Raw genomic sequence first — 144,179 nt, 5'->3', positions numbered from 1 at the left:
TGTGAAGACATGGAAACCATCAGACACAACCTAGCAACTAAACCACCACCACCATGAAAACTAGCAGAGAAAGTTTTATTAAGGTAGGTTTGCAGCAGATTATAGGACATGGTTCAACCTGTGATGAAAAGAAGTGTTAGTTACACAGTCGTGTCGGACTCTTTGTGATCCCATGTACTGTAGCTCACCAGGCTCCACTGTCCATGGAATTCTCCAGGCAAGAATACTGGAGTGGGTTGCAACTTCCTTCTCCAGTGTATCTTTCTGACCCAGGGTCAGAACCCGTGTCTCCTGCATTGCAGGCAGATTCTTTACCATCTGAGCTACCAGGTAAGCCCCTTCAACCTATGACTGGGTTTGATAAAACTGTCAAATTGTCCTGTGTGCTAAGTCACTTCAGTTGTGTCTGACTCTTTTATGACCCTTGGACTGTAGCCTGCCAGGCTCCTCTGTTCATGGAATTTCCTAGACAAGAACACTGGTATGGGTTGCCACTTCCTTCTCTTGGGGATCTTCCCAACCCAGGGATCAAACCCAAGTCTCATGTCTCCTGAATTGGCAGGCAGGTTCTTTACCACTAGCACCACCTGGGAAACTACTGTGCCCTTAACCATAGATAATGAGGATCCAAAAGAACATTTCCTTAGGACAAAAGTGAATAGTCTGATTGTCATTTTACAATCACATTCTTGTACTATTAAGTATTTAGAAAGCAGAACCAGAAGTAAACATCAGTAAGTTCTTTACCAGGTCCAATTATTCTCAGTTCCTTAGATGATGATTTCATACTTTCTTTTATCTCCTCCAATTTCTAATATTGATCTGTACACCTAGATGATCATTTTTCTTGTTACTGAACAGAGAAAATAAGCATTTTCTGAACAGAAATTCCCCAAGAACTATCCCATCCCTGAATTTGCACCCAGGCCTTCTGCCTTCTCTTCCATTTCCATGAACACACTATCCACACTCTTGACAAAGGCCAAGCCTACTCAGGCACTAGATTCATCTCCTCTTTCTTATTCTAATGATTCTTTCTTCTTTCTGCATAAATTATCCTCTCTACTAGATTTTTTCCATCAGTACAAAATGCTGCCATTTCTCCCATTTTAAGATACAAACATCCTTAAAGCTTATGTCCTCATTTTCCTCCTCCGCCTTATAACAAAGTTCCTCAAAAGAACTGTGCATACTCAAAGTCTCCAATTCCTCTCCTCTTTCATGACTCATTCAATCAGATTTTCTGCCATTCCATTTAAACAAAACTCTTAGCTACACCATTTCTTACCTTCAGCCTATTCTCACTTTAGTTTTCAGCATTCTGTCAGTTGATTGTTCGTTGATATCCGAGTCACTTTCTTAACTTGAATTTCAAGATTCCACTCTCCCTTAAGTGTACTGGTCACTGAGTGGCAGACCCTTCTCAGTCTCATTATTAGATTTTTTTTCATCTACCTGGTCTTTGAAATTTAGAATCCTTTGTGAATCAGTCTTTGAAATCTTTTCTATTTATAATCACCCCTTTGATGTTTTCATTCAGTCTCATGGCAATACATACTATCTATATACCAATGAAACTCAAGTTCCTCTCTCTCCAGGACAACAGAACCATAAATCCAACAACCTACTCAATAGATCTATCTGAACATCTAACAGAAATCTCAAAGTGATTGGGTACAGCATTGGAACTCTTGATCATCCTCCCAATACTTATTCTAGATAGTCATCCCCATCTCACTTAATGGTAACTCCAATGAATTTCTCACTTCCTAAACCAAACCAAAAGCTGATAATAATCTAAACTTCTCACTTACTTGCATATCCCATATCCAATTTAATTTCAAATATTGACTTTACCTTAAAAATATACACATAATCTGACTACTATCACCATCTCCTCTTGATGAAGGTGAAAGAGGAGAATGAAAAAGCGGGCTTGAAATTCAACATTAAAAAAAATAAATAGAAACTAAGATCATGGCATCCAGTCCCATCACTTCATGGCAAATAGAAGGGGGAAAAGTGGGAATAGTGACAGATTTTATTTTCTTGGACTCCAAAATTACTGTGGGTAGTGACTGCAGCCATGAAATTAAAAGATGCTTGCTCTCCTTGAAAGAAAAACTATGATAAACCTAGACAGTATATTAGAAAGCAGAGACAGGAGTTGCCAACACAGGTCCAGATAGTCAAAGCTATGGTTTTTCCAGTAGTCATACATGGATGTGAGAGTTGGACCATAAAGCAGGCTGAGCACCAAAGAATTGATGCTGTTGAATTGTGATGCTACAGAAGACTCTTGAAAGTCCCTTGGACTGCAGGGAGATCAAATCAGTCAATCAATCCTGTAGGAAATCAATCCTAAATTCATTGGAAGGACTAATGTTGAAGCCAAAGATCCAGTCATTGGCCACCTGATGCGAGGAGTCAACTCATTGGAAAAGACCCTGATGTTGGGAAAGATTAAGGGCAGAAGCAGAAGGGCATGGCAGAAGATGAGATGTTAAATAGAATCATTGACTCAATGGACATGAATTTGAGCAAACTCGGGGAGATAGTGAAGGACAGGGGAGACTGACAATCTCCAGTTCATGGCACTGCAAAAAGTCAGACATAACTTAGCGACCAAACAACAATAAAATCGCCATCTCCATCGATAACACATTAGTGTTGTTCACTATCAATTGGTCCAATTCATTCTCATCTCATGCTGGAAATATTGCAGTTCCTTAATTGCCCTCCTTGCTTTGAGTCTTGACTCCCTAAGTGCTATTTTCAAAAAAGCCACCAGTTAAAATGTAGTCAGATCATATCCTCTGCTCAAAATTCTCTAAAGTTGTCTACTCTCATTTCAAGTAACCACCAAAGTTTTTAGAGGGGCCAACAATGCCCTACATGTTGAGGCTTCCCTTCAACCCATTGCCCCCCAGCCTCATATTCCATTAAATTCTTCCTTATAAATCTGTTTAACATCCATAGGATATTTACCTGTTCTTCCAGGTGTGCTTTCTTCTCAGAACCTTTGCACTTGATGTTCCTTCTACCCTGAAATCTGTTTCTGCAAGTATCTACAATGGTCAGTTCCTGACCTTGTTTAGATCTTTAATCTAGGTTTACGTTCTCTAAGAAATCTTTTTGGATAATTTATTATAAAATGCAACTCCTACCTGCTGACCCCTTTTCAACCTTTTTCTGGCTGCCGTGTTAAGAAGACTTGTAACCATTGAATATTCTACTTACGTGACATTTTATATCATTTATTTTTAGTCTACACACTTTCCCCTATAACTGCAAAGTGAGTTCTATGAAGGCAGGAGCTTTTATTTGTATTGATTATTGTTTTCTTCCAAATCTTTGTATGGTTTTATTTTTTTATTTTTTGGTAATTAATTTATTTTTTATTGGAGGCAAATTATTTTACAATATTATATTGGTTGGTTTTGTCATACATTGACATGAATTCGCCCCAGGTTTACATAAGTTCCCCCTCCTGAACCCCCCTCCCACCTCCCTCTGGGTCATCGCCACATGCCAGCCCCGAGCATCCTATAACATGCATTGACCCTGAACTAGTGATTCGGTTCATATATGACAACATATGTGTTTCAATGCCATTCTCCCAAATCATCCCACCCTCACCCTCTCCCATAGAGTCCCAAAGACTGTTCTATACATCTGTGTCTCTTTTGCTGTCTCGTATACAGGGTTATCATTTGCATCTTTCTAAATTCCATATATATGCGTTAGTATACTGTATTGGTGTTTTTCTTTCTGGCTTACTTCACTCTGTATAATAGGCTCCAGTTTCATCCACCTCATTAGAACTGATTCAAATGTATTCTTTTTAATGGCTGAATAATACTCCATTGGGTATATGTACCAAAGCTTTCTTATCCATTCGTCTGCAGATGGACATCTAGGTTGCTTCCATGTCCTGGCTATTATAAACAGTGCTGCAATGAACATTGGAGTACATGTGTCTCTTTCAATTCTGGTTTCCTCGGTGTGTATGCCCAGGAGTGCGATTGCTGGATCATATGGCAGTTCTATTTCCAGGTTTTTGAGGAATCTCCACACTGTTCTCCATAGTAGCTGTACTAGTTTGCATTCCCACCAACAGTGTAAGAGGGTTCCTTTCTCTCCCCATCCTCTCCAGCATTTATTGCATGTAGACTTTTGGATAGCAGCCATTCTGACTGGTGTGAAATGGTATCTCATTGTAGTTTTGATTTGCATCTCTCTGGTTATGAGGGATGTTGAGCATTTTTTCATGTGTTTGTTAGCCATCTTTATGTCTTCTTTGGAGAAATGTCTGTTTAGTTCTTTGGCCCATTTTTTGATTGGGTCATTTTTTTTTCTGGAATTGAGCTGCAGGAACTGCTTGTATATTTTGGAGATTAATCCTTTATCCGTTGCTTCATTTGTTATTATTTTCTCCCATTCTGAAGGCTGTCTTTTCACCTTACTTATAGTTTCCTTTGCTGTGCAGAAGATTTTGATTTTAATTAGGTCTCATTTGTTTATTTTTGCTTTTATTTCCAATATTCTGGGAGGTGGGTCATGGAGGATCCTGCTGTGATTTATGTTGGAGAGTGTTTTGCCTACGTTCTCCTCTAGGAGTTTTATAGTTTCTGGTCTTATATTTAGCTCTCTAATCCATTTTGAATTTATTTTTGTGTATGGTGTTAGGAAGTGTTCTAGTTTCATTCTTTTACAAGTGGCTGACCAGTTTTCCCAGCACCACTTGTTAAAGAGACTGTCTTTTCTCCATTTTATATTCTTGCCTCCTTTGTCAAATATGAGGTGTCCATAGCTGCGTGGATTTATCTCTGGGCTTTCTATTTTGTTCCATTGATCTATATTTCTGTCTTTATGCCAGTACCATACTGTCTTGATGATTGTGGCTTTGTAGTAGAGCCTGAAGTCCGGCAGGTTAATTCCCCCAGTTCCATTTTTCTTCCTCAAGATTGCTTTGGCTATTTGAGGTTTTTTGTATTTCCATATAAATTGTGAGATTATTTGTTCGAGTTCTGTGAAAAATATCATTGGTAGCTTGATAGGGCTAGACAAATAGCGGGAATCTAACAAGTATCTCCTTAATGAATGAATAAATGTGCAATTGCAAAAATTATAAACAAATACAGATGATTGATTGGAAAATATATGTTATGGGGAAGAGATTATTCTCACTATTATTGATGAGATCCTATGAATCACTGAGACAAAGACCAATATACCAATAGAAAATAAATATTTAGCAAAAAAATAGAAAAAAAATATTAAGCTATCAATAATTCAACATACAAAGTCAAACAGTAATTACACAATTTACACCGACAAAGATTTAAAAGCAATGCATACCTAAAGCAGTCAAAACTAAGGATTAAGCAGTACCTTTAACTGAGAGGAGAAATATAAATAGTCGATTAAAGCTAGGGGAAGTTGGAAATATGCATTAAAAATCTTGAAAATGATTATAATCATTCAATGCAGAAAACCTTTTCTTAAAATTAATTTTTTATTCCTTCATTCAGAAAGAATGTGGGTAGAATGGAGAGCAAAAACAAGAAGTTTCCTTCCTTTGCATGTCTAATGTTTGAGAGATCAGAAAGGTAATAATGTGTTATAGAAAATAATGTAAAATTACATCTAGAAAACTGAAAAGAAAACATATTAATATATGGTAGTATGAGTCTATAATTAGCAGATTGCTCTACATTAAGTGTAAGGACTTTCAAAAAGAAATGGTTATTGACTTCACATCATATGGTTGGATGACATCACTGACTCAATGGACATGAGTTTGAGCAAACTCAGGGAGATAGTGAAGGACAGGTAACCCTGGCATGCTGTACTTCCTTGGGTCACAGAGTCAGACATGACTTAATGACTGAACAACAAAAACAACATGTGATAGATAACTTTAGAAGTCCAAACAAGAGATGACAGTGACTAGATCTACTTTTTTTGACCATCTGTTAAGTGTCAAGCACTATGCCAAGTACCAAGGCTAAAATGATAAATGAGACAGATATTGCCTCAACCCTCATGGTTTCCGCATCTCCTGGGGAGTGATCTTTGGGTGGAAATGACTATTGAGATGAAGACCAGTGTGTAGATCTAAAATGTATTTTGAAGCATCATGCAATAGGCTTAACAATAGATTCAGTTGTGTGAGTAAAGAAAAGGTAATAATCCTTTATAAATTTATAATTTCAATTTACAATTGGTAAATGTTGTATAATTTACTAGGACAGGAAGACAGGTGTTAGTGGAGGAAGGAATATCAAAGTTTCTATTTTAGAAATGTCAATTTTGTACCATCTCTGAGACTCCTAATACAAGTTTACAAATAGCCATTTGTCTAAGAGTCTAAAGCTAAAAAGAACAGTAGGTTGGTTTTATGGATCTCGTCTATGCCATAGAGATAGTGTTTGAAACCGTAACACTGACTAAGAAATCCTTTACTTTTACATAAGGAAAATATAAAAACAGAAAAGTGAAGGGAAATTTTGGGAAGCAAAGAGAAGAACAGTGAGCATAAGAGACAATGAGAGAAGGAAAAGAGTAGAGAAGAAAAGAACAGAAGAGAAAACTAGAGATTAAGTGATTAAGGCCTAGCAAGAATGATTACATTCAGAGTTTAGCCAAGAGAAATAGTAAAGGAAAGAGAAAATCAGTAGCCAGAAAAGAGATGGACAATGAGATCCTAAGCCCCATTGCCAGAGTTGACATTAAATGGGGAAGTGGAATAACTTGGGAGGAAGCGGGAAAGGCGACTTGTTTTCAGAAAAGAAAAAAACAAAATAGGTCAGGTGCACCTCTGTGTGTTTATGTGTGTGTGTAGTTTTCTGCGTGTGTGTAGTTTGCAGTAGAAATCACTTTCAGAGGATTACCTTCAATGGCAACTACATTCTCTACAAATATAAGGATCAGTCATCTCCTGAGAGTCCAGGGAGACATGGGAAAGATTTGGTGACTCAGGGAGTGTGATGTTTTAAAATAATGAATGTGTAGAGTGAAGTATCGCCAAACAGAAAAGCTTGAGTCTATTTGATGTAATTGATCATAATATTTTGTGAAGCCAATTTTCCTCTAGCAATCTTTTTCACTAGCCGACTTCATCTATAACAAAGAAGGAGTAGAAATAAGGTAATAGTTGGGTTAAGCTATGCTGGATTTCTGGCACTTGTGTGTAATAAAGAATACAGAGGTCCAAACACAATGATATACTTCATTGGCAAGAATTACATTGAATTATGGACTATGTGCCCAAAGGATTATAATAACCAGCTTTGTTCATAAAATGAAAACTTAAAATCTGTAGAAATATTCATCAGCAAAGAATTGATTATTTAGATATGCAGTACAAGAGATGATTGCACAGCAATCTAAAGTGATGATAATCTGTTTTTTATTGATGTGGAAAGATGTCCAAGATACATGGCTAAGCAGGAAATGCAAGCTAGAAAGTACATATGGAGAACTATTTTTTTCTTTTTTCAAAACAACTCTTCGATATCAAGTGTTGGCAAAGAGGTAGAACAACTAGGACTCTCATATATTGCCAGTGAAAAAGTAAATTATTATAGTAATTTTGAAAAACTTTGCTGGTGTTTGTTAAAAAAAAAAGAGTAATATATGCATACTCTTAGAAACAAGTGAGCAATTCTACTCTGAGATATAGACTAAACAGAAACATGTCCTTAAGTTCCCCCATAATGTTTATATTAGAAGTTCATAGCCTCAAACTTGAAACAACGATTGTAAAATGGTTAAATAAAATGTGCTCCATATTTATTCTACAGCTATATAGATAATAAGAATAAACAAATTGCAATAACAAATTATAATATATCTTAGAAAAATGCATTATACAAATTAAACCACTAAAACAGTACATAAATAAAATACAGAAATAGAAAAGATGTATCAACTCTGTTAAGAGATAGGGAGGTTTATTCTTGGCAGAGATGGGTGTGGATGAGAGAACTTCTGGGTTTGCAAAAAAGTTCTGACTCTAGAATAGTTATTATTTGTTCACTTTCTGTATGACATTATGCTTAAATAATAATTCAGTTCAATTCAGTCGCTCAGTCGTGTCCGACTCTTTGCGACCCCATGAACCACAGCACTCCAGGCCTCCCTGTCCATCACCAACTCCCAGAGTTTACCCAAACTCATGTCCATTGAGTCGGTGATGCCATCTAACCATATCATCCTCTATCTTCCCCTTCTCCTCCTGCCCTCAATCTTTCCCAACATCAGGGTCTTTTCAAATGAGTCAGTTCTTTGCATCAAGTGGCCAAAATATTAGAGTTTCAGCTTCAACATCAGTCCTTCCAATGAACACCCAGGACTGATTTCCTTTAGGATGGACTGGTTAGATCTCTTTGCAGTCCAAGGGACTCTCAAGAGTCTTCTCCAACACCACAGTTCAAAAGCATCAATTCTTCGGTGCTCAGCTTTCTTTATAGACCAACTCTCACATCCATACATGACTGCTGGAAAAACCATAGCCTTGACTAGACAGACCTTTGTTGACAAAGTAATGTCTCTTCTTTTTAATATGCTGTCTAGGTTGGTCATTGCTTTCCTTCCAAGGAGCAAGTATCTTTTAATTTCATGGATGCAATCACCATCTGCAGTGATTTTGGAGCCGAGAAAAATAAAGTCAGCCACTGTTTCCACTGTATCCTCATCTATTTGCCAGGAAGTGATGGGACCGGTTGCCATCATTTGTTTTCTGAATGTTGACCTTTAAGCCAACTTTTTCACTCTCCTCTTTCATTTTCATCAAGAGGTTCTTTAGTTCTTCTTCACCTTCTGCCATAAGGGTGGTTCATCTGAATATCTGAGGTTATTGATATTTCTCCCGGCAATCTTGATTCCAGCTTGTGCTTCCTCCAACCCAACATTTCTCGTGATGTACTCTGCATATAAGTTAAATAAGCAGGGTGACAATATACAGCCTTGACGTACTCCTTTTCCTATTTGGAACCAGTCTGTTGTTCCATGTACAGTTCTGACTGTTGCTGCCTGACCTGCATACAGGTTTCTCAAGAGGCAGGTCAGGTGGTCTGGCATTCCCATCTCTTTCAGAATTGTCCACAGTTTATTGTGATCCACATAGTCAAAGGCTTTGGCATAGTTGATAAAACAGAAATAGATGTTTTTTCTGAAACTCTCTTGCTTTTTCAATGATCCAGCGAATGTTGGCAATTTGATCTCTGGTTCCACTGCCTTTTCTAAAACCAGCTTGAACATCTGGAAGTTAATTACACAAAGATAATCATTATGCATGGAAAAATGCCTAGAAAGTAATAGACCAATATAATTGTTATGATATCTGTAAATTTATTTGTAACTTCTATATTTTTATAATTTTGTTATGTAGATTTTATATTGACAGAACATCAATATTGACACTGTCAATTCTCCAAATTGACACTGGAGAAGGAAATTGCAAACCACTCCAGTATTCTTGCCTCTAGAATCCCATGAACTGTATGAAAAGGTAAAAAGGTATGACACTGGAAGATGAGCCCACCAGATTAATAGGTACCCAATATGCTACTGGGGAAAAAAGGAGAAATAGTTCCAGAAAGAACGAACAGGCTGGGCCAAAGCTGAAATGATGTTCAGCTTTGGATGTGTCTGGTGGTGAAAGTAAAGTCTGATGTTGTAAAGAACAATATTACATAGGAACCTAAAATGTTAGGTCCATGAATTAAGGTAAATTGGACTTGGGGCTTCCCTGGTGGCTCAGAGGTTAAAGCTTCTGCTTCCAATGCGGGAGACCCAGATTCGATCCCTGGGTCGGGAAGATCCCCTGGAAAAGGAAACGGTAACCCACTCCAGTATTCTTGCCTGGAGAATCCCATGGATGGAGAAGCCTGGTGGGCTACAGTCCACAGGGTCGCATAGAGTCGGACACGACTGAGCGACGGAACAGAACAGAACAGGACATGGTCAAGCATGAGACAGCAAGAAAATAAAAAAGAGTGAATGTAGACATTTTTGGAATCAGTGAACTAAAATGGATGGAAATGGTTGAATTTAGTTCAGATACCATTATATCTACTACTGTGGGCAAGAATCCCTTAGAAGAAATGAAGCAGCCCTCAGAGTCAACAAAAGAGTTGAAAATGCAGTGCTTGGGTGCAATCTCAAAACAGGCAGAATTATCTGTTTGTTTTGAAGGTAAACCATTCAACATCATAGTAATCCAAGTCTATGCCCCAACCACTAATGCCAAAGAAGCTGAATGATTCTATGAAGACCTACACCACCTTCTAGTACTAACACACACCAAAAAAAGTCTTTTTCATCTTAGGGGATTGGAATGCAAGAGTAGTATTTTATATTAAAAGTGTGTTACTTTTATATACAAAGAAACAATGTTGCTCTTTGCTTTAAAAAAAAAAGTGATAAATGTGGTTTGAAGAATAACCACTTTATATAACTTACTTTTCACTTTACCTCTTCAGACACTTCTGAAAATTAATTCAAATTCTTATTAAGATTTTTTTTAAAAAAATAATGTCAATTATTATTATTTCAGTCAGTTTTTAGCATTTGACCTTAAATATTTAATTTTTAACATACTTATAATTTATCTAAATACTAAAACAAATTGCTTGCCAATTTATGGCATTAATTCCTAAATAGGGCAGGGAACATCTATTAAAACTGAGCTAATCCCCTTGAATTCTTTACTGTGAACTCATTTTTTAAAACACCTCCTTATATTTCACCACTAATGGAATGGGAGAGCATCCTGCAGAATATACTCAATTATTGTTAATCCCCTTCTTTCCCATACAAGTCACATCAATCTTCAGGGTTTTTTTTTTTTTTCCCCTTCACAGTTCTAAAGTCTATTTAAAACAACATGGATGTGGTTAAGTTTGTTGCTTTAATAAAGCTCAAGAGGATGGAATTAAATTAGTTTATGGTAATTACTTATAATTAGATATTCTTAATGGAAACTGAATAGGTCCTAAATTATTCTAAAACTTTCTTGCTTAAATACCTTTCTTCGTTGACAATTCCCCTCTTCCCTTACCCACATGGAAATAGTAAAATTGCTTTCCAGTTTTCAAGGCTGAATTCCATTTTCTTAGGAAATACTCTAAGGCACATTCAGAGAAAGTTTGTAAATTAAACTAAAACTCATCACTAAAGGAGAGATAGGTTGGAAATTTAGATTATGCAAAGATAATTATCCCTCATGCCTTCAAAGGAAGAGTGGAAAAGTCAACAGAAGTAAATGTTACTTTAAAAGGGCAATGAAGTGGGAGAGGAAAGTGGAGAACATACAGTCTTTGAGGATCAAGTGTGATTATCTGTTGTCTATTCAGTTAGACATCTGGTTGTGAGAGTCTCTTGAAATCTCATCAGATATCTGTCCATGTTTGTTGCTAGGCAGAAAATCTACCTCCCATCAAACTCCATGAAGGTACCTTGTGAACACCATATCTCCAAGCAATATGGTATTCAGTGGGCCATGCCAAGGGGACTACATCTGTTTTGAATTGGGGATGTCTTCACACAAAAGAGGTGGAAGAGAGAGCCAAAGACATAAGCAGCCAGCACCCCTATAAAATCACCAGGACTTCGATTTTTATCTTTTTCTCCTCAAAACAGAAGAGTTAACTTATCCAATTGACATATGTGTAAAAGGCTAGTGCAAGAAACCTGGTATGTTTTATGAAACTCCATGGCAAAAGAATGTTTTCATCTCTTCCATGAGAAAAATTTAAGTTTAAATGATTTCCACATGAAGGATTTGGTGATATTCCATGTGAGAACCTGTCTTTTGTCTTTTACATGCTATTGCTTTCTAAATTAGATTTGTTCATTTGTTTGAACTCTATGAATTCCAAATAATAGGTTCCTCTTGGTCCCAATACAATAACAAAACTTTTGATCAAGTGACTCAAACTCAAGAGAGGAAAAAGTAAGTTTCATCAGAATAGACCATCAAGGGATTCTGATTTGACCTGACAAATTCTGACCCTGCACGTGTATAAATACTTTATAAGTATCTGGCTGACATTAGGGTCAAGGAATATGAGGGAGAGACAAAAAAGAGATACTATATATTACCACGATGCAGCAATGCTTATTCTTTGGGTCATGGTTAATTTTATTTTTTTGGCTTAATAAAGATTGAGTTTGTGGTGCATCCACTGTTTCTTAAGGAAAAATCAAACTGTAAATCAGATCCTAATGTCTTTAAGAGTGACAGTAAAAGTGTTAGTCTCTCAGTTGTGTCTGACTCTTTGCAGCCCTATGGACTGTAGACTGCCAGGTTCCTCTGACCATGGAATTCTCCAGGCAAGAATACTGGAGTGGGTTGCCATGCTCTCTTAAAGGGAATCTTCCCAACCCAGGGATTGAACCCATGTCTTTTACATGTCCTGTATTGTCTGACAGATTCTATGCCATCTAAGGCACCAGGAAAGTCCAATCTCTTTAAATCATACATAAATAAATAATAAAAATTGGTGAGTGAAGGATGTGTGAAATTATCATTCTAGCATTAATTGAACAAGGTATATGTACTGTCTTTATCTACAAAATAGATATTAACCTTTCACTTTTCCAGAGAAGGTCACTGGTTAGGACTTTAAGTATTTTTCTAAGATGATACAGATAAGTGATTATGATCTTATTTGAAGTCCATTTTCTTGTGTTATACCATCTAGAGAGAGATTATTATATCTATTTTACTCATTAATATCATATTTTATTTCAGATAATTTTAGGGCTAAAGTATTCTTAGTCTGCAAATATCACCCTGTGCATATTTTTCTTTCCTAACAATAGAAGTCTTGATTCCTCTTTCCCAAAGTGAAGAGTTTTCATTCATACTGTATGCCATAACATACACAAGAGACTTCATATTGCTTGCCCAGTTTAGGCCTCAAAGAGGCACTGTGAGTGGTCTAACTTGAAGCTCTGTATTCTGCAATTGTAATACATCATGTTTTTAAGACACACCCACAATGGGCCTTCAAACCAGTCAATCCTAAAGGAAATCAATCTTGAATATTTATTGGAAGGACTGATGCTGAAGCTGAAGTTCCAATATTTTGGCCACCTGATGCGAAGAGCCAACTCACTGGAAAAGACCCTAATGTTGGAAAAGACTAAAGGTAAAAGGAGAAGAGGGCAGCAGAGGATGGTTAGATAGCATCACTGACTCAGTGAACATGAATTTGAGCAGACCCTGGGAGATAGTGAAGGACAGGGAAGCCTGGAGTGATGCAGTTCACAAGGTTGCAAACAGATACGACTTAGTGACTGAACAACAACACAATGGGCAGGAAACCTGAAGACATTTTTCCAAAGATGATAGGTGGCCAGTGGGCACACAAAAAGATGCTCAGCATCATAAATTATCAAAGAAATGCAGGTCTAAACCACAATGAGATATCACCTCACTCCTGTCAAAATGCCTATCAGTGCTGGTGAGGAGGTGGAGAAAGGGAAACATTTGGTGGGAATGTAAATTGATGCACCACTATGGAAAACACTATAGATGTTTCTCAAAGACTTAAAATAGAACTATCATATGACACAGTGATTCTTCTGCTGGGTATATATACGAAAAAAAAATTCTCTTATTGAGGAGATACATGAACCCCAAATTCATAGCATCATTATTTAGAATAGCTAAGTGTATGGACGTGAGAGTTGGACTGTGAAGAAAGCTGAGCACCAAAGAATTGATGCTTTTGAACTGTGATGCTGGAGAAGACTCTTGAGAGTCCCTTGGACTGCAAGGAGGTCCAACCAGTCCATTCTAAAGGAGATCAATCCTGGGTGTTCATTGGAAGGACTGATGCTAAAGCTGAAACTCCAATACTTTGGCCACCTCATGTGAAGAGCTGACTCATTGAAAAAGACCCTGATGCTGGGAGGGACTGGGAGCAGGAGGAGAAGGGGATGACAGAGGATGAGATGGCTGGATGGCATCACTGAATGGATGGATGTGAGTTTGAGTGAACTCCGGGATTTGGTGATGGACAGGGAGGCCTGGCATGCTGTGATTCATGGGGTCGCAAAGAGTCGGACATGACTGAGCGACTGAAATGAACTGAACTGAAGACATAGAAGCAACCTAAGTATCCATCAACAGGTGAATAAAGATGTGGTATACATATAAAATGGGATAATAATCAGTCATAAAAAATAATGAAATTTTGCCATTTGCAACAATATAGATAGACTTAGAGGGTACTGTGCTGAGTGAATAAGTTAGACAGTTCAGAGAAAGACAAATATTGCCGATGCCACTTATAGGTAGAACCTTAAAGATACAAAAAAACAGTGAATACAACAAAAAAGAAACAGACTTACAGATATAGAGAACAAACTAGTGATTACCAGCAGGGAGAGAGAAGTGGGGAGAGACAACATAGAGGTAGGAGATTAAGAGGTACAAACTCTGATATATAAAATAAGCTACAAGAATATATTTTATAACTATAAATGGAGTATAACCCTTAAAAATCATGAATAGCTATTTGTACACTTGTATACAATATTACATATTATACTTCAAAAAATAAATTTTAAAATGCCTGCAGGTTATTTGACACTTCTGTCAAAGCAGGGATGTTTGTCTCTTTCTTTTTTTCTTTTTTTTTAAATTTATTTATTTTAATTGGAGACTAATTACTTTACATTATTGTATTGGTTTTGCCATACATTGACATGAATCCGTCCCAGGTGTACATGTGTTCCCCATCTTGAATCCCCCTCCCACCTCCCTCCCCATCCCATCCCTCTGGTTCATCCCAGTACACCAGCCCAGAGCATCCTGTATTATGCATCGAACCTGGACTGGCGATTCATTTCACATATGATAATATACACGTTTCAATACCATTCTCCCAAATCATCCCACCCTCACCCTCTCCCACAGAGTTCAAAAGACTGTTCTATACATCTATGTCTTTTTTGCTGTCCCTGATCGGGTCTTAAATCAGTAACGCATTTGTAACCATTAGACTACAATGGAAATGATGCTATTTTGGTGTGTAAGAGTAGGCCAAAGAGACTCTGTAACTTCCACACAATTCTTGTGGGTCTGTTCACTACGAAGGAAGCCAGCCACCATGTTCTGATATTACCATGTTGGAAATGTGCTCTGGTTGACAGTCTAGCTGAGTCCGCCAAGTCAATAGTCAGAGTCAATTGCCACTCATGTCACTGAGCCATTTTTGGTGTCCAACACATTTGAGTGGTCAGATGACTGTAACCTTCAGTTCAGTCGTTCAGTCATGTCTGACTCACCATGACCCCATGAATCACAGCACGCCAGGCCTCCCTGTCCATCACCAACTCCCGGAGTTCACTCAAACTCATGTCCACAGAGTCGGTGATACCATCCAGCCATCTCATTCTCTGTCGTCCCCTTCTCCTCCCACCCCCAACCTTTCCCAGCATCAGAGTCTTTTCCAGTGAGTTAACTCGTCACATGAGGTGGCCAAAGTATTGCAGTTTCAGCTTTAGCATCATGCAGTACAAGGGACTCTCAAGAGTCTTCTCCAACACCACAGTTCAAAAGCATCAATTCTTCAGCAATCAGCTTTCTTCACAGTCCATCTCTCACATCCATACATGACCACTGGAAAACCCATAGCCTTGACTAGATGGACCTTTGTTGGCAAAGTAACGTCTCTGCTTTTTAATATACTATCAAGGTTGGTCATAACTTTCCTTCCAAGGAGTAAGTGTCTTTTAATTTCCTGGCTGCAATCAGCATCTGCAGTGATTTTGGAGCCCCCAAAATAAAGTCTGACACTGTGTCCACTGTTTCCCCATCTATTTCCCATGAAGTGATGGGACCAGATGCCATGATCTTTGTTTTCTGAATGTTGAGCTTCAATCCAAACTTTTCACTCTCCTCTTTCACTTTCATCAAGAGGATTTTTAGTTTCTCTTCACTTTCTGCCATAAGGGTAGTGTCATCTGCATATCTGAGGTTATTGATATTTCTCCCAGCAATCTTGATTCCAGCTTGTGCTTCTTCCAGCCCAGCATTCCTCATGATGTACTCTGCATATAAGTTAAATAAGCAAGGTGACCTTAGGAGACAACTAACTGCAACTACAGGCTTCCCTGGTGGATCAGATGGTAAGGAATCTGCCTGCAATGTGGGAGACCTGGGTTCAATCCTGGGTTGGGAAGATCCCCTGGAGGAGGACATGGCAACCCACTCCAGTATTCTTTTCGGGAGAATCCCCATGAACAGAGGAGCCTAGCAGTCTACAGTGCATGGGGTTGCAAAGAGTCAGAGTCGATTGAGTGACTAAGCACAACTGCAACTACATTGAAGATCCCATGAAAAAGTAGCTTAGTCAAGCCTTTTCTGAATTCCTGAACGGTAAAATCATGAGCCACATAAAGCAGTTGCTATGTTATGCTACTGAATTTTGAGGTAATTATTATACAGCAACAATAATTAAAACACAAGGCTCAGAAACACTTGGGCAATGAAACATCTGCAGGAGATAAAGTGGGTGGGATTCAACTTCACTAGTCTACAAGCAGAATTCAAATGTAACACAGGAGATATGAGCATGGAAATTAGTATTAGGCAAATCCATGTATATCCCAAAAGCACTTATTAGCTTTAGTGTGGCTTAATGTACTTACTTTTCTGAGACTCGGTTCTATAATGAAGGAAGAAAAACAGAACCAAGGGGTAAAAGTGGAAACAGAGAAACAGAAACAATAGGAAACATAGACAGATAGATATAGATACAATCTATTTACACAGCTATATAACTATAGATATATATAATAGTTATTATATGTTTTATATTATATATAGTCTTTTTAACCAGGAAAAAACTTATTATAAGAAACTGGATCACACAGTCATTTAACTGAGATGTACTAAGATCTGCAGTTGGCAAGCTAGAAACATAGGAGATATAATCATAAATTTGCAGTCAAAGTTCAAAAGTCTGAGAAGGAGAACCAATGGTATAAGTTCCAGTATGAAAATTGAGAAGCCCAAGATCCATGAAGAGCTGTTGTTTCAGTCTGAGTTTCAAGGTAGTGAAAGGTCAATGCCCTACCTCAAAAAGATAAATGGGAAGATTCTCACTGGATTTCTGGTTGTACCAGCTTTTTTTTTTTTTTCTATTTAAGCCTACAACTGATTGGATGAAATCCATCCACATTAGGGAGGGAAACTTGCATTTCAGTCTATAGATCCAAATGTTAATTTCACCCAATATACCCTCACAGGCACGGAAAAAGATATTCCATGGTAATGGGAACAAAAAGAAAGCTGGCATATCTGATAATGACTGTAAAACAAAGTCTTTAATAAAAGCCAAAGAAGGAAGCTATATAATAAAAATAGTATTAATGGGTTTCCCAGGTGATGCAGTAATAAAGAATCTACCTTGTAAGAATCCGCCAATGTCAGATATGTAAGAGACACAAGTATGATCCCTGGGATGGGAATATCCCTCAGAGTAAGAAATGGCAACCCACTCCAGTGTTCTTGCCTGAAAATTCCATTGACAGAGGAACCTGGAAGGCTCCATAGAGTCACAGAGTCAGACACAACTGAGAGACTCGGCACAAAAGTATTACTACAAGTAAGGGATACAACATTCATAGACATACATGCACTTAATATTATTGTTGTTTAGTCACTAAGTTTTGCCTGACTTCTACAACTCCTTGGACTGTAGCCCATGAGGCTCCTCTGTCAATGGAATTTCCCAGGTAAGAATACCGGAGTGGATTGCCATTTTCTTCTCTGGGGGATCTTTCCAATACAGGGATTGAACCCATATCACCTACACTGGCAGGGAGATTCTTTAATACTGAACCACTTGAGAAGCCCTGTGTACAATTATCAGTTCAGTTCAGTCACTCAGTCATGTCTGACTCTTTGAGACTCCATGGACCACTTTCTTTATAGTCAAACTCTCACATCCATACATGACTACTGGAAAAACCATAGTCTTGACTAGATGGACCTTTGTTGACAAAGTAATGTCTCTGCTTTTTAATATGCTGTCTAGGTTGGTCATAGCTTTCCTTCCAAGGAGCAAGCATCTTTTAATTTCATGGCTGCAGTCACCATCTGCAGGGACTTTGGAGCCAAAAAATACAGCCTGTCACTGTTTTCACTGTTTTCCCATCTATTGGCCCTAAAGTGATGGGACCGGATGATCTTAGTTTTCTGAATGTTGAGCTTTAAGCGAACTTTTTCACTCTCCTCTTTCACTTTCATCAAGAGGCTCTTTAAGTTCTTCTTCACTTTCTGCCATAAGGGTGGTTCATCTGAATATCTGAGGTGATTATTATTTCTCCTGACAATCTTAATTCCAGCTTGTGCTTCATCCAGTCCAATAGGGGTACACCTAAATATATAAAGCAAATATTAACAGACATAAAGGATAGAACTGACAGTAATACAATAGTAATAGGCTCCAAAAACCCACTACATCAAACACAAAGGACAGATTATCCAGACTGAAAATCAGAATGGAAATAGTGTCCTTAAAAGACAGATTAGAACAGTTGCACACAAATATTTCTATAATGAATGTTCTTTTCACAAACTACAGAATACACATTGTTTTCAGGTGCACATGGAATGTTCTCCAGTGTATATCACACACTAGATCACAAAACAGGTGTCAACAAATTTAAGAGCCTAGAAATTATATCAACCATCTTTTCCTACCACAATGGTAAAAAACTGCAAATCAGTTGAAGGAAGAAAAATGGGGGAAACACACATATGGAGACTGAACAACATGCTACCATAAAAACAACTCAATAAAGAAATCAAACAGGAAATCAGAGAAAAGTCTGAGACAGATGAAAATAAATGCACAAGCTTTCCAAAATCTGGGACACAGCAAAAGTTTACAACTATGCAGGCCTACCTAAGTAGGTAATACGCACATATAGTACAACATCTACAATTGTAGTCATGACTTCAGTTCAGTTCAGTTCAGTTCAGTCGCTCAGTCATGTGCAACTCTTTGCGACCCCATGGACCACAACATGCCAGGCCTTCCTGACCATCACCAGCTACCAGAAATTACTCAAACTCATGTCCATTGACTTGGAACAAATGACTGGTTCCAAATCGGGGAAGGAATATGTCAAGGCTGTATGTTTTCACCCTCCTTATTTAACTTATATGCAGAGTACATCATGCAAAATGCCAGGCTGGATGAAGCACAAGCTGGAATCAAGATTGCCAAGGGAAATATCAATAACCTCAGATACGCAGATGACACCACCCTTATGGTAGAACATGGAGAACTGAAGAGCCTCTTGATGAAAGTGAAAGAGGAGAGTGAAAAAATTGGCTTAAAACTCAACATTCAGAAAACTAAGATCGTGGCATCTGGTCCCATCACTTCATGGCAAACAGATGGGGAAACAGTAGAAACAGTGACAGGTTTTATTTTGGGGGGCTCCAAAATAACTGCAGACAGTGACTGCAGCTGTGAAATTAGAAGACGCTTACTCCTTGGAAGAAAAGTTATGACCAACCTAGACAGCATATTAAAAAGCAGGGATATTACTTTACCAACAAAGGTCTGTCTAGTCAAGGCTGTCGTTTTTCCAGTTCAGTTCAGTTCAGTCGCTCAGTCTTGTCCAGCTGTTTGCGACCCCATGTACCGCAGCTAGCCAGGCCTCCCTGTCTATCACCGACTCCCAGAGTCTACCCAAACCCATGTCCATTAAGTCAGTGATGCAATCCAACCATCTCATCCTCTGTTATCCCCTTCTCCTCCTGCCCTCAATCTTTCCCAGCATCAGGGTCCTTTCAAATGAGTCAGCTCTTCGCATCAGGTGGTCAAAGTATTGGAGTTTCAGCTTCAGCATCAGTCCTTCCAATGAACACTTAGGACTGATCTCCTTTAGGATGGACTGGTTAATTTCATGGCTGCCATCACCATCTGCAGTGATTTTGTAGCTCCCCCCAAAAAAGTCAGCCACTGTTTCCTCATCTATTTGCCATGACGTGATGGGACTGGATGCCATGATCTTAGTTTTCTGAATGGTGACCTTTAAGCCAACTTTTTCACTCTCCTCTTTCACTTTCACCAAGAGGCTCTTTAGTTCTTCCTCATGTTCTGCCATAAGGGTGGTGTCATCTGCATATCTGCGGTTATTGATAGTTCTCCCAGCAATTTTGATTCCAGCTTGTGCTTCTTCCAGCCCAGTGTTTCTCATGATGTACTCTGCATTAGGTTAAATAAGCAGGTTGACAATATACAGCCTTGATGTACTCCTTTTCCTACTTGGAACCAGTCTGTTGTTCCACGTCTAGTTCTAACTGTTGCTTCCTGACCTGCATACAGTTTCTCAAGAGGCAGATCGGGTTTTCCCAGTAGTTACATATGGATGTCAGAGTTGGAATATAAAGAAAGCTGAGCGCCAAAGAATTAATGCTGTTGAGCTGTGGTGTTGGAGAAGACTCTTGAGAGTCCCTTGGACTGCAAGGAGATCCAACCTGTCTATCCTAAAGGAAATCAGTCCTAATTGTTCATTGGAAGGACAGATGTTGAAGCTGAAGCTCCAATACTTTGGCCACCTGATGCAAAGAGCCGACTCATTTGAAAAGGCTCTGATGCTGAGAAAGATTGAGGGCAGGAGAGGGCAGGAGGAGAAGAGGATAACAGAGGATAACAGAGGATGAGATGGTTGGATGGCATCACTGACTCAATGGACATAAGTCTGAGTAAACTCAGGGGGTTGGTGATGGACAGGAAGGCCTGGCGTGCTGCAGTCCATGGGGTCGCAAAGTGTCAGACACAACTGAGCGACTGAACTGAACTGAACTAATGTATGGATGTGAGAGTTGGACCATAAAGAAAGCTGAACACTGTAGAATTGATGCTTTTGAGCTGTGGTGTTGGAGAAGACTCTTTAGAGTCCCTTGGACTGCAAGGAGATTAAACCAGTGAATCTGAAAGGAAATCAGTCCTGAATATTCATTGGAAGGACTGTTGCTGAAGCTGAAGCTTCACTACTTTGGCCACCTGATGCAAAGAACTGACTCGTTGGAAAAGACTCTGATGCCGGGCAGGATTGAAGGCAGGAGGAGAAGGGGTCGACAGAGGATGAGATGGTTGGATGGCATTACCGACTCCATTGACATGAGTTTAAACAATCTCCAGGAAATGGTGAAGGACAGGGAAGCCTGGAGTGCTGCAGTCCATGGGGCTGAAAATAGTCGAACACTGAGCAACTGAACAGCAACAAAGATCTGCCTCTCATTTGTATAGATCAAAAGGTGAATTGAATAGCAACGCAGTAAAAATCACTATCCCTCTATCATTCACTCCCTTTATAGTGGTAATAATCTCTGAAACCCCTGTAAAATACAGTATTGTTTTTGGTTTGCCATTTTCCTTAGTAGAGGTAGCTCTAGAGATGTCCAGTTGGTCTTATTCATCCATCATAGTAGCTCTCACTCTACCGGTCAGTGAACCAAAGGCGTTGGTTCTGCCAGTTGATAAATATGTCTATTTCAGTTTTGCACTACAAAAGTGGGGAAATAACCACAGGACAGATTCTGGGCCCATTTTGAGACAAACTTGAATTGAGATTCCATTGATCACCTGGCCTCCCTAAGCCCCTCTTCTGACTGCTGGGTGGACCATAGTGATATTTTGTATGTCTTGTTATTAGTATCAGTTCAAAGCGAGTGTCTAGCAGTCTCTGAAAATTCTGTTTAAGGCCAAGGACTGGCAACTAGCCATGTGATGAGACAGGAGCATGCTGAATGCTCAGATTCTGAGCATCCCAGATCCCAAGCTTTCCACAGGCTCAAGCTCTCCACTCAACTTCTGGTCTACTAGATAGCCCTCCTTTCCCAGCGAACAGTCCCATCCTCACTGCCAACTGTGCCAGAGTCAAGCCGGGAGATCTTGGGGTATTGCCAGGGCCCCACATTGAACCCATTTTGGACACCTGCTCTCAGGCTCACAGCCCTGTTTACAGCATCCCTGTGTATGTCAGACTGATGATATAAAATTGTAAATTTGTCTATATCAACTTGTCCATATAAGTCTATTAAAACCATAGTACAAGCATGCTAACCAAAAAAACAATTTCCTTTCTCAATGCCCAGTTACCCTGAAAAAAGGCCATAGGTCTTTTTAAGGGGTCTGGGAGAAAGATTAACAGTATAAATTTTGGCAGCGTACTGGGATCCTTCCTCAAGAAGACATGGTCTCCATTTTATTCAAGAGATTCTGGGTCAACTGGCTCAACTCTGGTCATTGGTTGACAAGCCATAATTCTCTGTTTTTTACAATAATAAAATTAGATTTTTGTTCACCTGACCTGAAAATTTTCTACTATAAGATCAAGGAAGAACTTAGTAGACTTCCAAACTATTTTCACTTTTAGGAACACCATGTTTAACAAGCCAACATCATGGGTTTGCACAAGTCAGAGTATTGTGATTGCAGCTTTGACACTGTTGTCAATTATGGTAAGCCCTTTCACCTTGCCTTTGGTGGATGAATGTTACTATATGGCCCTTGCTACCCTGGGATCAAATTATCTCCATTGCATTTAGGGTCCTAGATTCAGTGATTATAGTTCACTCTGTACAATCTGGTCTACAAATAAAAGCACAGAGCTCTTCAAGGATGTCAGAGTCTAGATTGACACAAGAATACATTCAAATTTTTAAACCAGAAGCACATAAGCTGATTTAGTTTTTCAACATGATTAATATAAACTTACTTGTGTGTACTCCTAGCAAAAAATGGTATCATGAATTTGACATTGATATGTATGTGCTAATTGATAGATTTCCAAACATGGCTTATTTAAACAGTGATAGAGGGAGATCAAGATGGCAGAGTGAGGATGCGGAGCTCTCCTCTCTCCATGAATATACAGCAATACATCTACTCATGGAACAAATTCCATGGGAAACTAACTGGAAACTGGCAAAAAGACTCCTATATAAAGAAGGCTTTAAGAAAGATACACACAATGTGGTAGGATGGCAGAAAAGCATCAGTTGAGAGCTGTGATTTTGGCAGGGGACTAAGGAAAATGGAGATTATACAAGCAGAAATGTACCCTGGACAGTGAGGTCAAGCCACAGTCTTGGCATCCCAGTGCTGGGGTCCTACACATAGGAGGTGACTTGGAGAAATGTTGCAACAGATAGAAAATCTGGAAAAGCCTACATTTCACTCAAAAGTAGTGCATGGTTGCTGGCTTGCCCCCAGGATGAACAAAGAGAGGTCTGCTGAAGTGACTACCATGTTGCCATGCACATGAATCCAAGCTGAGCAAATATCATGGCCAGCTCATTTCATGCCATAGCTTGGCACTAAATCTAGGCTGACTAGTACCTGGGAAAGTTTTTATATAAGGATACAGAGACAACCTGGGGCCTGGACAATAGCCCAAAACTGTAGCAGCAGCCATTGCTGTTGTTTACTCAAGTGGTGCCCTAGAATTTGCCTAGGCTTCTGACAGAATTTCCATAACCTCCTTGTTGTGCCCTCCATCCCAAGCCTAGAAAATATTCCAACTCCACCCAACCCATGCCACAACATAGCACTAGATCTGTGATAGTCAATATAGGAGGAAAGATGCAACTATGAGCTGTATCAAAGTGGAGCCGCAGACACCAATACAGGCAGAGTATCCGACCTCTGTATGTGCACAAACCCCACTTGCTTTGGCACACCTTTCCTGTGAGGCAAGGATCCCAGTGCCAGTGCAGGAGGAAGAAAAAACACACTTAAAGGGAATAGAGCCCAGGCAAGCCTGATTCGAGGGCTTCTGCTTCAGTAACTTGTGAGCAGACCCTGCCACTGATGTGTCAGTGATGGCCACTGAGCAGAGACGAAGTCCCACCTCACACTTGCACAGGCTCTAGCTTCTCCATCATCAGTCACACCAATACTAAAGTAATAGCACCCAGGACACTTTGAGGAAAGATACAACTAGCATCCATATCAAATCTTGTCCTCCCACTAAAGGCATTGGGCATATGCAATCTGCCTATGGGTGTTCTCTCATGAGAACACTTCTTTAGGACTGAAATAGGTCATTGTTTCACCTAAAATCAGAAAACCTTAAGTAAAATTAAAAAAAAGAACTATTCTCAATTGAAACCGCAAGAGAAAACTCCTGAAATAAATAAATATGAAACAAAAATAAACAACCAACAAGACAAAGAATTCAAAACTTTTGTAACAAAAATGCTGAGTTAGAAAAAAGAATCGATCTAAACAGATCATTTTAACAACAAACTAGAAAATACAAAGAAGACCCAGTCAGAAATAGATTAATCAATATCTGAGATACAAATTACTTTAGATGCAATGAAAAGCAGACTAAATCATACAGAAGAATGAGAAAGTGATCTGGAAGATAGAATAATGAAACTCACCCAATCAGACAGCAGGCAGAAAGACCAGTTTAAAAAAATGGTTCAACCTATAAAATTGCTAGGATAACAACAAAATTGCAAACATTTGCTCTACAAGAGTTCCAAAAGAAGAGAGAGAAGGGTTTCCAAAATATATTTGAAGAAATAATGGAAAACTTCTCAAACCCAAAGAAGAAAGCAGATATCCATACTTCATGAAACATAGAAATCCCAAACAAGATGAATCCAAACAGACTGACATCAAGACATAATTTAAATGACCAAAATTAAAGATAAAAAGAGAATTCTGAAGGCAGAAGAAAAACACACAAGGGAACCTGCATAACACTATCAACTGACTTTTCTCCAGAATCTTTGCAGACCAGTAAGGCATGGCATAATATGTTCAAAGTCCTGAAAAGAAAAACAAAGCAACTGCAATCTAGGGTACACTACCTAGTAAAATTATCATTTAGAATAGAAGGATAGATAAAGAACTTCTCAGACAAGCAAAAACTAAAAGAATTCAGCAATACTGAAGAGATGTTAAGGGATTTTTCAAAATGGAAAAAAAAAAAAGTAAGAATGTATAGAAAAGGGAAAATCCCAATAGAAAAGACAAAAGTATAGTAAAGATTGAAGCCTGAAGGTCAATCTTCTGTCTTTATATTAACCTGTACAGTAAATCTTTTTTGTAATTTGTATACTAAGATTGAAGACAATTTGAACAGACTAGAAGTGAAATTAAAGTTGTAATTTTAAAAATTCCCATCAAACAGAAGTCCAGGACCAGATGGCTGCACATGGAAAATTTACCAAACATATAAAGAAGACATAATGCCAATCCTTCTAAACTTTTTTTAAAAATTGAAGAAGAGGGAATACTCCCAAATTCATTCTATAAAGCCACTATGACCCAAAATCAAAGACACTACAAAAAAGACAATTGCTGGCCAATATCTTTGATAAATATAGATGCAAAGATTTTCAACAAAATATTAACCAATCACATCCAAAAATACATTTAAAAGGGTCATACACCATAATTCAGTTCAGTTCAGTCGCTCAGTTGTGTCCGACTCTTTGCAACCCCATGAATCACAGCACGCCAGGCCTCCCTGTCCATCACCAACTCCCGGAGTTCACTCAAACTCATGTCCATCAAGTCGGTGATGCCATCCAGCCGTCTCATTCTCTGTCGTCCCCGTCTCCTCCCACCCCCAATCCCTCCAAGCATCAGAGTCTTTTCCAGTGAGTCAACTCGTTGCATGAGGTGGCCAAAGTATTGGAGTTTCAGCTTTAGCATCAGTCCTTCCAATGAACATTCAGTTCAGTTCAGTTCAGTGGCTCAGTCATGTCTGACTCTTTGTGACCCCATGAATCACAGCACACCAGGCCTCCCTGTCCATCACCAACTCCCGGAGCTCACTCAAACTCATGTCCATCCATCGAGTCGGTGATGCCATCCACTCATCTCATTCTCTGTCGTCCCCGTCTCCTCCCACCCCCAATCCCTCCCAGCATCAGACTCTTTTCCAGTGAGTCAACTCGTCGCATGAGGTGGTCATAGAACTTATTCCAGGGTTCTACTTTAACAGCAGAAAATAAAGAGACCTTTGATGAAGGTGAAAGAGGAGAGTGAAAAAGCTGGCCTAAAACTCAACATTTAAAAAACTAAGATCATGGCAGCTGGTCCCATCACTTTATGGCAAATAGAGAAAAAGTGGAAACAGTGACAAATTTTATTTTCCTGGCATCCAAAATCACTGTGGACAGTGACTACAGCCATGAAATGAAAACATCCTTGCTCCTTGGAAGAAAAGCTATGACAAACCTAGACATTGTATTAAAAAGCAGAGACAACACTTTGCTGACAAAGGACAAAGGTCTGTATAGTCAAAGCTATGGTTTTTCCAGTAGCCATGTATGGATGTGAGAGTTGGACCATAAACAGCAGAGCACTGAAAAACTTGCTTTTGAATTGTGGCACTGGAGAAGACTCTTGAGAGTCCCTTGGACAACAAAGAGATCAAATTAGTCGATCCTAAAGGAAATCAACCCTGAATATTCATTGGAAGGACTGATGCTGAAGCTGAAACTCCAATACTTTGGTCACCTAATGCAAAGAACTGACTCATTTGAAAAGACCCTGATGCTGAGAACAATTGAAGGCAGGAGAGGGGGACGACATAGGATGAGATGGCATCACTGACTCAATGGACATGAGTTTGAGTAAGCTCAGGGAGTTGGTGATGGACAAGGTAGCCTAGCATGCTGCAGTCCATGGGGTCACAAACTGAACTGAAAACTGTCACTATTTTAGATGATATGATACTTCATACATAGACCCCTAAAATCTCCATGCCCAAAATATTAGAACTATTTAATTGATTCAGCAAGGTTGTATAATACAGATCAACATACAGAAATTTGTTATGTTTCTATATACTCATTATGAAATATCAGAAAGAGGTTAAAGAAACATCCTTGTTAAAGTTACATCAATGAGAATAAAATACTTAGGAGTAAACCAAGGAGTTAATGACCTTTCTTCTGAAAACTCTAGAGGGAAATTAAAGAAATGGAAAGTTATTCAGTGCTTTTGGATCAGAAGTATTAATACTGTTAAAATGGCCATACTACCAAAAACAATCTTCAGATACAATACCATTCCTATCAAAATACTCACAAAATTTTTCATAGAGCTAATAATAAAATTCATATGAAACCACAAAAAATTTCAAATTGCCAAAGTGATCTTGAGAAGAAGAACAAAGCTGGAGATAAAACACCCCCTGACTTCAGTTCAGTCAGTTCAGTTCAGTCGCTCAGTCATGTCTGACTCTTTGTGACCCCATGAATCACAGCACACCAGGCCTCCCTGTCCATCACCAACTCCTGGAGCTCACTCAAACTCATGTCCGTCCATCGAGTCGGTGATGCCATCCAGCCATCTCATTCTCTGTCGTCCCCGTCTCCTCCCACCCCCAATCCCTCCCAGCATCAGACTCTTTTCCAGTGAGTCAACTCGTCACATGAGGTGGCCAAAGTATTGCAGTTTCAGCTTTAGCAGCAGTCCTTCCAATGAACACACAAGACTGATCTCCTTTAGAATGGACTGGTTGGATCTCCTTGCAGTCCAAGGGACTCTCAGGAGTCTTCTCCAGCACCACAGTTCAAAAGCATCAATTCTTCGACGATCAGCTTTCTTCACAGTCCAACTCTCACATCCATACATGACCACAGGAAAAACCATAGCCTTGACTAGACAGACCTTGGTTGGCAAAGTAATGTCTCTGCTTTTTAATACGTTATCTAGGTTGGTCATAACTTTCCTTCCAAGGAGTAAGCATCTTTTAATTTCATGGCTGCAATCAGCATCTGCAGTGATTTTGGAGCCCAAAAAATAAAGTCTGACACTGTTTCCACTGTTTCCCCATCTATTTCCCATGAAGTGATGGGACCAAATGCCATGATCTTCGTTTTCTGAATGTTGAGCTTCAAGCCAACCTTTTCACTCTCCTCTTTCACTTTCATCAAGAGGCCTTTGAGTTCCTCTTCACTTTCTGCCATAAGGGTGGTATCATCTGCATATCTGAGGTTATTGATATTTCTCCCGGCAATCTTGATTCCAGCTTGTGCTACTCCACGTTCAAGGTCAGGAGGGACGGCCTTGAGGAGATACCCCTTGTCCCCTGACTTCAGACTATACTATAAATCTACAATAATCAAAAGAGTGTGGTACTGACACAGAAACAGACACATAGATCAACGGAACAGAATAAACAACCCAGGAATAAACCCATGTATTTGTGATCAACTAATTCGATGGACATGGGTTTGAGCGAGCTCTGGGAGTTGGTGGTGGACAGGGAGGCCTAGCATGCTGTGATTCATGGGGTCGCAAAGAGTCGGACACGACTGAGCGACTGAACTGAACTGAACTGAACTAAACTGAATCTATGGCAAAGTAGGCAAGGATATACAATGGGGGAAAAAAAGAGCTTCTCTTCAATAAGTGGTGCTGGGAAAACTTGACATTTATCTGTAGAACAATGAGATTATAACATTCCCTCATATCATATACAAAAATAAACTTAAAATGGCTTAAATACCTGTGTATTTAAGTGTAAGAATGTACGTGTAAGAATGGAAACTGAAACTCCTACAAGAGGACATAAGTAGAACATTATTTGACATAAATTGTAACAATTTTTTTGAATCAGTCTCCTAAGGCAAATGAAATAAAAGCAAAAATAAACAAATGTGACCTTATTAAACTTAAAGAAGTTCACATAACAAAGAAAATCACTGGCAAAACTAAAAAGCAACATACAGAATGGGAGAAAACATTTGCAAATAATGTGACCAATAAGGTGTTAATATTCAAAGTATACAAGCAGCTTATACAACTCAACATTAAAAAGCCAAACAACCAAATCAAAGTGTGGGCAGAGTAACTGAATAGACATTTTGCAAGGAAGACTTACAGATGAATAATAGGAATATGGATTGATGCTCAACATCACTAATTATGAAAGAAATGCAAATCAAAGCATGATATTATCTCATACCTCTTAAATGGCTATCATCAAAAAAAATCTAAAAATAAATAATGGAGAGTATATGGAGAAATATGAATCTTTGTATACTGCTGTTTTGAATATAAATTGGTGCAGACACTATGAAAAACACTATGAAGTTTTCTCAGAAAACTAAAACTATCATCAGTTCAGTTCAGTTCAGTCACTCAGTCATGTCCGACTCTCTGTGACCCCATGGACTGCAGTATGCTCGACTTCCCTGTTCATCACCAACTAACTCCTGGAACTTGCTCAAACTCATGTCCATCGGGTCGGTGGTGCCATACAACCATCTCATCTTCTGTTGTTCCCTTCTCTTCCTTCCTTCAATCTTTCCCAGCATCAGGGTCTTTTCAAATGAGTCAGTTTTTTGCATCAGGTGGCCAAAGTATTGGAGTTTCAGCTTCAGCAGCAGTCCTTCCAATGAATATTCAGGACTGATTTCCTTTAGGACGGACTGGTTGGATCTCCTTGCATTCCAAGTGACTCTTAAGAGTCTTCTCCAAAACCACGGTTCAAAAGTGTCAATTCTTTGGTGCTCAGCTTTCTTTACAGTACTCTCACATCCATACATAACTACTGGAAGAACCATAGCTTTGACTAGATGGACCTTTGTCGGCAAGTTAATGTCTTTGCTTTTTAATAACATATGATCCAGCAATTCCACTCCTGGGTATAAATTCAGAAAAAAATTAAATATCCATTTGGAAAGATACATGCATCCTAATGCCCATAGCAAGACTAGTTATAATAGCCAAGACATGGAATCAACCCAGATGCCCATCAACAACTAGATTAAGACAGTTAGATTAAGAAGATGTGGCATAAATATATGCAATGGGATATTATTCATCAAAAAAAATGAAATTCTGCTATTGCAACAAAGTGAATGAACCTAGAAAATTTTAGGCTTAGTGAAATGTCAGATAGAGAAAGACAAATACTTCCATGTGGAATCTAAATAATAACACAAATGAGTGTATATGCAAAACAGAAACAGTCTCACAGATACAGAAAACAAGCTTGTGGTTACAAAGGGGTGAAAGGTGAGAGTCAAATCAAGGGTATGGAATTAACTGATAAAACAGTATATATAAAATAGATAAGTAACAGGGATATATTATATAGCACAGGGAATTATAGCCATCATATTGTAATAACATATAATAATGTATAATTTGCAAAAATGCTGAATTACTATGCTTGTATACTTCAAACTAACACAATACTGTAAACCAACAATACAACAATAAAAAATAATTAGTAGTGATTGATTTATTGGAACATACCCACAGTCATCCTTGATTACAGCGTTTAGAGCCTTCATCTTAAAGTGTTAACTCCAACATTTATGAACACAGGTTGTTCTAAGTTGTCATCACTTTGCTCCTGTGATCATTTTTTAGTTTTCATTGTGCACTGATTAGTCATTTCAGGCTCCTACAATAGCACCATTGACTTTATGGCCTTTAAGCAACAAAAAGTTGTTTCTCACATTTCCACAACCTGAAAGTCTGAGATAAGGGTGCCTAAATGGCCAGATTCTGATTAGGGCACTCTTATAGACTGAAGACTACTCACTTCCTGCATCATCATGTGGTGAAAACAGGAGGTGAGTGCTCTCTGGGTCCCTTTTATAAGGGCACTAATCCCATTCTTGAGAGCTCCATTCTCACAACCAGATACTTCCCAAAAGTGCTACCTCCTAGTATCATCATATTGGAGGTTAGGATGCCAACATATAAATTTAGGGGAACACAAACATTTGGTCTATAACCTGCAGTGAAGCTGTATTTGCAAGTACACGTATCATGAGTGTACAGCTCATTTAATCTTACAAACAGAACACAGTCCAATAACCAGCAGCCAGATCTGGATGTTCAAATGTAATTATCTTACTACTTCAATGGTACAGGCTCTAAACCCTATAAAGAAAGCAAACAGCCATTCCATGTTAAAGAGTTCAGAATCTAGGTTAGATTTTTAGAGTTCAGCTCCCAGCTTCACCCTGGCTAACCCTTCTCTGCCTGATTTTTCTCATCTCTAAAATTTGCATGATGCTATAACTACTTCATAGGTATATTAAATGAGTTAATACTTGTAAAGATCTTAGAAAGTACCTGGCCTATAATAAGCTCTCAATAAATGTAAGCCATTTTTATTACTTGGTTAATTTCCCCTTATACTACCTGATACCAGATGGTCCTGAAGTAAAGTGCTTGTTGAATGAATAGGAAGGAAAAATAGAAGGCCTTTACCTAACAGAATATAGTGTTTCAATGAAATTACACCATAGAGAGGAAACACTTCATCTTGTTTATATGGGAGACAAAAAGGGAACTGGACTTTGACTTGGAACTGTGTGATGGAAGATGGCATTTCTTCTGTGACCCACATTCACATTCAATAACAAGACCAGAGAGAAATCACTTTTAGGAGACCAATAGGAATTGTCACTTAAGACTTGCTGTTTGACAAAACAGCCATTTCTTTCTTTACTTCCACTGAGTCATTCCTTATACATTTCAACTGCTTCGCAACATGACTCTCCAGAGATTGAGAAACAGTGTTTCAAGTTCCATTGATCCTTAACATAACAGAGGAGAAGTGGCCACAGTATACCAGAAAGAAGCTTTCATTGATATGGTACATTCTGTTTCCATTAAAGGAAAGAAACTTTTCACTACCAGAGTGCTAGAAGACTGAATGACCAAGTTAAACCTTGGGTGAGTTGGAGTCAACCACATACACAGGAAGTCTTAATTTAGTGAGAGAATCAAGTTTACAATAAAACCATCACTAAAACTTTGCCGGAAATGGTACCAACTTTTCTGTTTCATTTGTAAAGTGCTTATAAAGCACTTCATGCTAAACTTCCCATTGCTTTAAATAAATGTGAACAACTTCTTCTCTTTTAAATAGAGAAATTTGTGATTTATTCCCTTTTGAAATGTTCCCTTTTAAAATCTCTGGAATTAGGACTCCAATAGGCAAAAGTTATTAAACAAAGATTATATAAATCTTGAAGTATATGCCAAGGATAATTTGCTGATGTGCTGACGTCTTGGGAGTACTCTACTCAGCGAGAAATCTTTCTGCAGTCCTTTGTTATTATTTAGAGATTATTCAAGAATTACTCTTTTCATGTGTAAATTAGATGGATAAGTACTTAAGAAATTCTGTAATTTCTTCATTTTCATGCTCCATTAAGTTTCCAAGCTGTTTTAGAAAAACAAGCAAACAAAGCATTCAATAGGCTAATTTTATAGTTCTCTCACTAAACAGGTGTTCATTCTGTGAGGTCATAAAAATTGAAATCATAATAAATACTACATCATGATTTAACATTGAATTCTGGCCAGAAGTCATTACATATTTTCATAGTTATTGTTGTTTTATGTTGTTATACAAATTACCTGACATGTTGCTTGATAATTGAAATGCAAGGAAAGAATAAGAAAAATCTTAGAATTGAGGTCAAATGCTCTTGAAATTTAACCATTATTTGTTAGTGCTTCTATTATACTGGTCTCAGCATCTCATTGAACCTTAGACACTTCTGTGTTCTTGTTTATTGGATCCAGTTCATTGCCACATTTTGACAGTCCCTAAGTCCCTCAGTGGCAAAGCACCTCATCTTCTGGCCAAAAGCAGAGCACAGGGATTGAAGTAATAGATATTACACAGCACACCGTGTATTTCCTCCCCAGAGTGAGAATAGTTTTTATCCCAGACACACTCCAAAACCTTTCATGATTTTGATGACAATAGCAGTAAAAAATTACTTTACATGTACAAAAATAGGTAACCATAAATCTTGTTTCTTTTCATAACTTTGACAATCTTAATTCACCAACTGAGAAATTTACATAGTGGCAATGTTTGGGAACTAGGAAGGTACACTTGGATGTTTCTTCATTCTGCCAGACTGGATTCATTTCTAGAAATACCACTGTATTATGTAGAAAAGGCAGAGGAACCAGAGGTCAAATTGCCAACATCCACTGGATCATGGAAAAAACAAGAGTTCCAGAAAAACATCTATTTCTGATTTATTGACTATGCCAAAGCCTTTGACTGTGTGGATCACAATAAACTGTGGAACATTCTGAAAGAGATGGGAATACCAGACCACCTGACCTGCCTCTTGAGAAACCTGTATGCAGGTCAGGAAGCAACAGTTAGAACTGGATATGGAACAACAGTTTGGTTCCAAATAGGAAAAGGAGTACATCAAGGCTGTATATTGTCACCCTGCTTATTTAACTTATATGCAGAGTACATCATGAGGAAAGCTGGGCTGGAAGAAGCACAAGCTGGAATCAAGATTGCCAGGAGAAATATCAATAACCTCAGATATGCAGATGACACTACCCTTATGGCAGAAAGTGAAGAGGAACTCAAAAGCCTCTTGACGAAAATGAAAGAGAAGAGTGAAAAAGTTGGCTTGAAGCTCAACATTCAGAAAACTAAGATCATGGCCTCTGGTCCCATCACTTCATGGGAAATAGATGGGGAAACAGTGGAAACAGGGTCAGACTTTATTTTTGGGGCTCCAAAATCACTGCAGATGCTGATCGCAGCCATGAAATTAAAAGACGCTTACTCCTTGGAAGGAAACCTAGATAGCAAATTAAAAAGCAGAGACATTACTTTGCCAACCAAGGTCCATCTAGTCAAGGCTATGGTTTTTCCCGTGGTCATGTATGGATGTGAGAGTTGGATTGTGAAGAAAGCTGATCGCCGAAGAATTGATGCTTTTGAACTATGGTGTTGGAGAAGACTCTTGAGAGTCCCTTGGACTGCAAGGAGATCCAACCAGTCCATTCAAAAGGAGATCAATCCTGGGTGTTCATTGGAAGGTCTGATGCTAAAGCTGAAACTGCAATACTTTGGCCACCTCATGCAACGAGTTGACTCACTGGAAAAGACTCTAATGCTTGGAGGGATTGGGGGCAGGAGGAGAAGGGGACGACAGAGAATGAGACGGCTGGATGGCATCACCAACTCGATGGACGTGAGTTTGAGTGAATTCCGGGAGTTGGTGATGGACAGGGAGGCCTGGCGTGCTGTGATTCATGGTGTCGTAAAGAGTCGCACACGACTGAGCAACTGAACTGAATTGAACTGATGTAGGGTAGTAGGTGAAAAAGAGCACTGGTAACAAGATCCTTTTGAATTTAAAGAAATGTATGTGTGTGTATGATGTAAGCTTATGGGAAATGAAGTTGTTTTGGAGTTATAGGCACCCGTTTTCACTCTCACTTGAATATATGACATCCTTAGTGTCCAGAGAAAAACGGATTAAATAAGCAACTGATATGGAGGTTTTCACAATAAAAGAGAGGATAATATAGGTGGGAATAAAGCCAATTACATGCCAGACACATTTATTTGTATTTCTTCTATTTAATTTAAAAGAAATGGCAGTCTAAAAATCAGGAAACTGGGGTTGTCATCAGTTAACTGGCTAAGACTTACAGTCTCACTTAAACTGATTAAGTAGATGTGAAAAAGGAAGATAGATATTTATAGATTTGGGTTCCAGAGTCTGAACTGGGCAAAGAATAGATGGGGTTTTAACATTGACATGGCAGCAGTGACAAGTGATTGCAGGTTAACTACATCTTCACAGAGAGACACACTCACAGGGGCCAATGCTTACCTACAGAGAATTCATTTGGCTTTGCCTAGCATGAGGAGATCTATGCTGGGATTTCAGCCTGCAGTATATTATTTAAAGAAGCTTAAGGCATTCTGTTTGGAGAAGGCAATGGCACCCCACTCCAGTACTCTTGCCTGGAAAATCCCATGGGCAGAGGGGCCTGGTAGGCTGCAGTCCATGGGGTCTCGAAGAGTCGGACACAACTAAGCGACTTCACTTTTACTTTTCGCTTTCATGCATTGGAGAAGAAAATCGCAACCCACTCCAGTGTTCTTGCCTGGAGAATCCCAGGAACGGGAGAGCCTCGTTGGCTGCCGTCTATGGGGTCGCACAGAGTCGGACACGACTGAAGTGACTTAGCAGCAGCAGCAAGGCCTTCTGTTACAGGTAAAATTCAACTATAAGGCAGATTTGCCATACATTAACATATTTGTCCTTGATGTTCTTTTTAGAATTCCTATTTTATTCAGTTTGGTCTATTAGTTTGAAGTTAATCTTAAATTTAGATTTTGTCCTTGAACGTAGAAGTCCTCTGTAACTGAGGTGAATATCTTAAGACCTTCTTTTGACTGCCCTGTTGCCAGTAATCAAGAGTTTATTTTGTGCCCAATTACTTGAAAATAAAATGAATCTCCTAGCTTCACCCAGACTGTTCCTTTGGTCATGATTTGGAGAAGGACATTTGTCAAAATACCCTCTGAAATATCTGTTTCATTTCAACCAACTCAGTAATGTTGAAAATGCAACCTTTTAAATCATAGAAACTTAACAAACAAAATGGTCTCTTAACTGTAGTATGAAATACATATTTAAGTAAAAGATATTTAATTACTCCATACATTTTACACAACAGGAATTATGCTAAATTTTAATGATGCCAATGGACCCTAAAATTGTTTTGAAGAAAGCATATATATAAACAAAAAATTACAAAATAAGTTCTAAAAATATTTATCTACTTTCTCCTCAGTTCAGTCACTTGTAGCCATGTCCAACTCTTTGCGACCCCATGGACTGCAGCATGCCAGGCTTTCCTGTCCATCACCAATCCCAGAGCTTGCTCAAACTCAAATCTATTGAATTGGTGAAACCATCCAACAATCTCACCCTCTGTCATCCCCTTCTCTGCCTTCTCCCAGCAATCTTGATTCCAGCTGTGCTTCATCCAGCCCAGCATTTCACAGGATGTACTCTCCATACAAGTTAAATAAGCAGGGTGACAATATATAGCCTTGATGTACTCCTTTCCCAATTTGGAGCCAGTCCATTGTTCCATGATTATCTACGTATTTAATATTTATTAGGCCTGTACTATATTCTAGGCACTATCCTTGGGATATAGCAGAGAACAGTGGACAAAGTTCCTCACTGCATGCAATTTGCATTACAATAGGGAGAGAAAGACTGTAAGCAAAGAAATAATAAACAGTATAATGTCAAGCAGAGCTCCAAGCTATAAGGAAATAAATGAGGGCAAGGGGATAAAAAGGACAGAAGTATCATTGAGTTTACATTGAAATCCTCACTAAAATTTTTACTTCAGTGAAAATTTTAAATTAAGTTTACTTTTATATAGATCTGAATGAAGTACTATAAACAAAGATGTTTCTAATGTGGTCTGGGAGGGATATAGGAGGCTTCCTTGAAGAAAGATATTTAATCATAATATCAAGTGAAGAAAGGAAGTTGAATCAACAGAGAATGAGTAAGCTGACACTTAGTACAGTTAAAAAGATCTATTTTCCTTAAATCCAAAGGTGCCTCAAATATAGTTTGGAAGAAACCTCAGAGAATGACAAGTAAGCTTGCTAGTAAGAAGTAAGAGCGGAGAAGGCAATGGCAAGACACTCCAGTACTCTTGCCTAGAAAATCCCATGGATGGAGGAGCCTGGTAGGCTGCAGTCCGTGGGGTCACTACCAGTCAGACATGACTGAGCGACTTCACTTTCACTTTTCACTTTCACACATTGGAGAAGGAAATGGCAACCCACTCCAGTGTTCTTGCCTGGAGAATCCCAGGGACGGGGGGGCCTGGTGGGCTGCCGTCTATGGGGTCACACAGAGTCAGACACGACTGAAGTGACTTAGCAGCAGCAGCAGCAAGAAGTAAGAGATTGGTCAATATCAAAAGTTAGGCATTTTTCATTGAAGTAGATATCACAAAGGCACAATACAAAATATTAGGTGACCAGTGGGATTTTGTAGTGGGTTTCTTATTTCTTTCCAAGGAAAGCTGAGTCCTCAAGACAATGTCTTCCCTAAGGTTTATTTTCATGGTAGTGGAAGAAGCCTCGATCCTAGGAACTACAATTGCCTCATTTAGAACTTGAAATTAGGATTATTCAATGTGTATGGGTAAATGATATGCATCAGCATTGCCTCAGGTTCTTTTTTTTTTTAATTATTAATTTGGTTGTATTGGGTCATAATTACAGCATGTGGGATCTTTCATTGCTGTGCACCCACTTCTCCCTGGTCTGGCATGCTTACCCAGTAGTTGGGGTCCACAGAATTAGTAGTTGGGACACAAGGGCTTAAGTGCCCTGCAGCATGTGGGATCTTAGTTCCCCAACCATGGATCAAAGCCATGTCCCCTACATTGAAAGGCAGATTCTTAACCTCTGGATCACTAGGGAGGTCCCCTCAGGTTTTTCTTAAAATGTAAATTTCTGTGCTTCACCTCAGACTAATGAATCAGAATTTCTCAAAGGAGAACCTGGAAGTCTTAATTTCTATCACACCTGAGGATGAGAAAGAACCAGTCTTAAGAAGAAGAAAAGAGAATTTTCTAGGTACAATGAACAAGACATACAGCAGTTCTAATACTGACAGCTTATTATAAACTGAAAAGTTATTTTGACTAACAGTTATCAAAAGGGGTGTACATGAGGGAAGATAAGGTAAAAAAAAAATAGGCTGAATAAACCAACACTTTCTAGCTCATGGCATAGAATTTGGTTTTTGTATGAGTTTTTTTCTTTTACTTTTATTTTTCTGTTTTTGAAGGATTATGGGAAATCATTGGTTGATTCTAAATATTGGATAGGCCAGAGAGTTTGTCTGGGTTTTTGCATACCATCTTAAGCCAAAACCTGAACCAACTTTTTGGCCAACTCAATACAGACAGGTCGTATTCAAAGACAGAGACAAGTGAGTTTCTAAAGGGCAAGCTTTTAAGAGAATACCAAAGAAATCTTACTTCTTCACTTACTACTTTGTTCATGTTTCTGTTCATGGAGGTTAAAGATAAGCAGCATTCAACTCATGGCTTCATTTGGGCTAAAACAAAACAAATTTCTTTTTCATGACATCTTTATTATTGTACATTCCAGTTGGAGAAGGAAATGGTAGCCCATGGACAGAGGAGCCTTGCAGGCTACCGTCCATAGGGTTGCAAAGAGTTGGAAGAGTTGGATATGACTGAGGTTATAAAGAATCAGACATGACTGAGCAAATTCATTTTCTTTCAACAAAAAATACAAACATACCATGAGTTTTTAGCTAAATAGAGAAAACCTCTTGGATTCTATAAATAGTATCAGTTGATTTTCTATCAAAGTTGTGAAGAACATGCAGTTTGATATGATACAAACTGGCTTTATGAATGTGAAGGAGGGCAGACTATGAAAAAAATCCTTGATGCAACATGTAAAGTGAGAGAGAGGTAATCTTTAAGCATATCCTTACTGTGAATGGCATCTGGTCTTAATCACACCATTAGTTTTCCTGGATATCACCTAAATGAACATGTAAGTATAGACAATGTCATCTTCACAGATCACAGCCCTTCACAGATCGCAGCCCTTCACAGATCAATGAAGCTATGAGCCGTGCTGAGTAGGGCCACCCAAGATGGACAGGTCATACTGAAGAGTTCTGACAAAACAGGGTCCACTGGAGAAGGAAATGGCAACCCACTCCAATATTCTTGTCAAGAAAATCCCATTAACAGTATGAAAAGGCAAAATGATATGACACCAGAGGAAGAGCCACCCAGGTTGGAAGGTGTATGATATGCTACCAGGGGAGAGCAGAGGGCAATTATAATATTAATAGCTCCAGTAAGGATGAAGAAGCTGGATCAAAGTGGAAATGACTGTCAGTTGTGGATGTGTCAGGTGGTGAAAGTAAAGTTTGAAGTTGTAAAAAACAGTATTGTATAGGATCCTAGAATGTTAGGTAAATTAGACATGGTCAATAAAGAGATGGCAAGATTTAACATCAATGTCTTAGGAATCAAGGAACTTAAATAGAGCAGAAAGGGTGAATTTACTTCAGACGATTATCTTGCCTATCATTTTGCCTACTACTGTGGGGAAGAATCACTTAGAAGAAATGGAGTAGCCCTCATAACCAACAAAAGAGTCTGAAATGCTGTACTTGGGCGCAGCCTCGAAAATAACAGAATTTTCTTGGTTTCTTTCCAAGGCAAACTATTGAACAGCACAGTAATTCAAGTGTATGCCACAACCAATGATGCTGAAGAAACTGAAGTTGACCAGTTCTATAAAAAACTACAACACCTTCTAGAATTAACATCAAAAAGAGATGTTCTTTATATCATAGAGGAATGGAATGCAAAAGTAGGGAGATACCCAGAGAACAGTCAAGTTTGGCCTTGGAATACAAAATGAAGAAAGACAAAGGCTCACAGAGTATGTCAGGAGAACACACTGGTCATAGCAAACACCCTTTTCCAACCACCCAAAAGATGATTCTACACATGGACATCACCAGGTGGTCAATACAAAAATGAGACTGATTATGTCCTTTGCAGATAAAGATGGAGATACTCTATACACTGAGGAGAAACATGATCTGGAGGTGACTTTAGCTCAAATCATGAGCACCTTATTGCAGAATTCACACTTAAATTGAAGAACTAGGGGAAACCATTAGACCATTCAAGCATGACCTAAATCAAATCCTTGCAGAGGAGGTGATGAATAGATTTAAGGAATTAGATCTGGTAGACAGAGTGTCTGAAGAATTATGGACAGAGGTTTGTAACATTGTACTAGAAGCAGTGACTAAAATCATTACAAAGAAATAGAAATGCAAGAAGGCAAAGTGATTGTTTGAGGAGGCTTTAAAATAGCTGAGAAAAGAATAGTGAAGGAAAAGGGAGAAATGGAAGATATACCCAACTGAATGCAGAGTTTCAAATAGCAAGGAGAGATAAAAAGCCCTTCTTAGATGAATAATGCAAAGAAACAGAGGAAAACAGTGAAGTGAGAAAGACTAGAGATCTCTTCAAGAAAATTGGAAATATCAAGGGACCATTTTATGCAAAGATGGGTATGATAAAGGAGAGAAATGATTAAGACCTAAAGAAATGAAGAGATTAAGAAGAGGTGACGAGAATACACAGAGGAATTATACAAAAAACATGCCTCTTGCAGTGTGAAGTCAAGAGGGCTTTAAGAGGCATTACTATGAATTGAGCTACTGGAGCTGATGGAATTCCAGCTGAGTTATTTAAAATTATAAAACATGGTTCTGTTAAAGTGCTAATTCAATATGTCAATTAATTTTGAAAACTCAGCAGCAGCCACAAGAGATGGGAAGACCAGACCACCTTACCTGTCTCCTGAGAAACCTCTATGCAGGTCAAGAAGCAAGAGTTATAAATAGACATGGAACAAGGGACTGGTTTGAAAATAGGAAAGGAATATGACAAGACTGTATATTGTCACCTGTTTATTTAACTTACATGCAGAGAACATCATGCAAAATGCCGGGTTGTATGAATCACAAGCTGGAATCAAGATTGCCAGGAGAAATATCAACAACCTCAGATATGCAGCTGATACCACTTTAATGGCAAAAAGTGAAGAGGAACAAAAGAGCCTCTGAGGAGGGTGAAAGAGGAGTTTGAAAAAGCTGGCTTAAAACTCAACATTTAAAAAACAAAAACAGATTATGGCACCTTGTCCTATCACTTCAGGACAAACAGAAGGGGAAAAAGTGGACTCAGTGACAGATTTCACTTTCTTAGACCCCAGAATCACTGCCCATGGTGACTGCAACCATGAAATTAAAAGATATTTACCCTTTAAAGGGTAGTTATGACAACCCTAGGCAGCATATTAAAAAGCAAAAGTATCATTGTGCAAACAAATGTCCATATATTCAAAGCTATGATTTGTTCCACTACTCATGTATGGATGTAAGGGTTTGGACCACAAAGAAGGTTAAGTGCTGAAGAACTGATGCTTTCAAATTTTGGTGCTGGCAAAGACCGTCGAGAGACACTTTGACTACTAGTGCATCAAATTAGTCTACCTAAGGAAATCAACCATGACTATTCATTGGAAGGACTGATGCTGAAACTGAAGCTCCAGTACTTTGGCCACTTGATGTGAAGAGCCACACCAGTGGAAAAGACCCTGATGCTGGGGAAGAATGAAAGCAAAAGGAAAATGAACGGCAGAGGATGAAATGGTTAGATAATATCACTGATTCAATGGACATGAATTTGAGGAAACTCCAGGAAAATGTATAGGACAATGGAGCCTAGAGTGCTGTAGTCCATAGAGTAACAAAAAGTCAGACACAACTTAGCAACCGGACAACAACAAAAGGCAATGTCTAAAATAATCTCATAGATATTCTTATTCCTTTCTTTGAATACTCATGCTGCAGAGTAGGTTCTAGCTGAGAACAACAACAACAAAAAATCACAGAGATAGAAGATGAAGACATCTTGGTGAGATATAGGAAATGAAACATTTTGTAGCTTCTGAAAAAAGAAAAGAAAGAAACTATGTTCCCACAATCAGTTCAGTTCCATTCAGTCACTCAGTTGTATTCAATTCATTGTGATCCCATGGACTGTAGCACGCCAGGCTTCCCTGTCCATCACCAGCTCCCAGGCTTGCTCAAATTCATGTCCATCAAGTCAGTATTGCCATCCAACAACCTCATCCTCTGCCATCCACTTCTCCTGCCTTCAATCTTGCCCAGCATCAGGGTTTTTTCAAATGAGTCTGTTCTTCCCATCAGGTGGCCAAAGTATTGGAGCTTCAGCATCAGTCCTTCCAATGAATATTCAGGACTGATTTCCTTCGGAATGGACTGGTTGGATCTCCTTGCAGTCCAAAGGGCTCCAAGAGTCCTCCAACGCCACTGTTGACAAACTGTGTTCTCTTGGCAAAATTCTATTAGCCTTTGCCCTGTTTCATTCTGTACTCCAAGGCCAAATTAGTCTGTTACTCCAGGTGTTTCTTGACTTCTTACTTTTGCTTTCCAGTTCCTTATAATGAAAAGGATACCTTTTTTGGGGGGGCGGGGGGTGTTAGTTCTATAAGGTCTTGTAGGTCTTCATAGAACTGTTCAACTTCAGCTTCTTCAGCATTACCGGTCAGGGCATAGACTTGGATTACTGTGATATTGAATGGTTTGCCTTGGAAACGAACAGAGATCATCCTGTCATTTTTGAGATTACATACAAGTACTGCACTTTGGACTCTTTTTTCTACTATGCTGACTACTCCATTTCTTCCAAGGGATTCTTGCCCACAATAGTAGATATAATTGTTATCTGAATTAAATTCACCCACTCCAGTCCATCTTAGTTTGCTGATTCCTAGAATGTCACTGTTCACTCTTGCCATCTCCTGCTTCACCACTTCCAATTTGCTTTGATTCATGGACCTAAAATTCCAGGTTCCTATGCAATATTGTTCTTTACAGCATTGGACTTTGCTTCCATCACCAATCACATGCACAACTAGGTGTTGTTGCTTTGGCTCCGTCTCTTCATTCTTTCTGGAGTGATTTCTCCAACGATCCCCAATAGCATATTTGGCACCTACCAACCTGGGGAGTTCATCTTTCATTGTCCTATCTTTTTGTCTTTTCATATTGTTCATGGGATTCTAAAGGCAAGAATACTGAAGTGGTTTGCCATTCCCTTCTCCAGTTTACCTCATTTTGTCATAACAGTTTGCTTCTCTTCTTTTGAATCATTAAGTGTTATGAAAAGTATTAAATATTTTTTCCAACATCACTCTGCTAGTAAATGACAGAGTCAGGGTTCAGGGATCTCTGGCTTTAAAGCTTGTCATTTTAGCCTCTAATATCAGATTTCCTAGCAAGTCTACTGGATTGCAAATCAATTTGGGCAAAAATAGATTAATAAATTATCTGAGGATATGACTGATTTGTTTCTCACAGTGATACACCTAGGGTAAAATGGAAGCTTGGACATGGCTATTTTGGAAGCAATACACCAAGCAAGTTAATAACCTATGTACTAGTCATATCTAGGGGAGTTCCATGAGCTCACTGAGGTCATAGACATTATATTGAAGGAATTCATCCAGTTGAAATAAAAAACAGAAGCTACAGAATTAGCACCAAAAGACAGAAATGTAACTAAGCCCAGAGATTTCCTGGCAAGAATAAGAAGTTGTGGAAAACTCATCTCTTGCTTGTCTTGTCTAGTAAAACCTGACTGAATTATTACAAAAAGGTTAAAAATTAAACTAAAAAGATCTACTTTCAGGATTCCTACCAAGTGAACATTTTTGGATTGAACCAAAAAGCAGAGAAGTGAGGTGCAACCAATTCCAAAACAGTATATGAGTTATAAAACCATTTGAATAATTATATCTTGCCACTGTGGTTCCTTCTGAATCTTAAACTGAAGTCTACCCCTGCTAAGTGCACAGAGAATTCTCTAGTTTGTCAGAACATACTCACATGTCTCCTGAAGTGATTGGAGACAAAACATAAATGAAGAGCCTCAGTAACAGTTTAAAATTTGGTTAGTTTGCTAATTGTTTCCTTTTTTCTTCTGCTTTTTAGAAAAATAAACTTTGTTCTTCTCAAAGAAATAGGATGGGGTGAGTTTTTAACACAGGGTCATGCCATCCAGATTGGTCAATACAAATCTCAGTGTACTTGTAAAGGGGGAGAGATTGTAAACCACTACTCTGAGACTCATAGCTTATATTGAACACATTTTTCTTTTTCTCTTTGTATTAATATATCAGTAAATCATATTTGTTAAAGGACAAAAGAGTGAAACACCTTTCCAATAACTTGGTGTCAAGAATTGTGGAGTGACATGAGAACTTTTATTTGTTTCTTCTGTGTTTGAAACTCCCACTTTAAAAAGAATGGATTATTTAGAAATAACAAATAAGTAAAAATCTTTGGTTTAAAAAAAAAGGTAGAATCAGAAGATCAGTCAGTTCAGTTCAGTTGCTCAGTCGTGTCCGACTCTCCGCGACCCCATGAATCACAGCACGCCAGGCCTCCCTGTCCATCACCAACTCCCGGAGTTCACTCAAACTCATGTCCACAGAGTCGGTGATGCCATCCAGCCATCTCATTCTCAGCCGTCCCCTTCTCCTCCCTCCCCCAACCCTTCCCAGCATCAGAGTCTTTTCCAGTGAGTCAACTCGTCGCATGAGGTGGCCAAAGTATTGCAGTTTCAGCTTTAACATAAGTCCTTCCAATGAACACCCAGGATTGATCTTCTTTAGAATGGACTGGTCGGATCTCCTAGCAGTCCAAGGGACTCTCAAGAGTCTTCTCCAGCACCACAGTTTAAAAGCATCAATTCTTCGGCGATCAGCTTTCTTCACACATCAGCTTTCTTCCAACTCTCACATCCATACATGACCACGGGAAAAACCATAGCCTTTACTAGACAGACCTTAGTTGGCAAAGTAATGTCTCTGCTTTTTAATATGCTATCTAGGCTGGTCATAACTTTCCTTCCAAGGAGTAAGTATCTTTTAATTTCAGGGCTGCAATCAGCATCTGCAGTGATTTTGGAGCCCAAAAAAACAAAGTCTGACACTGTTTCCACTGTTTCCCCATCTATTTCCCATGAAGTGATGGGACCAGATGCCATGATCTTCATTTTCTGAATGTTAAGCTTCAAGCCAACCTTTTCACTCTCCTCTTTCACTTTCATCAATAGGCCTTTGAGTTCCTCTTCACTTTTCTTCACCTTCTTCCCATAAGGGTGGTGTCATCTGCATATCTGAGGTTATTGATATTTCTCCCGGCAATCTTGATTCCAGCTTGTGCTTCTTCCAGCCCAGCATTCCTCATGATGTACTCTGCATATAAGTTAAATAAGCAGGGTGACAATATACAACCTTGTCGTACTCCTTTTCCTATTTGGAACCAGTCTGTTGTTCCATGTCCAGTTCTAACTGTTGCTTCCTGACTTGCATACAGGTTTCTCAAGAGGCAGGTCAGGTGGTCTGGTAGTCCCATCTCTTTCAGAATTTTCCACAGTTTATTGTGATCCACACAGTCAAAGGCTTTGGCATAGTCAATGAAGCAGAAATAGATGTTTTTCTGGAACTCTCTTGCTTTCTCCATGATCCAGCAGGTGTTGGCAATTTGATCTCTGGTGCCTCTGCCTTTTCTAAAACCTGCTTGAACATCTGTAAGTTCACGATTCACATATTGCTGAAGCCTAGCTTGGAGAATTTTGAGCATGACTTTACTAGCGTGTGAGATGAGTGCAATTCTTACTCCCAACATATTCAGATTGACTGGAATCAACGTCTTCAGTCCAGTTCAGTTCAGTCGCTCCGTCATGTCCGACTCTTTGCGACCCATGAATCACAGCATGCCAGGCCTCCCTGTCCGTCACCAGCTCCCGGAGTTCACTCGAACTCATGCCCATCAAGTCAGTGATGCCATCCAGTCATCTCATTCTCTGTCTTTCCCTTCTCCTCCTGCCCCCAATTCCTCCAGCATCAGAGTCTTTTCCAATGAGTCAGCTCATTGCATGAGGTGGCCAAAGTATTGGAGCTTCTGCTTTAGCATCAGTCCTTCCAATGAACACCCAGGACTTATCTCCTTCAGAATGGATTAGTTGGATCTCCTTGAAGTCCAAGGGACTCTCAAGAGTCTTCTCCAACACCACAGTTCAAAACATCAATTCTTCGGTGCTCAGCTTTCTTCACCGTCCACTCTCACATCCATACATGACCAAAAATCATAGCCTTGACTAAATGGACATTTGTTGGAAAAGTAATGTTTCTGGTTTTTAATATGCTGTCTAGATTGGTCATAACTTTTCCTCTAAGGAGTAAGCATCTTTCAATTTCGTGGCTACAGTCACCATCTACAGTGATTTTGGAGCCCAAAAAAGTAAAGTTGGCCACTATTTTCACTGTTTTTCTATTTCCCATGAAGTGATGGGACCAGATGCCATGATCTTAGTTTTCTGAATGTTGAGCTAAAAGCCAACTTTTCCACTCTCCTCTTTCACTTTCACTGTTCAGGTTTATCTATGTATTCTGGGAATTTAAAAATGTTATTAGTGTACATCTTTTAATTGCCACTACAGCATTCAGTTATGAACTAAATCGAATCCCTTACAATTATACAGTGGGAGTGAGAAATAGATTCAAGGGATTAGATCTGACACAGTGCCTGATGAACTTCATCAAGAGGCTTTTTAGTTCCTCTTCACTTTCTGCCATAAGGGTGGTGTCATCTGCATATCTGAGGTTATTGATATTTCTCCCAGAAATCTTGATTCCAGTTTGTGCTTCATCCAGCTCAGAATTTCTCATGATGTACTCTGCATATAAGTTAAACAAGCAGGGTGACAATACACAGACTGACTCCTTTCCCTATTCGGAACCAGTCTGTTGTTCCATGTCCAGTTCTAACGGTTGCTTCCTGACCTGCATACAGGTTTCTCAAGAGGCAGGTCAGGTGTATTCCCATCTCTTTCAGAATTTTCCACAGTTTACTGTGATCCACACAGTCAAAGGCTTTGGCATAGTCAACAAAACAGAAATAGATGTTTTTCTGGAACTCTCTTGCTTTCTCCATGATCCAGCGGATGTTGGCAATTTGATCTCTGGTGCCTCTGCCTTTTCTAAAACCAGCTTGAACATCTGGAAGTTCATAGCTCACATACTGCTGAAGCCTGGATTGGAGAATTTTAAGCATTACTTTCCTAGCATGTGAGATAAGTGCAATTGTGCAGTAGTTTGAGCATTCCTTGGCATTGCCTTTCTTTGGGATTGCAATGAAAACTGACCTTTTCCAGTCCTGTAGCCACTACAGAGTTTTTCAATTTGCTGGCATATTGAGTGCAGCACTTTCACTGCATCATCTTTTAGGATTTGGAATAGCTCAACTGGAATTCCATCACCTCCACTAGCTTTGTTCGTGTGTTGCTTCCTAAGGCCCACTTGACTTCTCATTCCAGGATATCTGGCTCTAGGTGAATGATTATACTATCGTAATTGTCTGTGTCGTGAATATCTTTCTTGTATATTTCTTCTGTGTATTCTTGCCACTTCTTCTTAATATCTTCTTCTTCTGTTAGTTCCATACCATTTCTGTCCTCTATTGAGCCCATTTTTGCATGAAATTTTCCCTTGGTTTCTCTAATTTTCTTGAAGAGATATCTAGTCTTTTACATTCTATTGTTTTCCTCTATTTTTTTGATCACTGAGGAAGGCCTTCTCATCTCTCCTTGCTATTCTTTGGAACTCTGCGTTCAAATGGGTATAACTTTCCTTTTCTCTGTCGCTTTTTGCTTCACTTCTTTTCACAGCTATTTGTAAGGCCTCCTCAGATAGCCATTTTGCTTTTGTGCATTTCTTTTTCTTGGGGATGGTCTTGATCCCTGTTTCCTATACAACGTCACAAATCTCTGTCCATAGTTCATCAGGCACTCTGCCTGTCAGATCTAATCCCTTGAATCTATTTCTCACTCCCACTGTATAATTGTAAGGGATTCGATTTAGGTCATACCTGAATGGTCTAGTGGCAATTAAAAGATGTGCACTAATAACATTTTTTAATTCCCAGAATAAAGTGATAAACCTGAATACCCCTCATCTGGGTTTGGAACTTCTGTTGGAATATTATGTTGTCAACTTTATTAAGGGGGGAACTTTATATCCTAAGGCTTCCCTGATGGCTCAGTTGGTATAGAATTTGTCTATAATACAGGAGATTCCGTTTCAATTCCTGGGTTGGGAAGATCCCCTGGAGAAAAGGGTAGGCTACCCACTCGAGTATTCTTGGACTTCCCTTGTGGTTCAGCTGTTAAAGAATCTGCCTTCAATTCAGGAGACCTGGGTTTGATCCCTGGGTTGGAAAGATCCCCAGGAGAAGGTAAAGGCTATCTAACCACTCCAGTATTCTGGCCTGGAGAATTCCATGGACTACAAAGTCCATGGGGTCGCAAAGAGTCAGAAAAGGTTAAGCAAATTTCATTTTGTCGTTTGTCATTGTTTATATCCTAGAATATTCTTCCCTGTATGATACTTCTTGCAACTGCCAAAAGAAGAGATTGCAGAAGATTATGGAGATAAAGATGATGGAATTCCAGCTTAACTAGTTCAAATCCTAAAAAATGATTCTGTAAAGTGTTGCACTCAATATGGCAGCAAATTTGGAAAACTCAACACTGGCCACTGGACTGGAAAAGGTCAGTTTTCATTCAAATCTCAAAGAAGGGCAATACAAAAGTATGGTCAAATTACAGTACAACTTCACTCATCTCACATGCTACCAACAAGATGTGAACCAAGATATACAAGCTAGTTTTAGAAAAGGCAGAGGAACCAGAGATCAAACTGCCAACATCTGTCAGATCATAGAAAATGCAAGAGAATTCCAGAAGAACATCTACTTCTTCTTTATTGACTATGCTAGAGCCTTTGACTATGTAGAAAACAGCAAAATGTGGAAAATTCTACAAGAGATGGGAATACCAGACCATCTTACCTGTCTCCTGGGAAATCTGTATGCAAGTCAAGCAACAATTAGAACTGGACATGGAACAACAGAATGATTTAAACTTGGGAGAGGAGTATGTCAAGGCTGTAGATTGTCACTCTGCTTGTTTAATGTATATGCTGAGTACAACATACAAAATGCCAAGCTGGATGAGTTATAAGCTGGAATCAAGATTTCAGGGAAAAATATAAATAGTTTAAGATATTCAGATGATATCACCCTAATGGAAGAAAGTGAAGAACTAAAGAACCTCTTGTTGAAGGTGAAAGAGGTGAGTGAAAAAAAAGCTAGGTTAAAACTCAACATTCAAGAAACAAAGATCTTGGCATAGGGTCCCATCATTTCATGGCAAATAGATGTGGAAAAAGTGGAAACAGTAACAGATTTCATTTTCTTTGGTTTCAAAATCACTCTGGACAGTGACTGCAGCCATAAAATTAAAAAACACTTGCTCCTTGGAAGTAAAGCTATGACAAACCTAGACAGCATATTAAAAAGCAGAGACATCATTTTGCCAACAAAGGCCCATAGAGTCAAAACTATGATTTTTCCAGTAATCATGTATGGATTTAAGAGTTGGGCCACAAAGAAGGCTGAGCTCTGGAGAATTGATGCTTTCAAATTGTGGTGTTGGAGAACACTCTTGAGACTCCCTTAGACAGTGACTTCCCTGGTGGCTTAGATGATAAAGAATCAGCCTGCAATGAGGGAGATCCAGGTTCAGTCCCTGGGTTGGGATGATCCCCTAGAGAAGGAAATGGCAACCACTCCAGTATTCTTGCCTGGAGAGTTACTTGGATAGAGGAACCTGACGGACTGCAGTCTATGGGGCTGCAAATAGTCGGACACAACTTAGCGACTGAACAACACAAGGGAGATGGAAGTAAAGCACTGACCATTGCTCTGTGAAGATTATCATGATTAGGTGGGATGAGAGATGCAGATAGGCTTGAAAGTTTCAGCACATGCTCAATCTCTTCTTCTCAATGTTCAGTTCTTTTTCATTACTACAAGAGAGACCAATGAACAACTTTTCTAAGACCATCACTAAATTCTTGCCTTCAGATCACTAAAAGCAAGAGCTTCTTGTAGATGTCATAATCAACTTACTTTTCATGATATCATTTGGTATTTGGGTTGCTTGGCTTAATCAAATGGAATGGTTGGTAATACTGTGATCTTCCGAATATTCCTTTCAGCTCCTCCCTTAAGTACATAATATTTAAATTATTTAATAGCTCTCTTATCCCATGACTCACAGTAGTTTTTCTTTCTTAATTGAGCCCATACTGATGCAAACTCCAAGGACTTGGAACCTGAGTCTAGATTTAATAAGTTTTCATAATGACTGCAGCTCAGTTTAAAATAATATTGGCATTTGAAATTTGATTAAGATAATCCTTGTGAGTAATGCCCTTAGATACCTAGAAGAAAATCAACAACTAGCAAACAATAGAAGCAAAGCCCAAATTAATTTCTTTCTGAAGGGAGCTAACACAGTGTATCATCTGAAGTCTCAAATTGCTCTGCAAATAAAATTACTTCTCCAAATAAAAAGGTAGTCATCACTTGAATAGATAAGCCAATGTGGAAGAAAGATAAATAACAGACAAACAAAAAAGATCCACAGGAGTCTCAGTATTTGAAGTTATCAAGCATAGGCTTTAAAAAAACTATGCTTATTATGTTGGATGATATAAAAAATAAGATTAAAATTTCAAATATGAATTTAAACTTTAAGTACAACTCAATGAATAGTCTAGAATTTTAAAATACAATGAACAAAAAGAAGAATTAAATAAGTAAATAACAATTAGAGCAAACATGAAGACAGAAATAGGTCAGAAAAAATATCACGGAGAGATACAATGTTGCAAAACACAGAGGATTAAAAGATATAGAGGATACAATACCATAAGAAAAACTAATGACTAAGAACTGGACTTCTAGAATGGTGGGAAAAATGTAGAAAAAACTGTGTGGAGAGAAAATGGCTGAGAATTTTGAGATACTGTTGAAAGATATTGTCATAGATCCAAGAGTCACAATGAACCTGAAGCAGGATAAATACGAAGGAATTTAAGTAGGCCCAGCATAGTAAAACTAACAGTCAAAAATAATTAGTAAATATAAAAGAAAGCTGGAGAAACAGTTATCTTCAAAGGAGAAACAATTATATGGAAAGCTATCTTCTGAATAAAAAATGGAAATTAGACAAAAATAGAATGACACTTTAAATGTACTGAAATAGAATATTATAACTACTATCTTAAAATTCTGGGCTTCCTTTGTGGTTAAGTTGGTAAAGAATCCACCTGCAATGCTGGAGACCTGGGCTCGATCCCTGGATTGGGAAGATCCCCTGGAGAAGGGAAAGGTTACCCACTCCAGTATTCTGGCCTAGAGAATTCCATGGACTGTATAGTCCATGGGGACCCAAATAGTCGACATGACTGAGTGACTTTCATTTCAATAAAATTCTGCTCTGGGAAAATATCCTTCAGAAATTAAATTCAATAACAACATATTTTCACTCAAACTGAAAAACTTGTCATCAACAAATTCCCATAAAGGAAATAATAAATGATACTCTTCAGTCAGAAGAAAAATCATACAAGGTGGGAGTTTTATAATATGTCATTATGAGAAGCAATAAAAAAGATAACAATTTGAATAAGTGTAAATTATATCAAAAATATTCAATATTAAAAATAATATCAAAATTTTATAAAATACAGAGAGAATTAAAATATGTGAAAACACCTCATATATCAGAAAAGGAATAAATGGACTCTAAGGGTTTAAAATCATTGAAAAACTCCAGAAAACAGTATAATTAACAATTAATAACAATAAGCTTTTTAATCACCGAAAGAATAAAAAAGAGTATATAACTAATAAGATGATATCAGAAGTTCAGTTCAGTTCAGTCGCTTAGTCGTGTGCGACTCTTTGCAACCCCATGAATCACAACACGCCAGGCCTCCATGTCCATCACCAACTCCCGGAGTTCACTCGAACTCACGTCCATCGAGTCGGTGATGCCATCCAGCCATCTCATCCTCTGTTGTCCCCTTCTCCTCCTGTCCCCAATCCCTCCCAGCATCAGAGTCTTTTCCAATGAGTCAACTCGTCGTATGAGGTGGCCAAAGTATTGGAGCTTCAGCTTTAGCATCAGTCCTTCCAATGAACACCCAGGACTGATCTCCTTCAGAATGGACTGGTTGGATCTCTTTGCAGTCCAAAGGACTCTCAAGAGTCTTTTCCAACACCACAGTTCAAAAGCATCAATTCTTCGGCACTCAGCTTTCTTCACAGTCTAACTCTCACATCTACACATGACCATTGCAAAAACCATAGCCTTGACGAGATGGACCTTGGTTGGCAAAGTAATGTCTCCGCTTTTCAATATGCTATCTAGGCTGGTCATAACTTTCCTTCCAAGGAGTAAGCGTCTTTTAATTTCATGGCTGCAATCAGCATCTGCAGTGATTTTGGAGCCCAAAAAAATAAAGTCTGACACTGTTTCCACTGTTTCCCCATCTATTTCCCATGAAGTGATGGGACCAGATGCCATGATCTTTGTTTTCTAAATGTTGAGCTTCAAGTCAACTTTTTCACTCTCCTCTTTCACTTTCATCAAGAGGCTTTTCAGTTCCTCTTCACTTTCTGCCATAAGGATGGTGTCATCTGCATATCTGAGGTTACTGATATTTCTCCCGGCAATCTTGATTCCAGCTTGTGCTTCTTCCAGCCCAGCGTTTCTCATGATGTACTCTGCATATAAGTTAAACAAGCAGGGTGACAATATACAGCCTTGATGTACTCCTTTTCCTATTTGGAACCAAACTGTTGTTCCATGTCCAGTTCTAACTGTTGCTTCCTGACCTTCATATAGGTTTCTCAGGAGGCAGGTCAGGTGCCTGCCTCAGAAGTACAAAAAAAAAAAAAGAGAAGTACAATAACGAAAAGAAATAATAATGCAAAAGAAGAAAAAAGGTAAAATAAAATTGTGTAAGAAGCATGCGATAAAGGAAAAACACATAATAAGATGATAAATTTGAAACAAAATATTAAAATTAAAAGGTAATGTTTTTACATTGGATAAAATGAAAGTGAAAGTATGTGCTGCTTATAAGCATATCTAAAACGTAGGAATACAAGCATACTAAATAATAAAGCAGGTCTTGTTCCAGACTACTGCAATAAAGCAAACATCACAATAAAGTGAGTCACACAATTTTTTTTTGTTTTACCAGTGCATATAAAACTTTTGCTTGCACTATAATGTTGTCTGTTATGTTTGCAATAGAATTATGTCTAAACAAACGTACATATCTTAATTTTTAAATATGTTATTGCTAAAAAATGCTATCATCTGAACCTTTAGCAAATCATAATCGTTTTGCTTGTGGAAGGTCTCACTTTGATATTAATGGCTGCTATATGATCAGGATTGTATTTACTGAAGGTTTGGGTGGCTGTATCAAATTTTAAAAATAAGACAATAGAGTTTGCACTTTGATTGATTCTTCCTTTCACAATTTCTTTACAGCATGCAATGAAGTTTGATTTTACCCATAGTAGAATTTCTTTCCAATGGCTCTGGAAACTCAAACAGGGGCTCTGTATCAACCTAGAGGGATGGGAAGGGGAAGGAGTTTCAAAAGGGAGGGGATACCTGTGGCTGATTCATGTTGAGGTTTGACAGAAAACAGCAAAATTCTGTAAAGCGATTATCCTTCAATGAAAAATGAATTAATTAAAAAAAAACTGAAGCCAATTCTTTCAAAGACTTCTACTGCTTTATTAACCAAATTTATGACATATTATAAATCCTTTGTTGTCACTTCAACAGTCTCCACAACACTTTCCCTAGGAATAGTTTCCATCCCAAGAAACCACTATTTTGCTCATCAGTTAGGACTTTGTTTTGGATTAGTCTTTGGCATAAAGGAAAGTTTAGGCTGGTTTGACCTTCTATCCAGACCACTAAAACTTTCTTCATGTAAGCAATAAGGCTATTTTACTTTCTTATTATTTTTGTCATAATTGGAGCAGTAATTAAATTTCCTTTGAGAACTTTTCCTTAGTATTTACAAATTGGTTAACTGTTTGTTACAAGAGGCCTAGCTTTTGGCCCATGTAGGCATTCAACATGCCTTCCTCACTAAGGTAAATCATTTCTAGCTTTTGATTTAAACTGAGACATGCAAATATTTTTTTCATTCGAGTACTTAGAGGCCATTGCAGCATCTAATTTCATTAGCTAGGCTAATTTCAACATTCTTTTGTCTCAGAAATTAAAAAAGCCAGAGAAAAGGGAAAGAGATAAGGGATTGGCTGATTGATGGAGCAATTCATTTCTTCAATTCAAAGAAATGAAGAATGTGATTAATGAAAATGTATTGTTATAGTTTTAGAGGATGCATCATGATGATAAAAGATTGAAATCATACTGAAAATATAAAAAATAAAATTTTGTACATCTAAAAGCATACCTTCAAGTATATAAAACAAAAATTCTAAACAGCTTCAAAGAGGAAAAATACAGTTTTCATAAGAGTTCGATTGAAAAATTCTCTCTCCATAGGAGACCAAAAAAAATTTTTTTAAACCTTCATCAGTAGTCTTTTATTTCTCCTTATTCCCTAAGCTGCTCTAAATTATATGAATTCTTAGATGCCTATAAAAACTTATGGCTTTCTTTCTGTGTACAGTTATTATTATATTTATACTATTTAATTAAAAAATTGTATAAATTTCCATTTCCAGAATTATAGTAGGGAAGCTTATTCAGACCACACTTCCTACAAGTCAACTAAAATTTGGGATAAAATAGAATTGATAATTTACTACATTTACAGTCTAGTTAAATGTCAGAAATATAAGAGCATTCTGTAGGTTTTGCCTGAATGTAAAAACCAAATCTGGATAAATTAATGTTTGTTTCTCATTACCTAATGGGGACCATGGAACAAGAGTGAAAGCCCAAAGGTGAGGAGTCTTATAAGAGCTTTAACTCTCATAAATTTGAGAACTGAAAGAATTACCTATGCCTTTAAGGTAAGAGGAAGGCAGAAATAAACCTATCTCAAGATCAGCTCCACCCCCACCAACTCCAGAAATTCACAATGACTCTGAGTGGAGAAGCAGAGGAAATACCCCTGAGGAGTTTCAGTGTATGGGTTCCATGATTTTGCAAACATAAATTTACATCCTCTGGGCAATCCATAATACTTCAGCCCATGACTGGCCAGACACATGGCAGAAGTAAATGGAGGTCCTCTGAAGAAATCCACTCTCCTGCTGGGACTCAAAGAATTCCCAAGAATTTTCCAAGCAAAATAAGCATCTCACAATATGAAAACCAAGTTCATTAAGGAAAAAGGTCCCCATGTAATCCACAGGGAACAAATACCACTTATAGACTAAAAATTGTATATTTCTCTAAAATTATTTACAAAAACAGAAAAATTTCAGGTGGCTGGATTTAGATTTGTGAAGATTCAAGTAGAAATGACAAATGTGGAAATGCTCACCCAGCATACTCCTTTTGCAATTAGCATTGTCATTTCTGTAGCAGGAAGAGACTCTGTTATGGGAATTAGTGTAAGTTATCTGAAATGACAAGCATCCTTATTTTAGAAAATTTATTTCTTTAGAAAAGTTGTTGAGTCTTATATTTTTTGCCATCATATATAAGCCATTCAGAGATGAATGAAATATTTATTTAATAAAAGCATTGAAATCTGCACTTAGAATAGTAGGAGCAATGATAAAATCAAAATTAATCATGATGGAAAATAAAGAATAATAAAAATATATCACTTTCTATGGAAATCCATTTGATTAACATTTCAAAATTTCTAGCTTTTATGCTATACTGAAATGTTCCCTGAGTCATTATTGATAGAATGCTCTGATACTGACATAAATAGCTATTTGTATATTGTTTGCAAGAACTTTTGAAATGGCTGTGTTCAATTTGAAGTGTCATTCAGACAAAAAGACAATTTCTTCTTCATTTTCTTCTTCCTTTATCCTTCCTAATTCAGTTTATTCTGCTAAACGCAAATTGAAAGCCTATCATAAACCAATCAGTATGTTGTTGTTATTGTTTAGTTGCTCAGTCATGTCCAACTCTTTTGTGACCACATAGACTGTAGCCCTGCAGGTTCCTCTGTCCATGGGATTTCCTAGGCAAGAATACCGAACTGGGTTGCCATTTCCTTCTTCAGGGGTATTCTCAGTCTAGGCATCACACCCATGTCTCTTGCATTGGTAGACGAATTCTCTACCACTAAGCCACCAGCAAAGCCACCAATCAGTATAGTACAAGTTATATTTGAACTTTTCTTATTCTTTGCCAGCTAACAGGTAGAAATTTTTTAAATCCTTTATTATATTGTCAAATTAAATTTGCAATTGTTTTCTTTTATATAGTGGTTATAAAGTGGTGGGTTTATAACCTGGTTTTCACAATTGTCTTAAAGAAAACCTGTGTCTCTGTACATTGCCCTCTTATTTATATATATACAGATATATATCCATTGCTCTCAGTCAATGCAAATATCTGCATGAGAAAGGAAGCTTGGAATGATTCTGATTAATTGTCAGGTAATTTTCTGTGTTGATTGGTTTCTCTTTCTAGCTATTTTGAAAACAGAGCTATGTCAAGGAGATCTGAAGTAGAAGTGTATTTGAGGAATCAACACACAGTACTTCTTATGATTTGATTATGGAAATTTTAACCACTTGTTACAGTGTGTGCTTACAGGTACACCCAACACCATTAAGAACAGCTCAGATTTGCTCTCTGAAGGACAATGGTTTGCAACTGGGAGCAGCATCCAGACATGAATGGGGCTTTGCAACACAGTACATTTGCCTCATCCAGATTCAGAACTAAGGCAAAGAGGTATACACATTTTTCTCTATACTTTCCCCCACTCTTATCTTAGGGACAGTGTCCACCAACTCCTGAACATGTATCCGTTTTAAATCACTTCTCAAAGTTCTTGCTTTCTGAAAGCTGTCAGCTAGGGTTGATGAAACATGAGTGTTCTAGTACTCTGTGACTTGTTTACACTTGAAGTTAGTGGGTCAGAGATACTGAAAAGTATTTGGGCCATTGAGAGAGATACTCTTCAATAGACAGCAGTGTTTAATGCCCCTGCACTACATTCCTTAAGAAACTTCTGACTCATAAATTCAGCTTTGTTTCTATTTCACTATTTATCCAGAAAGAAGAAAAACAAAGATATAGAATTTAGGGAGAAAGTTTCATAAAAAGAAAGAAAGAGGAAAAAAAAAACAGAGGAAGTTATTCCATAACATGATGATTTGATATAGTCAAGTTAATTAACACATCACCTTCTCTGTCGTCATACTTTTGTATACATGATCAGAGTACCTGAAATCTCAGAAAGTTTACAGTGTTCAATACAGTATTATTAACTAGAGTCATCAGGTTGTACATTTAACCTCTAGATATATTCATCCTAAATACACCTTTGTACCTTTTGACCCTGGTGGTTCAGTGGTAAAGTATCTACCTGCAAAGCACAAGATGCAGGAGACATAATTTTCATCCATGGGTTGGGAAGATCCCCTGGAGGAGGAGAGGGTAACAGGTAGGAAGGCCAGGGTTCCCACATGGCAGAAGGAAATTAACTGCAAATGGCAGATGTTATTTTCCTTCTCTACACAAAATTAAGGGGCTTTTCTTAATTCTGTGCTGACAACACCTGGTTCTGAGCTAACCAAAGTGGTTTTCTTATGGAAATATTATTCTTAAGTTATGTTAATGAAATTATATATTAGCTTTAGAATCTGCCTTTCTTCAAAATGATTCCATCTAAGACTAACTTTTTTCTTTTTTCAAACCTTGGGCTGATAATGGCTCAACAAACCAGTATTCCTGTCAATTGTTTTATAGCCAGTACAGCCATAAATTAAATAAAAATTATTTTTAAAAGTGTCAGATATTAGTGTCTCTATCTGATCAATTTAAAAGAAGTTATTATTTGAAAAGTACTGTGATTGCTCAGCCACTGAACATGAGATTATGATTTATCTTTGAAGTTGTTATTGTGTTTGTTTCAGTGTCAATGGCTAACAGAAGGGAAAATATTCAGCTAAATTTTTTGAGACATCTTGTTGGTATGAGAACGAGTTTAGTTATCTTGTCCTATTTCTTGACTTGAAGAAGGTCTTTTACTTATGCCTGATGTTTAGCAGTGCTGTGATCAAAGAACATGCTTCCCTTGCCTTAAGATGACTTACATCATCTATCTTGTCTGGTAATTTCTATCTCATCTTTTTCTTCCAGTACCATAAAACCACACACCTCATGGGACCCTGGGAAACTGAGCAAAATAAAATGTATTTGTGTTCATTTTGTGTCCTACTTTGCCACTTACATTCTAGAGGAAATGAATACTCTATTAAAAGGATATTAAATGCTAGTAGATCAAAATACTGAGTTCGATAAAAACCATAGAAGAAAAAAATCATAGATTCTTGCCAGGTTTTGTCATTCTGGAGAACTCTGGGTATGTTTTATAATTTTTCTATCTTGTTCTCTCATTATGTTGCCTGCTACACTCTTCCTCCACCAATAGAAGGGCAAGTTTAGGTATGGACTGTTCTAAAAGGCATTGGCAAACAGAATAAAAAAGGATTTCCAATTCTAGCTACATAATGTTGCTCATTTCTTGAAATATTCTAGACAATTTCTATCCATTGTCTCTATCTTGGACAGAAGTAGAATTGAGCAGTCTACTGAGAAGACAGAAAATATAAACAGAGCATTTGAGATTATCCCAAATTCAGTGACTGAACTGTTACATTTTCTTTTCAGTCTTTAGAGCTTTGATGGCTTACTTGTCTCATATTCAAAGGAAGCAATATAAATATAATTGTATTCTTTTGACATATTGAATAAATAGAATATTTTTAGATAAATCTTTTATTGTATATATTACATAGGAAATTGTATATTTATCAATAGATATCTTTTTTTAAAACCTACCTATATGCCTCACAGTGTTTTAGGCACTTAACATGTTCTCACTAATCTAAATGGCATAACTAATTAAATAGACACTTATTTTTTTCCCATCTTCTAGGTAAGAAAACAAATTAAGAGAGGCTGTTACTCTTCTGAGGTCATACATCTAAAAGTATTGGCATACTGACTCTAAAACATACACATTGGTTTGACCAAAAACAAAAATTTCATTTGGGTGTTTTCATAAGTTCTCAAAACAAATGAACTTTTGGCCAGCCCCTTACTTGCCTTGATTGGGCATTCCACCTTTTTCTAAGTACAGAGGATATTATATTATAATAATGTCACTTTAAAAACATTTATATGACATATAAATTACTTTATTCATGTGCACATTCTAATATATTTAATGAATAAATGAACTTGTAAGTTTAGAAATGGTGCATGGTATAATACTAAATACCATATTATTGCACAAACTATTTAGAAATTGTTGTGATCACAGTTGTTGATCAAGAATTGATTGCATTAAATAGATGTGCCACTGACTCCAAGCTCATATTGCTCACTGTATAATAGGCAAATAATTTGAGAGACAAGGTATCGAGGCAAAGAATAGTGATTTTGCTTGAAAAGTCAACACATTAAGAAGATAGCAGACTAGTGTCCTAAAGAACCATCTTCCTCGAATCAGAATTCAAGCTTACTTTATACTAAAAGGGGAGTGGCTATGACTGATTGCTGCAAACTTTTCAGTGTTGGCCAGATTCTGGAAAGGATGAATCCTTTGCTCTTGCAGATGCCCATGTAGATCTGGTCATAATGTTTCTGTAAATCTCCTGCAAGACAAATGCTATTATCATACTATAGCCTTTTATCTCTCTATAAAGAAAAGTGTTATATCCTTAAAGGTAAAGCCTGAGAGGCAGAACCTTGAGAATGAGCTGTCATGTACTTTTCAGGCTTTGGGTGATATTTTTTACAAAGGTGAAGAGCAGAGCCAGCATGACAAAGTATAGACAACATTAAAAAAATTTTTTTAAAATAGGGTCAAAATGGAGTCAGTTTTATTCTTCCCTGTTACAGATGTATGGATTATACTAATTATTGTACTAAATTGATGGCACAATTTGCTGGAACTGGACCAGTCTTTCATGGATAGATTCATACTGCCATGTAATCATGTGCAGAAATGTCTGCCTGGCTCAACCCTTCTCTATGATATAAAAGTTCACTGAATATTGTAAGGCAGTATTAGTTCCAATTTTTCTATGGTAAATAATTAGCTATGGAATTGTGACAAATATTTTCACTTTCCTGGTCCTCCTTTTCTGAATTTTAATAATGGTGGGATGGATTTCTATCAGCTGAGAATCTTTCTATTTTAAGGAAAGGAAAACTCTCTTAAATTCAATCCAAACAGAAAATTTGTTAGTCTAAATAGCTAAAACATCAAGGAGTAAATTGATTGTAATGAACCATTTAATTAGAACTTATTTAAGCAGATCTGATCTCTCATTTCCTTTCCTTTTCTTCAACCCTACCCTATGGAATAGAAAAACCATATCCAAGAATTTACAATGTGAAATTATTCTTTGTGCCTGTAGTCTTTGAAGTTTAAAAAAAAAAAAATTCTTCCCCAAGAGATACTTCAAAAGCCATGACATCTATGTGTATTGGCCCAACTCGGACCATATGTCTTTTCTGCCTCTAGATGTGAATCTCATTGGCCAGGCCTGGGTCACACGCCCACTCCAGAAATGACCAGGAAGCTGAGTCCTATAAGAATCACATTAACAAAAAGGGAAAGAGGAGTGATTCTCCTAAAGGAAGAGACTAGCCATGCTTTCAGAAGACGAAAGGTTGGCAGTGAAAACTAATCAACATTTATACCAATTTTAATCTAGTTCATCTCTTACAGACTCTTCAGCTGCCAAGATTTAATATTATATGCAATATTTGAAAAATAGATGTAGTAGGGAAGAACAAATATTCCTCCATATGAGATCTCTTCCTTTTACTTTAACCTTTGTGCTCTGTTGCCTGTGTTTAGTCAGGCTGGCTCTGTAACTTTTGTAAAAAGACAAAAAGAAAGAAAAATGTTGCCTACAGCATAATATACGTGATAGCCTATTCTCAGGGTTCTGACATTTAACAGTTCATTCACATAGGGTTAAAAAATTGCAGAACAGAGAATAACATTTGACTTGTTAGAGGTTTACAGGAACATCATGACCTGACCTATGTGGACAGTTGCAATAACAAAAGAATCTGACACTAAGAAGTTTGAAACAGCTATGTCCCCGCTTCAGTCAGTTCAGTTCAGTTCAGTCGCTCAGTCGTGTCCGACTCTTTGCGACCCCATGAATCACAGCACGCCAGGCCTCCCTGTCCATCACCAACTCCCGGAGTTCACTCAAACCCACCTCCATCAAGTTGGTGATGCATCAAGCCATCTCATTCTCTGTCGTCCCCTTCTCTTCCTGCCCCCAATCCCTCCCAGCATCAGAGTCTTTTCCAGTGAGTCAACTTGTCGCATGAGGTGGCCAAAGTATTGGAGTTTCAGCTTTAGCATCAGTCCTTCCAATGAACACACAAGACTGATCTCCTTTAGAATGGACTGGTTGGATCTCCTTGCAGTCCAAGGGACTCTCAAGAGTCTTCTCCAACACCACAGTTCAAAAGCATCAATTCTTCAGCACTCAGCTTTCTTCACAGTCCGAATCTCACATCCATACATGTTTGACTTTAAAAGTGCTTTGCTGAAAACATTCAAGAAGTTCAGGATTTCTTTAGGCATGCATCTCCTTTCATGGTTCTGCAATAAACCTTTCTCTGCTACAAACCAACATTTTGGTTTGTTTGGCCTCACTGTTCGTCAGGCACATGAATTCGTGTTTGGTGATACATGTGATTTTAAAGTAAAGAAATGAATGATCCATTTCAGAAACATACTTAACTTTTGAATTATTAAATCAGCACTTGTTTTATATCAACTAATTTATGTCTAACTTTATCACATTGGCATACATAAACTGGAAAGATGACTTTTTTTAATTAGTAAAAAATTCTGCCTTGGGAAATATGGACTGTAGATGTCATCAGACAAAAAACAGAATAATCTCTTAATCCTTCTGCAGAGGTATCCTGGCGGGGGTTGGGGAGGGGGCAGAGGGGAGGGGCAGCAGGAAGCAAGAAATATATTCCTTTTGTTTTTACAAGTAAACAGTAAAAACAATTGTATATGCCAGAAGAAACTGCACAGAAATTTGCCAGATAAGGATCTGTTTAGTTATGAAGGCCCTGGTATTACACAGTTACATTTATATAACATGTGTCACATTTTGCATTTCAGGAGCTTGTCATTAAATAGAAGAAAGTAATACTTTCTTTGTTGCTTGTAGACCCCTGTGTATAGTTCCCCCAGACTTTGTTTTTTTTTTTTTTCCTACTTTGTGCTCTGGCCATGGTGCTGAATGCTGAAGGTCCACACCTTGGTCAGCCAGGGCTGACTTGAGAAGTACAGGCTCAAATTATGGATTCAAAGCCACTATGGGTACTTACATTTTGAAGGAAAGAGCCACTCTCTGACTTTTTTGAGAAAGAGGAGAATTTGTGACATATGATACGGCAGAGACCTTGAATGGAAGCAATGTTGTGCTATTGACTCTAAATCAGAAAAGAGTATTTATCATTCCCTTCTTATAAAACTATGGTTAATTTTTCCAATTCAGTATCACCCAGAGTCCTTAATTAATTTGGAGAACAGATTAATTCTATAAACTACTTACACTAGTAAGGATAAAGGCTCACACTACCTTGAGTCAAGAAAAAAATACTTTCAAAAAATAATATACTTTCTTAGAGTGTAAGTTCAATGTGTACAGAGTTTTATTTGTTTTGTATGCCACTACTGCATCCCTACACATCAAACTATCTCACACACAGAAAACACTAAATAATGTTTTTTTTCCTTAAAGAGATTTTTCCTCATCTTTTGGTCACTTATATTGAACAAGTCACTATGCTACTTGTCCCATTTTATTTTTATATAAGATATTCCTGGATAAAAAGGTTAGGTGGTGATTAAGTGAGCATATATGAAGCATATTAGAGTCTCATGTAATTGTCACTAAATTATTCAGTACAACAGAAAAGAGAAGATGAAATACATTCTCATGATTTCATTTTCAGAATGAAAATGTCTTTCTTAATACTCAGAGTTTTTAATTCACATTAGAGTCCAAAAGTTCAAAAAAAAAAGAAAATATCAATGCAAGGTTTCTTTAATATCATGAAATTGACTGCTAATCCCATTTCAACTATAACCTTCTAAATAAGGCAATGTGAGTGTGAATAATAAATAATCCTTTTTCTGTTGTTCAGTTGCTAAGTCATGTCTGACTCTTTGTGACCCCATGAACTGCAGAACATCAGGTTTCCTTGTCCTTCACTATTTCCCTGAGTTTCCTCAAACTCATGTCCATTGAGTTAGTTATAGCATCTAACCATCTCATCCTCAGTTGCCCCCTTGTCTTCTTGCAGCAGGGTCTTTTCCCATGAGTTGGCTCTTCCCATCAGGTGGCTAAAGTATTGAAGCTTCAGCTTCAGCATCAGTCCTTCCAATGAATAGTCAAGGTTGATTTCCTTTAGGAGTGACTGGTTTGATCTCCTAGCTAGTCTCCAAGAGACTATCAAGAGTCTTTTTCCAGCACCACAGTTTGAAAGCAGCCACATTCTTCAGTGCTCAACCTTCTTTATGGTCCAACTCTCACATCTGTATATGACCACTGGAAAAACCATAGCTTTGACTATACAGACCTTTGTCAGCAATCTCTCTGCTTTTTACTAGGCTGTCTAGGTTTGTCATAGCTTTTCTTCCAAAAAGCATCTTTTAATTTTATGGCTGCAGTCACCATCTGCAGTGATTTTGGAGTGCAAGAAATTTTAATCTATCACTGTTTCCACTTTCCCCATCTATTTGCCTTGAAGTAGTGAGACTGGATGCCATGATCTTAGTTTTTTTCAATCTTTAGTTCCTCTTCACTTTCTGTCATTAAAGTAGTATCATCTGCTTATCTGAGGCTATTGATATTTCCCCCAGCAATCTTGATACCTAGCATTTTACATGATGTACTTTGCCTATATAAGTTAAATAAGCAGGATGACAATAAACATACACCATATGCCTTTCTTCCAATTTTGAACCAGTCTGTAGTTCCATGTCTGATTCTAACAGTTGCTTCTTATACTGCATACAGGTTTCTCAAGAGGCAGGTAAGGTGGTCTGGTATTCCCATCTCTTGAAGAATTTTCCACAGTTAGTTGTGATCCACACATCAAAGTCTTTAGCATAGTCAGTGAAGAAGAAGCAGATGTTTTAAGGAAGTTTAAAAATAAACTTCGAAAGTTGAAAACTAGGATAGAAATACTTAAAATATTTCAATTAGATATTAAATAGTGTAGAAATCACTGAAATACTAGTAAGAAAAAAGGAAATGAGTAAATCAGCAATATTAAAACAAAATTATGTTAGTTAAAAATCATTTTTAAGGACAGGGTGAGGTGGAGCCCAGTCAGCCAGGCTACAGTGGATTCGATAGATATGGACAGGGGCTGGAAGGATTCCTATCAGTTCTAGGAGCTGGGCCAGTCATACACACACACACACACACACACACAGGCAGACACACACACAAATCAGTTTCAGGGAAAACTGTGAGTAACAAAGATATTTGATACATCCAACAGATGTATCTGTGCCTGAGTGACCACATCCCCAAATAATTCTGTCAGTATGTTTTATACAATACAAAAATCACATTTGTTCAATACTATGGCAATTTTAAAAAAGCTTGCTGCTGCTGCTGCTGCTAAGTCACTTCAGTCGTGTCCGACTCTGTGTGACCCCATAGACGGAAGCCCACCAGGCTCTCCCATCCCTGGGATTCTCCAGGCAAGAACACTGGAGTGGGTTGCCATTTCCTTAAAAAAGCTTACTTACCTCTTAAATGAAAATTCCGCCTATAATGTTATCAAATTATTCAGCAATTTTAGATTAAGCATATTTTAATCCACTTCAAAATGCTTCTGTCAAATTTTCTTCTGTTAGAAGAAATGTATTATTTCTAAGTTTTTTGTTTTAGCATTATTATAGGGTTACAGGAAATTTTATATACACACATACACAAACATGGTGGTCCTGAGCACCCCTTAAGTACCTTCCCCTGATGTCAGCATCTTTCATAACTAATATAAAATATCAATGCCATGAAATTGAGCTAATAGAAACCATAGACCCTTTTCAGAATTTTACAAGTCACACATGCATTCATGTGCATGTGTGTGTGATGTATAGTTCTATGCCATTTTATTAAATATGAAGCTGCATGAAGCTACTACTACAATCAAGATGAAGAATTGTTCTATCCCACATTAAAACCTTATTGCCACCAACATCCCTTATCTGAAGCTCTATACCCTTGAAATCACCAATCTGTTTTCCATCCCTATAATTATAGTATTTCAGAAATGTTATTTGAAATGATTCATACACTATGGACTGAAGTTCAGAACAGTGTACAGGAGGCAGTAATCAAAACCATTTCAAAGGTAAAGAAATGCAAGAAGGCAAAGCATTTGTCTGAGGAAGCTTAACAAATAGCTGAAGAAAGAAGAAATGTGAAAGGCAAGGAAAAAAGGGAAAGATACACCCAACTGAATGCAGAGTTCCAGAGAATAGCAAGGAGATATAAGACCTTCTTATGTGAACAATGCAAAGAAATAAAGGGGGAAATACCATGTTAAAAACTAGAGATCTTTTCAAGAAAATTGGAGCTATCAAGGGAACATTTCATGCAAGAATGGGCATGATAAAGAACAGAAATTGTAAGGACCTAACAGAAGCGGAAGAGATTAAAAAGAGGTGGCAAGAATACACAGAAGAACTATACAAGAAAGGTCTTAATGACCCAGATAGCCACAATGGTGTGGTCACTCACCTAGAGCCAGACACCCTGGAGTGTGAAGTCAAGTGGGCCTCAGGAAGTTTTACTATGAACAAAGCTAGTGGGGGTGATGGAATTCCAGCTGAGCTATTTCAAATCTTCAAAGATGATGCTGTGAAAGTACCGCACTCAATATGTCAGCAAATTTGGAATCTCAGCAGTGGCTACAGACAGGAAAAACTCAGATTTATTCCAATCCCAAGGAAAGGCAATGCCAAATAATGTTCAAACTACTGTAGAGTTTCTATCATTTCACATACTAGCATGACTATAATCAAAATTCTTCAAGCTAGGCTTCAGCAGTGTGTGAACTGAGAACTCCCAGATGTACAAGGTAGGTTTCAAAGAGGCAAAAGAACCAGTGCTCAAACTGTCAACATTCATTGGATCAGGGAGAAAGCAGAGGGTTCCAAAAAAAAACATCTACTTCTGCTTCATTGACTATTCTAAGGTCTTTGAATGTGAAGATCACAACAAACTGTGAAAAATTCATTAAGAGATGAAACTACCAGACCACTTTACCTATGTTCTGAAAAACCTGTATGTAGTTCAAGAAGCAACAGTTAGAACCAGACAGGGAACAATGGCCTGGTTCCAAATCAGGAAAATTGTATGGCAAGACTGTATATTGTCATCCTGCATATTTAACTTATTTGCAGAGTACATCATGTGAAATGACAGGCTGGATGAGTCACAAGCTGAAATCAAGATTACTGGGAGAAATATCAGCAACCGTAGATAGACAGATGATACCACTCTAATGGCAAAAAGTGAAGAGGAACTAAAGAACCTGTTGATGAGAGTGAAAGAAGAGAGTGAAAAAACTGGCATGAAACTCAACATTAAAGAAACAGAAAAAGTGACATCATGGCATCTGGTCCTCATTCATGACAAATTGAAGGGGAAAAAGTGGAAGCAATGACAGATTTTATTTTCTTGGGAGCCAAAGTCACTGTGGATGGTGACTGCAGGCTTGAAATAAAAAGACGCTTCCTCCTTGGAATGAAAGCTTTGAGAAACCTACACAGCATATTTAAAAAGCAAAGATATCATTTTGCTGACAAAGGAATGTATAATCAAAGATATAATTTTCTCAGTAATCATGTAAGAATATGAGAGTTGGATCATAAAGAAGGTTGAGTGACAAAGAATTGATGTTTTTGAACTGTGGTACTGGAGTAGACTCTTAAGAATCCCTTGGACAACAAGGAGATCAAACCAGTCAATCCTAAAGGAAATGAACCCTGAATATTCATTGGAAGGACTAGTGCTGAAGCTTAAGCTCCAATACTTTGGCCACGTGATGCAAAGTGCGAACTCGTTAGAAAAGACTCTGATGCTGGGAAAAATTGAAGGCAAAAGGAGACAGGAGTAGCAGAAGATGAGATGGTTAGATAGCATCACCAACTCAATGAATATGAATTTGAGCAAACTGTGGGAAAGCATGGACAACAGGGGAGCTTGGTGTGCTACAGTTGATGGAGTCACAAAGAGTCAGACTAGACTTAAGGACTGAACAACGACATGGAGGAACAAAAGTTCAGTTCAGTTCTGTCTCTCAGTCGTGTCCGACTCTTTGCTACCCCGTGAATCACAGCACGCCAGGCCTCCCTGTCCATCACCAACTCCCAGAGTTCACTCAAACTCATGTCCACAGAGTCGGTGATGCCATCCAGCCATCTCATTCTCTGTCGTCCCCTTCTCCTCCCGCCCCCAACCTTTCCCAGCATCAGAGTCTTTTCCAGTGAGTCAACTCGTCGCATGAGGTGGCCAAAGTATTTCAGTTTCAGCTTTAGCATCAGTCCTTCCAATAAACACCCAGGACTGATCTCCTTCAGAATGGACTGGTTGGATCTCCTTGCAGTCCAAGGGACTCTCAAGAGTCTTCTCCAACAACACAGTTCAAAAGCATCAATTCTTTAGCGACCAGCTTTCTTCACAGTCCAACTCTCACATCCATACATGACCACTGCAAAAACCATAGCCTTGACTAGATGGACCTTGGTTGGCAATGTAATGTCTCTGCTTTTTCATATGCTATCTAGGTTGGAATAACGTTCCTTCCAGGGAGTAAGCATCTTTTAATTTCATGGCTGCAATCAGCATCTGCAGTGATTTTGGAGCCCAAAAAAATAAAGTCTGACACTGTTTCCACTGTTTCTCCATCTATTTCCCATGAAGTGATGGGACCAGATGCCATGATCTTAGTTTTCTGAATGTTCAGCTTCAAGTCAACTTTTTCACTCTCCTCTTTCACTTTCATCAAGAGGCTTTTTAGTTCCTCTTCACTTTCTGCCATAAGAGTGGTGTCATCTGCATATCTGAGGTTATTAATATTTGTCCCAGCAATCTTGATTCCAGCTTGTGCTTCTTCCAGCCCAGCGTTCCTCATGATGTACTCTGCATATAAGTTAAATAAGCAGGGTGACAATATACAACCTTGACATACTCCTTTTCCTATTTGGAGCCAAACTGTTGTTCCATGTCCAGTTCTAACTGTTGCTTCCTGACCAGCACACAGGTTTCTCAAAAGACAGGTCAGGTGGTCTGATATTCCCATCTCTTTCAGAATGTTCCACAGTTTATTGTGATCGACACAGTCAAAGGCTTTGGCATAGCCAATGAAGCAGAAATAGATGTTTTCCTGGAACTCTCTTGCTTTTTCCATGATCCAGCAGGTGTTGGCAATTTGATCTCTGGTTCTTCTGCCTTTTCTAGAACCTGCTTGAACATCTGGAAGTTCTCGGTTCACATATTGCTGAAGCCTGGCTTGGAGAATTTTGAGCATGACTTTCCTAGTGTGTGAGATGAGTGCAATTGTGCAGTAGTTTGAGCATTCTTTGGCATTACCTTTCCTTGGGATGAAGACTGACCTTTTCCAGTCCTGTGGCCACTGCTGAGTTTTCCAAATTTGCTGGTATATTGAGTGCAGCCCTTTCACTGCATCATCTTTCAGGAGTTGAAATAGCTCAACTGGAATTCAATCACCTCCACTAGCTTTGTTCGTAGTGATGCTTTCTAAGGCCCCCTTGACTTCACATTCCAAGATGTCTGGCTCTAGGTCAGTGATCACACCATCGTGATTATCTTGGTCATGAAGATCTTTTTGTACAGTTCTTCTGTGTATTCTTGCCACCTCTTCTTAATATCTTCTGCTTCTGTTAGATCCATACCATTTCTGTCCTTTATCGAGCCCATCTTTGCATGAAATGTTCCCTTGGTATCTCTAATTATCTTGAAGGGATCTCTTGTCTTTCCTATTCTGTTGTTTTCCTCTATTTCTTTGCATTGATCATTGAAGAAGGCTTTCTTATCTCTAAAACCAGAGCAGTGAAGAGTGAATTTGCTGGGTAAAAGTTCCCATAACAAACTATTAGGGAAAGAAAGCTTAATCAGAAAGGAGCTAGCTAAAAAACAACAACATACTGCATTGTCTGAGTGTGTCATAATTTATTCATTCTTTACCCTACTGAAGGACATTTGGTGTTTTCCACGTACAGGCTGATAGGCTTAAGGCTGCTATAAACATCAATATGCAGAGTTTTTTGTGGACATAAATGTAAAAAAAGCTTCCCTTCTAGTAAATACCAAAGAAAATAATTGCTGGATCATACTGTAAGAGGATGTGTTGTTTTGTAAGAAAGCACTAAATCATCTTCCAAAGTGACTGTATCATTTTGCATTTTCACAAGCAATGAATTAGAATCCTTGTTGCTCCGCACCTTGCCAGTATCTGATGGTGTAAGCATACCAGATTTGGTCATTCTAAAGTTGTGTATTAGGTCATTCTAATAGGTATTTCATTACTGTTTAATTTGCATTTACTTGGTGATATAATGATGTTGAACATCTGTTCAAATGCTTGTTTGCTACCTAAAGATTTTTTTAGTGAGATTTTAAAGCTTTTGGCTGATTTTTATTTGGAATTTTGGATAATCATTCTTTATCATATGTGTCTTTGCAATAGTTTCACCAAGACTTTGGCATATCATCATAATCTCTTGACTCTGTATTTCACAACGCAGAAGTATCTTTTTAAAATTCTACTGAGTCCATCTTATCAATTATTTCTCTCATGAATTTTGTCTTCAGTGTTATAGCTAAAATGTTATTGTCATTGTTGGTTTTTAGTTGCCCAGTCATGTCCAACTCTTTGTGACCCCATGGACTGCAGCACGCCAGGCCTCCCTGTTCCTCATCATCTCCTTAAGTTTGCCCAAGTTCATGTCCATTGCATCAGTGATGCCATCCCCATCTAACCCTCTGACACCCACTTCTCCTTATGCCCTCAATCTTTCCCAGTATCAGGGACTTTACCAAAGAGTCGGCTATTCATATCAGATGGCCAAGATATTGGCTCACTGTCATGCACAAGGTCATCTCGATTTTCTGGGAGTTTTGTAGTGTTGTCTTTTACATTTAGATATGTGATATATTTTGAGTAAAATTTTGTGAAAAATGTACGATCTGTCTGTGAATTTATTTTTCATGTGAATGTCCAGTTGTTCTAGCACAACTGTGTGACCTTTATTACTTGATCAAAGATCATCCATCTGTATTTAGGTGGACCTATTTCTGGCCTCTCTACCCTATTCCATTAATCTATATCCTTTCCTCAGTACTGCATTGTCTTGATTATTGTGGTTTTATAAGAGGTCAGTTAATGTCAATCCTTCAACATTGTTGTTCAATATTGTATTTACTATTATTCTAGGTTTTCTGCCTCTTTTTTTTTTTTGCAGGAAATTAGATCTTTTATTATTACTAGCATTACTTATTTTTTAAATTTGTTTTTTAATTGAAGGAAAATTGCTTTTCAATGTTATATTAGTTTCTGCCATACAACACGGAGAAGGCAATGTCAAGCCACTCCAGTACCTTGCCTAGAAAATCGCATGGACAGAGGAGCCTGGTGGGCTGCAGTCCATGGGGTCGCTACTAGTCTGACACGACTGAGCAACTTCACTTTCACTTTTCACTTTCACACATTGGAGAAGGAAATGGCAACCCACTCCGGTGTTCTTGCCTGGAGAATCCCAGGGACAGCGGAGCCTGGTGGGCTGCCCTCTATGGGGTCGCACAGAGTCGGACACGACTGAAGCGACTTAGCAGCAGCAGCAGCAGCCATACAACAACATGAACGAGTAACAATTATGTGCATATTCTCCCTCTTGAGCCTCCCTCAACTTCCCTATCTCACCCCTCTAGGTCATCATAGAGCATCAGGAAGGACTCCCCATGTTATATAGCAACATCTGACTAGCTATCCATTTTACACTACAGTGTATAAATGTCCATGCTGCTTTCTATATTTGTTCCACTGCAGTCCATGGGGTCGCTACGAGTGGGACATGACTGAGCAACTTCAATTTCACTTTTCACTTTCATGCATTGGAGAAGGAAATGGCAACCCACTCCAGTGTTCTTGCCTGGAGAATGCCAGGGATGGGGGAGCCTGGTGGGCTGCCGTCTATGGGGTTGCACAGAGTCGGACACGACTGAAATGACTTAGCAGCAGCAGCTCCTTCCCCCACTGTGTCCACAAATCCATTCTCTACATTAGCATCCTAATTCCATCCCTGTAAATAAGCTTATCAATACCATTTTTTCTAGATTCCATATATGTGTGTTAATATACGATATTTGTTTTTCTCTTTCTGACTTACCTCACTCTGTATAACAAGCTGTAGGTTCATCCACCTTACTAGAACTAACCCAAGTTTGTTCTTTTTTATGACTGAGTAATATTCAATTGTATATATGTACTGTATCTTCTGTATCCATTCATCTGTCGATGGACATCTAGGTTACTTCCATGTCCTGGCTATTGTTTTAATGAACATTGGGTTATGTATGTCATTTAGAATTTTGGTTTTCTCAGGGTATATGCCCAGTTATGGATTGCTGGATCATATGGTAGATTTATTCTTAGCTTTTTTTTTAATTTTAAATTTTTTATTTTTATTGGAGGCTAATTATTTTACAATATTATATTGGTTGGTTTTGCCATACATTGACATGAATCCGCCCCAGGTGTATATGAGTTCCCCCTCCCAAACCCCGCTCCCACCTCCCTCCTCTCCTTATCCTCCCTCTGGGTCATCCCCACATACCAGTCCCGAGCATCCTGCAACATGCATCGACCCTGAACTGGCGATTCATTTCACATATGATAATATACATGTTTCAACGCCATTCTCCCAAACCATCCCACCCTCACCCTCTCCCACAGAGTCCCAAAGACTGTTTTATACATCTGCATCTCTTTTGCTGTCTCGTATACAGGGTTATCATTTGTATCTTTCTAAATTCCATATATATGTGTTAGTACATTGTATTGGTGTTTTTCTTTCTGGCTTACTTCACTCAGTATAATAGGCTCTAGTTTAATCCACCTCATTAGAACTGGTTCAAATGCATTCTTTTTAATGGCTGAGTAATACTCCATTGTGTATATGTACCAAAGCTTTCTTATCCATTCATCTGCAGATGGACATCTAGGTTGCTTCCATGTCCTGGCTATTATAAACAGTGCTGTGATGAACACTGGAGTACATGTGTGTCTTTCAATTCTGGTTTCCTCAGTGTGTATGCCCAGGAGTGCGATTGCTGGGTAGTATGGCATTTCTATTTCCAGGTTTTAAGGAATCGCCACCCTGTTCTCCATAGTGGCTGAACTAGTTTGTATTCCCACCAACAGTGTAAGAGTGTTCCCTTTTCTTCACACCCTCTCCAGCATTTATTGCATGTAGACTTTTGGATAGCAGTCATTCTGACTGGTGTGAAATGGTATCTCATTGTGGTTTTGATTTGCATTTCTCGGATTATGAGGGATGTTGAGCATTTTTTCATGTGTTTGTTAGCCATCTTTATGTCTTCTTTGGAGAAATGTATGTTGAGTTCTTTGGCCCATTTTTTGATTGGGTCATTTATTTTTCTGGAATTGAGCTGCAGGAGCTGCTTGTATATTTTGGAGATTAATCCTTTATCAGTTGCTTCATTTGCTATTATTTTCTCCCATTCTGAAGCTTTTAAAGTAATTTCCATACTGTTCTCCATAGTGACTGCATCAGTTTACATCCCCACCAACAGGGCAGGAGGCCTCCCTTTGCTCCAAACCCTCTCTAGCTTTTAATGCTTGTAGACTTTTTGATAATGGCTATTCTGACTGGTGTGAGGTGATGCCTCATTGTAGTTTTTCATTTGCATTTTTCTAAAAATTAGTGGTTCTGAGCATTTTTCATGTGTTTATTGAACAGCGCTATATGTTTTGGAGATTAATCCTTTGTCAGTTATTTTGCTTACAATTAATTTCTCTTTTAATCTTGTTTATTATTTCCTTTGCTGTGCAGAAACTTTTAAGCTTAATTCAGTCTCATTTATTTATTTTTGTTTTAATTTCCATTACTCTGGATGTGTATCAAAGAGGATCTTGCTGTCATATATGTCAGAGTATAGCCTATGTTTTTTTTCTAAGAGTTTTATAGTTTCTGTCTTTACATTTAAGTCTTTAATCTATTTTTAGTCTATTTTGTGTATGATGTTAGTAAGTGTTCTAGTTTCATTATTTTACATGTAGCTGTCCTGTTTTCCTAGCACCATTTATTGAAGAGACTGTCTTTTCTCCATTGTATGTTCTTGTCTCCTTTGTCAAGTACAAGGTGCACATAGATGCAGGGGTTTATCTCTCGGGTTTCTATCTTGTTCCATTGGTCTATATTTCTGTTTTTGTTCCAGTATAATAGTGTCTTGATGACTGTAGCTTTGTAGTATAGTCTGAAGCCAGGAAAGTTGATTCCTCAAGCTCCCTTTTTCTTTCTCAGGATTGTTTAGGCTATTCACTGTTCTTTGCGTTTCCATATAAATTTTGAGATTTTTTGCAGTAGTTCTGTGAAAAATATCATTGGTAGGTTGATAGGGATTTCAGTGAATCTGTAGATTGTTTTGGGTAGTATAATCATTTCCAAAGCATTGATTCTTCCAACCCAAGACATGTCATCTTTGATTTCTTTCACCAGCGTCTTTTCGTTTTCTGTATACAGGTCTTTTGTCTCTTTAGATAGATTTATTCCTAGACATGTTATCTTTTTGTTGCAGGAAAGGGGAGCCCTTCCAGGGCCCAAAACTGGGTTCTTGTCTAACACTTGGAAATGAATTGTCCAAGGAGACACTTGTGCTGACAAAGCAAGAGATTTTATTGGGAAAGGGCACCCAGGTGGAGAGCAGTAGGGTAAGGGAACCCAGGAGAACATGTGGCTCGCAGTCTCAGATTTTATGGTGATGGGATTCATTTCCAGGTTGTCTTTAGCCAATCATTCTGACTCAAGAGTCCTTCCTGGTGGTGCACACCTTGTTCAGTCAAGATGGATGTCAGAGAGAAGGATTCTGGGAAGTGGTCAGACATGTGGTGTCTCCTTTTGACCTTCCTGAATTCTTCCCGTTGGTGGTGGCTTATTAGTTCCGTGTTCCTTACCAGGACCTCCTGTCATAAAACAACTCGTGCAAATGGTTGTTTGGTGCCTGTCTATGGTGCCTGGCCAGGGTGGGCGGTTTCAATCAGTGTGCTTCCCCTAACACTTTTGGTTGCAATGGTGAATGGCATTGTTTCCTTATTTCTTCTTCTAGTTTCTTTTTTTTTCTTTCTTGTTAGTGTGTAGGAATGCAAGGGTTTTCTTTATATTAATATTATATCCTGTAACTCAACTATATTTATTGATTACCTCTAGTGGCATATATTATACTATGTATAGTATCATATCATTTGCAAACAGTGAGAGTTTTACTTCTTTGCCAATATGAATTCTTTTTATTTCTTTTTTTTTTTCTTTGATTACCATGCCTAGGATTTTCAAGACTATGTTGAATAATAGTGGCAAGATTGGGCACCCTTGTCTTGTTCCTGATCTTAGAGGAAATACTATCAGTTTTTCTCTGTTGAGAATAATGTTTGCTGTGGGTTTGTCATATAAAGGCTTTATATGTTGAGGTAGGTTCATTCTATGCCTCCTTTCTAGAGGTTTTTTAAATGGGTGTTGAATTTTGTCAAAAATTCTCTCTGCATCTATTGACAAGATCATATGGTTCTTATCCTTTAATTTGTTAATATGGTGTATCACATTGATTGATTTACATATAGTGAAGAATCTGTGAGTGAGCAAAAGAGCTGTTCAGTTCAGTTCAGTTCAGTCACTCAGTCGTGTCCGACTCTTTGCGACCCCATGAATTACAGCACGCCAGGCCTCCCTGTCCATCACCAACTCCCAGAGTTCACTCAAACTCATGCCCATTGAGTCGGTGACGCCATCCAGCCATCTCATTCTCTCGTCCCCTTCTCCTCCTGCTCCCAATCCCTCCCAGCATCAGGGTCTTTTCAAAGGAGTCAACTCTTCACATGAGGTGGCCAAAGTATTGGAGTTTCAGCTTTAGCATCAGTCCTTCCAATGAACACCCAGGACTTATCTCCCTTAGGATGGACTGGTGGGATCTCCTTGCAGTCCAAGGGACTCTCAAGAGTCTTCTCCAACACCACAGTTCAAAAGCATCAATTCTTCGGCGATCAGCTTTCTTCACAGTCCAACTCTCACATCCATACATGCCCACTAGAAAAACCATAGCCTTGACTAGATGGACTTTTGTTGGCAAAGAAACGTCTCTGCTTTTTAATATGCTATCTAGGTTGGTCATAACTTTCCTTCCAAAGAGTAAGCATCTTTCAATTTCAGGGCTGCAATCACCATCTACAGTGACTTTGGAGCCCCTAAAAATAAAGTCAGCCATTGTTTCCACTGTTTCCCCATATATTTCCCATGAAGTGATGGGACCAGATGCCATGATCTTTGTTTTCTGAATGGTGAACTTTAAGCCAACTTTTTCACTCTCTTCTTTCACTTTCATCAAGAGGCTTTTGAGTTCCTCTTCACTTTCTGCCATAAGGGTGGCATCATCTGCATATCTGAGGTTATTGATATTTCTCCCAGCAATTCCAGCTTGTGCTTCTTCCAGCCCAGTGTTCCTCATGATGTACTCTGCATGTAAGTTTAATAAGCAGAGTGACAATATACAGCCTTGACATACTCCTTTTTCTATTTGGAACCAGTCTGTTGTTCCATGTCTAGTTCTAACTGTTGCTTCCTGACCAGCATATAGGTTTCTCAAGATGCAGGTCAGGTGGTCTGGTATTCCCATCTCTTTCAGAATTTTCCACAGTTTATTGTGATCCACAGTCAAAGGATTTGGCATAGTCAATAAAGCAGAAATAGATGTTTTTCTGGAACTCTCTTGCTTTCTCCATGATGCAGCGGATGTTGGCAATTTGACCTCTGGTTCCTCTGCCTTTTCTAAAACTATCTTGAACGTCTGGAAGTTCATGGTTCACATATTGCTGAAGCCTGGCTTGGAGAATTTTGAGCATGACTTTACTAGCGTGTGAAATGAGTGCAATTATGCGGTAGTTTGAGCATTCTTTGGCATTGCCTTTCTTTGGGATTGGAATGAAGACTGACCTTTTCCAGTCCTGTGGCCACTGCTGAGTTTTCCAAATTTGCTGGCATATTGAGTGCAGCACTTTCACTGCATCATCTTTCAGGATTTGAAATATCTCAGCTGGGATTCCATCACCTCCACTAGCTTTGTTCCTAGTGATGCTTTCTAAGGCCCACTTGACTTCACATACCAGGATGTCTGGCTCTAGGTGAGTGATCACACCATCGTGATTATCTGGGTCATGAAGAACTTTTTTGTACAGTTCTCCTGTGTATTCTTGCCACCTCTCCTTATTATGTTCTGCTTCTGTTAGGTCCATACCATTTTTGTCCTTTATCGAGCCCATCTTTGCATGAAATATTCCCTGGTATCTCTAATTTTCTTGAAGAGATCTCTTGTCTTTCCCATTCTGTTGTTTTCCTCTATTTCTTTGCATTGATCACTGAAGAAGGCTTTCTTTTTTTTTTTTTTTTTTTAATTTTTTATTTTTTTAATTTTATTTATTTATTTATTTTTTTGCATTACAATAGTTTAATATGAACAATCAGAACTAATTAACAGTATAACAATATTTTACAACTGAAATAACTAAAATAAACTATAAAATTACTACATAAAACAGGTCTGATCTAGCTTATTTACTTTCTATAATCTCTTCAGTGCTGCAAAACCATTTATTTCTTTTTTTTTTCATGTTTTAATAAACACTTCGTCTTTTTGTATTGCTTTTTTTTTTCATCACAATAATAGAAATATAACATCATATATCACTGTAAAACAGATTTCCACATAAATGCTGATAAGCACAAAATATTTTTCATCATTTACATTTTAACTGTAATAATATATGGCAGAATTAAAGCTGCATCCATCATGTGTCTAACTCACCTTGCTGTAATGAATTTTTAAATGTAATGGTTTCTGTCACAAAGTAAAATCATACATAATGTCTAGTGACACAGTACGCTGGTGGATGGGTGGATTTGGAAAATGGAAATGCAACTTCATTTTTAATTAGATTTATAAACTTCACCACCTCCACCTCCAGCCAGCTTCCCAACCCTCCCTCCCACCACTATTATTTATTTATTTATTTATTTTTTTAAAATGAGGCTTTTAATTAATGTTTGACAGAGCTGATTCAGGTTGAATAGACTAAATTTCTTTAAACAAACTTACTTATACTCCAGAGTCCTTTAAAAACTTAATAGCATTTATACATTGAAGGTATTTGATTTTCTTGTAACTAGCACTTCAAATGCAACAAGCATTTGACCCAACAAGTAAAACTTTCTACAGTTCATAACTTTTATAAATAAAATAAATTAAATGTACAGTGAATAAGTTCTCTGAAATATTTCAATATTTCTGCAGGTTTAGTAACATCGTAAAATACATTTCAACTAAAATTCACAAATCTAAAAACCTGTTAGGCATTTTTAGGCGTTTTAAGTTGGAAATGAAGACCAATGTTACATCGTAATATGCCAATTACAAATAGTACTTCAAATAGCAAATACTACAGTTTGTCCCAAACTTTAAACACTATTCATGAACTCAACACTGAACTATTGATGGCTATGAGAATTGTTTCCTAGCCTTTTTGAAAATTTCAACCCATTTACGTTTAAGGTAATTATTGATAAGTACGATCCCGTAGCCATTTTCTTTATTACTTTGGGTTCAAGTTTATACACTCTTTCTGTGTTTCCTGTCTAGAGAAGATCCTTTAGCATTTGTTGCTATTCTTTGGAACTCTGCATTCAAACGGATATATCTTTCCTTTTCTCCTTTGCTTTTCGCTTCTTTTCTTTTCACAGCTATTTGTAAGGCCTCCTCAGACAGCCATTTTGCTTTTTGCTGCTCTTCTCTAGTCTTTTGGTAGAATTCACCTGTAAGACATCTGGCTCTGGGCCTTTGTCTGTTGGAAGATTTTTTAATCATAGTTTTGATATCAGTGCTCATGATTGGTCTGTTCACATTGCCTCTTCTAATAACCTTCAGAATTAGTGTGTTGATATCCAAACGAACAGATGGACAATATTACTGTGATTTTGATTAAGATTGCATTGAACTCTTGATATAGTTGGAAAGAACTGATATTTTGACAATATTGAGTCTTTTCATTGAGGAGCACAGAATATCTGTTTACTCCTTTATGATTTTATGATTCATTCATGACTTTTTATGATTCATTTATGATTCATTCATGATTTTAGTTTTCCTCATAATGATTATACATGCTATGTTATGCTTATGTATAAGTATTTGGAGGTTAATATAAATGACATTGTAATTTAAATTTCAAATTCCACTTATTTATCACTAATGTTGGCTGAAAACTACTTTTTCTTTCTCAAGGATATATGCCCAAAGTGAAAATCTGGGTTGTATGCAAGCTGTTCGGTTCAGTTCAGTCGCTCAGTCATGTCTGACTCTCCGCGACCCCATGAATCACAGCACGCCAGGCCTCCCTGTCCATCACCAACTCCCGGAGTACACTCAAACTCATGTCCACAGAGTCGGTGATGCCATCCAGCCATCTCATTCTCCGTCGTCCCCTTCTCCTCCCGCCCCCAACCTTTCCCAGCATCAGAGTCTTTTCCAGTGAGTCAACTCATCGCATGAGGTGGCCAAAGTAGTGGAGTTTCAGCTTTAGCATCAGTCCCTCCAACGTACATCCAGGATTGATCTCCTCTAGAATGGACTGGTTGGATCTCCTTGCAGTCCAAGGGACTCTCAAGAGTCTTCTCCAACACCACAGTTCAAAAGCATCGATTCTTCAGCGATCAGCTTTCTTCACAGTCCAACTCTCACATCCATACATGACCACAGGAAAAACCATTGCCTTGACTAGACGGACCTTGGTTGGCAAAGTAATGTCTCTGCTTTTTAATATACTATCAAGATTGGTCATAACTTTCCTTCCAAGGAGCAAGCGTCTTTTAATTTCATGGCTGCAATCGGCATCTGCAGTGATTTTGGAGCCCAAAAAAATAAAGTCTGACACTGTTTCCACTGGTTTTCCATCTATATCCCATGAAGTGATGGGACCAGATGCCATGATCTTTGTTTTCTGAATGTTGAGCTTCAAGCCAACCTTTTCACTCTCCTCTTTCACTTTCATCAAGAGGTTTTTGAGTTCCTCTTCACTTTCTGCCATAAGGGTGGTGTCATCTGCATATCTGAGGTTATTGATATTTCTCCCGGCAATCTTGATTCCAGCTTGTGCTTCTTCCAGCCCAGCGTTCCTCATGATGTACTCTGCATATAAGTTAAATAAGCAAGGTGACAATATACAACCTTGACGTACACCTTTTCCTATTTGGAACCAGTCTGTTGTTCCATGTCCAGTTCTAACTGTTGCTTCCTGACTGGCATACAGGTTTCTCAAGAGGCAGGTCAGGTGGTCTGGGTACTTCTAGTTAAAAAAATAACAAATTTCCATACCACTCATTCCATTTAACATCCCAAGCAACATTTCAATGCAATATTTCAACATCCTTAATTTTTTAGGATTTTATTTTAGCCATTCTGATATGTGCATATATCAGCGTCCTTTAAATTTGCATTTCCCTAACAGCCAGTTATGTTGAATACTTTACAGGTGCTTATTTGAAATCTGTCTGTGTTTTTTGATAAAATATCTTGTCATAACTTCTTCCCATTTTATAATTAGATTTTAAAAATTATTGTTTTATTTATATAGTTTAGATATAGAGTCTTTTCCAGATATATTCTTTGCAAATATTTTCATCAGTCTATAACTTTTCTTTCCCTCTCTTAAAAGGATTTTCACAGAGCAAAAGTTTTATTTTAATGAGGACCAATATTTGTTTTCCTTTTATAGATCATACCTGTATATTGATCATTAACCATTCGTGACTGACGTTTGTGTTATATATTGGCATTCACTGATGGACTATAGAGGGTAACATTATGGGCAGATAATTTTTGTAAAGGTTCAAATTTTTGTGTTTTTTTTTTTAGTCAATTTATGAAAGATACGAAAGATTTTTTTCTCTCAAAAAATTCATTCACATCCTCAAAATTTTCCAATAGATTTTGGTGAGGTTATTGATCTGTTCTCTGGTTATTTTTTTTTAATTCATGTTGTATTATGCAAAATTATGTTTACCTGTTCTTTCTCTTTTTGCTAGTCAATTCATCAGTTTTATGTAATTCATTAATCTTCTAAAATGTTTAGTCTAATGCATGCTTCTTTCATATTTCAGTAACTTTTCTCTTGTACTTATATCTTTTTTCCTATTTAAGAATTTATTCTGTTGTTCTTCCTAACTTAAGTTAGACATCTACATAATTAACTCTTCACGTCTTCTTTTGATTATGAAATTTTAAGGCTCTGTATTTCCTTTGAAACTTTATCCTGCTGAGTTCCATATGTGTGTGTGTAACCATGTTTGTGTGTGTTTTAAACTAATAGACTATATTTTTAGAAGAGTCTTTGGTTTACAGAGAAGTTCAGCTCACAGTACAGAGAGTTCTCAGATATCCCATGAAGACAATTTTTTTCATTATTAATATCTCCATTAGTACACATTTTTGTTATACTGATGAACTAATATCAATCCATAATTTTTAACTTAAGTTAGTAATTGAAAACATGGAAGTCCAAAGACTGTAACAAGAGATGAAGGAAATCATTGTACAATAATAAAGAAGTCAACTTAGCCAGAGGATACAATAATTATAAATATTTATGCACCCAGTATTAGGAATGCATAAGTTTACACAACAAATATTAACATATTAGAAGGAAGCAATACAGTAACAATGGGGAATTTCAATACCCCACTTTTAAGAATGGATATATAATCCAGACAGAAGATCAATAAGAAAACATTGACTTTTAACTACATATTATAATAGATGAACCTAAGAGACATACACAGAGCTTTCCATTCACCAGCAGCAGAACACATATTCTTTCAAGCATACAAAGAACACCCTCCAGGATAAAGCATAGGCAAGACCATAAAACTAGTCTCAATAAGTTTAAGAAAATTGAAATCATATCAAGCATCTTTTCCAAACACAAAGAAACTGAAAAAAGAATAAACAAAATTCCAATTTAGAAGAAGGAAAAAAATTAAGCATTCTTTTATACTAAAATCTCTCAGTAAACTGAGTATATAGGAAATGTACCTCACCATAATAAAGACTATACATGACAAGCCCATAGCTACACATGACAAGCCCATATATAATGGTGAATCATTGAAATTGTTCCCTCTAAGATCATAAACAATGTAAGAGTACCCACTTTCACTTTTATTCAGCATAATACTGGAAGTCCTAGCTAGTGCAATTAGGTAAGAAAAAGAAATAAAAAGTACCTGAATAGGAAAAGAAGGAAAAGTGTCTGCATTCGCCAGTGACATGATATTATATATAGAAAATCCCACAGAAGACTGAAAGAAAATTTAGTTAGTTAAGTAAAGTACAAAATTAATAATAATGATGCCGTGTCAGTTGCATATGTATACCTTCATCAGTGAATTTTCAGAAAGGGAAATTAAATAAATGATTTCACTTACAGTAGCATTATAAAACAATAAAATTATTAAGAATAAACTTAACAAAAGAGGTTAATGATTTGTACTCTGAAGCTATAAGACATTGATGAAAAAGATTGAAGACATAAATAAATGGAAAGGTATTGATATTGAGTTAATATTATCAAAATATCCATACTACTCAAAATAATACACAGATTCAACACAATTCCTATTAAAATTCCAATGACATTTTTCAGAGAAATAGAAGAAGAAAAAGAAACTAAAATGTGTAAGGAAACACAAAAAAGACTCTGAATAGCTAAAGCGATTTTGAGAAAAAAGAGCAAAGCTGGAGGTATAATACTTCCTGATTTCAAAATATGTTACAAAGCTCTAATAATCAAAATAGTATAGTATAATTTTAGCATTAAAACAGACACATACATCAATGCAACAGGACAGAGAGCACCAAAATAAACCCATTCACATATGGTCAATTACTTTTTGACACAGGAACCAAGAATAAACAAAGAAGAAAAGATCAGTTCAGTTCAGTTGCTCAGTGATGTCGGACTTTTTGCAGCCCCATGGACTGCAGCATATCAGGCCTCCCTGTCCATCACCAACTCCCAGAGCCTACTCAAACTCATGTCCATCGAGTCGGTGATGCCATCCAAACGTCTCATCTTCTGTCGTCCCCTTCTCTTCCTGCCTTCAGTCTTTCCCAGCATCAGGGTCTTTTCCAATGAGTAAGTTCTTCACATCAGGTGGCCAAACTCTTTATTGGAGTTTCAACTTCAGCATCAGTCCTTCCAATGAGTATTCCGGACTAATTTCCTTTGGGATGGACTGGTTGGATCTCCTTGCAGTCCAAGTGACTCTCAAGAGTCTTCTCCAACACCACAGTTCAAAAGCATCAATTCTTTGGTGCTCAGCTTTCTTTATAGTGCAACTCTCACATCCATACATGACTAGTGGAAAAACCATAGCTTTGACTAGATGGACCTTTGTTGGTAAAGTAATGCCTCTGATTTTTAATATGCTGTCTAGAAAAGATGATCTTTAGTAAATGGTGGTATAAAAATTGGATAGCAAAAGAATGAAGTGGGCCACTGTCTTACACCAAAATCATGTCAAAATGGATCAAAGACTTGAACACAAAATATAAAACTATAAAATTCCTAGAAGGAAACATCAGGGGCAAACTTCAAGAAGTTTGATCGTGGCATTGACTTCTTAGATTTGATACCAAAAGCAAAGGAAGTAAATTAAAAACTAAACCACTGAGACTACAGAAAACTAAAGGTCTTCTGTTCAGAAAGGAATTGAGAGAAAGTATTTGCAATCCACATATCTAATAGGAGGCTAATATTCAAAATACAAAAGGAATTCATACAACTCAGTAGCAATAATAGTAAATAACCAAATTAAAATGGGTAAAAAACCTAAATAGAAATTTTTACAAAGATACACAAAGGGCCAATGAAAAGATGCTCAACATCACTGCTGCTGCTGCTGCTAAGCTGCTTCAGTCGTGTACAACTCTGTGCGAACCCATAGACGGCAGCCCACCAGGCTTCCCCATCCTTGGGATTCTCCAGGCAAGAACAATGGAGTGGGTTGCCAGTTCCTTCTCCCAACATCACTAGGGAAATGCAAATAAAAACCTCAATGAGATACCATCTCAAATCTGTTAGAATGGCTATTGCAAAAAGACAAGAGAAAAAATACAGGCAAGAATGTGGAAGAAAGGGGACTTGGACATTTTTTATGGAAACTTACATTGGTAAAGCCACTTTTAGCAAATAGTATGGTAGTTCTTCAAAAAAATTAAAAATAGAATGGCCCTATTTTCTAGCAATCTCACTTTTGGGTATATGTCCAAAGTAAACAAAATCATGATCCCAAAGTAATATCTGTACTTCTATGTTCATAGCAACATTATTCACAAAGGCTCAGGTACGAAAACAACCTAAGTGTCTGTTCATAAATGAATGGATTAACAAAACGTGGCATAATACACAGAATATCATTCAGCCTCAAAAAAGGGGAAATTCTGTCATTTGTGACAACATGGGTGAACCTGGAATCCATTATGCAAAAATTTAGCAAGACACTTAATAATGCATAGGTGACAGAAATAGTCTGGTGATAAATTTGAATTAAATAAAAATGAAAATATAATTTATCAAAGTTTATAGGCTACAACCAAAACATTAAAAACTCCCCTTTACTACTCTAAAGAAGGGCATGGAAACCCACTCCAATATTCTTGCCTGGAGAATCCCAAGGACAGAGGAGCCCCACGGACTATGGTCCATAGGGTTGCAAAGAGTCGGACACAACTGAATTGACTTACACACACAACTACCACTGCAAGAAAAATCTAATACAAATAATCTAAGTCTCCACATTATTGTTGTTGCTGTTGTTTAGTCACTAAGTCATGTCTAACGCTTTTGTAACCCCATGGGCTTCTCTATCCATGGGATTTCCCAGCAAGAATACTGGAGTGGGTAGCTTTTTCCTTTTCCAGGGAATCTTCCTGGCCCAAGGATTGAGCCTGCATCTCCTGCATTGGCAGGCAAATTCTTTACATGGAGCAGCTTGGAAACCCAAGCGTCCACATTAAGAATATATAGAAAGGAAGAAAAGTTGAAGCTAACAAAAAAATATAAGAACGTAAAAAATAAAAATTAGACTTATCTACAGGAAAAATAGAGAAAAAAAATAAATTAAACCAAAAGCTGGTTTTTCAAGAAGATCAATAAAATTGATAAAGTTTGCCCAACATCTTAAGGTTGGGAATGAGACAAAAATGTTCTCTATCATCATCCTTATTAAACATCATACTAGAAGTCCTAGATAGTGCCATTGCAGAAGGAATAAAAATAAAATATGTACAGATTGGAAAAGAAGAAATAAAATTATTTGTATTCACAGATAACTGACAAGTAGAAAACTCCCCATATTAAAAAAAAATCTCAGAACTTACAAATGAGTAAAATAAGTTCATAGTACACAAGATTCATATATAAAAGAATTCCAGCTTTATGTACTGGCTGGAATCAATCACTGGAATTTAAAATTCAAATATATACTATTCATAAAGTGTTAAAAAGTAAATAAATTTGCAAATAACATACATGATAATGGATTAATATCCAAAATATAAGGAAGAACTCTTACAACTTGATATTAAAGAGATGAATAATTCAATTTTTAAAATGGGGAAAATATCTAAACAAGTATCTTTCTAAAGAAGGTATACAAATATCTGGAATGGCATGAAAAGTACATAATTTTATTAATTCTTACATTAAAACAAAGAAATGCTGCTTCATATTCACTGGGATGAGTATATTGAGAAAATGGACAAAAACAAGATAATGCAAATGTGTAGAGAACTTAGAAACCTGATCCATTGCTGATCAGCATGTAACATGGAGCAGACACTTTGGAAAAGAGCTTAGCAGTTCCTCAAAATATTAAACATGCTTCATGCTAAGTCAGTTCAGTCATGTCCAACTCTGTACAACACTATGGACTGCAGCCCACAAGGCTCTGCTGTCCATGGGATTCTCCAGGCAAGAATACTGGAGTGGGTTGCTGTGCCCTCCTCCAGGAGATCATTCTGACCCAGGGATTGAACCTGCATCTCTTATGCCTAACCTGCATTGGCAGGCAGGTTCTTTACCACTAGTACCACCCAAGCAATTCCACTCCTAAGTATGCTGCTGCTAAGTCACTTCAGTCGTGTCCAACTTTGTGTGACCCCATAGACGGAAGCCCACCAGACTCCCCTGTCCCTGGGATTCTCCAGGCAAGAACACTGGAGTGGGTTGCCATTTCCTTCTCCAATGTGTGAAAGTGGAAAGTGAAAAGTGAAAGTGAAGTCGCTCAGTTGTGTCCGACCCCTAGCGACCCCACTGACTACAGCCTACCAGGCTCCTCCATCCATGGGATTTTCTAGGCAAGAGTACTGGAGTGGCTTGCCATTGCCTTCTAGTGAGGGAATAAAAAGTGGGCCAACCCGCTTTAAGCAGAAAGACTCCTAAGTATATACCCAAATAAATTAAAACACCTCAGTACACACAAAACTTGTACACTAATACTTTGGCTACCTGATGCGAAGAGCTGACTCATTTGAAAAGACCCTGATACTGGGAAAGACTGAGGGCAGGAGGAGAAGTGGATGACAGAGGATGAGATGGTTGGATGGCATCACCAACTCAAAGGATATGGGTTTGGGTGGACTCCAGGAGTTGGTGATGGACAGGGAGACCTGGCATGCTGTGGTTCATGGGGTCACAAAGAGTCAAACACAACTGAGCAGCTGAACTGAACTGTACACTAATATTGATACTAACATTAATCACGTGAGCTGAAAAGTAGAAATAATCAAAATACCCATTATTAACTGAAAGTGGCATGTTCATACAATGGAGTAATATTCAGTAATAAAAAGGGAGTGAAGTATTAATAACAAGCTACAACATGGATTGGGTTTCTCTGGTGGCTCAGTTGGTAAAGAATCTGCCTGCAATGCGGGAGATCTGGGTTCAGTCCCTGAGTTGGGAAGATTTCCTGGAGGAGGGCATGGCAACCCACTCCAGTATCTTACTGGAGAATTCCATGAACTATTCCATGTAGTCACAAAGATTCAGACACAACTGAGCAACTTTTATGATGACGACAACATGGATTAACCTTGAAAATATTATGTATGCGAAAAAGTCAGCTATGAAAGGCTGCACTTTGTAAGTCCTTTTATATAAAATATCCAGAAGAGACCAGTCTATGGAGACAGAAAGTAAGTTAGGGATTACCTGTGACTGAGAGGGAAATAGGGAGTGATTGTCAATGGGTATAGAAGTTTTTATTTTCTGGTCATGAAAATCTTCTAGAATTGATGGTAGTAATGACTGCACAACTCTGAAATATATTTTAAAAACTTGAAGTTTAGCTTCAAACTGGTAAATTGTATGAAATGAAAAATGAGGTTTCCCAGGTGGCACCAATGCAGGAGATGTAAGGGATGTGGGTTCAACCTCTGGGCCTGGGGGATCCCCTGGAGGAGGTCATGGCAACCCACTTCAGTATTGTTGCCTGCAGAATCCCATGGATAGAAGAAGGAACCTGGTGGGCTACCATCGATAGGTTCGCAAAGAGTCAGACACGACTGCATTGACTTAGCACAGCACAGCACACCACACATGAAATGAATTATACTGCAATAAAGATTTTAAAAATTAACTATGTAGGAAAAAAACTAGCTACTTTACGTATTTTATACAAAAAATGTGTTCAAAAAATTACAAAATACTAACAAAATCAAAGTCTAGTCTAGTCAAAGCTATGGTTTTTCATGTAGTCATGTATACATGTGAGAGCTGGATCATAAAGAAAGCTGAGTGCTGAAGAACTGATGCTTTTGAAATGTGGTGTTGGAGAAGACTCTTGAGAGTCCCTTAGACTGCAAGGAGATCAAACCAGTCAATCCTAAAGAAAATCAGTCCTAAATATTCATTGGAAGGACTGATGCTGAAGCTGAAGCTCCAATCCTTTGGCCACCTGATACGAAGAACTCCTTGGAAAAGACCCTGATGCTGGGAAAGATTGAAGACAGGAGGAGAAGGGGATGACAGAGGATGAGATGGTTGGATGGTATCACTGACTCAATGAACATGACTTTGAGCAAAGCTCCAGGAGTTGGTGATGGACAGGGATGCCTAGAGTGCTGCAGTCCATGGGTTGCAAAGAGTCGGACATGACTGAGTGACTGAACTGTACTGAACAAAATCAAAGATTGAAATCCATGCTGACATGATTTGGAAAACTTGATGTTATTAAGATATCAATTTTTCCTGGCTTAAATTATAAAATTAATGCATTCCCATTCAAAATCCAAGAACTCTTTTTGCCTGAATGTCAATAAACTTATTTTGAAATGTACATGCAATATCAAATAGTCTAAAATATCGAACACAATAATGAAAAACAAAGTTCAAAGGCTCACATTACCTGAAATTATTGCTAAAGTTTAGTCAATAAGTTGTGTCTGACTCTTTTGTGACCTCATGGACTGTAGATTACCAGGCTGCCATGTCCATGAGATTTCCCAGGCAAGAATAGTGGAGTGGGTTGCCATTTCCTTGTCCAGGGGATCTTCCTGACTCAGGGATTGAATCTTCATCTTCTACACTGACATGCAAATTCTTTACCACTGAGCCACCAGGGAAGCCCTTATTAAGACTTAGTGAATAGCTACTCTAATCAAGACAATATAGTATTGGCAAACTAATGGATGTAATGATAAAGGGAAAAGAATATAAAGGTCAGAAACAGACCTACGCAAATGCAATCAACTAATTTTTGACAAATCTGTAAGGAAAATTTAACAGATAAAGACTAATCTTTCTAAAAACTGTACTAGAGATGTACAGTTCTATGCAAAAAAAAGAAATGAAAGTGAACCTAGATTCTGACCTCACCCTTTACCAAAAAATAAAAATGAATTAAAGACCAAAACATAAAATGCAAAATGATGAAAATATAGGAGAGAATCTGTGTGATCTTCGGTTTGGTGATGGGTTTTTATATACAACAACAAAACACAATTCATGAGAGAATAAGTTAATAAGGTAGATTTTATAAACGTTAAATCTCTTGTTCTGTGAAAGGTACTGTTAAAGAGATTGAAAACACAAGCCACAGTTTGTTTTAAAATATTTGCAAAATACTTATCTGATACGGGATTTGTTCCAGATTATACAGAGAAAACTAAAACTCAGCAAAAAGAAAATAAATGAATCAATCTTAAAAAGGCTAAAGACCTGAACAAATACTTTATCAAAAAAGATAGTGAGTAACAAACATATGAAAAGATTCTTAACATCACATGTCATGCAATGAAAACTATGAGATACAATCACACACCTAGTTTAATCTTAGAATGGCTAATATTGAGGAGGAAATATCTGAAGGAATCAAGTACTGGTAAGCACTGAAGTAACAGGGATTCTCTTGGTATATAGGAGTTCTGTAATATCCTTAAAACTTTGCTGTGAATCTACAACTATTATGAAATTTTTTTTCTAAAGAATAACTTTGTTTTATCATCATGATTTGTGAAAACAGGGTAGACAGTTCAAGGAAGGACACAGACGGTGCCCTTTTTAGGTTCCAAATTTCTTCTTTTTGATGGGTGGTGGGAGCTGAGCAACGATTTCATCCAGAGGCTGTTCTACTGCCACCAGGGTCTTTTCATCCAGGAGATCCACAAAGAGCAGAGGCTTATATTTCTTAGAAATTTTAAAGGCATGAGCTGTGCGCCTCCTAATGACATCGGATTTGTTTGTGGGAGGCAGTGGGTTGTACAGTAAGGTTTTGTCATTTGGAAGAGGATGCTGGTCAGAATGAGCAATGACGAGGTTGTTGGTATTGGGTGCGATGGCCAGAGCAGTCACAGGGAAGTTGTAAGCAGGCACTGTGCAGTGAAGCTTTAGCTGTTTCACGTTGTACACGTGGACACCGGCGCTGGTGCCTGAGACAGCGAGCCACTCTCCGTCTGGACTAACTGCTAGCAGACACATGGACTGCACGGTCCCTGACTGGGGCTGGAAAGTAAGCAGGTGCTTGAAGCCTCCTTCCAGGAGCCGAATGACATGAAGAGACCCTTGATTTGATGCCACAAAGAGCTTTGTTGAATCCTCAGAAAACAAAATCTGGAGGGCAGAGCAAAGGAACACTGGCATTTTGGAAACCCTCTGTAGGCTTTTGTTGTCCTGTTCGTAATTCAGTCGATAGAGAAAAAAACGAGAAGCTGTAGAACAGGCTATCCAACCACCACATGGGGAGATACAGCTGCAGATAATGTTCTCAGGACCCTTTGTCTTGAGGTGAAGTAAATGATCTGCATTTTTAGAGAGTGGAAGGGTATCCCCATTCTTTCCAGTTGCAACTGTGGATCCCAGTCACCAGAGTTCCAAGTGATGAGCAAACTGGAAGAGGAGAAGCTGATTCTTTTTTGCACAGGAAACCAGCCGTCAGTGAGGAAAAGTGATTTTCCGGAGAGGAGCATCGTAATTCTTTACCTCCACCTTCTCCATCAGAGGACGAATAACTAAGTGGCTGTTGGTGCCACCAGATATCAGCGCTGTGGGGCTGTGAGCCATGGCTCGCACGTCGCGGGTGTGATGCTGAAATGGCTTCGTCCGCACCCACTGCTTCTCGCTGCTGCTGGAAGTCACAGAGACCAGCTGAAAATGGAACACTGTCCCCTCGGCTGTGCCCACCACGAAACTGTCTTCTTGATCGGATACGGCAATGGACTGCACGTCGGCATTCGAGACCAGATGGTTCTTCACGAGGGTCCCGGTAGCTGAGTCCCAGATCTGCACCTTCCCAGCAGAGTCCACACTTATGACAGTGCCATCCGACAGGAAGGCCACACCCCAAATGATGCACTTCCGCTTAGACACGCCCATGTACTGCCTATCCACCAGCATCTTACTAATAGCACTCCCTGATTTGGCGTCAAACACGCTAATATAGTCTATGGAGCCAGCTGCAACGTGAGTACCAGCAGGATGCCAGCTGAGACTCAGGATTCGACTTTTCTGACGATCAAAATTTCTTTCAAACTGGATTCTGTCTGGGGTGATCTGAAATAATTTCACAGATCCATCTTCACATCCAACCAAAAGCTGAGAGCCACTGGGGCTGGCGGCCATGCTCCAGATGGGCCCTCCAAAGGCATCCACGGCATACTTGATGGTCAATGCCTGTAAATCATACTCGATAATTTCTCCATTGAGTCCAGCACTAAACAGTCGCTGTCCTTTCACCCAGCACAGAGCTTCTGTGGCCCGAGACTCATGACCTGGGAAAAATTTCTCCTGAAAGTAGTTTGCTGACAAATTATAAATTTCCACAGTGCCATCTGTTCGTGAAACAGCCAATCTGTTTGACTGGTTATTATAAACCACACAGCGGATCCCTGATGGAACATAATGAAAGAAACGCACTCGATGGACATTAAATTCACCCATTCCGGTGGAAGGGCTCGCCACTCAGGGAGCTCGCCTCTCTCCGCCCTGGCCCCACGTGCAGGCACTCGCGTATTCTGCCCCGGAAGTTATTCTGAAATTTTAAACGTTTATTGAATGTAAAAAAATAAAACAAGGTAAAATTATTAAATCATAAGAAATATTCATTTGTATAGTTCTAAAACTTGGCACCACAAAGACGCTGTGATGTTTCAGATGTGGAGAAAAGCTTTAGGGTAGAAACTGAGCAGGACCTTGTGTGAATCTTGGCCATGTAAGCCTTGCATGTCCTCCATTCCTTGTTTGTAGGGAACAGACTCCAGACTCCATGACCTTCCCTGAGTTCCAAGGAGCATATTGGAATAGTTGCTAATCAAGGAAGGGACAAAATGCAGAGACAAGGGAGGAGCAGCCAGAAAATACTGTAGCCTTGGGGCAGGGTCCTCATTCCAACTCAAAGGACACACATAGCTATATCTTTAAACTCTTTGTATAACTGAAACCCATCAAGTGGAAGATGTCAACATTCTTCATTTTAGAGAAAACAACTTAAGGCCAATATAAAGGAATCACAGAAACTCAGATTACCCAAGACCAGATTAAAGGAGTGTAGGCCCTGCACACACTTTAATCTTATCAGCAATCCCACCCTTGAACTATTGCTATAAAACTCCTCATCAAATCGTCCCAGGTTGAAACACACAGTTTTTAAAGGGTATGAGCCCACTGTGTTTCCCTTTGCCAGCCAAAGCAAAAAAGCTATTATTTTCTACTTTACCCAAAACTCTGTCTCCAAGATTTGATTCAGCACTGGTGCACAGAGGCTGGGTTTTTGGCATCAGGATCAGCTCACTAATAATAAGCCTGTATTTTTCACTGATATAAGTCTCTTTTCCAATGTGTCATTTGTGGTTGTTCAGGTCACCTGCTAGTGAAAGATTTGTTTGTTGTTGTTTGGCAATAAGTGCTATTACAAATCTGCTCAACAGGAGAGATTTGTTGTTTAATAGCTCATTTTTGCATAACATATTAAGTCAATCTGGCCTTGCATCAACAAGTCTGGGAAGTTCCAGACTCACAATTATGAATGTGATTCCAGTCCAAGAGAAATTATGCTCTATAAAATGTGAGAATGTATTTATGTAATAAGCACTTATAAAGTGATTACTATATGCCAGAAATTCTTAAACACTTTACATATACTAAATTATTAAGATCTTTATAAAATGTTTCTGGTGTAGGTATTACTATAACTTCCATATATTGGTATTAACTATATATTAGTACATTGATATCTATTTTAAAGTATTATCTATGCTTTTATTAAAGACACATGGATACAGAAAGAATGATTTTCACTTATCTGAGCCCTGCTTTTGGAGTAACTTCTCCTTGTCAGGATGCTATTGTACTCCTATGATGAGGTGACTCTTTGGAAACTCTTAACCATATAAACCCTTTACTCTTTGAGCACATTTTCTGGAGTGTAATCAGAAAATTTAACCCCCTGAAAACTCAGTTAATTAAGTATTGATACTTCAGTAGAAACTGAACATAAGTTGCCAAACAGAAATCTGCATGTCCAAGGTACAAAGAGGCCAAACAAATCTAAATGTCAGAGTTTGGAGGAGAGAAAAGTTAATTACAAAGGTTATGCAAGGAGATAGAGTGGCTTGTGCTCAGAAAGCCTGAACTCTCTGATGGGTTTTCAGGAAAGAGATTTTGGGGGTTTATTTGTTTTTGCTTTTTTTTTTTAAGCTACATCAGGTCTTGGTTGTGGCACACAGGATCTGCATTGCTGCGTGCAGGATCTTTCATTTGTAGTCATTGGTTCTTGGTTGAGGCTTGTGGACTTCTCTTTAGTTGTGGTGCGTGGGCTCCAGAGTGTGCAGGCTCAGTAGTTGTGGTGTATGGGTTCTCTAGCTGTGGCATACAGGCTCCAAACTGTATGGGCTCTGTAGTTTGTGATACATGAGCTCTCTAGTTGAGATATGTCAGCTTAGTTGCCACATGGTATGTGGGATCTTAGTTCTCTGAGCAGGAACCAAACCTGAGTTGTCTGCATGGAAGGCAGATTCTTAATCACTGGAACACCAAGGAAGTCCCCAGCAAAGAGTTTTTAGAGGAAAAATTTGGGATGAAGGCTGGAGAATGTGTGACTTTCTTCTGCTTGGTTGGTGGTGAGGTAACAAGGTGAGTTTCCATTTAACATGTGCTCAGTTCAAAGTTACCATCCTCCACCTGGGTGAGGGTTTTAGTTCCAGCAGAAGAACTCAAATATATATTCCTACTTATATTCCTAGAGGAACCAGGACCCTGCCTTATCACTGTACTATTGTTTCTTGACTGATCCTCCTTAGTTTGTGCATTCCTTTGCTTCCCTAATTAGAAATAAACCTGCCTTTTGGAACTTTGGGAAGGTCTAGAAGGCTGAATCCTCTTTCCTATAATCAAGAAACAAGGGACAGAGAAAAGCTTTTGAACCCACCAGAGAGGACCCCATAGGGTCCTGCTTGGTTTCAAAACCACATTATAAGAACTCAAAATCTCAAAGAAATGTAAGTGAATTTGAGTAAGTTTTCAAGAGACAGAGCAGAATAGCTGATATGACCTAAAAATCTTAAAAATCTGTTATTATGGGTCGCTTATCAGTCAGAGTCAATGGGATTCAGTGGACCTCTAAATAATATTCAGTGTGTAAATAGCAAGATGCTTCCACTGAGATATTGAAAATTATATTTGTAAATAATAAGATAATGTTAAAGGATTAAGAAGATCAGGACATGACTGTTTCATTGCCATTTAGTGATTTATAAGCTATTTTTAAAATTAATTTCTGTTTCTAACTTTTGCATATTGGGGAGAGTAGGAGAGCAAGAGAGCAATAAATCCATTTTTAAAAATCTGCTGTGATACTGTGCTCACAGTGTTTGGCTGCTTGCCATTCAAAAGCCAATATTTGAGAGACAAGTGTTGGTTGGAAAGAAAAGATTGCTTTATTCAGGAGACCAGGAAGCTGGAGAGAAGGCAGCCTCATATCTAAGAACCAACTCTGAGGATTCTGTTTAATTATAAAAGTTTTTAAAAAGAGAAAGGAGAAGTTAGTTACAGTTAATCATTTGGGGTAAGAGTCAGTGTTTTTCATTATCTTCCACAGTATGCGATCTTTCTTCTGATTCAGTTCAGTTCACTTGCTCAGCCGTGTCCAACTCTTCGGGTCCCCATGAATTGCAGCACGCCAGGCCTCCCTGTCCATCACCAACTCCCAGAGTTCATCCAAACTCACATCCATCCAGTCGGTGATGCCATCCAGCCATCTCATCCTCTGTCATCCCCTTCTCCTCCTGCTCCCAATCCCTCCCAGCATCAGGGTCTTTTCCAATGAGTCAACTCTTCACATGAGGTGGCCAAAGTATTGGAGCTTCAGCTTCAGCATCAGTCCTTCCAATGAACTCCCAGGACTGATTTCCTTTAGGATGGACTGGTTGGATCTCCTTGCAGTCCAATGGACTCTCAAGAGTCTTCTCCAACACCACAGTTCAAAAGCATCGATTCACAGTCCAACTCTCACACCCATACATGACCATTGGAAAAACGATAGCCTTGACTAGACGGACCTTTCTTGGTGGTTAAGTAGCAGTGTGTTGATTCAACTCAGGTGGGGGCTTTAGTGCCTGCAGAACTCATACAATACATATTGTTATGTATATTCCTTGAGGAGGAGCCAGAACCCTGCACTGTTGTTTCTAAACTGTTCCTCCTTATGCAGTCCCAAACGTTTCTTATAAGCAACTATTTGAATCTGCCCATTGGAAATTATGTAAAGTCAAGGGGACTGAATGATGCTGTTTTCCTGTCTATTGTAATGAATCCTTCATAGAAACCTGAAAGATCTGCCTTTATTAAAACATTGTAATGAGTGTGCTTTAATGATTTTTATCTTTTTTCTCCACTAGCTTTATTTATTTAATTAATTTATTTTAATTGGAGGCTAATTACTTTACTGATCACTGAGGAAGTCTTTCTTATCTCTCCTTGCTGTTCTTTGGAACTCTGCATTCAGATGCTTATATCTTTCCTTTTCTCCTTTGCTTTTCGCCTCTCTTCTTTGCACAGCTATTTGTAAGGCCTCCTCAGACAGCCATTTCGCTCTTCTGCATTTCTTTTCCATGGGGATGGTCTTGGTCCCTGTCTCCTGTACAATGTCACGAACCTCCGTCCAGAGTTCATCAGGCACTCTATCAATCAGATCTAGTCCCTTAAATCTATTTCTCACTTCCACTGTATAATCATAAGGGATTTGATTGAGGTCATATCTGAATGGTCTAGTGGTTTTCCCTACTTTCTTCAATTTAAGTCTGAATTTCGCAATAAGGAGTTCATGATCTGAGCCACAGTCAGCTCCTGGTCTTGTTTTTGCTAACTGTATAGAGCTTCTCCATCTTTGGTTGCAAAGAATATAATCAATCTGATTTCGGTGTTGACCATCTGGTGATGTCCATGTGTAGAGTCTTCTCTTGTGTTGTTGGAAGAGGGTGTTTGCTATGGCCAGTGCATTCTCTTGACAAAACTCTATTGCCTTTGCCCTGCTTCATTCTGTGCTCCAAGGCCAAATTTGCCAGTTACTCCAGGTGTTTCTTGACTTCCTACTTTTGCATTCCAGTCCCCTATAATGAAAAGGACATCTTTTTTGGGTGTTAGTTCTAAAATGTCTTGTAGGTCTTCATAGAACCGATTAACTTCGGCTTCTTCAGCATTACTGGTTGGGGCATAGGCCTGGATTACTGTAATATTGAATGGTTTGCCTTGGAAATGAACAGAAATCATTCTGTCATTTTTAAGATTGCATCCAAGTACTGCATTTCAGACTCTTTTGTTGACCATGATGGCTACTCCATTTCTTCTAAGGGATTCTTGCCCACAGTAGTAGATATAATGGTCATCCGAGTTAAATTCACCCATTCCAGTCCATTTTAATTCACTGATTCCTAGAATGTCGACGTTCACTCTTGCCATCTCCTGTTTGACCACTTCCAATTTGCCTTGATTCATGGACCTAACATTCCAGGTTCCTATGCAATATTGCTCTTTACAGCACCGGACCTTGCTTCTATCACTGGTCACATCCACAGCTGGGTATTGGTTTTGCTTTTGCTCCATCCCTTTATTCCTTCTATAGTTATTTCTCCACTGAGCTCCAGTAGCATACTGGGCACCTACCGACCTGGGGAATTCCTCATTCAGTATCCTATCATTTTGCCCTTTGTTACTGTTCATGGGGTTCTCAAGGCAAGTATACTGAAGTGGTTTGCCATTCCCTTCTCCAGTGGACCACATTCGGCTGTGGTCCACGTGATAAGGTCGACTAGTTTCCTGTGATTATGATTTCAGTGTGTCTGCCCTCTGATGCCCCCTAGCAATACCTACCGTCTTATTTGGGTTTCTCTTACCTTGGTTCTGGAAAATCTCTTCACAGCCGCTCCAGCAAAGTGCAGCCACTGTACCTTACCTTGGACGAGGGGTATCTCCTCAAGGCCGCCCCTCCTGACCTTGAACGTGGAGTAGCTCCTCTCAGCCCTCCTGCGCCCGCACAGAGGAAAACAACAGAATAGGAAAAACAAGAGACCTCTTCAAGAAAATTAGAGATTCCAAGGGAACATTTCATGCAAAGATGGGCTCGATAAAGGACAGAAATGGTATGGACCTAACAGAAGCAGAAGATATTAAGAAGAGGTGGCAGGAATACACAGAAGAACTGTACAAAAAAGATCTTCACGAGCAAGACAGTCACGATAACGTGATCACTGACCTAGAGCCAGACATCTTGGAAAGTGAAGTCAAGTGGGCCTTAGAAAGCATCACTACTAACAAAGCTAGTGGAGGTGATGGAATTCCAGTTGAGCTATTTCAAGTCTTGAAAGATGATGCTGTGAAAGTGTTGCACTCAATATGCCAGCAGATTTGGAAAACTCAGCAGTGGCCACAGGACTGGAAGAGGTCAGTCTTCATTCCAATCCCAAAGAAAGGCAATGCCAAAGAATGCTCAAACTACCGCACAATTGCACTCATTTCACACGTTAGTAAAGTCATGCTCAAAATTCTCCAAGCCAGGCTTCAGCAGTATGTAAACCGTGAACTCCCAGATGTTCAAGCAGGTTTTAGAAAAGGCAGAGGCACCAGAGATCAAATTGCCAACATCCACTGGATCATGGAGAAAGCAAGAGAGTTTCAGAAAAACATCTATTTCTGCTTCATTGACTATGCCAAAGCCTTTGACTGTGTCGATCACAATAAACTGTGGAACATTCTGAAAGAGGTGGGAATCCCAGACCACCTGACCTGCCTCTTGAGAAACCTGTATGCAGGTCAGGAAGCAACAGTCAGAACTGGACATGGAACAACAGACTGGTTCCAAATAGGAAAAGGTGTACGTCAAGGTTGTATGTTGTCACCTTGCTTATTTAACTTATATGCAGAGTACATCATGAGGAACGCTGGGCTGGAAGAAGCACAAGCTGGAATCAAGATTGCTGGGAGAAATATCAATAACCTCAGATATGCAGATGACACCACCCTTATGGCAGAAAGTGAAGAGGAACTCAAAAGCCTCTTGATGAAAGTGAAAGAGGAGAGTGAAAAGGTTGGCTTGAAGCTCAACATTCAGAAAACAAAGATCATGGCATCTGGTCCCATCACTTCATGGGAAATAGATGGAAAACCAGTGGAAACAGTGTCAGACTTTATTTTTTTGGGCTCCAAAATCACTGCAGATGGTGATTGCAGCCATGAAATTAAAAGACGCTTGCTCCTTGGAAGGAAAGTTATGACCAACCTTGATAGTATATTAAAAAGCAGAGACATTACTTTGCCAACCAAGGTCCGTCTAGTCAAGGCAATGGTTTTTCCCGTGGTCATGTATGGATGTGAGAGTTGGACTGTGAAGAGGGCTGATTGCCGAAGAATCGATGCTTTTGAACTGTGGTGTTGGAGAAGACTCTTGAGAGTCCCTTATACTGCAAGGAGATCCAACCAGTCCATTCTAAAGGAGATCAATCCTGGATGTTCATTGGAGGGACTGATGCTAAAGCTGAAACTGCAGTACTTTGGCCACCTCATGCGACGAGTTGACTCACTGGAAAAGACTCTGATGCTGGGAAAGGTTGGGGGTGGGAGGAGAAGGTGACGACAGAGAATGAGATGGCTGGATGGCATCACCAACTCTGTGGACATAAGTTTGAGTGTACTCCGGGAGTTGGTGATGGACAGGGAGGCCTGGCGTGCTGTGATTCATGGGGTCGCGGAGAGTCGGACACGACTGAGCGACTGAACTGAACTGAATTACTTTACATTATTGTATTGGTTTTGGCATACATTGACATGAATTTGTCCCAGCTGTACATGTGTTCCCCATGAAACTGGAGTCTATTGTACAGAGTGAAGTAAGCCAGAAAGAAAAACACCAATACAGTATGCTAACACATATATAGGGAATTTTTAAAAATGATAATGATAACCCTATATATGAGACAGCAAAAGAGACACAGATGTATAGAACAGTCTTTTGGACTCTGTGGGAGAGGGCAAGGGTGGGATGATTTGGGTGAATGGCATTTAATGATTTTTAGATAATGTTTTTTCCCATTTCACTTGTTGAAAGATCTTCATTTAAAAATTATGCTAAAATCAGTTATTTTATATAATTTATCTACTACAATATGTGAATGGATGTAAAAACCTTAAAATGATTTGAAAATTAGTACACACTAGTTAGTGCTGAAATATATTTTGCATATTTTCACTTTATTTTAGAATAAAATTTTTAATATGCTTTATTAATATTTGAAATATATGTGCATGCATTCTAAGTTGTTTCAGTCATGTCCAACTCTTTGTGATCTTATGGACTGTATCTCACCAGTCTCCTATGTCCGTTGGATTCTCTAGGGAAGAATACTGGAGTAGGTTGCCAGGGCCTCCTCCAGTGGTTCTTTTTGACCCAGGGACCAAACCCACATCTCTTACATCTTCTGCATTGGCAGATAGGTTCTTTACCACTAGCTCCACCTCATTTGAAGTGGAAGCCCATTTGATATATACACTTGGGGATATATAACAGATACTTTTTGTACACAAAAATCTATATTTAAAACGTGGTAACACTTTTCCATATCTGATTTAGATTTTTTTTTCCTTTTTTAAGAATTCAAATCATCTTTCTTGTCATTTTATCCCCAGAGCTTACCACTATCCTGAAAATAGTGCATATTATTTCCTGCATGCTTTTGTGGTACTATTATCAGTTCAGTTCAGTTCAGTTGCTCAGTCATATCTGACTCTTTGCGACCTCATGAATCACAACACACCAGGCCTCCCTGTCCATCACCAACTCCCGGAGTTCACTCAAACTCATGTCCATCGAGTCGGTGATGCCATCCAGCCATCTCATTCTCTGTCGTCCCCATCTCCTCCCACCCCCAATCCCTCCGAGCATCAGAGTCTTTTCCAGTGAGTCAACTCGTCACATGAGGTGGCCAAAGTATTGGAGTTTCAGCTTTAGCAGCAGTCCTTCCAATGAACACCCAGGACTGATCTCCTCTAGAATGGACTGGTTGGATATCCTTGCAGTACAAGGGACTCTCAAGAGTCTTCTCCAACACCACAGTTCAAAAGCATCAATTCTTCGGTGATCAGCTTTCTTCACAGTCCAACTCTCACATCCATACATGACCACGGGAAAAACCATAGCCTTGACTAGACGGACCTTGGTTGGCAAAGTAATGTCTCTGCTTTTTAATACGCTGTCTAGGTTGGTCATAACTTTCCTTCCAAGGAGTAAGCGTCTTTTAATTTCCTGGCTGCAATCAGCATCTGCAGTGATTTTGAAGCCCAAAAAAATAAAGTCTGACACTGTTTCCACTGTTTCCCCATCTATTTCCCATGAAGTGATGGGACCAGATGCCATGATCTTCGTTTTCTGAATGTTGAGCTTTAAGCCAAACTTTTCACTCTCCTATTTCACTTTCATCAAGAGGCCTTTGTGGTACTAATGAACAGTACCTTTGCTGACAAAGGTCTGTCTAGTGAAAGCTCTTGTTTTTTCAGTAGTCTTGTATGGATGTGAGAGTTGGACCATAAAGAAGTCTGAGCAGCAAAGAACTGATGCTTTTGAACCGTGGTGTTAGAGAAGACTCCGGAGAGTCCCTTGGACTGCAAGGAGACCAAACCAGTCAATCCTAAAGAAAATCAGTCCTGGATATTCACTGAAAGGATTGATGCTGAAGCTGAAGCTCCAATCCTTTGACCACCTGATGCAAAGAGCTGACTCATCTGAAAAGACCCTGATGCTGGGAAAGACTGAAGGCAGGAGGAGGGGATGACAGAGGATGAGATGGTCGGATGGCATCACTGACACAATGGACATGAGTTTGAGCAAGCTCTGGGTTTTGGTGATGGAAAGGGAAGGCTGGTGAGCTGTAAACCATGAGATTGCAGAGTCGGACATGACTGAGTGACTGAACTGAATGAACAGTAGAAATTGTTGTTTTGTAAAGTTTACAGTTTTGCATACATGGTTTTGCACTTTTTATTATTTCATAACTTGTGTGCATGCTCAGTCACTTAGTCATGTCTGACTTTGCCACCCCACGGACTGCAGCCCGCCGACTTCCTCTGTCCATGGAATTTTCCAAGCAAGAATACCAGAGTGGGTTACCATTTCTTACTCCAGAGAATCTCCCCAACCCAGGGATCAAACCCTCATCTCCTGCATTGCCAGGTGGATTCTTCATCACTGAGCAACATGGGAAGCTGATTTAGCATCTTATATTAATTTAATTCATATTTAAAAGTAGCTACGCTGATAACATTTAACTTTAAAATTTATTTAACTACACAATAATGCTCCATTGTATACATAAATCATAGCTGAAATTTCCATTCCTCAACAGAAAATTGTGTTATTTTCCATTTATCAAAATTATAAAAATTATTGAAAGGAATATATTTTAAAATCTTTGTATGTGATCCTCTGTATATGTGTATAAGATTTTTCTAAGTTCTTTATTAAAGTTGAATTATGGTTTTTGAGGGAATATGTAGTGAGAATTTTATTAAACATTGCCATGGAAATGATTACAATGAAGTGTATTCTCACCAGAAATGCACAAACGTTTTGTGGCAAGAGATTATGCATCTTTACCAAGTCCCATTTTCTTTTCCTCCCAAGCATAAAGTTTGATTCCATTTCCTAGCCTTTCATGTAGTTAGGTGTTTCTGAAGACCAGAGTCTTGGAGACATATGGATAGATGTGTGGTCCTTTAAAGCTTCTGTGATCAAGAAGTGAGACTTCCCTATGGTCTCCTTCTCCATCATCCAGCTGCAAGGAGAGTTCTCTAAGGACTTTGAACAGAGTTGAGTTACCTGATGAGAGGGACTGGGCTTCCTGAATGACCTCATCAGAGGCTATCTGACCAGGAACATGTCCCCTGGACTGGGACAAAAACACTGAATTAATTTTCTTTGTATTAGGCCACTGAGACTATGAGTTTCTGGTTCAACTGAGATTTTGTGTGTGTGTGTCTGTGTGCGCGCTCAATATCAATTGATGTGCTACATGTACATTTCTTTTCATCTTCTCCTCCTTTTGAAATTATCAACAATATATTTTTATCTATTTTAAGTTTATGAGACAAATGGCTATAAGATTCTCAGTATGGTGTCAATTTGTATTTATCTGTGCTAGTAAGGTTAAGTAATATTTTCCATGTTTATTGACATTTTGTTTTCTTCTTTTTAAAACTTGCCTATTCATCTCTTGCCCATTTTCAACCCATTTGCTATCAAGGCTGTTTATTTTTCTTCCCATTGTTTTAGAGGAATCCCTTATGTATTTTGGCTACTAAACCTTCCTTCTGTGACTATGTTCATTGTTAATATCTTCTGCCAGTCTGTGGTGTAGATCCCAACTTTGTTCATGATGTTATTTTGTTTCCAGAGACAGTATTCATTTTAATGTGGTCAGTTTATCATTCTTTCCCTTTATGGTTTGTGCATTTTGTCTTGTTTATGAGATTCTACTTTACTTTGTGGCCATGAAGGGATTCTTTTATAGGCTCTCTGAAAAGTTTCAAATTTTGTGCAAGTCACATTTAGAATTTTACTCTGTTGTGAATTTATTTTTAAGTATTATGTGAAGTAGTAATATAATTTTATTTTTTTACACAGGCATAGTACATTCTGTTCACAATGACTTATAATACCACTTCTGTCATCAATATTCATATATGTATATGTAGACCTTTAACTAAGGTCCATTCTGTCATTGTGTTCCTGGTGATATACTGGATATCTTGTCACAAAAAGAATTCAAGGAGAGACATAGTGGTAGGTAAGAAGCAGATTTATTTAGAAAGAAACATATTCCACTGACAGAGTATGGGAGTGTGGGCCATCTCAGAAGGTGAAGAGAGATCCCTGCAATATGGAGTGGTTCATTTTTATGGGCTGGGTAATTTCATAGGCTATTGAGTGGGAGGATTATCCCAATTATTTGGAAGAATGAGTGAGGATTTTCAGGAACTGGGCAACTGCCCAGGTTTTGACCTTTATAGTTGGCCTCAGAACTGTCATGGTGTGGGTGGGTGCGTCATTTAGCATGCTAATATATTACAATGAGCATATAATGAGATTCAAGGTCTATAGGAAGTTGAATATTTCACCATCTTTGGCTCAGTTGGTTCTATCCAGTCTTTATCATGTCCTATGACTATGTCATTCTTCCCTCCTGTTTTAACTGGGTTAGTGTGTATACCAGCATCACATTTATTTATTGTCTATTCTAATAGCTCATTGCCTTAATAACTGTAACTTAATCACTAGTGTTCATACCTGTTAAAACAAACATTTTTCTGTTAGTCTTTTTCAAATTGGTTTTATACACCTTATTACATAAGAGTTTAACAATCTATTTGGCAAGATTTGTGAAAAAGTATTTCAAGTTTTAAAAGATTTTAATAATGAATAATTTTAAAATTAATAATTTTGTGGTTTTAATTCAAAATATATTTCTATAGGTTATTTTATTGAAATTAACATTGTCCTTCTATCCATGAACATATCTCCTTAAAAACAATAAGCTTTTCTTTTACGACAGAATAAATTTTAATGATTTTGTTCTTAAATGCGTTTTAATCATTTTGATCTAAGATATCTTCTAGCTTTTGCTTTTATAGTGAATGTAGTCATTGTAAAATATATTAACATTTCTAATTGACTTGGACTGGTGTTTAGAAATGTTATTGATTTTTGTATGTCAATTTATACTCTCAAAAATAACTATTTAATGTTCAACTTTTCTGCAGACTTTGATACTATCTTTCAAAAAATCAATTTCTTCCTTTATGACAGCTATTTTCAAATAACTATTGAGCATAATTTTTTCACTCTTTCAGTCTATAGTATTCCTTATGGTTGGTATAACTGTTATTCCTTCCTAGAAAATCTGCTCTTTCTTTCTGATTCTTATGAGATTCTTTTCTTTTTCTTTAATGTTCTGCAGTTTCACTATGTATCTAATCATCATACAGTAAACTGTTCACATAGCCATCCTTCATGGTGGGTAATTTCTTTTCATCATTTGTAATTTTTTACTAACAACTCATCTTCATCTCAGATTGGTTACTGAATGCTTTCTGTAGAAATCTTGTGTATTCTTTACTCCAGAAAGGTTGCTACAAAGCCTGTCTTAGATTTTCATGTCTTTCATTTGGCAGACCCTAGCTGGGAGATTTTCCCACCACATGCATACTGTAAATTAGACTCCAAACTCCCAGAATGATAGTCCTGGGGCTTGCATTTCTCATGTGTGATTGTTGATACGTATAGAAAACCAGGTAAAGAGAAACTTTTATTTTTCCCTTCTGTGAACTAGCTGTATGAGGTTAATTTCTTCTTTTTACCAAAGAGAAAGCTCTTCCAGGATGCTGGCTTAATGTAAATTTATCTGTTCCAAAGATATGTCTTCTTACAAGTACAAGAACAGATTACCTGTCCTTACATTGCATGCAACGAATCTGCTGCTGCTGCTGCTAAGTCACTTCAGTCGTGTCCGACTCTGTGTGACCCCATAGACGGAAGCCTACCAGGCTCCCCCATCCCTGGGATTCTCCAGGCAAGAACACTGGAGTGGGTTGCCATTTCCTTCTCCAATGTGTGAAAGTGAAAAGTGAAAGTGAAGTCACTCAGTCGTGTCCGACCCTTAGCGACCCCATGGACTGCAACCTACCAGGCTCCTCCATCCATGGGATTTTCTAGGCAAGAGTACTGGAGTGGCTTGCCATTGCCTTCTCCGGCAAGGAATCTAGTTCTTTGTTAAAAACCTATGTGTGACTTTTCAGGCCTGAACATAAGCAATGAAAAAGCCTTTACATGCCAAGCTCCACAAGGAAACAGTGCACCAGCCTAGGTGGAAGCATCAAGGGGACTTGCCATCAAGGTCCCTTCTGCTGCCCACACTCTTTCACACATTTGCATTCCTAGCTCAGTCCCTTCATTCCTAGATCTCTTTATCTGAGGCCTTGGAGAGAGAGAGATCATTTTTCAGACACCTATGTTGAGCCTCCTTATGGGGGCTGGAGGGGAAGACACTTTCCCCAAGCTCAGTCCTGGGTACTTTTCCACTCTTAGCAACACACCCTCTCTGGGCCCCCAGGTGTTCAGAGCTATCTGAACAATTAGGCAACCCCCATCCATGTCTATTCTTACCTACCCAACAAGAGACAATTGGCACTTTGTCTTATTTTAGCCTCTTGCTTATATCATCACAGTGATTAAAGAGTTAAATCTTTCATTTTTGGCTTGGTGCTTTAATTGCCTTTCTGACACCTGGCATCTAAGACCTCTCTTCCAGCTCAGCTGAGCTCCTGACAGCAATGGAGAAACAGACATAGAAAACAGACTTACGGACATGGGGAGAGGGGAGGAGCGGGTGAGATGTATGGAGAGAGTAATATGGAAGCTTACATTACCATATGTAAAATCTAATGGGAATTTGCTGTATGTCTCAGTGAACTCAAACAGACAGAGGCTCTGTATCAACCTAGAGGGGTGGGAGGGAGGAGATTGGAGGGAGGTTCAAGAGGAAGGGGACATATGTATACCTATGGCTGATTCATGTTGGGATTTGACAGAAAACAACAACAAAAATCTATAAAGCAATTATCCTTCAATTAAAAAACCAGTAAATTTTTAACAATGCTGCCCTGAAATCCTAACATATACTGCATCCATAGCCACCCCAGATTACCAGATTATTTGCTATCTTAGCTTTCGCTTCCATTTTTGTTTCTAGGGCCTTTAAAAGAAAATTTTATGCAGATATTAGCATATCTTACCCAAAATATCTAGCTGTTTGTAATCAGAGGGAGGTCAAATACCCTGTCCATAAGTTAGAAGAATAGAAACACTCATTTCATTCCTGTTTTTTAAGAAAGGACAGTAAGATGAGTTCTCATGCAGTAAATGAACATTATAACTTATAAATTCCTTTAAGGAATTTAAAGGAAGAGGTGGAAGAGAGGAAGGAAAGTTTCACTGGATAGTGAGCATCTCTATTAAGGTAAAAATGAATAATTTTCACATTGTTAGAATCATTAGTCATTGTAGTGAGTTACTGACTAAAGCTATAAATGTTCTCTCAGAGTGTGTAAAAAAGGGAAAGACACCTAATTCTTATATGTATTGAGACTTGGATATAAGGAATCTCTAGGTTTCTTTCCTAACATGCAAATCCATGACACCTACTTTTGAAAGGCATCAAATCTTATAGATTATTTTGTAGTTTAGTAATTTTAAAATATTGATTTCCAGCTACAACATAGAACTAGAGCAATTTAATTTGTAGGAGTTTGAATATCCAGAGTATACTGGCTTCAGAACACTGTGTAAGAAGTTTTAACTTCATTTACACCTTTATATGCCATATACAACTTTATCCTCTTTACTCAGTGATGTCCCTCTACATAGAAACTTAGTAGTCTCCTGTGAACCCCTGATGGTTTTCAATGAGTGTTTCTGGGTTTTATTCCCTAAAATCAGAACCTGATATATTTGTGTATATGTGAGTATGTATGCATGAAAAGGATTCACTGAAAGAATGCACTCAGGAGAAAACTATAAGGGAATGAGGAAAATAGAAGAAAGAGAAAGAAAATATACAGACAGTTGGTTCAGCTGTAGTCCAGCCTCAGCCTGATCCCATTGGGATCATGGAATGTGAATGGTGGAGCAAGTCAAGAGAAGAGAGGTTTTTGTACTCTTTCATCACTTGATCGTTGACTACCTGCTCTCTTCTCCAGTGTGGCTTCCCCTGAACCTCTGAGTAGGATCACTCCCTTTTGCTAAGGGGAAGTTTTGAAAATAGATGGCAGCTGTAAGCCATAAGCAGGAAACTTTCAGAGCGTCTGGCAGATGAGTGTACTGAGGAGGAAAATAGAATGTTGATAAGGCGTAACAGGATCTATTACAGTGTAATAATCTTGTGTTACTACAAGGAAGTAAGAATCAAAGAAGGGCCACATGGTCACTCACTTCCTTATTCAAGCTATGTTATTCACAGCTGCCTGAAATTCCATCCTGGTAGGTTTTCTTTGCAAAGCAATACTTGATAAGGGTTTCTATATTCCAAAGACAATGAGGGCAAGAAGCCAATTCTCCAATGTCACAAGTCTGGTGACATGAAATAATGTATAGAAATTATTACTGTTGCTAATTAACATAAATTAAGTGCCAAAAGCATTTCAATTTCAATTCTTTTATTTTTGAGTTATATTTTATTCACTCCACATTGTGAAGCAAAGTGCAAAGTTGTCCACTTTGGATTCTTAATTTGCACATTGCTGAAAGTTCTCCAAAGTTCTTAAGTAAAATGCACATAATTTAGAGGGAAAAAAATAATAAAGGCACAAATTACACATTTTTTCAGTCTTTTTTATCTTAACTGTTTTGGCTTGTCATTTCATATCAGGATTCTTAAATATCAGTTTAATGTACTCAGGGCCAAATTAATTGGATGAATATGTTCTCAACCTACCACCAGGGATCATACTTAACAATATTCTATTTTAAGGAAACTTTGCATGAAGTAAGAGATGACTGAGGCACAGTTTCTCAAAGATACAAGCCTATATCATGAAATTTAAGAGCATAGAATCCAGATCCAAACTTCTAAGATTCAAATTTCCACTCCACCATCTTAGGAGTGCAGTCTTGTATTTAGTACTTAGTCTCTCTATGCCTCATCTCTGGTTTGAGAATAGGATCAATCACAGCATCTAACTCATTAAACTATCATAAGGATTAATAAATATGAATCACTTAGAACAATGCCTGCCTGAAAAAGTTAATATTCAGTAAATGTTCTTTCCACCTTTGTTGGATATATCGCAGGCTCCCATTGGACCATCTAATTTAGTTTTGTGACATCTTCCCTACAAGAAATCATCAAAACCACTTTGAGATGAAGAAAGATCAGATTAATATAAATTTGCCATTCCTTGTTTTATAGATGTGAAAACTCCCACCAAATGGAAGAACTTAACTACTTGATGACAATAAGCACAGAGTCCCCAGACTTACTGATGCCAAAGAAATGATAATGTCAATTCTTGTGACACTACCCTGTTACCTCACCATCACCCAATCAAAGGATTGAGCAGAAGTTGATCACATACCCAATCACACCCTTCCTTCACACGGTCTTTAAAAATGCTTTCCTGAAACACATTGGGAAGTTTGGGTGTTTTGAGACTAGCTGCCCTGAACTCATCCTTATTGTTATTCAGTCATTCAGTCATGTCTGACTCCGTGACTCCATTGACTGCAGCAAACCAGGCTTACCTGCACTTCACCATCTCCCAGAATTTTGCTCAGACTCATGTCCATTACATTGGTGAGGCCATCCAACCATCTTGTCTTCTGCTATCCCCTTCTCCTCCTGACTTCAATCTTTCTCAGCATCAGGGTCTTTTCTAATGAGTCAGCTCTTTGCATCACATGGCTGAGTATTGGAGCTTCAGCATCAGTTCTTCCAATGAATCTTCAGGACTGATTTTCTTTAGTATTGGCTGGTTTGACTTCCTTGCTGTCCAAGAGACTCTCTAGAGTCTTCTCCAACACCACAGTTTGAAAGCATCAGTCCTTTGGTCTCAGCCTTCTTTATGACCCAACTCTCACATCTGTACATACTACTGGAAAAACCATAGCTTTAGCTATATGTACCTTTGTTGGCAAAGTAATGTCTCTGCTTTTTAATATGCTGTCTCGGTTTGTCACAGCTTTTCTTCCAAGAAGCAAGCATCTTTTAATTTTATGGCAGTAGTCACCATCCACAGTGATTTCGGAGCCCAAGAAAATAAAATCTGTCACTGTTTCCATTGTTTCACCATCAATTTGCCATGAAGTGATGGGACTGGATGCCATGATCTTAGCTTTCGAATGTTGAGTTTTAAGCCAGCTTTTTCACTCTCCTCTTTCACCCTCATCAGGAGACTCTTCAGTCCCTCTTTGCTTTCTACCATAAGGGTGGTGTCATCTGCATACCTGAGGTTATTGATATTTCTCTTGTCAATCTTGATTCCATTTTCTGAGTCATCCAGCCTGGCATTTGGCATGATGCACTCTACATATAAGTTAAATAAGCAGGGTGACAATATACAGCTTTGACATACACATTTCCCAACTTGGAACCCGTCTGTTGTTCCATGTCTGGTTCTAACTGTTGTTTCTTGACCTGCATACAGGTTTTGCAGGAGGCAGGTAAAGTGGTCTAGTATTTCAATCTCTTTAAGAATTTTCCACAGTTTGTTGTGGTCCACACAGTCAGAGATTTTAGCGTAGTCAATGAAGCAGAAGTAGACCTTTTTCTATGATCCAATGGATGTTGGCAATTTGATTTCTGGTTCCTCTGCCTTTTCTAAATCCAGCTTGTACATCTGGAATTACTTAGTTCACATACTGTTGAAGCCTAACTTGAAGGATTTTGAGCATTATGTTCCGAGGATGTGAAATGAGTGTAATTGTTTGGTAGCTTGAACATTCTTTAGCATTGCCCTTTTTTGGGTTTGGAATGAAAATTGACCTTTTCCAGTCCTGTGGCAATGGCTGAGTTTTCCAAATTTGCTGGCATATTGAATGAAACACTTTCATAGCATCATCTTTTAGGATTTGAAATATCCCAGATGGAATTCCATCATCTCCATAGCTTTGTTCATAGTGGGGCTTCCTAAAGCCCACTTGACTTCACACTCCAGGATGTCTGGCTCTAAGTACATGATCACACTATCATAGATATCTGAGTCATGAAGATCATTTTTGTATAGTTCTGTGTATTCTTGCCACCTCCTCTTAATATCTTTAGCTTCTGTTAGGTCCATACCATTTCTGTCCTAATTGTGCCCATCTTTGCATGAAATGTTCCCTTGTAACTCTAATTTTCTTGAGGAGATCTCCAGTCTTCCCCGTTCTATTGCTTTCTTCTATTTCTTTGCATTGTTCACTTAGGAAGACTTTCCTTGCTTGACACCCTGAAATAATGGTTGAAATTTCCTTCACTACAATCCAGTGTTAGTAGATTGGTGAGTAGACTCAAGTTTGGTTCAGTAACAGTTTGTTAAGAGCAAAAGATTAAAAGTCAATAAGATCTGTTTTTGAATCTGAGTTCTACCAATCGGACTTCCCTGGTGGCTCAGACTTCCCTGGTGGCTCAGACAGTAAAGCGTCTGCCTACAATGTGGGAGACCCGGGTTCAGTCCCTGGGTTGGGAAGATCTCCTGGAGAAGGAAATGGAAACCCACTCCAGTATTCTTGCCTGGAGAATCCCATGGACAGAGGACCTGGTGGGCTACAGTCCATGGGGTTGCAAAGAGTAGGACACGACTGAGCAACTTCACTTTGTTTCTACCAATCACTTGTTGTGTGATTATACAGAAAATATTAATATATCTAAGGTTTTCACTTTTGAAATGGGAGATAATCCTATTCACATCATAATGGTACTTTGACCTCCAAATGAGGTAGAGCATGCACATGGCCTGGCATATCTTTAGAATCTGTGAAGAGACAGTCCTTTTATTATAGCCAAGTACCTATGCCCCATCAACAGCCTGTGACTTACCTAAGGAAGTAAAACTCTGAGCCAAGTTTTGAGGGTGCCAACCAGGCTAACCTTACCAATTTGCAAACTGAAACTTCATCAGGACTTAGCTTGAAATACTTGCATAAATGGAAAATGGAAGAGAGCTCAAATATTAATAGTAAATATGATAGAAAGTAGATAATTTTAATTCCATTTCTGATTAACTTGGAAAGGTCATATATATTATTTTTATTTAGAGTTGTTGATAATAACTATTGCCATCACAGTTTATGAAAAATAGTCTTATGTAAGTTCAAAGTATTATTTCTACTTCTAAATAAATAAACCAAGAAACTGTTCAGAGTAAAGTTTTGACTCAGAAATTGTTTGAGGTTAATGATCCTGTACAATGGCCCGTGTTAGACCAGTGACTCAGTGAGACAATTAGCTACATTAATTTAGCTTAAAGGTTTAAGAGCATGGGCTACTCTTGTAGCTTGGGTTCTACAAATGCAGAGACTAAGACAGAGATTCAGATGCTCTCAGAGAAAGGTAAAAAGAAAGCAGAATGGCCAGAAGGAACTGAATAAGGATGCAGTCTCATCTGGAGTTGAATTTTGGCTTGATTGCATGGAGATCTCTGAAGTGTGAATTGTACCACAGATTTGGTGTCTTCTTTAAGCAGGAAGGCAGGTGTTTGCTACTCTGGTTAAGTGGTCATTAGGTGCGGGCTGGTCTCATTCTCTGAGCAAAACTCACAGTTAGATGGATGATAATTCTCTGCAGAAGGGACAGTCTTAAATTGATAGCTGCCAGTACTCATGACAGCTAGGGGTTTGTTTCACCTGCCTCTAAAGAGGATCTGGATGAATGAGGGAAGTGAGTATTACTATTTGTGGCCAAAAAAACACTGTCCCTTGTTAAAAATGCATTGGTTTTATAGGAAGGTAAATTAAGAGACAAAATAATAAAAGTGTCCAAATAGTGACAAAGAGAATCTATGTTTATGTTGCAGGAAGGGGGACCCCTTCCAGGGCCCGAAACTGGGCTCTTATCTAACACTCGGAAATGAATTGTCTGAGGAGACACATATGCTGACAAAGCAAGAGATTTTATTGGGAAAGGGCACCCGGGAGGAGAGCAGTAGGGTAAGGGAAGCCAGGAGAATAACTCTGCCACATGGCGAGCAGTCTCAGGTTTTATGGTGATGGGACTAGCTTCCAGGTTGCCTTTAGCCAATCATTCTGACTCAGAGTCTTTCCTGGTGGTGCACACCTTGCTCAGGTGAGATGGATGCCAGAGAGAACGATTCTGGGAGGTGGTCAGACACGTGGTGTATCTTTTTTATTTTTCCTGAACTTTTCCGGTTGGTGGTAGCTTATTAGTTCTGTGTTCCTTACCAGGACCTCCTGTCGTAAAACAACTCAAGCAAATGGTTACTATGGGGCCTGATCAGGATGGGCAGTTTCAGTCAGTGTGCTTCCCCTAACATTTATAGTCCTTAAATTTGGGTGAATAGGATTATAAATCCATAACAGTTCATGATAAATGTTAGAGACCTGCTTTCAAGAAACTGCATGTGTGTATACACAGAATATTTGTATAGAATTTCAGAGGTTCTCAGACCCTTGATGAAGCTCATTTACAGATTGTTTGAATCAGAAATTTCTGTTTTGGCCCACATGATCTGTACTGGCCTTTATACTGGCATTGAAATGGTGATCAGAATCTATAAAAAATATGAAAATCAGGGGAGAAGCAAGATATAGATCTGGGCTAATGGAGAGATGACAAATGAAAAAAATCAGTCATAATCCATTACAAGGAATCCACTAGACTAGGTATCACAAGGGACAGTTTTGTAGTGAACAGCCTCCAGGAACAATGGAAAAACAAGTTTCTAGATTTTATCTCTTGCAGTATGTTTTTGTACATCTATCCACATTCTACCTACACAAAATGGAGCCATTCCTGAAATAGGAGATAGACGGGACTCAGGCTAAGCAGCTGTAGTTTGTCCCTTATGTACAGAAACTCCATAACAGCAGGATAATAAAGGAAGCTGGACCCTGCCCAGATAAAAGGTAAGAGACCACATATTTCTCATTCTAAAAGCCAAGGAGACCTTCCTATAAAGCTCCTTGGAGGTCAAAGGGGAATAATGTCCACCTACCCACAGATCTCTTCACTGGAATCCATCTTGGCTAAGAGAGGTGCACATGATCAGGGGAGGATCCTGAAATATACCAAAAACAGACCTAGAACCAAATAATCTAAATGATTAATCAAAGGAAACCTAGAAGAAATGCCCCCATATAAGTCATTTAAACTACCACACAAGGGTGTGACTCTCGCTTTGAGTCTGCCCAGGTGTGTATCCACACTTCTTCCTCCTAGTAAACACTTAACTTATTTCACTATTTTCTGTCTTTGTGGGAATTCTTTTCTGCAAAGTCAAAGGTCCAGGACCTTATATCTGGCCACTAGCCTGGTGGTTAGGATTCAGTGCTCTTTCAGCTGTGGAAGGACCTCAGTCTCTAGCTGGGAATTGAAACCCTGCTTCAAGCCACTGCAAGCAAGCCCACTCATAATAGTAGCAGTTGTTAACAGCACCAAAAGCAGCCACTGCAGGGAATCACATGTAATTGCATTCACATTTGCTATATTCTGAAATGTCATCTTTCATCATTCTCTGACTCTTCAATATGTAGCAATAATGAAATCCCAAACCACCCATCTTTGGACACCCCAAAACCAAATTTTGGGGGAAAATGTTCAGGGTCACAAGTGGGGAGTAGGTGTTCAGTTGAGTGGGATACGAAATGGGCCATTGCTTTGAATATTTAATGACAACTTTCTGTAGTTGTTCCAAATAAAGATGTAATAGGTTTTTGTTTATTCTTATAGATACATGACATACCAAAAATGTACATATTATAATCTTGATGAATTTTCTTTAACTGAGAATACATGTGTAACAATTCTCAGATCAAGAAACGTAACTTCCCTTGCATCTTAAAAACTATCTGGAAGTCTCTTTAGCTAACCTAAGTCCTTTTTTGTGGTGACAGTTATTTCTGATAATTTTTTTTGAAGCCAGGCACAACTCATCTGGGATTATTTCTGCAGAAAGTATTGGTTTTTGTAGTCAGTTCATTCTGACTATATTCATTCTAACTCTATCCTATTATCTCTGAATATTTTTCCTGATGGTAATCCTTTAATTTAAGTGTTGCTCAAGTCTTGCAATGATATCACCTGATAAAAAGATTCTCACTTTCTCTTCCAAATAATTCCTTCTGTTTTTTCAGTTTCTTAGGATCTGGAACTCTAACATTAACATGTCTTTCATGAGAACTCACAAGAGCACCTTTTCATCCTGACCTCTCTTTCAAGGATCAGTTAAGAGAGTAGGAAGTAACATATCTACAAACAGGATAGGAAGTGCGGATCACACACTGATATCCACACACTTGGAAAAGTGAAGCGCAAATGTGAGAAATATTACAGTGACTTGGGCAAGAAAGCAAACTGAGATGTTCATTGAGTCTTCTCCACAGATTTAAAACATAAGAAAGGGCATTCTTTCATTGCTGTGAAATGTAATGACAGCAGGGCTTCAGATAACCATCCTCAAATCCGGATGCTTATCTAAACCAAACCTGCCTGCCTGCCTGGAATCCCTTTCACTTTCAAAAATAGAGCCTGGATTCATGGTGAACTTTGCTTCTCAGACAATTTGGGACAGCTTCTGTGCTTGGTAAGAAACATTTTTAAAGAAAAGACATCATTTCCTCTCTCCTTTCCTCCAGATTAAACCCAGACCATGAAGACAAATGTAGGATAAAGTTTAATAAACAATAAAGATTATATAAGCAATAGGGGGAATGAGTGTTGCAAAAGGAGAAAAGTAGAATATCTAGGATTTCATTTGTAACTGCTTTATTTTTGTGTGACATTGCTCTGCTAAGTTGCTGCTGCTTCAGTCGTGTCCGACTCTGTGCGACCCCATAGATGGCAGCCCACCAGGCTCCCCCATCCCTGGGATTCTCCAGGCAAGAACACTGGAGTGGGTTGCCATTTCCTTCTCCAATGCATGAAAGTGAAAAGTGAAAGTGAAGTCGCTCAGTCGTGTCCGACCCTCAGCGACCCCATGGACTGCAGCCTTCCAGGCTCCTCTGTCCATGGGATTTTCCAGACAAGAGTACTGGAGTGGGGTACCATTGCCTTCTACTTTTATCCTATTTATCAATATCCAAAAATCTTCTTTTTTTATTGCTTTTTCTTTTTTTTTTTTAAAACTGATCTTTTTTTTTTTTTTAATATTTCCATTAGCAGCTGTATAGAAAGTATTTTTCACAGCAGGACTGGCCTGTCAGTAACCTCTAAAAATATTAATCTGAGATTTAAGCTCAGAACCTTTTCACTTCATTTCTCAGAGGCAGTTATTGCCCATCGCATCTGCCTCCAATATCTATAAGTCTCTCTTTTTTTTTAATTAATTTATTTTAATTGGAGGCTAATTACTTTACATTATTGTATTGGATTTGCATTTATTGACATGAATCTGCCCCGGGTGTACATGTGTTCCCCATCTTGAACCCCCCCTCCCACCTTAATTCAATTCCTTCATTCCTTTCATTTTTTTCCTTCTTGTATTCATTTAAAGATTAACTGAATACCTAACTTGTATCATATCCTGAGTTTCTTTATGTCCCTTAGCACATCCATTAAGAAATTTGGTAAATCCTTGAAAATCTCATTCTTTTAGGACAAAAGACCCCCATGTCACAAAGCATTCATTGGCTAAGCCAATCTGTAGCTCAAAAGATGCTCTTTGACAGAATATAATCAGAGTTGGGCACTGTTGGTCTTAAAGCTAAGTTGTAAGTCCCAGCTTCTAAGAATCCCTTAAATATAACCTACTAAGGAGTGGATTCACTACTCAGCTCAGTCTATTTGTAAGCTTAGTCCTGCTTAAGGAAGAATTTGATGCACAAATTGAGATTAGAAATATGCTTTCATCTAATTCACTTTCTATGCTGCTGCCAACTTGCCATCAATATAGGTTTTGTCATGAAAGTCTAATCATGATAAGTCACTACTTATAAACTTCTCCTGAGAATACTGAGATAAACTGTAGCATATTAAAAGAATAAACAGTTTATCTGAGCGAAAATCAATTTGAATACCTCAGTGTCTGTCAAACCTGAAGTGGTTGCGGTGCTGGGCTGACAGAAGCTGGGGGAAGCTGAAATTGGAGGCAAAGAAAGGACATAAGTTGATTGACTATATCTTAGTTGACTGTGACAGGTTGTCCCTAGTGTATCAATTTCTTAACCTTGAGGTATTTATGAGCATAGGCTTTGGTTCACCCCAGTAATAGAGCACCCTCAGTGTAACTGTCTCCTTGCTTAATTAATTTAACAAAGAATAAAAGTTCAAATTTATCTGAGGATGTGAAAAGCCTGCAGGATTCAGCTACTACTCACCTATTGATTCTTCTCTTTGCACCAGGGTTTGGAGCTGAGATTTGATTAATGTGAAGAGCAGAGTTGAGAGCAGTCCTAAAAAGTCCAGGAAACCAGGAGGCTCCAGTGAGAGGTCACAGATAGTAAAAGGCATCAAAACTATGATAAAGATAAAGGGGGTTAAAGTCCATCACCAGTTTCTCCTTCAAATCAGAATTTGAGGAAATAAAAATGCTAACTCCTAATAAATTCAGTTTAAGGAGGCCATGTAGTTGTCTACTTCTTAAAACAGAAGTAATATTTAGACTTTTGTTTAGTTATTTCTCAATAAAAAAGTGATAAATATATTTGTAAAAACTTCAAGGGCTAACAAAAATATATAACATTGATTTTCTTAAATCCTAAGAGTATTCATATCTATTTATTTCTTAAATAAAAGAATCATCATTAATAACTGTAATAATATAAAAGTCTATGGTCTATCAAAATTTAATCGGCAAGGTTATTTCCTTTTAATATTATACTGAGTTATATAAATCTTATCATCGATGGTGATTGTTTCTGCTGTTCAGTTGGTAAGTCATGTCCAACTCTTTTTGATCCCATGATCTGCAGCACACCAGGCTTCCATATCTTTCACCATCTCCCAAAAAAGTGAAAGTGTTAGTTGCTGAGTTGTGTATGACTCTTTGTGATCCCATGGATTATATCCCACCAGGATCCTCTATCCATGGAATTCTCCAGGCAAGAATACTGGAGATGGTGGCCATTCCCTTCTCCAGGGAATCTTGCCCACCCAGGAACTGAACCTGGGTCTCCCATACTGCAGGCAGATTCTTTACCCACTATCTCCCAGAGTTTGCTCAAATTCATGTCCATTGATTTGGTGATGCCATCCAATCACTCCATCCTCTGTTGTCCCCCTCGCTTCCTGCCCTCAATCTTTCCCAGAATCAGGGTCTTTTCCAATGAATCAGCTCTCCCCACCAAGTGGCCAAAGTACTAGACCTTCAGCTTTAGCACCAGTCCTTCTAATGAATATTAAGGGTTGATTTCCTTTAGGATTGACTGATTTTATGTCCTTCCTGTCCAGGAGACTCTCAAGAGTTTTCTCCACCACCACAGTTCAAAAGCATCAGTCCTTTGGCATTCAGCCTTCTTTGTGGTCCAAGTCACACATTTGTACATACTATAGAAATATCATAGCTTTGACTATATGAACCTTTGTCAGCAAAATACACTGCCAGAAAAATATGCTTTTAAATACACTGTCTAGGCATGTCATAATTTTCTTTCCCAGGAGTAAGTCTCTTTTAATTTCATGATAGAAGTCATGGTCCACAGTGATTTTGAAGCCCAATAAAATAAAATTTGTCACTGCTTCCACTTTTTCTCCATCTATTTGCCATGAAGTGATGGGACTGGATACCGATCTTAGTTTTTTGAATGTTGAACTTTCAGCCACCATTTTCATTCTCCTCTTTTACCCTCATCAAGAGGCTTTTTAGTTCCTCTTGGCTTTCTGCCATTAGAGTGGTGCCATATGAATATCTGAAATTGTTGATATCTTTCCCTGAAATCTTGATTCCAGCTTGTGAGTTATCCAGTTTGGCATTTCATATGATATACTCTGCATATAAGTTAAATAAGCAAAATGACAATATATAGCCTTGATGTACTTCTTTCCAATTTTGAATCAGTTCACTGCTCCATGTGGAGTTTTAACTGTAGCATCTCGGTCTGCATTCAGGTTTCTCAGAAGACAGATAAGTTGGTCTGGTATTCCCATTACTTCAAGAATTTTCCACAGTTTATTTCAAGCTACACAATCAAAGACTTTAGCATAGTCAATGAAGCAGAAGTAGATGTTTTTCAAGAACTCTCTTGCTTTTTCTATGATCCAATGAATGTTGGATGTTTGAACTCTGTTTCCTCTGCCTTTTCTAAATCCAGCTTGTACATCTCGAAGTTCTGCATTCACATATTGCTGAATCTTGGCTTAAAGGATTTTGAATATTATCTTGCCAGCATGTGAAATGAGCTCAGTTGTATGGTAGTTTGACCATTCTTTGGTGCTGCCCTTCTTTGAGATAAGAATGAAAACTGACCTTTTTCTAGTCTTCTTGCCATTGCTGAGTTTTCCAAGTTTGCTCACATATTTATTGAATCACTATAACAGCATCATCTTTTAGGATTTTAAATAGCTCAGCTATTGTAAGTCCTCCTCAGAAAACCACTTTGCCTTCTTGCATGTCTTTTTCTTAGGAACGGTTTTGGTCACTGCTTCCTGTACAATGCTATGAACTTCCATCCATATTTCTTCAGGCACTCTGCCTACCAGATCTAATCCCTTCAATCTGTTTGTCTCCTCCACTGCATAATTATAAGGAATTTGATTTATTTCATATGTGAATTGTCTAATGGTTTTCCTACTTTCTTCAATTTAAGCTTGTATTTTACAATAAGGAGCTCATGACCTGAGCCAAAGTCAGCTCCAGATCTTGTTTTTGCTGACTGTATAGAGCTTCTCTATCTTTGGCTGCAAAGAATGTAATCAATCTGAATTCACTATTGACCATCTGACAAAACCTGGTCCACTGGAGAAGGGAATGGCAAACCACTCCAGTATTCTATCCTTGATAACCCCATGAACAGTATGAAAAGGTAAAAAGATATGACACTGGAAGATGAGGCTCCCAGGTATGTAGGTGTCTAATATGCTACTAGGGAAGAGTGCAGAGATACCTTCAGAAAGAATGAAGAGACTGAGTCAAAGTGAAAATGTCACTCATATGTGGATGTGTTTGGTGGTGAAAGTAAAGTTTGATGCTATAAAGAATTCCAAAGGAACCTGGAATATTAGGTCTACGAATCAAGGTAAACTGGACGTGGTCAAGCAGGAGATGACAAGATTGAACATCTATATTTTAGGAATCATTGAACTAAAATGGACAGGAATGGGTAAATTTAACTCAGGTGACTATTATATCTACTACTGTGGGCAAGGATCCTATAGAAGAAATGGAGTAGCCCTCATAGTCAACAAAAGTCTGAAATGCAGTACTTAGGTGCACCCTCAACACTGACAGAATGATCTTGGTTTGTTTCCAAGGAGAACCATTCGGCATTACAGTAATCCAAGTCTATGTCCCAACCACTGATGTTGATGAAGCTGAAGTTGACTGGTTCCATGAAAACTACAAGAACTTCTAGAATTAACACCATAAAAGATGTCCTTTTCATCATAAGGGATTGAAATGCAAAAGTAGGTAGTCAAGAGATATCTGGAGCAACAGGCAAGTTTAGCCTTAGAGTACAAAAATGTAGCAAGGCAAAGTCTATAAAGAGTTTTGCCAAGTGAACTCACTGGTCATAGCAAACACCCGCTTTCCACAACACATGAAACTATTCTACATATGAACATCACTGTAGGGCATTGCCATGTTCAAAATTGATAAGCACCATGGTTATCATCTGAGAACTGAGTAAATGATTTGGAATTTGGAAACTGAGGACCACCCAGGAGAACATTATGGAAGTGGATTGAGGCCATGTGTCTGAATTGTTTGGTGATTGAAATGGGAAGTAGACTGGCCACTGAGATATCTGGAAGAAAGATTTTTTTAAAAACCTATCTGAATGGGAGAGATGCTGGTAGGAAAGAATCATAGACTGCTTTTTGATTTAGGTGGTTTATGAAGTGCATTATAAGATCTCTGACAGAGATGGAGGAGACAGCTTGGATTTCACCAGATTTGGTCAAATTTTAGCTTCCAGAACATGATAAATTATTCCTAGAACTCAAATTATAAACCAAACAAATCTTTAGTGTTTCAGAGAACTCATCAAAGCTGTGAATACACAATCTTTTCATTCACACTTCCCAGTCTAATTACACAACCTTTCAGTGGAAGGACTGTTTTTTTTAATTATAACATTTAATTTTATTTTACCTTGCATGTGTGATGCTAATCAATGTTAAATTTACCTGTATAAATGTCACACAGCCTTATACATACTTCTTAGAGTTCATCCATGGGTTGTTTGCATGTGCATGGTGTGTATGTGTGCAGGGAGGAATTGAACAAATAGTGTACCTTCTGATGAAAAAAGATTACACTTTTATTCTTTTGTGTATTAAAATGAGTAGCAGCTATGGAAAATGATGTTTTCTTTATTTTGAATCCAAATTAAGTTTTGGGGTCTTTCTCATGTCTTAAATTCCAACTTAAGAACTTCACCCTATCCTTGATTTTGAGGTGTGGTATACCCAACATGAATTTAAACCTCCTCCCCTCACTTATAAGATTCTCAATTTAAGGAAAAAGCTTGAGGTTGAAACAATATTGTGCAGTCAACACTCTCAAACTTTGGTGAGGTTGAAAGGGTCCATAGCTCCTTTCCATTCTTTGTGACAGTTAAGCCTGCTTTGCTTTTATTTAATACAGATTTATCCTAAGGCCTGTTCTTTTTCAATGTGATCCACTTGGCCGCACCCATTTGGAAGAGCCTGTTACTACGGTCAGGGTTGGTTTGGCTCGCTCCAAGCTCATTGCTACATTCGTTTTTAGAGTTTGCCAAATGTGGGCCAATGGGTGTGTCTTGTTGACATCCTGTGGTTTATCAGATATGTAGGATCACTCTTTAGAGCAACCTCTTTAGAAGCCTGCAGCTGTGCTGGGAGCCCCTGGTCAGCATGTCTAAGAGGAAGCCCAAACTCTGATTCACATTTAACCAAAATGCTTATGGGGAATGGCAACATAAGCATGCCTTGCCTTAAGAAACACATGGCGCCCATCCTGAATCTAGTTTAGTGATTTGTGGTTGCAAATATTTGCCTATCTCTCCAAACCATAATTTATCCCAAAGAAATGACTATGTCACTTACACATTTAGATATAAGAACCACACACAAAATGGATTTCCTGGGTCAGTTCTGATTTTCAAGTCCATGCACCATTTTCTATTTGCCACATGCAGACCACAGAGCCACTTTCAAGGATATGTTAGGGATACAGGAAACATTAGCGTGTAGTTAAAATGCATACCCCATGGTGGGGAAAGACCAGAGGACACAATTTTGGACTGGCAAGGATCAGCAGAAGTTTGCTACTCAAGTATATCATGATACATACTCACTCTATAACCCCAACTACAGATTAACATAGATTAACAACTTCATTTTATTAAGTGCAAATGCTCCCTCAAGTGGTTAGAATTTATTCATACTTTAGCATGAAATATTTACTTTAATAAGATTTTCCAGTCCATTCTCTCTGAGTCCCTGGAACTCCTGGGAGATGGGGGAGGTAGGATGGACTGTTTCACATCTTTACCAAATCTATTGCTGGCACTATCACTAACTTGAATGAATAAAAATATAATTAAAGTTTATATATGATTAGTGTTCACTGAATATTTTTAATAGGAATAATGGACTTGGAGATAGTTAAGTTGTATGTGATGAAGTTTAAAAATTAGTGAATCTAAGGGATTCATTTTACCACTTTTGTGACTTTTCTGTAGGTTTTTTTTTTTAACAAATATTTTTTAAAAGATTCTAATTAGCTTGTAATCATTGTCTTAATAATATAATAGCTGAAACTCACTAATGCCCATATTTTTCTTAGAGCAAAAGAATGGGAGCAGTATACAGAGAAATCTTAAAGAACCAGAGGTAAAATAAAAAGTTGTATCTGAGAGCTGGAAATGAGATGAGTGGTGCAAGAGAAGATTTAAATTAAGGATGAGATAGAACGAAAGAAAATATTTCTGTGCTAAGGCAATTTTGCCAAGATTCCTATCTGTGAATTTTCTGCCATGGGTTAAGGTAGTCTGAAGCCCAAGTTAATAAATTAACTTTTGATTTTGGAGTTGGACTTTTCTTGATTTATATTATCTTCCATGTTCAGTTTCTCCAGGATATGTGGTTGTTTTCTCCACTCAGCACTTTTTTCCTCAATATTCCAGTTTGCATTTCTGAGGCTGCCGCATTCTAATACTACTGTTTGTGATGAAGATGGTGAGAAGGAGAAGAAGAGAGGACGGGGGAGGACACTAACTTAACTAAGCACCTGTTATGGGCCAGTTGCTATGCCAGGCATTTTTCACACAATTCATTTAAATTTCTCAAATAAGACAACTGAGGTTCCGAGAAGTTAAGTAATTGATCCAAGGTCATATATATTTTGGAGCTGCAATCAAAACCATAGCTGCACCACTTCAAAACCCCTTGCCTTTTAAACACTGCTTTTGGATGAACATTTTAAAATGAAAGAAACAGCTGTAAACAGGTATGATCTGCCTCATTGTAAAGATTTAAAATTTCTTTTAATTTCCATGATAAAATTAATGGGAATAATTTGACAAAAATGAAAAAGAACTCTTAGGAGCAAAGTAAAACAAAGGTTAAAAATTATTTCTGTAGCTCCCTCCATGTTTATTTTTGTTGAATTGATGGAGTTACCCAATTGTGGCAAAAGGGAGAGGAACACACACTTAGGACCCAACCCTGAGCTTTGACCCTGCTGTGAGCTGGGGAAAGTCTCCTCAGCTCTCTCAAACTAGATTTTCACCTTTGTAAAGTTAAACAATCCCTAATCTTCCCTCCTCTGGAGCTTCTGTGAGCATTGAGTTTATGATTCTAAGATCTCTCCAGACTCTTTTTTAAAACAGACTATAATACAGTTATTGCTGCTGTTATTACTACTTGTGAAAAGAATAGAAGTTGGCAGCATTTGGCACCACTTTGATAATACTCAAATATGCTGGTACTTTTATAGTATAAAAATCTCAAAATCATTAGAATTTATCCTATGATCGTGATTTCTTAATTCCATAATTTTAAAACCTGAACTAACTAAACTCTAGTGCTGCTTGTACAGTTCAACTACTTCCAAAACAGGTGAAAACCGGAATCGTTGCTGTTATTTGGTAGCTAAGTCATATCTGACTCTTTGTGATCCCTCCGACTGTAGCACACAAGGCTCCTCTGTCCTTCACTATCTCCCAGAGTTTGCTCAAATTCATGTCCATTGATTTGGTGATGATATCTAATCATCTCATCATCTGCCATCCTATCTCCTTTTGCCTTTAATCTTCCCCACCATTAGGCTGTTTTCCAATGGGTCGGGATGACAATATTTAGCCTTGTTGTACTCCTTTCCCAATTTTGAACCAGTCAGTTGTTCCATGTCTGGTTCTAACTACTGCTTCTTGACCTACGTACAGATTTCTTAGGATACAGGTAAGATAGTCTGGTATTCCCATCCCTTGAAGAATTTCCCACAATTCGTTGCAATCCACACAATCAAGGGCTTTAGTGTGTCAGTGAAGCAAAATTAGATATTTTCCTGGAATCCCCTTGCTTTATCCCTAATCCAGTGAATATTGGCAATCTGGTCTCTGGTTCCTCTACCTCTTCAAATCCAGCATGTACATCTCAAAGTTCTCATTTCACATACTACTGAAGCCTAGCTTAAAGGTATTTGAGCATAACTTTGCTAACGTGTGTGTGTGTGTATTAGTCGCTCAGTCGTGTCTGACTGTTTGCAACCCTATGAACTATAGCCCTGCTGCTGCTGCTGCTAAGTCACTTCAGTCTTGTCCAACTCTGTGTGACCCCATAGACGGCAGCCCACCAGGCTCCCCCGTCCCTGGGATTCTCCAGGCAAGAACACTGGAGTGGGTTGCCATTTCCTTCTCCAATGTGTGAAAGTGGAAAGTGAAAGTGAAGTCGCTCAGTCGTGTCCGACCCTCAGCGACCCACAGACTGCAGCCCACCAGGCTCCTCCATCCATGGGATTTTCTAGGCAAGAGTACTGGAGTGGCTTGCCATTGCTTAAGGCTCCTTTATTCATGAAATTCTCCAGGCAAGAATACTGGAGTGGGTTGCCATTCCTTTCTCCTTCTAGCATGTGAAATGAACACACTTGTACTGTAGTTTGAGTATTTTTTGGCATTGTCTTTTTTGGGGGTTGAAATGAAAACTGACCTTTTCCAATTCAGTGGCCACCATCGCATTTTCCAAATTTGCTACCATATTGAGTGCAGCTCTGTAACAGCATCCTCTTTTTGAATTTTAAATGACACAGGTGAAATTCTGTCACCTCCACTAGTTCACAATAATGCTTCCTAAGATCCATTTGACTTCACCATCCAGGATGCCTGGCTCTAAGTGAGTGTCCACACCATTGTGGTTATATGGGTCATTAAGACCTTTCTTGTATAGTTCTTCTGCATATTCTTGCCACCTCTTCTTAATCTCTTTCGCTTGCTAGATCCTTACCATTTCTGTGCCTTATCATGTCTATTTTTTTCATAAAATATTCCCTATCTCTAATTTTCTTGAAGAGATTGCTAGTCTTTCCCATTCTATTGTTTTCCTTTATTTCTTTGCATCCTTCATTTCAGAAGGCCTTCTTATCTCTCCTTGCTATTCTCTGGAACTCTGCATTTGATTGAGTATATTTTTCCCTTTCTCCCTTGCCTTTTAGTTCTCTTCTTTACTCAGTTATTTATAAAGCCACCTCAGATAAACACTTTGCCTTCTTGCATTAATTTTTCTTGGGGATGGTTTTGGTCACTGCTTCTTGTACAATAACTCCATCCATAGTTATTAAGGCACTACGTCTACCAGATCTAATCCCTTGAAATTATTCATCACCTCCACTGTATAATCATAAGGGATTTGATTTAGGTTGTACCTGAATGGCCTAGTGGTTTTCCCTACTTTCTACAATTTAAGCTTGAATTTTACAAAAAAAAAAAAAAAAGAGCTCATGATCTGAGCCACAGTCAGCTCCTAGGTCTGGTTTTTACTCACTGTATAGAACTTCATCTTTGACTGCAAAGATCATAATCAATCTGATGTCAGTATTGATCATTTGGTCATGTCCATATATAGAGTCGTCTCTTGTGTTGCTGGAAAAAGATGTTTACTATGATCAGTGTGTGTTCTCTTGATAAAATTCTGTTAACCTTAGCCCTGCTTCATTTTGTACTCGAAGGCCAAACTTGCCTGTTACTCCAGGTATCTCTTGACTTCCTATTTTTGCATTCTAATCCCCTACGATAAAAAGGACATTCTTTTTTTTTTTTTTGGTGTTAGTTCTAGAAGTTCTGGTAGATCTTCATAGAACTGAAAATAGGAATTATTTACATATTAATCAATTTCCTAAGTGTCAGATATTTTTCTCATTACAGAATATAAAAATTAAAAAAAAAAGTTCCTCATTTTTTACCAGACTTTATCATTAGTTAAAATAGGGCATCCTGTCTTAGAATTTGGGGTTTCATGAAATACTAATATTTTAAAAATAAATTGTGTGTGCATGCTTTTGGCCAACTAAGGATATTACACACTACACACAAATACACACAAGCTCTATATTAATTATTAAAGCTGCTTTCTAAAAAATAAAGGGCAATTTAACCTATAAAATATCAGACTAAAGGAAAGTTCTAAAGTTGGAATAAATGTTATATGAAAGACCACTTAATTTTTTTTTCTTCCACTTTCACTGTGATCCATTGGCAAACTTCCTACAATTACGTGTCCACATATGGCCTTTTGGAAGCCGTTGAACTTGTGGATACATTAAGAGTGAACCTCCTCTCTCATGAGAGGTGTTTGACATGCTGCACCAAAGGTTCCAGGCCCTTCCATAAACTGCCTTCTTTGAGCCTCCCTGTTCAAAAAGGTTTATTTGTATCTTGATACCACTGTTTCTTGTAACAGAAAATTTTACTTATCCATTTTAGATTCTGTCATAGGTTATACAACCAGTTAGCATGTAAATTCCCATCTTTGTGTGGCTGCTCTTGTCCAAAATAAAGGAAGGAAACACACGAATTTCAGGGATTTCTTTTGTGTTGGCTAAAAACTTCATTCGAATTTTTCCATAAACACATATAGAAAAACTTGAATGAACTTTATGGCCAACCCAATATTTAATAAAACTAAGAGAAAGTAATACTGATTCCTTTTAGAACAAAGACAATTCAGAGAAGAAGAATCTGTAAAATACTGTGTCTCCTTTATCTTCCATTTGAAAAGAGAAAATGGAAATACCTCTCTTTATTTTGTCTTTCCCCTTAAAACTTACCATGTATTTTGGAAACATGTTCTCCGAGAACTTTGATGTAAAACGTCCTTCACACAAAAATTATCCATCTAGGTGTATGATTCAAAACTTCAACATTCGAAAGAAAAATAAAAGAATAGCTTAATCTGGGGAGAGAATTCAGCCTTCACTTAGAGAAAGAATTTAAAGAGGAAATTAAGTCTCTTTGGAAACTGAATGAAGTCATGGACTGAAAATGTCCTTCAGTAAATGTAAGGTGTTGAAAATGAAAGAAAATAAGAAAACAGTTCTAAAAATAGGTATCTCTTTCCCCTTCCACACATCACCTTGATCCCACTATGTAACTTTTTTCTGTTCTACTGTTCTTCAGAGGATTCCACATGCAGGGCATTTCTTATCACACACATGCAGTCCTCAAGGTCACGCCCTACAGTCATTTTTCTCTGCCTCTTAAAGTACGAGGCACGCCCAAAAGGTCATTTTTCTCTTACACTCTGCAGAACTGGGTGTAGTCCATGTCTGCTGGTTCTTCATTATTCTCTATCCCAAAAGGTCAACCATAATATGGAACATCTTGAACTTAAAAAAAAAAAAAAATGATACTCAACCTAGATAACCAGCTGTCTGCAAATTAAAACATCCCAAAATAGCATTTTTTTTCCTCCCAACAGCAAGGACTGATACTAGATGCAGCAGAGGAGGTACTCATTCCCCTCTGAAATCCCCCCAAAGGGCTTTCAAATTGCACTCAAGTTTCACAAGCTTTAACAAGATTCCTTAATTCCAACAAGAATTAAGAGATGAATGCTTTACACTACAACTTCAGCCTCTGGTTCTTCCAACCAGCATAAATCTTCAGAGGACTTCTGTTAATTTAACTAAACAGACTGGCTAGTCAGAGAACAGATTTTTTTTTTTCCCTTGAAAAAATTACCAGAAACCATTTCACCACAATTTCCCTCTTATGAGCAAGAATTTCCTCAGTTCCTGTGAGGGTGAGATAAAACAAGTGCATACTGGACAACTGAGAAATGTTAGAAAGCATCGTTGATATTTTGGTCAATATGAGGAAACTGGTCATTTTTAACAGAGACCTGCAAACTGTTGAATGGTGGCCTGGGCTCTAGTCCAGGGCACAATGTTAATGACAGTTCCTCCACACCCATAGCTTAAAGATTCTCACTACAGATAAACAACATGAATGAAGTCTTTCTAAAGTGGGATCTATTTCTTATATAAATTTTCTTGTACAAAAGATAATAATAACAATGTAAAAGTCTGTCAGTCTTCCCAGTTCTTCCAATGGAATATATGATGACTTTTTGCTTGATTATCAAAGTCATCTTGCATTTCTATCACCCAACAGACCAAATCCAAATGGACCTGAACATTAGTTTTGAACATATCTTATCATTTTCCTTATTTGAACAAGACATGTTCATATGAATGCAGAGAAAGATATCCTTATCAACATAATACACTTCTATATGTAAACAGCAGCAGGTTAGCAAAATTCACAAATAACAGACGACAATATGCAGTGCCAGCAAATCACTTGAGCCCACTATTTCTGGTTGAACACACCTTACAAGAACCCTAGCTAAGATCAAATACTATTTTTATCTTGCACATCTAGCTGTATTCCTGATACACAGCAGAACTTCCATAAGTGCTAACCTTTAAATTCTATGAAGATGAGAATCATATGGACCATCATAACAGAAAGACTAGTACACATTGGGATTAATTAAATATGTATGATGTTACTGGATTATTGAGTACATGAATGAATGACTGGATGGTTTGAATTAACTAATTAGTGAACAAATACACATATTCCAAGTAAAGGTGATGTCATGGAAGTGGTGGTTAGTAGAATGTAAAACATGGTAGGTAGGTTGACTGTTACTGGCCTTCAGTTCAGTTCAGTTCAGTCGCTCAGTTGTGTGCGACTCTTTGCGACCCCATGAATCACAGCACGCCAGACCTCCCCGTCCATCACCAACTCCCAGAATTCACTCAAACCCATGTCCATCGAGTCAGTGATGCCATCCAGCCATCTCATTCTCTGTCGTCCCCTTCTCCTCCTGCCCCCAGTCCCTCCAAGCATCAGAGTCTTTTCCAGTGAGTCAACTCGTCGCATGAGGTGGCCAAAGTATTGGAGTTTCAGCTTTAGCATCAGTCCTTCCAATGAACACCCAGGACTGATCTCCTTTACAGTGGACTGGTTGGATCTCCTTGCAGTCCAAGGGACTCTCAAGAGTCTTCTCCAACACCACAGTTCAAAAGCATCAATTTTTCGGCGATCAGCTTTCTTCACAGTCCAACTCTCACATCCATACATGACCACGGGAAAAACCATAGCCTTGACTAGACGAACCTTGGTTGGAAAAGTAATGTCTCTGCTTTTTAATATGCTATCTAGGTTGGTCATAACTTTCCTTCCAAGGAGTAAGCGTCTTTTAATTTCATGGCTGCAATCAGCATCTGCAGTGATTTTGAAGCCCAAAAAAATAAAGTCTGACACTGTTTCCACTGTTTCCCCATCTATTTCCCATGAAGTGATGGGACGAGATGCCATGATCTTCGTTTTCTGAATGTTGAGCTTTAAGCCAACTTTTTCACTCTCCTCTTTCACTTTCCTCAAGAGGCTTTTTAGTTCCTCTTCACTTACTCTCCTTAAGTCTGCTTAATTATCTTCTTAGTTTTGTTTTTTCTCCTTAAGTTTACTCTATACTTTTCCGCTAAATTTGTCTCCCTAAATTCCAGTTACTTCTTTCCCACATACCTAATCAGATACCTTCAACTGTCCTTCACTTCCTGATACACCATGTTAAAACCCTGAGTCCAGTATTGAAGGCTGTCAATACGATGCAATGAAAGAAATTCTACATTGATGTCAGGGAAAAGAAGTTCAAGTCCATTAGGATCAACCACTTTCTAACTAGTTTCCTCAGCCAAATGTCAAGCTAGACAATTTCTAAGGACCTTTCAGTCTTAGTATTTTATTTTTAAATCTTATCTTTGAGAACACTCCCTAAATTAGTGCTTCTTAAACTTCACTGTAATGTCTAAATCACATAGAATCCTATTAAAATGCAAATTCTGATCTGGTGAAACTGTGCTAAGGCTGGAGATTTCTGCGTTTCTAACAAGCTCCCAGATTACTATGATATTTCTGGCCTACAGATCCACTTTAATTAGCAATGCCTGTATGGCTATGTTGTAGAACTTCATGTTATCAAAGAACATCTATTCTTTCTTTCCAAACTTTGTCAAATCTCCTAATCAACTTGGAATGTCTTCCCATTCATATTCACCTGTCAGCAACTGTCTCATTTTTCATAATCAATCTTATTCCAGATAAAACGCTGTCTTACCAATAAAGCTCTTCTTAATCCGATCTTTCATTCACACAGAAATTCATCTTATTTTGTATGATTTCCTCTAGGTCTTTGTGTTTTGCCTATGGCATCATGAAAACCTTACATTTGTAGTTATTTGTGTATGTGTTTTGTCTCTCTCCTTCCAGGTTGTAAGACTCCTTATAATTCAAATGATAACTGCTTCTCTGACTAAGAGCGTTCTGAAGAGGGGAATATGGTCACACTAGTAAATGTCAAGGAAATCCAAACCTAATTCATCTGACCCCAACACATTCTCTTCTATTGCACCTGGCAGGCACTGTAGTATGCACCCAAACAGAGCACCTGACACATTGCTGGATTTCAATCACTGTTTATGAGACAGAGCAATGTGACACTTCTGTTTTTTGCATTCTTAACTTTTAGGTGTTGGTAAACAGCTCAATAAAGAAGTTCTTCTTCATCTAGAACTTGAGAGGTTAGGAGACTGATGCAGATCAGGGGAGCTATCAGTGATCCATTTAGGAAACAAACTGTCTTATTCTACCCGCAGAGCAAAATTAATGTATTCATCTTCATCAACTCAGAACATTTTTATTTCTTGAGACAGTGCAGTAAAGAAATACATATAAATGCCCTTTTAAATCACTGGATCCTATACTCTTCAGAGTTGGAATATTATATAAAGGCAAGAGGCCATTTAATGTATTTTTTTAGAGTAATGCCTAATACATTTAAAACACTAAAACATTAGGGCAGCATGATGTTATACAAATAATGAAAAAAATGTATTGCATTTGTAACTCATCTTTATTCCTTGACCTATGTCTTTTGCAATACCTTTTATTACTTGAGATTTACAGGCTCATTTCTCTGTGAGACTCATGCAACAACACACATCGATGTATCTGCCTTCAATCATCAAAGGTCAAACATTCAGGTCAGACATCAGTCGTTTGCTCAGTTCATCTGGATTAATGAAGCCCTAGATCTTGCATTCAGCAAACACAGAGAGCAATGTGAAGTATGTCTGTAAGTCAGTCATATCAACTGACTCTTGAACTTGTAATGCCCAGGTTTATATCTTCCATGTTCTTAAATCAAAACATTATTGACCCTTGCAGTAAAAAGATATTTCCCCAGCTGTTATTCCAGCTATAGCCTTGTTAGTTTTCACAGAATAATTAACCACTAAGCTTTTTCACATTTCTTATTAATTATTTACAGATTTGGACCTGAGGTGAGGCTTCTTTGGGCAACTTTGAATAGTGTAATTACACTCTTAAGCAGAAATGAATCTTACTGTCTCTGATGGCTCCATCCCAAGCACATGGCCTTAGAATATGAAAGCTGTGGAATGCCTGCAGAGGCTGCCCAGTGAAGTAAAATCACTCTCCTGGAAAGTATCTCTCCCGAAACACATAGTTTAAAACATTTAATTCTTACAACCACTTTGTGAAATCAGCACAGTAGGCAACACTATGTCCAACAAACATGTGCACAAACTGAGTATCTCTGATTTGCCCAAGGTTCAAAGGTTAGAAACACTGAAACAAAGGTCATGCAGACTTCCTTTATGGTAGACTATGATTTTTTAAGATAATAGCAGAATTTTTTTAAGTTATTATTTTAAGATAATAACCAGGAAGAAGTCAATAAAAGGGTAACATATTTTCATAATGAGCTAAAAAATTTCAGAATGAATTAAATCCTTGGGAAAGAATAGAATTTTCTTAGCTGGTATGATGACTGCGGGAATGAGTTAACAAATAAGCATTTAGTGCATCCTTGTTGAAGACAAAGAAAGAGAAATGATCAGTATTATCAAGTCCTCTGATGTGCACCTGAAAGCTCAATTCATCTGCTCAGCCTTACTCAATGTCTCAGAAGCTTCTAGTAAGGAGCCTGAGATGACAAAATACTCAAACTTGTAGTTATTGAAAATGTTTTCAGATCAGGTTGGTCTCCAAGTAAACATCCAGTAAATGTTTCCTCCAGTGATTTCAACATTTCAACCTTAAAAACAAAATCAACATACAAGAAGTGATATATCAAAGAACATAAGAGTGTAAATTCAAACAGTTGCTTCTTGGAAAGGTATATAAACTCTCTTTTTTAAAAAAAAATTTATTTATTTTAATTGGGAGCTAGTTACTTTACATTATTGTATTGGTTTTGCCATACATTGACATGAATCTGCCCAAGGTGTACATGTGTTCCCTATCTTGAACCCCCCTCCCACCTCCCTCCCCATCCCATCCCTCTGGTTCATCCCAGTGCACCAGCCCCGAGCATCCTGTATCATGCATCGAACCTGGACTGGCGATTCATTTCACATATGATAATAGTATATAAACTCTCTAGGGACAAAATTTGCAATCTGTAAGATGTGATCTGTAAAATCTGTAAAACTTTTAAAGCAAATTCATGTACACATAACTCTTGTGTTTTGTCTGGCAGATTCTCAGTGTTGAATGCATATTAACCTGCAGGTTTACTTAGACCTCTAACTATCTTCTGCTGCTGCTGCTGCTGCTGCTAAGTCGCTTCAGTCGTGTCCAACTCTGTGCGACCCCATAGACGGCAGCCCACCAGGCTCCGCCATCCCTGGGATTCTCCAGCCAAGAACACTGGAGTGGGTTGCCATTTCCTTCTCCAATGTGTAAAAGTGAAAGTGAAGTTGTTCAGTATTGTCCGACTAGTAGCAACCCCATGGACTGTAGCCCACCAGGCTCCTCTGTCCATGGGATTTTCTAGGCAAGAGTACTGGAGTGGCTTGCCATTGCCTTGTCCGAACTATCTTCTACATGCCCCTAAAACTGAATCAATGCTATCTATCCTAGAACAAAATACCAAAGGAAGAGAATCAGAGTTCACCAAATACTTTCCCCTCTGAATTGTTGGAAAACTGTCAGATAAGCAGCAATGCAGATTGAACAAACACGTTTGTCCAAGGGTAATTAGTGATGTAAATTAAAACTTAAATTGTCCCCAAGGAAGGAAGGGAGTCTGTCTTAACTATTAATTGTAAATAGTACTCTGTAAAAAAGAGAAGTTGAGAGAGAGAAAGTAAATTTGAATTTAAAAAATTGTATAGAATTTTATTGCCTCTTCCAGGACAAGAGAAATTACTTTTTCAAGAAAAGCTCAGAATAAAAACAGAAATAAAAAATGAAACAAAGCAAACCACAGATTTCAAAGGGAAAATGTATTTATGTTAGTCTTTCAAACCTATTTTATCATTTCTTTTCCACTTACTCTATTAAAGTAAGTGGCAACAGAAAACAATATTCTAGGAACAACTATTTTCTCCTATGATGTGATCAAGTCTTTTGGCTACCAAAAGACCCTATGGTCACTGGAGAAGTTAGCACTAATTTTGGCAAATGAGATTTATCTCATTTCGAGGAGCAATATAAGAAAATGCTTGAGTTCTTTCTTATAATATAGAATGTCATTCCTGGATAACTGGTTTTGCAATTCTGCTCTAGGCTTTTAAGATGATGTGTGCATAGTTTGCTCACTCTTTAAAGACTTGATTCTGACTTATTTTTGAAAACATCCCATACTATTACAGAGTAAAATGTGGAAAATGGAGAAAGGGGAAAATAGAGCTAGATCCAGGAAGAATTCATCTTAGAGATTCATCAGGACATTTTGATTATTTGAAATGTACTCCTTAAGCAAAGAGTACTTTTATTTAAGGAGGGTGAAAAACTTGGCAGCCTCTTCCTAATGTCCTCTTGCTTTGCTTTTCAAGGAAGGATCCTACCAGCAGGTGTTTAGGTTTTCTTAGTCAAGATATGTGCACTAGAGCAGAATGTTTTATAGTGTTTGGAAGATTGAAATAATTCCTCTATGCTCTATAAATTAGGGTCCTTCAGTAGTAATGGTCAAATTGTCAACATTAGTTGGAGTATAGAAAAAGCAAGAGAATTCCAGAAAAAACATCTACCTTTGCTTCATTGACTACACTAAAGCTTTTGACTGTGTGGATCACAATAAACTGTGGAAAATTCTTAAAGAGGTGGGAATACCAGAACACCTTACCTGCCTCCTGAGAAACCTTTATGCAGATCAAGAAGCAACAGTTAGAACCAGACATGGAACAATGGACTGGTTCCAAATTGGGAAAAGAGTACGTCAAGGCTGTATATTGTAACCCTACTTACTTAACTTCTATGCAGAGTACATCATGCAAAATGCCAGGCTGGATGAAGCACAAGCTGAAATAAAGATTGCCGGGAGAAATATAAATAACCTCAGATATGCAGATGATACCACCCTTATTGCAGAAAATGAAGAGGAATTAAAAAGCCTCTTGATGAAATGAAAGAGGAGAGTGAAAAAGCTGGCTTAAAACTCAATGTTCAAAAACATCATGGCATCTGGTCCCATCAGTTCATGGCAAATAGAAGGGGAAACAATGAAACCAGTGATAGATTTTATTTTCTTGAGTCCCAAAAATCACTGCAGACCGTTAACTAAAGCCATGAAATGAAAAGACGGTTACTGCTTGGAAGAAAAGCTATGACCAATCTAGACAGCATATTACAAAGCAGAGACTACTTCGCCATCAAAGTTCTGTATAGTCAAAGCTATGGTTTTTCCAGTAGTCACATATGGATGTGAGAGTTGGACCATAAAGAAGGCTGAGGGCTGAAGAATTGATGCTTTCAAATTGTGGTGCTGGAGAGCACTCTTGAGAGTCCCTTGGACTGCAAGGAGATCAAACCAGTCAATCCTAAAGGAAATCAGTCCTAAATATTCATTGGAAGGACTGATGCTGAAGATGAAGCTCCAATCCTTTGGCCAACTGATGTGAAGAGCTGACTCATTGGAAAAGACTCTGATGCTGGGAAAGATTGAAGGCAGGAGGAAAAAGGGATGACAGAGGATGAGAAGGTTGGATGGCACCACCGACTTGGTGGACATGAGTTTCAGCAAGCCCTGGAAGCTGGTGATGGGCAGGGAGGCCTAGCATGCTGCAGTCCATGGGATCGCAAAGAGTCAGACATGACTGAGAGACTGAACTGAACTGACCCATGTTGAATGATGATATAGTGATGATGAAACAGTATTTACTAACAAATTATTTTGAACCAAGTAATACCAACATCTCATTTAACCCTCATGAAAATCCAATGATAATTGTGTTATTGACTTCATTTTATAGGTGGGGAAAGTGATCAAGGAATCATGATACAAAACATGGTACAGATATAGCAGGTACAGAAAAAATAATCCACCATTTGATGCTCCACAGCTAAAACTTCAAAGGTGTTTTTCTAGTGGTATGAGGATTAAGAATACATCAAATGAAATTGTGATTATCAATGACTGGTCATCCTTCTTGAAAATATACCACCAATGACCATAGAAGCTTCTTGGTTGTTGCTCAGTAGCTAAGGTGTGTCCAACTCTGCAACCACATGAACTGAAACACTCCAGGCTCCTCTTTCCTCTACTATCTCCCAGACTTTGCATAAATTGAAGTTCATTGATTCAGTGATGCTATCTAACCATCTCATCCTCTGCCACCGCCATCTCCTTTTGCCTTCAATCTTTCCTAGCATCCAAGTCTTTCCAATGAGTCAGCTCTTCACATCAGCAGTCAAAGTATTGGAGCTTCAGTTCCAGCAACAGTCCTTCCAATGAATATTCAGGGTTGATTTCCTTTAGGAATGGCTAGTTTGATCTCCTTGCAGTCTAAGGGACTCTCAAGAGTCTTATTCAGCACTACAATTTGTAAGCATCAATTCTTCAGCCCTCAGCCTTCTTTATGGTCCAACTCTCACATCCATACATGGCTTCAGGAAAAACGATAGCTTTGACTATATGGAACTTTGTCAACAAAATGATGTCTCTGCTTTTTAATACATCATCTAGATTTGTCTTAGCTTTTCTTCAAAGGGCAAGCCTCCTTTAATTTAATGACTGCAGTCACCATCCTCAGAGATTTTGGAGCCCAAGAAAATAAAACCTGTCACTGCTTCCACTTTTTCCCTTTCTATGTGCCATGAAGTAATGGGCCTGGATGCCATGATCTTAGTTTTTTTTTAATGTTGAGCTTTAAGTCAAGTTTTTAATTCTCTTTTTTTCTCCCTTTTCAAGAGGCTCTTTAATTCCTCTTCACTTTCTGACATTAGAGTGGTATCATCTTATCTTAGTTCACTGATATTTTTCACAAAAATCTTGATTCCTGCTTGTGATTCATCCAGCCTGGCATTTTGCATGATATACTCTGCACATAAGTTAAATAAACAGAGTGACAATATACCTCCTTGCCATATTCCTTTCCCAATTTTGAACCAGTCTGCTGTTCCATGTCCAATTCTAACTGTTGCTTCTTGATCCGCATACAGGTTTCTCAGGAGACAGGTAACACGGTTTGGTATTCCAATCTGTTTAAGAATTTTCCACATTTTTTTGTGATCCACACAGTCAGTGGCTTTTGTGTTGTCAATGAAGATGCTTTTCTGAAACCCCTTTGCTTTCTCCGTGATTCAACAAATATTGACAATTCGATCTCTGCTTCCTCTGCCTCTCTGAAACCCAGTTTGTACATCTGAAATTTCTCAGTTCAAGCACTGCTGAAACCTAGTTTGAAGCATTTTAACCATCCCCTTCATAGATCAGTCTTGTCGTGAAAAAAGGCCTTGTGTAGCAGCTTATTTGCTAGATATCAATCACTATAACAACAACAAAAATATTAAAATAAGGCTTATTGTAACAAACTGTCTACAATATTTCCCCACTCTCATATTTCTCTTATGATCCTTTTAGTTTCCCCTTTTTACATTGATGACCATATATTACCTATTTTCCCTTATGAATACATTTGTATGTAGATAATTAATTATGTCTATTTTTTAGTTAATGACTATCTTCCCCACACTGCATATTTAATAATCACAACTCATTTACTTGTAACTGGAATTTTGTGCACCTTAATCTATTTTACTTATTTTTGAACTTCTCCATCTCCCAACTCTATGGCAGCCATTTGTTCTGTATATCTATAAATCTGTCTCTGTTTTGTCATATTTACTGCATCTGTTTGGATTTTAGATTCCACATATAAGTGAAATCAGACAGTATTAGTTTTTCTCTGTCTGACTTTTTTCATTTAGCATAATACTCTCTAGGTCCATCCATGTTGTAGCAAAGAGCAAAATGTTCATTCTTTTTTATGGCCAAGTAATATTCATCATATATTTGCACATCTTTATATATTCATCTATTAATGAGCCCTTGGGTTGTTTCCTAAGGGCTGCAATTAACATAGAGATACATATATCTCTTCTAATTAGTGTTTTGTTTTTCTTTTGATAAACAACCCAGAGTAGAATTGTAGGATCCTATGGGCTTCCCTGGTGGCGCTTGTGGTAAAGAACCTGCATGCCAATGCAGAAGACATAAAAGATGCAGGTTCAATCCCTGGGTGGGATAGATCCATTGGAGGAGGGCATGGCAACCCACTTAAGTATTCTTCCCTGGAAAATCACATGGACAGAGGAACCTGACTGGCTATAGTCCACAGGGCTACGAAGAATCTGAACATAACTAAATCAGTTTAGCACAGAACATATGGTCATCCTATTTTCAATTCTTCAGGAATCTCCATACTGTTTTCCAGAGTACATCTACCAACTTACATTCCCTCAACCAATGCATGATGCTTTCATTTTCTTCATATCCTTCCCAACAATTTTTTCTTGCTGTATTTTTGAGAATGGATGTTCTGAAAGGTGCAAGGTGATATTAAATTGTAATTTTGATTTGCATTTCCTTGATTATTAGTGATTTGGCACAGCTTTTCATGTGCCTATTGGCCATCAGTATGTCTTTGGGGAAAATGTCTATTCAGATCCTTTGACCATTTTTTTTCCAATATATGTTTTATTCTAAATATTTGTTGTATGGAGTTATAAATATTTGCTTCTAATTACCTATATTTTATAATTTCCTTGCATTTACTTTTATGACTAGCATTGTATTTTTTTTGGTTTTTTAATTTATTTTTTATTGAAGAATAATTGCTTTACAGAATTTTTCTATTTTCCTCTACATGAGTCAGCCATAGGTATACATATATCACCTCCCTTTGGAAACTCCCTCCCATCTCCCTCCCCATCCCACCCCTCTGGGTTGATGCAAAGCCCCTGTTTGAGTTTTCTGAGACATACAGCAAATTCCTGTTGGCTATCTATTTTATATATGATACTGTAAGTCTCCATGTTACTCTTTCCATACATCTCACCCTCTCCTCCCCTCTTCCCATATCCATAAGTCTATTTTCTATGTCTGTTTCTCCATTGTGACCATGTAAATAAATTCTTCAGTACCATTTTTCTAGATTCCACTATTAGAATACAGTATTTAACTTTCTCTTTCTGACTCACTTCACTCTGTATAATGGGTTCTAGGTTCATCCACCTCACTAGAACTGACTCAAATGTGTTCCTTTTTATGTCTGACTAATATTCCATTTTGTATATATACCACAACTCCTTTATCCATTCATTTGTCAATGGACATCTAGGTCACTTCCATGTTCTAGCTATTGTAAATAGTGTTGCAATGAACAACGGGATACATGTGTCTCTTTCAGTTTTGGCTTCCTCAGGATATATGCTTAGGAGTGGGATTGCCAGGTTATATGATGGTTTTATTCCTATTTTTTTAAGGAATCTCTGTACCATCTTCCATAGTGGCTGTATCAATTTACATTCCCACAAACAGTACAAGAGTGTTCCTTTTTCTCCACATCCTTTCAAGCATTTATTGTTTATAGACTTTTTGTTGAGGGCCATTCTGACTGGTGTCAGGTGATGTCTCATTGTAGTTTTGATTTACATTTCTCTAATAATGAGCAATGTTGAGCATCTTTTCATGTGTTTGTTAGCCATCTGTATGTCTTCTTTGGAGAAATGCCTGCTTAGGTCTTTTTCCCACTTTTTGATTGGGTTGTTTGTTTTTCTGGTATTGAGTTGTATGACCTGCTTGTATATTTTGGAAATTAATCCTTTGTCAGTTGTTTCATTTGCTATTATTTTCTCCCATTCTGAGGGTTGTCTTTTTACCTTGCTAATAGTTTCCTTTGCTGTGCAAAAACTTTTAAGTTTAATCAGGTCCCACTTATTTACTTTTGTTTTTATTTCCATTACTCTAGGAGGTGGATCATAAAGTATCTTGCTTTGATTTATGTCATTGAGTGTTCTGCCTATGTTTTCTTCTAAGAGTTTTATAGTTTCTGGTCTTACATTTAGGTCTTTAACCCATTTTATCCTTGTGTATGGTGTTAGGAAGTGTTCTAATTTCATTCTTTTACACGTAGCTGTTCAGTTTTCCCATCACCATTTATTGAAGAGGTTGTCATTGCCCCCATTGTATATTCTTGCCTACTTTGTCAAAAATAAGATACCTATAGGTGCATAGGTTTATTTCTGGGTTCTATCTTGTTCCATTTGTCTATATTTTTGTTTTTGTGCCAGTACCATACTGTCTTGATGACTGTAGCTTTGCAGTATAACTTGAAGTCAGAAAGGTTGATTCCTCCAGCTCCATTCTTCTTTCTCAAGACTGCTTTGGCTATTCGGGGTCTTTTGTGTTTCCATATGAATTGTGAAATTTTTTTGTTCTAGTTCTGTGAAAAATGCCATTGGTAATTTGATAGAGATTGCATTAAACCTGTAGATTGCATTTGGTAATATAGTGATTTTCACAGTGTTGATTCTTCCTACCCAAGAATATGGAATATCTCTCCATCTGTTTATGTCATCTTTGATTTCTTTCATTCAGTTCAGTTCAGTTCAGTCATTCAGTCGTGTCCGACTCTTTGAGACCCCATGAATCACAGCATGCCAGGCCTCCCTGTCCATCACCAACTCCTGGAGTTCACTCAAACTCATGTCCATTGAGTCAGTGATGCCATCCAGCCATCTCATTCTCTGTCGTCACCTTCTCCTCCCACCCCCAGTGCCTTATAATTATCAATGTACAGTTCTTTAGTCTCCGTCAGTTCAGTTCAGTTCAATTCAGTCGCTCAGTCGTGTCCGACTCTCCGCGACCCCATGAATCACAGCACACCAGACCTCCCTGTCCATCACCAACTCCCGGAGTACACTCAAACTCATGTCCACAGAGTCGGTGATGCCATCTAGCCATCTCATTCTCCGTCGTCCCCTTCTCCTCCCGCCCCCAACTTTTCCCAGCATCAGAGTCTTTTCCAGTGAGTCAACTCGTCGCATGAGGTGGCCAAAGTATTGGAGTTTCAGCTTTAGCATCAGTCCCTCCAATGAACATCCAGGATCGACCTCCTTTAGAATGGACTGGTTGGATCTCCTTGCAGTATAAGGGACTCTCAAGAGTCTTCTCCAACACCACAGTTCAAAAGCATCAATTCTTCTCCAATCAGCTTTCTTCACAGTCCAACTCTCACATCCATACATGACCACGGGAAAAACCATTGCCTTGACTAGACGGACCTTGGTTGGCAAAGTAATGTCTCTGCTTTTTAATATACTATCAAGGTTGGTCATAACTTTCCTTCCAAGGAGCAAGCGTCTTTTAATTTCATGGCTGCAATCAGCATCTGCAGTGATTTTGGAGCCCAAAAAGGTAAGTTTATTCCTAGATATTTAATTATTTTTCTTGCAAAGGTGAATGAGATTGATTCCTTAATTGCTCTTTCTGATTTTTCATTGTTAGCATAGAGAAATGCAAGTGATTTCTGTGTATTGATTTTGTATCCTGCAACTTTGCTAAATTCACTGATTAGCTCTAGTAATTTTCTGATACTATCTTTAGGGTTTTGTATATACAGTATCATGCTTTGATCATTTTTTAATCAGGTTTTTTGATATTTTTTTTTTACTTAAGTTGCATGAGTTGTTCGTATATTTTGCATAGTAACCCTTTATCATATATATCATTTGAAAATGTCTTATCCCATCCAGTAGGTGGTCTTTTAATTTTGTTGATAGTATACTTCATTGTGCAAAAATATTTTAGTTTGATGTAAATATTTAGTTTAGTTTAGCTCCATTTGTTTACTTTTTCTTTTGTTTCTCTTATATGAGAAGACCAGTCATGAAAATTGTTCGTAAGATCAATGTTAAATAGCATAATGACTATGTTTTTTCCATAAGTTTTATGGTTTCAGGTCTCAAATTTAAGTTTTTAACCCATTTTGAATATATTTTTGTGCATGATTTGCCAGAGCAACACAGCTTGATTCTTTTGAATGTAACTGTCCAGTTTTCCCAACACGGTTTATGGATAGTGTATGTCTGTGTTGTCTGTCATGGTTTAATTCTCACATAAGTGTGGGTTCACTTCTGGGCTCTCTCTTCTGTTATACTGATATGTGTGTCTGTTTTTGTGCCATTACCATAATCTTTTGATTATTGTGGCTTTGTAATATAGTTTGAAATGAGAAGCATGACACCTCCAGATATGTTCTTCTTTTTCAGGATTGACTATTCAAGGTATTCTGTGTTTCCATGCAAATTTTAAATTATTTCTTCTAGTTCTGTCAAAAATGCCCTTGTTATTTTGATAGGGATTGTTTTGAATCTGTAGATCACTTTGGGTGGTATGGTCATTTCAACAAGATTGATTTTTCCAGTACATGAGCATGGAGTATCTTTCCATCAGTTTGTAACTTCTTCAATTTCTTCCATTAGTGTCATAGCTTTCTGTATACAAGTCTTTCCTTAGTTAGATTTAACTGTAAGTATTTTATTTTACTCTTTTCAGTGCACTTATGAATGGGATTGTTTCCTAAATTTCTCTGATAGTTCATTGTTAATGTATAGAAAGGCAAAGATTTCTGTGTATTAATTTTGTATCCTGCAGGCTAATTAAATTTACTGATGACCTCCAGTAGTTTTTTGATGGTGTCTTGAGGATTTTTTATGTATAGTATCATGTCATCTGCAAACAGTGATAGTTTTACTTCTTCCTTTCAAGTTTGGATTCCTTTTATTTCTTTTCTCTTCTCTGTCTTACTGTGGCTAGGACTTTTACTACTATGATGAATAACAGTGGTAAGAATAGCTAACATTGTCTCATCGCTAATTTTAGAGGAAATTGCTCTCAGTTTTCACTGTTGAGTATGATGTTAGCTGGGGGCTTATCATAAATGCCGTTATTATGTTGAAGTATGTTTCCTCTATACCAAATTTGCTGAGTTTTATTATAAATTCATATATTGAATTTTGTTGAAAGCTTTTTCTCCCTCTATTAAGATAATCATATATGTTTTGTTCTTTTCTTTCTGAATGTGCTCTGTCACATAGAATAATTGGTGGATATTGAGCCATCCTTGCATCTCTGACAATTAATTAAAATTTTCTGAGTTATTATTTGACATGAATCTTAGAGAAGTATCTTGCCAAAAGTCACTACCTAATAAATAAGGGAACATGTAATTTGAATGCAAGCTGTCATATCTGAACTAGATAATCTCCTTCAGAAAAGAGCTAGAATTTAGACATTAAAAAGATTTCCAAGTTAGAAAAGTGATGGCCAGCATTGGCTCCAAAACTGCAAAATTATTCTCTATCTCAGACACACAGACACACACACAAATAGACACACAAACACACATACAACACTTCTCTCACATGCAAACATATTAGACGTCACATGACACTCCTTTTGTGATTCTTATTCCATTTCAAGAATTTGTTTGGTGTCCATTTTAGCAAGATTCTGGAAAGACAAAATTTTCATGAAAATAAAAGTGCAATTATAGTAGAATAGGATGGTAAAGATTCTTGTAGTATACAGTAGTGACCCCAGGAGAGGAGAAGAGCATCAGTGAGTGAAGCTGAGAGTACATAGACTATGTAGATGTCCACAAAGAGGAACTTCCAGGCTGCTCTACAGTCTGAGATAGATGCATTGCTTATTATGTCCACCCTTTCCCAGTGGTACACCACATTCTTCTCCCCAGTCATCTCCAAAGGCTTTTATGACCATCTTGAAGCCCCTCTAGCCTCTTGTGAAATTTCTAGTTTTACAATTGCCAGAGCACTTGCAATCATCTTATCATGACTGATTTTTGAGCATCCTACTTCCACTTTCCCCTTCTAGTTTCAGAACTTCAAGTGTAATGCCAGTGTCTCATACCATAGCCACATTCTCCACTGAGCCTTACATATGGGATGTACTTGATAAATATTTATAGATAGTAGATATCTGAGGCCTATGCCCAGTGGTCTTCTAGCTAATTTAATAACTCTTCCCATATTTCCTTAAGCATAAACAAAGACAAGTCAGCAGGAATCAACCATAAGTATGCGATTGAATCAATTTGATGACAGAAGTTGATCTTTGCAAATGGAAAATAGTTCTGAATTTCTGTTAGTTATCTTTTCCCTTCTCCATATGTGCCAATTATTTTTTCCACTCACGTACATATTCTTTGTGACCTTTAAATGGATGTCAGGAAACAATCCACAAAATATAGAACTGCCAAGATACTCAGGTGTTTCAGGAGTGAGGAGAATTGTCTTAAAGCAGAGAAATTAGCATAAGTGTTGCCTTGATCTCTATTCACAAGGGTGAATATAAAGAATAAAATACCTATCCAGGTAATGATTGATGACTGGTTCAAGACAGAACAAAAATTTTACACAGATACTAGATTTTGCAATTACACGTGCTTCTAGAGAAACCTGGTCTCACTCCTTATATAACTCAGCCTTAGTTTGATACTGGATTCTTCAATCCAAAGAGCATCCCTTTTAAACATAACATGATAATGGTCTAATAGGATCTACTAGGGTACTCAAGAGCTTCTAAAATGTATAATTCATAACTTTCCTGTATTTAAAATTAGGAATGAATAAACTACTACAGTAAATTAATGACAGAGCTAGAAATGGAATTCAGGTATTCAAGATCTACCAAATACAGCTTTTCTTTTGACTGTTACCATATCTAGCCTCCCAAACACAGCCTTGATGTTTGATCAGCCCATATTTTGGGTAATGCTATCTGATGGACCCTTCTAGTGCTCAGTTTTGTTCACAGGTTTATTGGAATCCTCTTCTGAAAAGAGATGTCTCTTGGTTCTGGGAAGCTTAGATCATCACCAAGTAAATTCTTGGTAGATTGTGATCATATCATTTTGCATATCAGTCATATGTATTACCATCTTCAAGATTAACACAAATGTCTATGTACCACAACTTCTTTATCTATTTATCTGCTGATGGACATCTATGCTGCTTCCATGTCCTAGCTATTGTAAATAGTGCTGCAATGAACATTGGGGTACATGTGTGTCTTTCATGTCTGGTTTCCTCAGGGTACATGCTCAGCAGGGGGATTGCGTGGTTGTATGGCAGTTCTCTTCCCACTTTTTAAAGGACTCTCCACACTGTTCTCCATAGTGGCTGTACTAATTTGCATTTCCACCAACAGTGTAAAAGAGTTCCCTTTTCTCCATACCCTCTCCAGCGTTTATTGTTTGTAGATTTTTGATGATGGCCATTATGATGGGTGTGAGATGGTATCTCATTGTGGTTTTGAACGTGATAGAATATTACTCAGCTATTAAAAGGAATACATTTGAATCAGTTCTAATGAGGTGGATGAACCTGGAGCCTATTATACAGAGTGAACTAAGTCAGAAATACAAATACCGTACATTAATGCATATATATGGAACTTAGAAAGATGATACCAACGATCCTACATGAAAGGCAGCAAAGGAGACACAGATGTAAACAGCAGACTTTTGGACTCAGTGGGAGAAGGTGAGAGTGGGATTATCTGAGAGAATAGCATTGAAACATACACATTATTATATGTAAAACAGATGACCAGTGAGAGTTTTGTGCATGAAGCAGAGCACTCAAAGCCAGTGCTCTGGGACAACCTTGAGGGATAAGGTGGAGAGGGAGGTGGAAAGGGGTTTCAGAATAAGTGAGACACATGTGTACCTTGGCCGATTCATGTTGATATATGCAAAACCATTGCAATATTGTAATTATCCTCAAATTAAAATAAATTATTTTTTTAAAAATTAACTAAAAGTAATTAATTAGTTAATTAAACTTTAAAAGTAAAAAAAATTTAAAAATTAAAAGTAATTATAAATTTACTTGTTGGTAAACTACACCCTGTATTACCATATTTAAGTCCTTTATAATTTTCTTGTACGTTCAGACACAGAACAATTCTAAAGTCTAGGTGATCAAGATTTCAAAAAAAAATTTTTTAACTTTGCTTTTCTTAAAAATATACAACTAATTATAAATGCTAATATAAACATTAATTCCATTAAAATAAATATTCCTTTTCTTTAGAAAGATAGCTAACTGGAGTTTTACTAAGAAACAAAAAACTCGGTATATAATATACAAAATTTACTACAACTACTAGCCTACAAAATCAACTCTCAATCAATCAAGGGCTTGTAAGTGAGACATTAAGATCATCAGTTCAGTTCATTTCAGTCACTCAGTCATGCCTGACTTTTTGCGATCCTATGAACTGCAGCACGCCAGGCCTCCCTGTCCATTACCAACTCCCAGAGTTTACCCAGACTCATGTCCATTGAGTTGGTGATGCCATCAAACCATCTCATCCTCTGCCATTCCCTTTTCCTCCTGCCTTCAAT

General features: G+C 38.1%; 1 pseudogene; it reads right to left on the bottom strand.

Moving 5' to 3' along the window:
* Nucleotides 1-88,616: 88,616 nt before the first annotated feature.
* LOC129555494 (U3 small nucleolar RNA-associated protein 4 homolog pseudogene) lies at nucleotides 88,617-90,519 on the bottom strand (annotated as a pseudogene).
* Between the last annotated feature and the right edge of the window lie 53,660 nt (nucleotides 90,520-144,179).

This window comes from Moschus berezovskii, chromosome 15, assembly GCF_049115385.1.
Source record: "Moschus berezovskii isolate FMDL1 chromosome 15, NW_MosBer_1.0, whole genome shotgun sequence".
NCBI lineage: Eukaryota > Metazoa > Chordata > Mammalia > Artiodactyla > Moschidae > Moschus > Moschus berezovskii.
The sequence above is the reverse complement of the archived record's forward strand: the minus strand, read 5'-3'. Positions and strand labels throughout refer to the sequence as shown.